This window comes from Phragmites australis, chromosome 5 (genome assembly GCF_958298935.1).
Source record: "Phragmites australis chromosome 5, lpPhrAust1.1, whole genome shotgun sequence".
Lineage (NCBI taxonomy): Eukaryota > Viridiplantae > Streptophyta > Magnoliopsida > Poales > Poaceae > Phragmites > Phragmites australis.
Window position 1 is genome coordinate 11,219,964 of NC_084925.1, and position 144,179 is coordinate 11,364,142.

The 144,179-nt window shown below is 44.5% G+C and overlaps 2 protein-coding genes and 1 pseudogene across 8 annotated transcripts; all 3 read right to left on the reverse strand.

The window, feature by feature from the left end:
- Positions 1 to 32,389: 32,389 nt before the first annotated feature.
- Positions 32,390 to 46,324, reverse strand: LOC133917814 (transcription factor TGAL1-like). The gene is made up of 5 exons (XM_062361657.1): positions 46,272 to 46,324; positions 45,552 to 45,708; positions 33,412 to 33,436; positions 33,077 to 33,319; positions 32,390 to 32,655 (listed from the first exon to the last, which is right to left on the reverse strand). Exons 1-5 carry the CDS (start codon positions 46,322 to 46,324, stop codon positions 32,390 to 32,392), a joined length of 744 nt encoding a protein of 247 aa, XP_062217641.1.
- On the reverse strand, positions 32,640 to 61,282 carry LOC133918753 (putative disease resistance protein RGA3; annotated as a pseudogene).
- A 12,453-nt stretch (positions 61,283 to 73,735) lies between these two features.
- On the reverse strand, positions 73,736 to 85,184 carry LOC133918752 (putative disease resistance protein RGA4). Of its 7 annotated transcripts, none has more exons than XM_062362793.1 (9): positions 80,880 to 85,184; positions 80,680 to 80,809; positions 80,424 to 80,533; positions 79,719 to 80,036; positions 79,537 to 79,628; positions 78,983 to 79,372; positions 78,024 to 78,412; positions 75,172 to 75,426; positions 73,736 to 74,224 (listed from the first exon to the last, which is right to left on the reverse strand). In XM_062362793.1, the coding sequence occupies exon 1, from the start codon at positions 85,054 to 85,056 to the stop codon at positions 80,884 to 80,886; it is 4,173 nt and encodes a 1,390-aa protein (XP_062218777.1). In that variant the 5' UTR covers positions 85,057 to 85,184; the 3' UTR covers positions 73,736 to 74,224; positions 75,172 to 75,426; positions 78,024 to 78,412; positions 78,983 to 79,372; positions 79,537 to 79,628; positions 79,719 to 80,036; positions 80,424 to 80,533; positions 80,680 to 80,809; positions 80,880 to 80,883. The 7 variants fall into 7 exon arrangements, with proteins under 7 accessions (XP_062218777.1, XP_062218776.1, XP_062218783.1 ...); XM_062362798.1 differs by lacking the exons at positions 73,736 to 74,224; positions 75,172 to 75,426 and adding exons at positions 75,440 to 75,835; positions 75,950 to 77,137; XM_062362792.1 differs by lacking the exon at positions 75,172 to 75,426.
- Between the last annotated feature and the right edge of the window lie 58,995 nt (positions 85,185 to 144,179).

Here is a 144,179-nt window from a genome sequence, read left to right on the forward strand (position 1 = left end):
TCAAGTTGTCATTGAAAGAGAGGTCGTTGGTTTTCTTTATTTGTTGAAGCGAACTATATAAAGAGTATTAGCAGAGAAGAACGCACAAGCAGGTATGTAAACATAAGGCAAGAGGATACCTTCAAGAGTCTAAATAGAACGAATGACAAATGTACCATGATTGATTGATGAATGTTGGTTTCTATGTTTCCATCGAACATGATGCAATTCGCAAGAAGACCACGTCTTTTTTTGAAAGAACATGAGGGGCTCGTCCCTACTGGTTATAATATATTAAGAAGAACAAAGGTATATACAAATAAAGAGAATGAAAACAAGAGACAGAAAAAAAAACCAAAAGAAAAGGAAAAGATCACAAGGAGTCTAGCCATTCCGAAAAACGCGGGAAATATATCTTCTTTGCACGATGAACTAGCATGGCAAATTCTTGAATGAACTTTGATTTGCATGCTGCGATCGTCGGATCGATATCATTAAAGATCCAATGTTCCTTATTGTCCAAATGCTCAAGCCATCAGAATTATCACCTTCATATAAAACGTAACATTTAGCTGCCTTTTGAAGCTCCTGAAAACTTTGAAAGGTCTCAAAGTTCTTGGCACCAGGAGACCAACAGATGCCCAACATTTGAGCAAAATTACATCGAAGAAACAAATGACCCAGAGTTTCTTCTCTCTGCAGGATGCATAAATCACAAGTATATGATTCCAGTTCCATATTTTTCCTCCTGAGTCAAATTGAACTGAAGCACAAAAACTGCACATCAATGAATCAAATTTAGAGCACACAACAATGCTAAGAACAGTGTATAATGTGCGACATCGTGGACCCCAACCACTAATATCCCTTGTCAGCGTCGTGCTCATCTCAACATTGCCCATATTTTAGAACATCTCAGCATATTGAAATCAGATATTTTTAATTCTCTTTAGAGCAAGCATATTGAAAACAGAAGATCTTAGCATGAGTGTTCAGGGATTATGATAGGTTTACAGAGAGATAATTGAAAAACATTACGATAAGGAATATATACATAAGTAATAATTGCTAAATTATGTCACAGTAGATCACAAATAGTAGGAAGGAGTTATCGAATTCAGAAGAGCGAATACAAATAGTAGTGTTTAGTCTGATTGGGGATGTAGGGCCTAATACTTTTGATGTTAAGTTGGACTGCAGAAATATGCGAGAACATGGTATCGATGTGTTTACGTCTGTCTCATCATGGTGATCAAAAGTTCTTCCTGTAAGTATGTCAACAGCATGAATAAAGAGATGCTTAGAACAGAAGGATAGTAAATTAGAAAAGAATAAATACTAAGGGAAAAGTTATGTACACTTGCTATCTTTTACATCAGAGTTCGCATTTTTCTTTATATCAGCCCTGTTATCATCTTCTTCATTCTGTGAAACATAAATGTCGTTAGCCATGTTTTGTGGTAGCACAGTAGCATCATAAAAAGACTGGTAAAATACATATAGTATGAATGGTAATGTACTAAAACTGGTAAAATACATATAACATGAATGGTAATGTACTAAAACTATAAACAAACAGTGTAATTTTGAGCATGGTAAAAAACAATGGTAATATATATATATATATATATATATATATATATATATATATATATTATATCTATTATGTATCTAGATACACTGTAGTTCATTGTTGCACCATCCCTAATTACTACAGTCAGTTACTCCAAATATATACAATCTTAACTTGGTTTCTTCTCTAGTCATAATTATATATTTTTTTGGTCATGTGATCGTAACTTGTTCACCTTTGTGCACACCTCTAGTTACGATCTCAAAAATAGTATAGTTACGATCCACAAGATAGGTTAATTATTATAAATATATGGTCGTAACTCAATACTTTCTCTAGTCGTAATTATATACTTTTTGTCATGTGATCGTAACTTGTTCACCTTTGCACACACTCCCAGTTACGATCACAAAAGCAGCAGTTATGATCCACAAGATATGTCAGTTACTACAAATATATATTATCGTAACTCGGTACCTAATCTAGTCATAATTATATACTTTCTGTCATGTGCTGCATTGCACGGATACTTCCCATAGGTGCAATATCGCCGTATAGGATGCATACAGTACGAGGATACACGTATCCCCGCATATCCCTTATTTTTTATTAAAAATAAATTAAAAAAAGGGGATACGGCCTGACCCACATGAGAGACTGTTTTGAGAGGATGAGCACGGGTCACACAATCGCAGAGTGGAGTCACGTCTTCGCCCCAGGTGTCGCTACCACCACCTCCCCTCCTCTTCACTGCCCTAGCTACTGCCGCCCCTCCTCTCCGTTGCCCGAGCTGCCGCTGCCGCTGCAGAGAGGAGCACAAGCGCACTGCGCTATCGCCGCTCCTCTCTGCTTCCACAGCAGAGAGGAGCACAGGTGTGCTAAGCCACCCCCGCCTCCTCTCCGTCGCCCCAGTAGAGGAGCATAGGCACGCCGCCCCTTCCTGTTTGTCGCCGCTAGTATGGCCCTTCCTCTCCGCCGCCCCTTCCAGTTTGCGACTATCATTTTCTATCATTTACATTGTGGTCAATCCTATGCAAGGAGTTAAGGGATTGCAATGGAATCAAGTGGAAGTGGAACACGATCCCCTGTTGGTACTAATAAACCTGCAATAGAAAATGAAGAGACTGAGTATAGCAACCCCAAATATTCATTGTGGGCTCATGCTACCAGATTTGTGACACCTAGTGGTCCAAATGGCCATGGAGGCAATGCGAGATTTAGGTGCCATTTTTGTGAAAACTATTAGCATGTTTGGGGGTGTCGGGGGAGATGGCACTAAGAGCTTTGTTGATGTTAGCTTTTTAAAAGGCGCCGATCTCATACTTGATGGGCCGGAATTTAAGGAGATATTAGGAGGGGAAGATTGAGTTCTTGCCACTTCTTGATGAGCTTAGCATGTTTCTTTATTCTATATTGCTATGATATTATTGTGTTATATTGTTATGTAATGCACAATTCGACAATGGTTATAATATTGTATCTGGGGTTTACCGTATCCCCGTATTGCTATTTTTTGAAAATGCCATATCCCCATACCGTGCAACATAGGTCATGTGATCGTAACTCGACTATATGTGCCATCATAACTAACTATTTTTCTTAGTCGTAACCGTAGTCATCAGAATTCCGAATCGATCAAATTGAGGAACAAGGTCGAGGGGCGTGGGTCGACATTTGAGAAAAATAAGGTATAAGGGGATATACCTCATTAGGACGACAATTCACGACATGCATCGATGACCCTAGGACAAAGTGTCAAGTTAAGAGTTGTGACCCCTGAAAGGGAAAAGAAAAGGAGAAAAAAAGGAAAGAAGAAGGGATAGGAGTAACACAGCCCACCAGCCAGCCCATAAGCCCACCAACATGCCACTTAGCACTCAACGTGTGTCCTAAAAGGTTAAAACTAAAGGCTAGATGGCTGATGACCACATTCAGCCACCGTCACCTGCTTCCATTCGTCTTCCTCCCGTCTCCCCATCGAAGTGCTACTCGACCGTTGCCACCACCCCATTGCTATCCCAGCCATAAGCACCGATCACCCTAGTGATGAAGCAGCTCAACATCTTTTGGAGCACCATGGACAGATCCTTGTAGCTGGTGTATATCAGAAGAACATTCTAAGACGGGTTATTCTCCGTGTACTTATTTTGATTGCCAGCTGAACTATATATCCCAGGAAGATCTTGTTTGCTTCATCCAAGATCTTATCACCATGTTTGATTAGTGTTGGTGATATGCCCTAGAGGCGATTGAGTTTGAGGATTGGATCTGCTAATGGGATTTAATATTGATTAAAGGTCCATTAGGGTTTAGAGTCATAATGGGCTTTAATGTTGATTAAAGGCCCATTAGCGTGCTCTATATAAGAATAGGCAGGGGCCAAGGCGCATTGAGTTTTTCCGAAAAACAGATCTTACCACCAAAACCCTGGCCGCCTCCTATTCCCGAACTCCCTTCGAAACCCTAGCCGGGCGCGCGGTGCTAGCACACCGGCGCACGGCGATTCCATCCTTGTACGTGTGGATACCGTAGAGACGTTGCTACTATTGCGGTGCTGGTCGTGCTCGGGGTACTCAGGACGTGCTCGGGGTACTCGGGACGTGCTCGGGGGTGCTCGGTCGTGCTCGGGGGTACTCGGAAGGTACTCGGAAGGTGCTCGGGACGTGCTCGGGACGAGGTTGACGATCAACTACTTGACGCGCACGACGTTGGATTGGTCTGCTCCAACTCTTCTTCCGCTGCACTGCTCGTCAAGTGGTAACGATTCATGATCCCCTACTCGCATGGCTTCCTGGTTGAATGCGGTAGAGAAAATTTATTTTGTGCTAGCGTAGCCTTCACGTAACCCTTCAATTAGTTTGTTGGAGTACTATGTAAGAAAGAACTTTCCCCTCTCAGTTTGGTATGTTCCATTCTCTGCAAAGAACTTGGTCTTCTCCGAAGTGCCATTGTACTCCCCAGCGTTGTCAGACAATTCCCACTCAGGATGCCCAACCTTTGCTGCAGATGCTTTGAAGTCTGCTTCCAGGTACTTATCGTAGCACTGCATATTGTTATTAATTGAGAGAAGTGAAAGAATGGGGCTTTTCATCCTCTGATGCACACAGCAATAGAGACCTCCAGAGCACCTTAGCAACCACGAGCCTGGTCTACTCTGGCACAACATCAGGCTTCATAGCAGCGTCGAGCCTCAAGTGCGGCTTCATCCCCGAGAAGGAGCATATCAAAGCCAAGCTCACCGCTACACAGCTGGAAAACGAAACAAAAATTCAGCCGTCGCGTACACGCATAGATTGTTGTAATAACATGATCCCATCACGACATTAGAATTCGATTCTACGCTTAAACTCATTTTTGCAGAGAATGTTGTGACTGGTATGGCCTTGTGATATGTGATGCATGTGTGTAATTTTCATGTCCTGCGTGTCATGGTTAATTGTAGCCCAAGGCTGTCAGGTTATTGTATAACGGCCTGCGTGTCGACTTGTGATGCTTCTTCTCATGTAATTTATCTAGTGCTATTAGGTGTAATAGACTAGAACAAGATCATAGAGATTTGAAGCGTGATGACCCGGAGGACAGGAACCGTGGCGATGGAGATCACCATGTGAAGGGGCCATACTATGTCACAGTTAATATGATTGCCTGTGATGTTTTTATGTTCCTGTCATACTATTCTTTCATGTTTTATATGTGGTGGATATGATTTTCATGATAGAGTAGTTTCCCTCAGAAAAATCAAGAGTAATTGATGCCCTTCCAATAACTGCACCTACAAAGGTTTTGATCATTGTGTGGTAGGTCTGCCAAAACAGGGTGCCATCATTTATCTTAACCAGTTAGAGTGGATGTCGGACATCCACACGCATAGTATTGGTTTACTTGATAAAGCTATCAAAACGGTTTTGGGCTTTGGGGCATGGTGTTGGGCGCCGGGGCATTCGATGCCACCCAACAAACAAGAGTCACATAGGGATGTGATTAGCAAGGCGTTGCTTACCTATGTCACTAAGTTTCTAGCAGTGATCTTGATCCTCTATATGTTGTTAGAGGGAAAACACATATAGTGGAGTATCTTTTGTTAAATTGTTTAATAGAAGATTCACATAGGCATAGTGTTGAACCTGCATTTTCTGTTGTAGATTATGGCACCGGCCGCTAGTAACACTTCCAGTTTTAATTTGCGATCTATTCTTGAAAAAGAGAAACTTTCTGGAACAAACTTTATTGATTGGTATAGAAATCTGAGAATTGTTCTCAAACAAGAGAAAAAGGAATATGTTCTAGAGGTCCCCTATCCTGATGAACTAGCTGATAATGCACCTGCCGCGGATCGGAGGGCTTATGAGAAGCACACCAACGATTCACTGGATGTTAGCTGCCTCATTCTTGCCTGTATGTCCTCTGAGCTTCAGAAGCAATATGAGAACAGGGATGCCCATGATATGATTGTGGGACTCCGAGGCATGTTTGAGAACCAAGCTCGGGCCGACAGGTACAACACCTCAAAGTCCTTGTTTGCGTGCAGGTTAACAGAAGGCAGTCCAGTCAGTCCTCATGTGATCAAAATGATTGGTTACATTGAAAGCCTGGAAAAACTTGGTTTTCCCCTTAGCCCTGAGTTGGCTACGGATGTAATTCTCCAGTCACTCCCTGCGAGCTTCGAGCCGTTCATTTTGAACTTTCATATGAACAGCATGGAGAAAAGCATGGCTGAATTGCATGGGATGCTTAAAACTGCTGAGGAAAGCATTAAGAAGAGCTCTAGTCATGTGATGATGGTTCAAAAGGATAGCAAGAAGAGAAAGCGCAAGGGCAAGGCTAAAACTTCGGATGAGATCTCGAGTTCTAAGCCTAAACCTATTGGAAAGCCCAAGGCTAGCCCTGCCGCTTCTGACACTTGCCACCACTGCCATAAGACTGGTCATTGGCGGAGGAACTGCAAATTGTACTTGAAAGAACCCAAAAGGAAGAAGGGAAGTAAGACTTCCTCATCAGGTATAAATGTTATTGAAATTAATCTTGCTACTCGTCCTGATGATTCATGGGTATTTGATACCGGATCAATGATTCATACTTGTAAATCGTTGCAGGGACTGAAAAGGACTAGGAAATGTGCAAGAGGCGAATTGGATGCTCGTGTCGGCAATGGTGCAAAAGTTGCTGCGTTGGCCGTTGGCGTTTACTCCTTATCGCTACCCTCAGGATTAGTTTTGGAATTAAATAATTGTTATTATATTCCTGCCTTGGGCAAAAACATTATCTCTTCTTCATGTTTGGAAGAAGATGGTTATGTATTCATAATAAAGAACAAGTGTTGTTCGATATTTTTGAATGGTATGCTCTATGGTAATTGTCCATTAGTAAATGGATTATATATATTGGATCTTGAGGATATAACTATTTATAACATTGATACAAAGAAGCCGATTTGAATCCCACTTTTGTTTGGCATTGTCGATTAGGTCATATAAATGAGAAGCGTATGCAGAAGCTCCATAAAGATGGTCTTCTACATTCATTTGATTTCGAATCATTTGATACATGCGAGTCTTGTTTACTTGGCAAGATGACTAAGACGCCCTTCACTGGTCGAAGTGAGAGGACAAATGAATTATTGGCCCTAGTGCATACAGATGTATGTGGACCGATGAGTTCTACAGCTAGAGGTGGTTTTCAGTATTTCATTACTTTCACCGATGACTTTAGTAGATATGGTTACATCTACCTAATGAGGCACAAGTCTGAATCCTTTGAAAAGTTCAAGGAGTTCCAGAATGAAGTACAAAATCATATAGGCAAGACAATTAAATTTCTGTGATCAGATCGTGGAGGTGAATATTTGAGCCATGAATTTGGTGATCATCTAAGGCAATGTGGAATCGTTCCACAATTGACTCCACCGGGTACGCCACAATGGAATGGGGTGTTCGAGCGGAGGAACCGAACTTTGTTAGACATGGTCCGGTCAATGATGAGCCAATCTGATCTTCCGTTGTCCTTCTGGGGATACGCTCTAGAAACTGCTGCCTTCACGTTAAACAGGGTTCCATCTAAGGCTGTAGAGAGGACACCATATGAGATATGGACCGGGAAGCGTCTCGGATTGTCTTTCCTAAAGATATGGGGTTGTGAGGCTTATGTAAAACGTTTGTCGTCCGATAAGCTCACTCCCAAATCTGATAAATGCTTCTTTGTGGGGTATCCTAGGGAAACCAAAAGATATTATTTCTATAACCGGGAAAAAGGCAAAGTGTTTGTCGCCCGGAATGGTGTCTTTCTTGAGAAAGAATTTCTCGCGAAGAGAGTTAGTGGGAGCACGGTGCAACTCGAAGAAATTCGGGAACCACTTGAAAGTGTTTCAGCTCCTATTGAACCACAGCTCGGTATGCAAGATGTTGCAGAACCTGTTGTCGAGACACCAGCCCCACGTCGGTCGGAAAGGTTCAGTCGTGCACCCGAGCGGTTTATGTTCCTAACCATGGAGCAGCGCGACATATTATTGTTGGACAATGATGAACCTAAGACTTACTCGGAAGCAATGGTGGGACCAGACTCTGAAAAATGGCTTGGAGCCATGAGATCCGAGTTAGAATCCATGCGAGAAAACCAAGTTTGGAAATTGGTCAATCCACCTGATGGTGTGAAAACTATCGAGTGTAAATGGGTTTTTAAGAAAAAGATAGACGTTGATGGAAATATTCACATCTATAAGGCACGATTGGTGGCGAAAGGTTTCAGGCAAATTCAAGGTGTTGATTATGATGAAACGTTTTCGCCCGTCGCAATGCTAAAGTCTATTCGGATTCTCCTAGCAATTGCTGCATATTTCGACTATGAGATATGGCAAATGGATGTCAAAACAGCTTTCCTTAATGGAAACCTAAGTGAGGATGTGTACATGATGCAGCCTGAAGGTTTTGTCGATCCAAAAAATGCTGGGAAGATTTGCAAGCTGCAAAAGTTCATCTATGGACTAAAGCAAGCTTCTCGGAGTTGGAATCTTTGTTTTGATGAAGTGATCAAAGGGTTTGGTTTCATCAAGAATGAAGAAGAGCCTTGTGTTTACAAAAAGACTAGTGGGAGCGCACTTATGTTTCTGGTCTTGTATGTGGATGACATATTATTGATCGGAAATAATATTCCAATGCTCGATGCTGTCAAATCTTCATTACAAAAGAGTTTTTCAATGAAAGATTTAGGAGAGGCAGCATACATATTGGGCATAAAGATCTATAGAGATAGGTCGAGAAGACTAATCGGATTAAGCCAGAGCACGTACATTGACAAGGTATTGAATCGGTTCAATATGCAGGATTCCAAGAAAGGTTTCTTGCCAATGTCACATGGCATCACTCTCAGCAAGAATCAATGTCCTAAGACATCTGATGAGCTCGAGAGGATGAGTGCGATCCCGTATGCTTCTGCTATCGGGTCCATCATGTATGCTATATTTTGTACACGCCCAGATGTCTCCTATGCTCTAAGTGTTACAAGCAGATATCAATCGAACCCAGGTGAATATCACTGGGCTATAGTAAAGAGTATCCTCAAGTACATGAGAAGAACTAAGGATATGTTCCTAGTCTATGGAGGTGAGGAGGAGCTCGTTGTAAATGGTTACACCGATGCTAGCTTCCAAACCGACAAGGACGATTCAAGATCGCAGTCTGGTTTTGTGTTTTGCCTTAATGGAGGTGCGGTGAGTTGGAAGAGTTCCAAGCAAGAAACGGTTGCTGATTCCACGACGGAGGCCGAGTATATCGCAGCTTCGGAAGCTGCGAAAGAGGTTGTTTGGATCAGAAAATTTGTTTCTGAGTTGGGTGTGGTCCCTAGTGCGTCCAGTCCAATGAACCTCTATTGTGACAATAGTGGTGCCATTGCACAAGCCAAGGAGCCTAGGTCGCACCAGAAGTCCAAGCACATACTTCGGCTCTATCACCTCATTAGAGAGATTATTGATAGAGGTGATGTAAAGATATGCAAGGTGCACACGGATTCGAATATTGCTGATCCGTTGACGAAGCCTCTCCCACAGCCCAAGCATGAGGCACACTTGAGCTCTATGGGTATTAGATATTTGCGGGATAGACTCTAGTGCATGTGAGAGAATGTGTTCTGTCTATGCTAATGTACTTTTGGATAATTGTTATCTGGTTCCATGAATAATTATCATTTACATTGATCAGCAAGTATGTGACTTGTTTGTGAAACTCTTTGTTTTTATGATGTTGTTCTAAATAGTCCCTAATCTCATATCATTGTATGGGACAATAATGATTTATAGATTAGCACATTTGACTGAATGATGATCATGTTTTACGGATCATAGATATGGAGATATCAAATCAGTAATGTGGACACATGTTAGAGAGCATGATGTTGGATATACCCACCCTGAGATACTGCTGGGATTGTTATTTTTAATGTGCCATCAGTTGTTATCTCAAATGGTGTACCTACAGAATCCTTTGACCTGAGATCATCATTGATTCCAGAATGTGTAGTAACACACTTAGGGGCTTCCAAACGCTATGATTAAAGAGTTAATCATGGTGAATCCATTACTTGATCTAGTGAATGGTCGAGCTATAATATGAACAAGGGTTCCCGATCTTCCGAAAGGTTCTGGTAACTCTCAATTTGGTGGAAACGAGACACAAGTCGATCCGGCTTCCGAACAACACGATCCGAAACCCCGCAATCGCAGCACCACGTCTCCTCTGGTTATCAACCGGCGTTGCACGGTTGACCTCGCCAAGAAGGCTAAAATCCTTACCTGCGAATCGAAGAACACAAGCAAGAACAAGAAAGAATGCAACCAAATTGCAGATGAATGATTAATCTCACGAGTTAGGGTCTCACAAACCGACGAAACGGCGAAACTGTTCTTGACAGAATAATCTAAGCAAAATCCAACCCTAATTAGGGCGGCGGCTACTGTATATAAAGGATTAGGGTCGGCCAAGGACCCCTGGACGCGTCCCTAATGGACTCCAACACGATACATGGCCCAACGGACCAAAAACGGTGACGCAGCACCGGGACAGATTCTGGACGCTGACTTGTTTCGACGTTTCCCGTTGACTCAGAAGGAATTTGGACCTCAAACCAACGTCATTGGTTTCCTTATGAAATTATCTTTCCAACCATATGTGAATCGTTGGAAACGGAGTCCGGATGCGTCCTGGGCGTCCGTTTTACTGCTCGCTGGTCCTGGAGGTCGAGGCTGATTCGGACTCGAGTTGGACTGGACCTCCTGCTGTTGTTGGACGTCCTAGCTGCTCCTCCACGCCTCCAAGCCTTCCTCTATGTGTCTCCTTGTCCTCTCCATGATTTCTAAGCAACACATAATCATTAGGTAGTAATCTATTCTCAAAATTATATAAAGAGTTGCTTAGGAACGAGCTCACCTCTAAATTTAATTGTCGTGAGCGAGCCCTTGTGATTGGACCTTGAAAGTTCAATGGAGGATCATTGTATGTATCCGAGGGAGTGATGTCCTCATCATCCTCCCCCTCTTGAATTGGAGTCGTCCTCGACTCAAGCTCATCATCGGCTCCCAAGTAAGGTTTCAAATCTTGGTGGTAGAATGTGTTGCCCGATTATAAGCAAACTCCACGTGGGGCAAACATTCTTCCCACATCTTCAAATTTTTCTTCAAAATAGCTCTCAACATGGTACCCAAAGTGCGGTTCACTACCTCCGTTTGGCCATCAGTTTGTGGGTGGCAAGTAGTAGAAAATAATAGTTTTGTACCCAACTTATTCCATAGAGTGCGCCAAAAGTGACTCAAAAATTTAGCGTCGCGATCTGAAACAATAGTAGAAGGCATACCATGCAAGCGAACAATCTCTTTAAAAAAGAGGTCAGCAATATAAACGGCATCATCACTTTTATGACAAGGTATAAAATGTGCCATCTTAGAAAAACGATCCACAACAACAAAAATACTATCCCTCCCCCTCTTAGTCCTAGGCAATCCCAAAACAAAGTCCATCGAAATATCTGCCCAAGGAATAGAAGGAACAGGAAGAGGCATATACAAACCATGTGGATTCAAGCGAGACTTAGCCTTTTGACATGTGGTACAGCGTGCCACGAACCGCTCAACATCTCTCCTCATCTTTGGCCAAAAGAAATGTGTGGCCAACATATCCTCCGTCTTCTTAGCACCAAAATGTCCCATCAATCCTCCTCCATGTGCTTCCTGTAACAACAAAAAACGAACGGAACCAACTGGAATGCATAGACGGTTAGCTCTAAACACAAATCCATCATTGATCACAAACTTGTTCCATGTACGTCCCTCTTTACAGTTCAGCAATACATCTTTAAAATCAGGATCAAGCACATATTGTTCTTTTATTGAGTCAAGTCCAAAAATTCTATAATCAAGTTGGGACAACAAAGCATATCGTCTAGACAAAGCATCAGCAATTATATTATCCTTCCCTTTCTTGTGTTTGATAACATAAGGAAAAGATTCAATAAATTCAACCCACTTAGCATGTCTACGATTCAGATTATTTTGAGAACGAAGATACTTAAGCGATTCATGATCTGAATGTATAACAAATTCTTTAGGCCACAAATAATGACGCCACGTCTCTAAAGAACGTACAAGTGCATACAATTCCTTATCATACGTAGAGTAATTAAGAACAGGGCCATGCAATTTTTCGCTAAAGTATGCAACGGGCTTACCTTCTTGCATCAAAATACCTCCAATGCCAACTCCACTAGCATCACATTCTAGCTCAAAGGTCTTACCAAAATTTGGAAGTTGCAGCAATGGCGCGTGCGTAAGCTTGTCCTTCAAAGTGTCAAAGGACTCCTCTTGTGCCTTACCCCAATGGAACACCACACCTTTCTTTGTCAACTCGTGTAAGGGGGCAGCAATGGCGCTGAAATCCTTCACGAAACGATGATAAAAACCTGCAAGTCCAAGAAAACTTCTCACCTGTTTGATGGTTTGGGGCACCGGCCAACTCTTTATGGCTTCAATTTTCATCTCATCCACCTCAATTCCCTGTGGAGTAATAACATAGCCAAGAAAAGAGACTCGATCCGTGCAAAAGATGCACTTCTCAAGGTTACCAAATAAACGTGCATCACGTAAAGCATTAAAAACAGCACGTAAGTGATCCATATGTTCATCCAAAGACTTGCTATAAATCAATATATCATCAAAGTAAACCACCACAAATCGTCCAATAAAAGCTCTTAAAACCTCATTCATCAAACGCATGAAAGTGCTAGGTGCATTAGTTAAACCAAAAGGCATTACTAACCACTCATATAATCCGAATTTAGTTTTGAAAGCTGTTTTCCATTCATCTCCAAGTTTCATTCTAATTTGGTGGTAACCACTACGCAAGTCGATCTTTGTAAAAATTACAGAGCCACACAACTCATCAAGCATATCATCAAGTCTAGGAATAGGATGGCGATATCGAATAGTAATGTTATTGATGGCTCTACAATCAACACACATACGCCAAGTACCATCTTTCTTAGGAACCAAAATCACAGGAACAGCACAAGGACTAAGGCTCTCACGTACATACCCGCGGTCCAAAAGCTCTTGGACTTGCTGCTGAATTTCCTTAGTCTCCTCGGGATTGGTTCGATACGCAGCACGATTTGGCAATGTTGCTCCCGGGATCAAATCGATTTGATGCTCTATCCCTCTCATAGGTGGCAGTCCCAGGGGTATCTCAGCTGGGAAAACATCCTCATACTCCTGCAAAAGGTTAGTGGCAGCAGGAGGTATCGAACTAATAACATCATCAAGCGAATACAAAACTCGTTTGCAAACCAAGGTGTAGCAAATATCATTATTAGAAATTTCAGCAAGGTCACTTTTTAGTGCAAGCATAACACCACCCTTCAATTTTATGCCCTCTACCTTAGAACTAGGTGCAGACTTATCCTTTTTAGGTGGGTAAAGAGAATTAGCAACTTGCTGATTTTCAGATTTAGTATCACGCAAATTAGCAGCTCGTTCTTTATCAGCTTGTACAATTTCAGCAGGGGTCATAGGAACCAAAGTAATTTTCTTTCCTTTATGCATAAAAGTATATGTATTACTTCTACCATGGTGTATAGCATCATTATCAAATTCCCAAGGTCGACCCAATAAAAGTGAGCAAGCTTCCATAGGTACCACATCACAGTCAACATAATCAGCATAGGAACCAATGGAAAAAGAAACTCTGCAAGTTTGTGTTACCTTAGCTTTTCCAGCATCATTAAACCACTGAAGGTTATATGGATGGGGGTGTTGGCGTGTGGTCAAGCCAAGCTTCTTGACCAAATCTGAACTCACCAAATTATTACAACTACCTCCATCGATGATGACACGTGCTCGCCGATTTTGGATGACGAAGAAAATCTGGAACAAGTTATGGCGTTGCAGCTTCTCTGGTTGTTGTACCTTTGTGCTGAGCGCCCGCTGCACAATGATGCTCCTATAGGTCGCTGTGTCATCACTGCCCAAGATTTTGTTGCTCTCCTCAACAACTGGTTCTTCTTCTTCTTCTTCCTCAATGTCAGAGGCGCTGATGTACCCATCTTCCGTTGCAATGTATGCCCGCTGACTTGGGCAATCCTTCTGCACATGACCGAATCCATGGCAGCGACGGCACTGAATGCCAGAGGTGCGTCCCGTTGATGCAACAGAGGAAGCACTCTTGGAAGGTCCCTGCAAAACAGAATTTTTACCTGAGCCTGAAGGTCGTGTAGTGACCGGATTTGGTGCCGTAGCTGCTTGTTGCTTGCTCGCTGGTGAGGGAGCCTTGTAAGTGGATGGTTTGGACAACCCAAAGGATGGTCCTGTGCGCGGCGTGTATGTGGTGCTGGCCTTGTACTTGCCCTGCTGCTCACGCCCCTGCAACTCCTTCTCTGCAAGCATAGCAAACTGAAACAACTGGTTGACATTGTTAAATTCTTTATAATCAATAATATCCTGTATTTCACGTCTCAAACCCGAATAAAATCGACAAATAGAATCTTCGTTTCCCTCTACTATGCCACAACGCATCAAGCCCTTTTGAAGCTCACCATAATAATCCTGCACAGATTTATCTCCCTGTTCTAAGCGCATCAATTTCTTACGCAAGTCTCTATGATAAGATGGGGGAACAAATCTATCACGCATAGCAACCTTAAGCTCTTCCCATGTACTAGGTGTGGCACCATCTGCAGCTAAACCAGTCCACCAAATAATAGCAAAATCTTTAAACTCACTAGTGGCTTGTCTAACTCTATGTTGTTCAGGTACTTGGTGGGCACTAAATTTTTGCTCTACTGTCATCTCCCAATCAAGATATCCCTCAGCATCATAATGTCCCGAAAAAGAAGGTATAGTAAATTTAACCTTAGCATAAGGATCTTCAGGAGCTCGATTATACATACCTCGATGGTGGTGGTGATGTGGAACGCCACCCATACATGTGGTGTTAGTGCGAAGACGACGCCGTAATCTGTTTTGCAATGTCGCCGCTGGATCAACATTAACATCGTCATCATACAACTCATCACCGGTGTTGCTTCCATTCACATCTTCGTTGTGCACAGGACGGTTTTCCAAAGCATTTACCCTGTCGGTGAGCTCGGATAACCGTTTGTCCACCCGCTCAACCGCGTTTGCGAGTTTCATCTCAATTATCGCTTCAGTGACAGCCTTGATGACTGTCTCCCTCATCTCCTTCTGAGCATTGTCTACAATAGCTTGTAGCTGCTCTTGGCTGACACACTCCTTGAAGTCCTTTGGCGTTTTATCTCCTTCAACTGACATTGTGGAAACAAACACAACAACAAACAGTGAAGGTTATCCCTAATAATCGTACTACAAAGGTGGAGTGGTGCCTCTCAATCAAGATCAGCAAAGGTAGACACCTTACCAAGCTCTTACCAGGGTTCTTACCAGCAAAGCAAAGGATACCTGGAAGGCGTGCGAGCGATTGCAGGGATGCAAACCAGTGCTGTCCAGAAGAATCTGTGGGGCTTGGAAGGCTCACAAAGAGAACAAATATGTATATGTGGAACACAAATCAGAAACAGATAGTAATGCTGAATTATAGTCCCAAGTACTTGTTCTCGTTGCTGGCCTAAAGTGTTGCAAGTACCAAGTATGTGTGTTAAACAAGGTGGAGAAACAAGTATGATGGATAGCAAGAGCAACAGAAACAAAGAACTAAACAGCACACGCTAACACAGCTCACTTTGCCCTTCTCTATGTGCTCCTCTAGATATTGTTCCTCTTTTGCCCCTCTCTTTTTTCTATTTTTTTGGGCTGTCGTTGTTTTTTTTGGGAAAATTCGACTTTTTCTTTTTATTTTTTTGATATTTTTTTTCACTTAGGAGCACACAAGAGGGAACCACAGAAAATTTGAGCTTAAACAAGTGAAAGACGTGGCCTGTAGAATTTTCTGAAGTTCAGCCGTAAAATGAGAAAAATATTTGGAAATTGAAAACTCAAACTTCGGAGGCGAATCTGGGAATTCTGATTTCGCCGAACCCGGCAAAGCAGGGGACGAACGGATCCGAAACGCCGTTTCGATGCGAAAAACTCTATGAATTTTCTGAAAACGGAGTTCGTACGCGAAAGTTATGCCCGATTTAAGAAACGACTCCGAATTAGAGGACAAAACGGGAAGAAAGTGGGGAAAATATGCGACGGAGGCTAGGGTTTGATGGAAACGGTGTGGGAAAACACACGAACTGGACTCTAACACGACCTAACCAGCAACAAGACCTTGACCAGGACACAAACTCAACACGACGAACTCTGAAACTGAAATATGCAAAAGCTAAAGGCGCGGAAGGGTTGTAGGACAGGAAAAAAAAATGATATGGCAGTGGACTATGGAACGAAGGCGAAAACACTCGAAACTAAGGGTAGATATGAACCTGACGGTATACCTGAAGCTCTGATACCACTTAATATGAACAAGGGTTCCCGATCTTCCGAAAGGTTCTGGTAACTCTCGATTTGGTGGAAACGAGACACAAGTCGATCCGGCTTCCGAACAACACGATCCGAAACCCCGCAATCGCAGCACCACGTCTCCTCTGGTTATCAACCGGTGTTGCACGGTTGACCTCGCCAAGAAGGCTAAAATCCTTACCTGCGAATCGAAGAACACAAGCAAGAACAAGAAAGAATGCAACCAAATTGCAGATGAATGATTAATCTCACGAGTTAGGGTCTCACAAACCGACGAAACGGCGAAACTGTTCTTGACAGAATAATCTAAGCAAAACCCAACCCTAATTAGGGCGGCGGCTACTGTATATAAAGGATTAGGGTCGGCCAAGGACCCCTGGACGCGTCCCTAATGGACTCCAACACGATACATGGCCCAACGGACCAAAAACGGTGACGCAGCACCGGGACAGATTCTGGACACTGACTTGTTTCGACGTTTCCCGTTGACTCAGAAGGAATTTGGACCTCAAACCAACGCCATTGGTTTCCTTATGAAATTATCTTTCCAACCATATGTGAATCGTTGGAAACGGAGTCCGGATGCGTCCTGGGCGTCCGTTTTACTGCTCGCTGGTCCTGTAGGTCGAGGCTGATTCGGACTCGAGTTGGACTGGACCTCCTGCTGTTGTTGGACGTCCTAGCTGCTCCTCCACGCCTCCAAGCCTTCCTCTATGTGTCTCCTTGTCCTCTCCATAATTTCTAAGCAACACATAATCATTAGGTAGTAATCTATTCTCAAAATTATATAAAGAGTTGCTTAGGAACGAGCTCACCTCTAAATTTAATTGTCGTGCGTGAGCCCTTGTGATTGGACCTTGAAAGTTCAATGGAGGATCATTGTATGTATCCGAGGGAGTGATGTCCTCATCAAGCTATCACAAGGGTGGCACGAATCTCGCCTTGAGCTTGACTGGTATCGTGTGGTAAAGGGATTGGTGCATGAGTATATCAAAGTTCAGCCGATATGATCTTTGTGTGCATTCGGGAGTCAATATGTCCTGCTAGGTACCGCTATTGACTTGCAATTCGGAAAAGGGTTTCCGGATAGCGGCCGTTTACACATGAACCTAATGGGTCACACACTTAAGGGGATGGAATATAAAACTTGTGCTGACTCTAGTGCAAGTGGAAGATTGTTGGTGATATGCCCTAGAGGCGATCGAGTTTGAGGATTGGATCTGCTAATGGGCTTTAATGTTGATTAAAGGTCCATTAGGGTTTAGAGTCATAATGGGCTTTAATGTTGATTAAAGGCCCATTAGCGTGCTCTATATAAGAATAGGCAGGGGCCAAGGCGCATTGAGTTTTTCCGAAAAACAGATCTTACCACCAAAACCCTGGCCGCCTCCTATTCCCGAACTCCCTTCGAAACCCTAGCCGGGCGCGCGGTGCTAGCACACCGGCGCACGGTGATTCCATCCTTGTACGTGTGGATACCGTAGAGGCGCTGCTACTATTGCGGTGCTGGTCGTGCTCGGGGTACTCGGGACGTGCTCGGGGTACTCGGGACGTGCTCAGGGGTGCTCGGGTCGTGCTCGGGGTACTCGGAAGGTACTTGGAAGGTGCTCAGGACGTGCTCGAGACGAGGTTGACGATCGACTACTTGACGCGCACGACGTTGGATTGGTCTGCTCCAACTCTTCTTCCGCTGCACTGCTCGTCAAGTGGTAACGATTCATGATCCCCTACTTGCATGGCTTCCTGGTTGAATGCGGTAGAGAAAATTTATTTTGTGCTAGCGTAGCCTTCCCGTAACCCTTCAATTAGTTTGTTGGAGTACTATGTAAGAAAGAACTTTCCCCTCTCGGTTTGGTATGTTCCGTTCTCTACAAAGAACTTGGTCTTCTCCGAAGTGCCATTGTACTCCCCAGCGTTGTCAGACAATTCCCACTCAGGATGCCCAACCTTTGCTGCAGATGCTTTGAAGTCTGCTTCCAGGTACTTATCGTAGCACTGCAGATTGTTATTAATTGAGAGAAGTGAAAGAATGGGGCTTTTCATCCTCTGATGCACACAGCAACAGAGACCTCCAGAGCACCTCAGCAACCACGAGCCTGGTCTACTCTGGCACAACATCAGGCTTCACAGCAGCGTCGAGCCCCAAGTGCGGCTTCATCCCCGAGAAGGAGCATATCAAAGCCAAGCTCACCGCTACACAGCTGGAAAACGAAACAAAAATTCAGTATCTTGGACACAAAATCAAACAAAGTAATCAGCTTTGACAACATCATTTCCAAAAGTAATTATCTCTAACAATACTCTATCAAAACAATCTGGATGAGCCCCTCCTCGTCACCTGGTACTTACTACTTCTGATGCCTCTCTGTATAATTTTCCAACTCATCCAGGTTAACTGTAGCAAGTTAGCAAACAACATCTACCCAGAGACTTCAACCCGGGTGATGGACATCCTGAGTGGCAATTGCCTGACAAGTTAGCAATCAAGCCTTTTTGCCTTGAGCCTTCATGTCATATTTTTTCACACTTGCTGAGTACTCCATATACTAACGTTTGCTTTCTCCCAACCTCTTGTTGCAGCTCAGAAGGAGAAGACTTTGAGGATCTCTTGGATGATGGAGCTGAGTTCTAGATGGATGGAGACTTCAACCCAGAGACGGTGTTCTAGGCTGACGTTCCTCCGAACAACGCTTGTGGATGGAAGAACCGCTACTGCTAGAAGTTATCTTGGTATTTTCTTTAAAATCTACGAGTTTTTTGTAATGAATTCTATCGTTATGTAATGACACTGTAATGATTTCACTTATAACATGGAATGCATATGTTTGTTCTCTTGAAACCAGGTGTGACAGAGGTGGTATCAGAGCTGTCTCGATCGTAGAATGCAAGCCTAGCTAGAAATGGTCATTATTAAAGACATATCTCTATCAAAAAACTAATTTCTAAAAATGTTTTACTCTAACAGTGTTATTTCTGTCCTCCTTTCTATTGCTGCTATTTATAAAATCTTTGTAAAATGGTTACAGACTCCTCTCTCTCTTTCAAAATTTTAGATGGCCCGCACGAAGTAGACATCCCGCAAGCAGGTTGGAGGCTTTGTTCCTACTAGAATTCCCGTAGAGGCTACTTGGGCGTTCCAGCCACATGCGGAATTTCACTCTTCTGAACTTCAGGCGGGGGAGTTCCCTCGTAAGCTTTGGACGATCCTCGAGGGTTTGGGCTACTAGGAGGCCCCGATCTACAAAGGAATCAGGACCTCGCTCAGCAACCATGGTTATACTTGGATGGTGGAGGTGATCATCTCTGATAAGCACCTGAGCGCAACGGCCACAAGATGCACAAGATCCACTCGGCCTTTGCCCCGAGAGAGACTTTCGCAGCTGGGATCAGTGATGCAGCTCACCAGGTACTTTCAGTCCTCTGCACAGAGTACCACCACACTATTCAAACTACACAGTACAGTCGGGAGGGTGATGCCAGACTGGTGGAGCAGGTTCACCTCATCGACACCTTGACTCAGGAGCTGGACAGAGCCATTGACGAGCTAGACGACATGCAATTGAGGCTCACCGAGGCAGAGGAGAGGATTCGCACCCTTCAGGCTATGATGACTGATGACTCAAAGGAGGACCGAGAGGAGAGGCCTAAGCCAGAGTTGCCTCGCTCTCCCTCCCGCAAGAAGCTCCGCCTTGACACTGTTCTGCGTGTTGCACCGCAGGACCTTTCTGAGCATAGAGACAACTCCTGAGCTAGTGGTCTACCCCAGTACTGGCCTAGTGTCATTTAGAGTCATTTGTTTCATGATGGAATGGACATGTTTGCTTTCTATGCTGAGAAATTTTGTGTTAGGTTTGCTTTGTGTGTGTCGATGCGATGTGAAAGTTTGTCTTTCGTAGCTGTATCTGTCTTTAATATATATATTAGCTTATAAGTTTTTTGTCTTGCTTCATCTATCCTTGCCCCTTGCTCATTTTCTAATCTCATGTTCTTGCAACCGTCAGATGGTGAACACGAGGAATGTGAACAATGATGGTGCCAATAGGAACAACACCGAAGGCAACAACCCCAATGCGCAGGATGACAACCAGGACGTGTTTCCCTCATGGAACAGGCGGACCAACCAGAACCCAATGGACCCAATGCAGATGATGGCTGCACAGACTCAGATTCTGTTGGGACTGGCGCATGCCGTGGCAAGACTTCAACAGACACCCCCAGCTTATCAGGCATCGCCACCACAAATGCAGCCGCATAAGAAGCTAAAGGACTTTCTAAGTACCAAGACACTTGTGTTTGCACAGATAGTCGAGCCAATGGACGCCGACGATTGGCTCAAGATGATTGAGAGTAAGCTACAGATTTCTCAGTGCACAGGCAGAGAAAGAGTCCTCTTCGCTTCCTACCAGTTTGTAGGACCAGCTTCAGATTGGTGGGTAGCTTACACTGTAGCCCACGACCTGGAGATCACCTAGAGAGAATTCAAGGACAGTTTCTGCAAGCACGACGTGCCAGTAGTGGAAGTGAAACTAAAACAGAAAGAGTTTCTTGGATTAAAGTAAGGTCCCATGTCAGTGTGTGAATACCTTACCAAATTCACGCAGCTATCCCGCTGTGCCCCCAGAGATGTGGACACTGATGAGAAGAAATAAGACCATTTCTTGGAAGGTTTGAACTCTGGAGTTCAGTATTCCCTCTCAACCAATGAGTACCTGAGCTTTCAGAAGCTTGTTGACAGAGCTTTCATTCTGGAGAAGAAGAAGCAAATTTAGGATAGGAACGCAAGCAGATGATGCAGGGTCAGTCTTCACGTAGCAACACCCGTCCCTGCTTCAACCCACCACCCACAGGACATGTGTACTGTCAGGTAGGCCAAAACCAACAACAGAAGGCACCCAACCAGACTTCGAGATCTTTCAGTTAGCCAAAGCAGCAGCAGCCCCAGTAGCAGCAACGCTTCAACTACTAGGCCCCATACCTAGTGAACCAGAACCAACAACAATAGGGTCGCACTAGCCATGGATCCAGTACCATTGGCCCATGCTTCAGCTGTGGGAACTTTGGACACCTTGTCAATAAGTGTCCCAAGAAACAGCAGGGTCAGACCAACAACTAGCAACAGAACCGCCCCGGAGGTCAGCCACAGCAGCAGCCTCGTCAGAACTTCATGAGTGGGCGAATCAACCACATTGCAACGGAGGATTTCCAGGACGCCACGAATGTGATACTTGGTATGTTACCAGCCAACTCTCACCTCGCTACAGTTTTATTCGATTCTGGCGCAACATATTTCTTTATTTCAACTAAGTTCGTAGAAAAGCATAATCTGCCGATAGCCATAATGAAAATCGATTGATAGTCAGTTCTCCAGGCGGAGAAATGGAATCGAGGCATGTATGCCCTAAGATAATCCTTACCATTAAAGGGGTGGAATTCCCCGCAAATCTTATCATCTTGGAGTCTAAAGGGATAGATATTATTTTGAGAATGGATTGGTTGGATAAGTTCAATGGAGTGATAGGATGTGCCACCAAGACAGTTCAATTGACACATACATGTGGCACTAAGGTGGAGTTCAAAGCCATAGTAGAATCATGAGAGAATATCAAGCTCAACCAGGCCAAGGCATTAGAGGAAGTCAAAGTAGTCAACGAGTTCCCGGATGTCTTCCTCGAAGAGTTGCCAGGTATGCCACCGGACTGAGAAGTTGAGTTTGTTATTGAATTAGTACCTAACACTGCCCCCATATATAAGAGACTATACAGAATGGATGCCAACCAATTGGTTGAGCTCAAAGAGCAAATCCAAGAGTTATTAGACAAGTGAGCCCAGGTTATCTCCGTGCCAAAGAAAGATGGAACTCAAATAATGTGCATTGATTATCATGCACTTAATGAGGTGACCATTAAGAACAAGTACCCCTTGCCTCGCATTGAAGATTTGTTTGATCAGCTAAAAGGAGCATGTGTCTTTTCCAAGATTGATCTTCAGTCAGGTTACCATCAGCTGAAGATTCAAGCATCGGACATTCCCAAGACCGATTTTGTCACCCGTTATAGTCTGTATGAGTTTACAATGATGTCTATTGGATTGACCAATGCCCCATCATACTTCATGTACCTCATGAATAAGGTCTTATGGATTATCTAGACAAGTTTGTGGTTGTGTTCATCAACGACATCCTGGTCTTCTCGAAGGATAAGGAAGAGCACGAAGAGCATTTGAGGATGGTTCTGCAGAAGCTCAGGGAGAATCAGTTACATGCTAAGATGAGCAGGTGTGAGTTTGGTTGAAAGAAATCTCTTTCCTAGGTCATATCATCTCAGTAGGGGGAGTATCCGTTGACCCCGGGAAAGTGAAGGAAGTGTAAAGGTTTGGGATATGTGTTAATGCAAGAAGGCCACGTAATAGCCTATGCCTCAAGGCAGTTAAGGAAGCACGAGGAGAACTACCCTACCCATGACTTGGAACTAATGCAGTAGTTCATGCACTAAAGATTTGGAGGTATTACCTGATAAGGAAAACATACGAGATCTTCTCAGATCACAAAAGTCTGAAGTATATCTTTACTCAACCCGACCTCAATCTCAGGCAGAGTAGATGGATAGAACTCATCAAGGATTACAATTTGGAAATCAACTACCACCCGGGAAAACCAAATGTAGTGGCAGATGTTCTGAGTAGAAAGGCCTATGTCAGTATGATGACTATACAAGAAAGATAACATGGATTATGTAAAGAGTTTGAAAAGCTTAATTTGGGCATTGTATCTAGCACAGATGTGGTTATAATGGAAGTGGATTCTGTCTTGGAGAAGGATATACGAAAGGGACAACAGGAAGATAAGAAGATTCTAGACATCAAGTAACTCATTAAGGAGGACAAGGCTCCAGAATTCACAGAAGATGAGTAAGGAGTGGTGTGATATAAGAAAAGAACATGTGTTCCTAATGTTAAGTCTATTCAGGAGTCAATTCTAAAAGAAGCCCACGACTCAGCTTACTCTATTCACCCGGGAAGTACCAAGATGTACCAGGATCTCAAGGATCATTATTGGTGGTACAGAATGAAACGTGAGGTAGCGGAATATGTTGCCTTATGTGATACATGTCAGTTAATTAAGGCTGAACACCAGAGACTAGCAGGGTTGGTTCAACCACTGAAAGTACTTAAGTGGAAATGGGAAGAAAACAGAATAGATTTTATAGTGGGACTACCGCAAACACAGTCCAGGTATGATTCCATATGGGTTGTAGTAGATCGGCTAATAAAGGTAGCTCACTTCATATCAGTCAAGGAGTCATATAAGGGACAAAGGCTCGCAGAATTATACATGTCTAGGATTGTGTGTCTTCATGGAGTACCCAAGAGGATAGTATCTGACCGAGGTACCCAGTTGACATCATGGTTTTGGCAGCGTCTACATGAGTCCATGGACACCAGGTTGAACTTTAGCTCCTTATCACCCATAGACTGATGGAGAGACAGAGAGGACCAATCAGATTCTAGAAAATACGTTGAGAGTATGTGCTTTAAAGAACAACAAGAGTTGGGATAAGAATCTCCCCTATGCGGAATTCTCAGATAACAACAGTTACCAAACAAGTTTAAAAATAACCCCTTTTGAAGCACTATATAGAAGAAAGTGTAGAACCCCACTATTCTGGAATCGGATCAGAGAAAGCCAAGTTTTTGACCCAGAAGTCTTAAAGGAGGCAGAAAGACAAGTAAAAGAGATTCAGAATAGCCTGCGAACCGTATAGTCAAGGCAGAAGAGTTATGCAGACAATCAACATCAAAAGTTGTCCTTCGAAGTTGGAGACTTCGTGTATCTCAAGGTGTCCCCGATCCGAGGTCTTCACAGATTAAAGGTCAAGGGAAAACTAGCACTTCGATATATTGGACCGTTCAAGATACTAGGAAGAAGAGGAGAAGTGGCCTATCAACTAGAATTGCCATCCTAGCTCTCCGATGTGCATGATGTGTTTCATATCTCACAATTAAAGAAATATCTGAGAGTTCCAGAAGAGCAGCTACCAATGGAGGAACTGAATGTGCAGGAGGATCTCTCTTATTCAGAATACCCTGTCAGGATTCTCGAGATATCAAAACGTGCTACCCGGAATAAAAGGATTCGTATGTGCAAAGTGAAGTAGAAACATCATTCATAAGAGGAAGCCACCTAGGAGAGAGAAGATGATCTAAAAGCGGAGTTTCCTCGTTTCTTCTATGATCTTTCTGAATCTCGAGGACAAGATTCATCTAAGGGGGGTAGGTTTGTGACGTTCGTTTTGCTTTCCCGCTGGGCCGGCCCCTCTTCCCGCGTGCCATGGGCCAAGGCCAACTGAAGCCCAGCCCACTCACTCCCTATCTCTATCCCGCTGCCATGTCGGGTGCACTTGTCAGCCCCTTCCTCCACCTCCAGCCATGCACGTCTCCGCAATGGGTCACTCCCTCTCCATGCTATAAAATGGCCTCTGCAGCACCCCGCCACCCTCCCTTTCTCCCTCACCCATCGCTAAACGCGTCGAGTGCCATTGCCGACGCGTAAAGCACCGTCACAAGCTGTCCGCCGCACCCGAGCCCTCCTTGTTGCATTTGAGGATGCCATCGATATCACAGGAGAACGGGAAGCCTCCTCTGTTGCTCCTTGACGCTGTTCCTCCACCGCAAGCCATTTCCCGCTGAGCTCCAGTGAGCATTTTTTCCCTTCGTTGTTTCTGGTTTTCCCCACTGCACCCAAGGCCCCCTAACCGCCTCTTTGGTATCACATGACCGCTGATTAGCCTTCCCGATCTTCAATTTCACTTCTCCATCGCCGTAGATGAGCCCCCGCCGAGCTCCGACCGCGCCGTCGCCTACTTGCCGTCACTGACTACCACCGAGCCACCTCCGACAGCCTCAAAGCTCTCGGTGAGACCCCCTGTCCCTCATCTCTATTTTGAACTGTTTCCCGTCGTGTTTTGTAGCCCGTAGCGCTAGATCGAGTGTCGCCAGTGATGCTCCGGCCATGCCCATGGCGGTGCTGCGATCAAGATTAAAGGTTTAGATACCCCTTCTCCCCTTTGAATCATAGCCGTCAGTTTTGAGATCAATGCATTAGATTTAAATAGAGGTAGCCCAGTCACCCTTGCCACATCAGCGCCACGTGTCGCAGCCACATCAGCAGCCTTGTCCGACATGGACTAGTTAGCAGGCCCAGTCAGCGATGACATCATGCATACATAATAAATAGATTTTCAATACAAAAATAAACCCTTTTATTCTCTTAAATTAGGTAATCTTACATTTAGGCCACAAAACTTTTCTATTTTCACACAAATGCCCCTATAAGTACTGTTATTTTACTTTAGCCTCTTGAACTTTTATATAATTACAAATAGGTCCCTAGAACTTTACAAATAAGTCCCTAGAACTTTTTGTTTCTACAATTTAGACCTTTTTCTTTTACAAAAAAGTCCCTATAGCTTAAACCCTTATAACTTTCCCGTTATAGCTCTGTTTTAGGCAATTCTTACGTTTACGCGATCGTAGCAGGGAGTACTTTCTGTTAGTAGGCTTTTTATAGTGTTTTGATACTTTTTGGTGTACTATTCTTAGATATTATGCTTGTTTGTTTCCGGTTGTCGTGATTGCGTTAGGAGATGAGCAGTTCGTGAATCTGCAAGACTAGACTTTTGAAGAGTTTGAGCAACCTGTTGTTGAAGGAAAGTGCCCTTCATCACATTGATCCTACCGTAGAAAAGTGTATCTTTTACTTTCTAGATGTATGCTTGTCAATATGAATCCCATGTTTAGAGTTTATTAGTACTTTCCGTGATTATCCTTGTCACTTGTGTTGTAGTCTATGTGTCAGGGGTAGCAATGCTTAGTCATGCTGTCAAGTTGGGTGGGTTAAGTGTTAATCTGATTAATGGTCTATGCAACATGAACCGGGTTGGGTAATCTTTTGTAGCAACATGGATTATAGAGATCTAGGCAGGTTGGTTTGATTGGTATTGCTACGTATTGGAAATGTGCGAGTACCTGCTTTAGATCCTAAAGATCGGTTCTTGAAGCCTGTAATCCAGCTGAACAGCACAACCACGAGGCTTATAAGGGTACGACCTGATCAATTAATTAGATGTCTTCCTTATTCTATACACACCCATTTAGCTGTTGAGTGGCACAAGAGGGGGCCTCTACATTGGATGCACCTTGTTAGCGGTGAATCTTTAGTGGGTGCATATGGGTTTGGAGGCGCTTCGTAAAGGCCTTGTAGTGAGACCCTGACTCTATACCTCGGAAGTGTGAAGCAAAATGAGAATCATGACTCGTGCGTAAAGTGTGCAACCTCTGCAGAGTATAAAACTGATTGATAGTCGTGCTTACAATCAAGAAAGAGCTTGGACTTCTTCATGATTAGTGGGGATCTTAGATGGTTGGTTTTGGGTAGTTGGGTGGTGGTACCCCGATGAGTTGGTAGCCGAATATGGAATATCTGGTGAGTCTGGTAATCAGATGAAATCCGATGAGTTGTTTCTTTAATATTGGTGTCGTCACACATAGTAAATAGGATTGCTAAGTCCTTTTTGAGTCCTAGATTAGGATGGCATAGATGCAATAAACCTGAATCAAGCCTTTCTTGCCTTAAGCCTTCATGTTATGTTTTTCACACTTGCTGAGTACTCCATGTACTTACGCTTGCTTTCTCCCAACCTCCTGTTGCTGCTCAGAAGGAGACGACTTTGAGGATCTCCAAGATGATGGAGCTGAGTTCTAGGTGGATGGAGACTTCAACCCGGAGACAGTGTTCTAGGCTGGCGTTCCCCTGGACAATACTTATGGATGGATGGAAGACCCACTACTGCTAAAAGTTATCTTAGTATCTCTTTTAAGACCTACGAGTTCTTTTGTAATGAATTCTATTGTTATGTAATGATACCGTAATGATTTCACTTATAACGTTACCGTATGTATGGAAACTAATCTTGACATACATGTGAAATGCATCTATTTTGTTCTCTTGAAACCAGGTGTGACACCGCTGTACCACAATGCCATTCTAAGTTTCCTAAGAACAGGATGCCATGTTAAGCTTCAGAATGTTCACAGAGTTGAACCTTCATTTCAGAATGTTCACAGAGTTGAACCTTCGTTTCACGATGGATGGTGCACTCTGATTAATTGTCAACTATAATGGCCTTCACTTCTTTTTTATTTTCATAATCAACTTCATTGCTTGACAGCAACCTCCAAGCCAAATATGGATTTACTATGAGAAGATAGCTGCTACTTAGGCTACGATTTTTGCAGTGAATGTAAAGCAGAACCATATAACAACAGCTAGCTCTCTAGTGTTACAGGCTAAACGAATACTACCTCATCACATCCAATGATCCAAAATATCCTGATCCCAACTTCTTAAAAAAAACTTGCCTTACCATATGCTCTAGTTTGATAGGACATGTTAGCAGAGCCTTTGTGTGATTCAGATAATATAAACATGTACTACAAACTTATTACTGCTTTTTTTAAAATAAAACATATTCGCGTATTGAGTTTCCTAAGAAAATGGCGTATCTTTGTATCCGAATCGGTCCGATACCGATACCGATACCGATACACATATCTATATTGGTGCTACCTAGCTTGCCACAACTGCAACTTCAACTCAACAAAGAATGGTAGCTCCCACCTTCAACTTGGACCGATTAGATTATATTTAAAGGATGAGATTGAGTTTATGCATATGTGCACCAATATGGTCTTGTGCACTTGATATTTTCTCAATAACTAAATGCTCATATCACATTGTATGTGATATATATTATGAATGTAAATGGATATGGAAATTGTGCCTCCAAACGCTTAATGGAATTTGGAATTAAGGAAATTGTTCATCTAAAGAAGAATAAGATATTGAAATTAGTAAGCATATACATAATTAGTTCCATTAAAGCTCCAACTTGGCCTTTGCCATAGATCCATACTTCAGTTACCTGTCCATTTTAACAGTTGGGGTTATGTGTCGGGAACAACTCTTGGACTGGTACATCTTCAGAGTAAGTATACATACCCTGTACCATTTTTTATATGAATTATCATTACTCTTTGCCTTCAAAATGCACAAAATCACCGGGACAATGTCCACCATATTTAAGATATTCTAAATGATGTAAGTTGTGTTATTTCTCTTAGCTGACTTAAAGATAGTGTCTCATACCTCCTATGTTATTTGACACTGAGAGCTGAAGTGTGACCAAGAACAATGCGCACACATCACGTTAAGGTAGTGGGATCCATCATTAAACTCAATAATGTTCCTGGAGACTTTAGATTTCATAGTGCTCCTGACAGAATGAAGAACACAAAAAAAAACTAAGAGTATTCCTTTTTAAACATAAAACTTGCATTATTGGAATGATCAGGAGAAACTATGAACTTCGAACTATGGAGAGTCAAGTGCACCTTCTGTCACATGTTCCATTCACAGGTTTGCTTCAAATGCTGAAAAATAATGATGCATTCATTGCGCTAATATTTCCACACAGAAGACAATCTAGATTGTATATTTCAGCAAGCAGATCCATGGACCGATCTTCAGAATTACCAGCAGGTACTACATGAAAACCGAAGAATATTTATTGTTCATGATAAGGAAACTATAGGTTAGTGGAAATAACAATGCTTGGTAAAAATGAAAAAGTAGCAATTCACGGCAAGGGATTCACATAGAGCGAACAATGGGCGCAATGAAATTTGGTATTGCAAGAAAAAAAAAAGGCTGGAAAGTAATATGATCCGAAACAAAAGATGCTTGTTGATAAAAGAAACGAAGGTTGAATAAGAATCGTAAATGGTGGATCTACGTATAATGCAGAAGCAGATGACAATGGACTACACATGCAAAAAGCATCGTGGATGAAATCATAAATCGAGGAGCATTAGTTATTTGAACTAACTTGCAGATTGATGTACATTAATGGTGGATCTTCTTTTAGAAGAATGTCTGGTTGGGTGAAACACCTCTTAAAATACGATTTCCTGACCTTTTCAACTTGTGTGCTGATCCAGATTCATTTGTCTCTGAATGCTGGGCTGGAAATGAGTGGGATATTCAATTTAATAGAAGCTTGGCAGCAAATGAGTGGCAAATTGTTCAGCTGAATGATTTGGAAGATGAGGTGATTTGAGCTCTTGATAAATCAAAGAGATTTACCGCAAAATCCCTTTTTAGGTTTTTGACTTTTGAATGGGTCTTTAGCAAGGGGGCTAATAAGATCTAGACAACCAAATTACCTCTTAGAATCAAGATTTTCTTATGACAGATGTTACGTAATAAACTCTCAGTTGCTTCCTCCCTTAAGAAGAGGGGTTAGAAAGGGAATATACATTGATGTCTTTGTGGAAAACCTGAGGATGTCAATAATATATATTATGGGTGTGTGCTGGCTCAATTCTTTTGGAGTGTTATGAGAGATGTCTTTGGTTGGAATGGATTCCCTATCTCGGTAGCTGACTTATGGGTAAGTTAGCTTCTGAAGTCTTTCAACATCTCTCAAAACCTAGCCATTTTCCTTTTTGCAAGTATGGCTTGGGCCCTGTGGAGGACTAAAAATGCTATGGCGATTGAGAAGAACTTCCCCAAGGAGGTTCTGATTCTTGCTATATCGTTCATGTAGAAATGGAGCATTCTTCTACGCAATGACGATAAGTTGAAGGTGGACAGTGCCTCGTTTCGAGTCTGGATGTGGCTTCGGGATGTCTGATGTTGACGATCTGTAATTTGATGATCATGTCCTTGCTATAATAGGATAGTAATTTGTTATCTCTCGCCGTTGTGATCGGGTCTTGCTATTCGTGACTTGTGCTCCTCTAGTCCACTGGTAACCCTAGTCCGTCCTATATATGATCTGATGCTTGTAAACCTGTTTATTGGCTTTCAATGAAAGCCGATGTAATCTCTGTTAAAAAAAAAGAGAGCAGAGAGTCGGCTTTGCAGGGCTGGAAGGAATACAACTGCTGCAGAAAAGAGCAGTGGAGCCAGCTACATTAATAAGCAGCATTAGTTAAGAGATTGTTAATATGGAATTCAGGGGGAAAGCACAGGTATTAGCTTGGCATGAACACGTATATCTGGCCTTGTTCCTCTTAATTTCTGGCATTCCTCATAAAGCTCGGCACACCACGTAAAAATGAATAGGTATCACAGTGAATCGGGAAGGCCCTTCTTGGGCAGCGATATGATTTTAGGAGATCTAGAGACATGTAATCTCTCGAGAGAAGAAAGGCAATGCAACCCTTGAGGGAGGGACTGCAGAACCCTGCAGCGATCAATCTCCATGAATTGGAGAGATGTGAGGAGCTGAAGCGCCTGGTCCTGCTCTTCCGTGAAGCTTTCCACCTGCCAATCATTGCATAGGCGAGCTGCAGCTTGTACGCGGAGGCAGACCCGGAGGAGTCCATGGCTGCGGGCAGGCGGACTTTGCCGCGTCTGCTGACCAAGCAATATTTTAGACAATCGTACATAGATAGAAGAGATTATCAGATTGATAATTAATTAAAACATGTCAAATGCAACACTATTGCATTACACACTAACAAGTTTGTGGAGTACACTTACTGCCAAGCAATATTTTAGACATAATAGGAAATGCTGGACTACAGCTTCAATAATCTGAAAATACAGAAAATGATGAATTCTCCATGCTATGCCATGGTTCTGAACTCCAATTTTCTGAATCACAAAGAAAGGAGTACATATCTTTGAATATGTTGACTAATTTATCTCCCAAATTTACAACTCATTCATCTGTCATGAATGTTTTATCAAAAGATGGGATTTCAACATTCCATAAATATCTACTGCTACTTCTCACCTAAGTGGTCTCAGTAAGGTCTTGTGTGATAATCCATTATGCGACCATTCATGTACTAAGTTTACCAATGCTTATCAACCAAAAGATCTTGTGGCACAATTAATCTAGTTCAATGCTAATTTAGGTGCAATTCTTTCCATAATACAATTTCTCCGGTGAGACACAGTACCTAAAATTATCCTATTTATTAATTAATTGAATTTATTCCCGTGGACGGGCAAGCCTAAGAGAACTCTGAGCACGTAGCCGAGAGAAGTAGTCGCTTATTGCAAGTAGAGCTCGTGAAGATTGGTTAATATGCGTTGCATTTGCTGAAGTGTCTGCAGCCGCAGATTGTCAGCCCGCAGATATGACATTGTTAAACATTTTGTATGTGCTTCGTTGCTATAACTGCTAAAGTAGATGCACTTAAAATCAAAATGTCTGCTATTGTTTTGGTATGTTATGATTTATTGACAGCATTTTGAAAACAAAAAATATTTCATCAGCCTTTCCAATAATGCAATTGTTGGTCTGATAATCGAAAGCAGGTGGTCCCTGAATTCTGAAAAGAATTCGACTCCCTAACTCTTCTAGTTTGTTGGAGAATCCGGCTTTCGCGTAACGATGTGGCTTTCAACAACCGGCGTATCTCCCCGGACTCCTTGTTGCTTTGATTTGGGACGACGTTGATCGATGTTGTGGTGCCAGGGCGAAGCACCTTACCATTTTGAGAGAAAGGCTGCGATTGTTCGGCTCAGTTACCTGAGCGCTAGTCTTGTTCGGTTCTTGTTTCCTTGGTTGCTCCCAAACGTGTATTTTCCTTTAGTTCTTTTGCTTGCTTCCTTTCTGAATTTTTGACCTTTAGATCGTGTGTAACCTCAGTTACAATTTTTCTTAATATAAAGATGCGTAACTCTTCTGTGTATTTAAAAAAATAATGTAATTGTGATTTCGGAGTAAGCTTGTATAAGCTGCTTAGCAATTTTACTCTTCAGGATATGATTGAAGTATATTACATAACTGATATAGTCTACACAAAAGGCATTAAACAGTATCCAACAAATTAAGCAAAAAAGAAGACAATACTGCATGATGTGCATAAGAAACCTGTCGTAGGAAGTTTTCGAGTGTGCCGAGTTTTCCCATAGCCATCGTCATCTGTCCCATGTAATTTGCAACGTTGCCAGAAGATGCTAGAGTTTCTGCAAGCGACTGTTGTAATGCTTCCATCCCTTGAGAAAGAGCATCTTTAGCTTGTTGGGAGGACTGTTGCAGGTTGGATATACCAGCAAGCTGCTGATCAAGCTGACCTGCCAGTCACTGCAGCAGGAATGTTGGTATAAAATTAAAATAATTAAATGAGCATCGGTCAAAAGTTCATCTGAGAAAAAGAGTACAGGACAGAAGTTTATCGTCTTGAATTATGGCTGGGTGGTGGAAAAAACAACCGTTACAAGATTTGCAATTAGGCATTTTCATATGGAAAATCCTAAATTTAGGGGTATGGGGAGTGGCAAATATATCATTTTTCCGTATTGAACAGCGTGCAGCTCACAAAACATTTTGTCACAAAGACACTTAGCAAAATCATTCAGTTAGAATGAAAACTTCCATTAAGAGGGGACCTTGGAGTTTAAAGGCAAGAGCCAAGAGATGAAGGAAATTAATTGTGCGTGCAAAATAAAAACCATAAGATTAGTACCTTAAGAAGCTCAGAAGATCGGAAGCTACCTAACCACATGAAACACCTCTCAGCAGGGGTCTTCCACATCCCAGACAGCACATGAAAAACATCTGCTCTGGCTGCTACAGTCTTGAGCCTGAAAATTTCGTCGTAGTGCACCATGATGCTTTCAACAATACCCCGAAGATCATTATCGCCAGCATGTGCATTGACTGCAGCCCTCAACTCATTTATATGCTTGTTGTGCTCCTCCAACCAGCGTGCATACTCCATGTCTAATGCCAAAGCTCCTACAAATCAGAGAACATGAACACAGAGGGCACTGGCAGTATGATGGTATCCAACAATAGTGACCCTCATCGGTTGGTCAACAACTGAACACCTTCAATTTTTCTAACAGCTCTGACCTGTAAAAACCAAATCAGCAAATAAAAATACTAATTACAACTTACAATAAACAGTGCCATACAGGAGGCTCTTTATAACAAGTTAGTATGACTAACATGAGACAGCATCATCGTCCATAAATCATCGCACAACAACCAAAGCAGTACTACTGCGTAAGCAATTGCACCCAAGAGAAAAACATACAAACATAACAACTATGCTCAGTCACCACTAGCTTCCCTCTTTTGAAGAATATTAAGATGCAGTACATGAAAGCAAAAAAAGGTTTTCTCTTGCATAGTCTCAAAAGACCTTGTCGGCAGTATGATAAATACATTACTATGTCAAGTAGGATATGTTGGAATTGATCTCAGCTGATGTATCCTAACTAACGAGATCGAAATGTTAGGATTCCCGTACGCGCCATGATCGGAGGCGCAACCAACTCTTGGTTGCGGTCCCGAGTCGAGCAGCGCCATATAAATAAAGGGTCCCGGCGCCTCTCGGTGTGTATGCAAATCCCGTGAGGTCCCAAACACCCTAACAAACTCTTCCCGATCCTAAAGGGGCGCTGAATCGACTCGAAGATCGTCGCCACTGCAGCAACTAATCAAGAACCGAATGGGTTCTCCAGGCTCCGGTACGTGTTCATGCTTCCGCTATTTGGGTGTTTGATCTTAGGGCTAGCTCTAGTAATGCTTAAGTGAAGTTTTACTTATAACATTTGGTACCAGAGCCTGTGTTAGCCCTAATCAAACCCCTATTAGACTTAATTATGTTTATTGATGACCAATTAGTCCTGAATGATCATGTCTAAGTATAATTGATGTTAATTAGGTTCGGCTAATGTTAATTAGGGCCAATTTTAATTAAGTTTTAGCACTGTTATTGTCAATTAAGCAAGTTTAGGCCTTGATTGCTTTCGTTTAAAGCTTAAATTATATGAATTAGTCCAAATTAGTCTCGGATTATACACTCATTCATGATTTAAAGTTAAATTCTTCCGGTTTGATCATGTTTATGTGCATGTATGAGTATGCTTGTGTGTTTTGGAGCCTGTTTGGGGGGCAAATAGATAGGTTTTGAGTTTGAGTAGCATTAAGAAGGAGGGGATTGGGGAAACTCTAACACAAATCCTAATGAACATACCCATTCCCCCCCAAATCCGAACCCTAAATCCCAAATCCGAACTCAAAACCTCCAAATCCGAACTCAAAATCCCCAAATCCGAACCCTAAATCCCCTAATCCGCCCCCCATTCTCAGGTCAATCACTAAATTAGAGGGGATAAGGTTGAGAATTACGCATTTTTGGTCGGCGTTGCCCGTCAGCTTCTTCTTCTCCGGCGGGATCCCCTCCTTTTTCCTTTCGGTTGCGCACGGATCTTCTGGTTGGCGACGTCTTCTCGTCTCCACCGCTCGTGCTTGCGCGTCGTCTCTCCGGCGTGCTCCTCTTAGGTCGCCGCGCGCACGACCTCATGGTCCGCACCACCGAAGCTTTAACCAACGGAGGCACGCGCTTCTTCCTCACGTGTGCGCTCCGGCGGGTAGACCCACGGTGGCGCTCTCTCTCCCTCTCTCTCTCGCCGGCGGTTTTTTCCGGTGTCGGAACCCTCGGGCATCCGCCTCTCTCTCTCGCGCTGCGGCCATTTTTTTCGGAAGGGAAGAGGAGAAATGCTTTTAGGGTTAGGGTTTTTTGATCGGTGACTTTTTATACTAGGCAAAATTATCGGTCAGCCGTCGGATCGCCATGGACGGCTGTTGTCGGTGTATCAAGAACCGGGGGTCCCTGAGTCCCGAGACCAGGCCAGCCATCCGCCACATGGCGCCATCCCGCGAGGTCCCTCCTGCGGGGTGAGGAAAGTTCGAGTCCCGGGAGAAGGTGCTCGGGGCTACAGTCACCGGTCCCCGGGCACCCCAGTTCCCTGATGACCCGCGGAGTCTAAGTACCGGGAAGAAAGTGCTCGGGCCGGTGCCTGGTCACCCCTGAGCACCCTAGTCCCCCGATAATCAGAAGAGCTAAAGTTCCGGGAGAGAGTGCTCGGGGTTGCGAGCAGTAACCCCCGAGCACTCGGTTCCCCGAAGTTCCACACAAAGAGTGCTCGGGAGAGAGTGCTCGGGGCTGCACGTGGCAGCCCCTGAGCACTCGGTTCCCCGAAGGATCGTATAAGAGTGCTCGGGAGAGAGTGCTCGGGGAGGTGAACAGTACCCCCAAGCACCCGGTACCCCGAGGACAAGGATAGGCATTCTCGGGAGAGAGTGCTCGGGGACGTGAACAGTACCCCCGAGCACTCGGTGCCCCGACGACCCAGAAAGGCCCCCGAGGGGCCCGCCGATGAGGTGTCAATCAGTTAGAGATCCGAGGCCGCATTTAATGAGCGTGCGTGGCCTGACATCCCCAACTGCTCCCGCCGCAGTGTCAGTTCCTGCCATGTTTTGGCAGAGAGGCGTGGGGCTATTAATTGCACGGGTCCCGTCCCGTATCATCCGGCGTATCTCGGGATAACATCGCCAGGATCAAGGCATTCCGTCTGCCGCCCTGCTGTGGCAGAGGAACAAGACAGGGCGGGCACGCCGGGTTGCTCTGCGACTGCTCGGTGGGCCCTCTCCACGGCGCCCGTTGCCAGGGCGTTTATGGTGATAGGTGACCGGGCGTGCGACGCATTTTCCACCCTCCGGTCACTTCACCCAGAAGAAATGATGACGCATTTCCCAGTCGTGGTGTCTTGGAACTTATGCCCCCCTCCTTCCCGTTTGGGGCATGTCACAGCCGGCGAGTGCATAAAAAAGCCGGCAGCACAGAAGAGAAGAGAGGAGGCATCAACAAGCAATCGAAGAATAGAGCAAGAGACCGCAAGCATCGAACATAGAAGCACCAAGAATCGAACCATAGACCAACCCAAGACACAGTCCCTGCCTAAGAACAAGGAGCCTCAAGCTCTTAGTTAGACAAATATTCTTGTAACCAGCAACATCCTTGAGGGACTTCCTTAAGGACAGTTATTACATCCATACAGGAGTAGGGTATTACGCCCCCGTGCGGCCCGAACCTGTCTAAATTCCGGTGCATTTACTTCTTTCTTGCACTAGGCCATCATCACCCTCACCACCGGCCGTTGCATTTACTCTCATTCATTTCTCCGATGAACTTATTCAGGATCATCCCCCCGGCCGAATCTCTAAAAGGGGGTCTCTCGGGATCCCTGCGACAGGAGTTAATCCTCCGACAGCTGGCGCGCCAGATAGGGGGGAACATCCCTAAATCTGTTTGTTTGTTTTCTTCCACAGAAAAAATGGCCGGTGGATCCAAGAAGTCACTGCCCTGGTCGGCACTGCTCGCCACCAGGTGCTGGCCGGGAGTTCTCGCGCCACCACCCAGCGTGACGCCACCAGAACCGGCCCATCAACGGGCAACGCTCGCACGGGCCGGGGGGCCTCCAGGCAGAGCGCCACCCCCCTGGCCGCGTTCGGAGCCCAGGACCTCCACTTGCGCCTCAACGAGCGGGCGGGCCACGAAGATGCGCGCGTCACTCTCGAGCGCCAGCGGGAAACCCGGCAGGAGGCCGAGGCTGAGGACCAAGCTTCCTCTTTTCCAGCCCACGACTGCGAGGATTCCCCGGCTCACCGGCATTCTCCGCAAAGGAGCGCCGCCCGCGCCACGGGGTACGTCACTGGCTGCCGTGCTTTCTCTAGTGAGCTCCGACGGGTCAAATGGCCCTCCAAGTTCCGCCCAGAGCTGCCGGAGAAGTACGACGGGTCCATCGACCCCATCGAGTTCCTCCAAATATACACTACGGCCGTCCAGGCGGCCGGTGGCAGTGAAAAGGTGATGGCAAATTATTTCCATGTTGCCTTGAGGGGTTCCGCCCGTTCTTGGCTCATGAACTTACCCCCAGGATCTATTAGCTCGTGGGATGACCTCTGCCATCAGTTTGTGGCTAATTTTCAGGGCACGTTCACGCGCCCCGGCTTGGAGTGCGACCTCCATGCCGTCAAGCAGCAGGAGGGGGAGACGCTGCAGCGCTTCATTCAGCGTTTCAGCCAGGTCCGCAACACCATCCCACGGATAGCCCCCCACGCTGTCATTGTCGCCTTCCGGCAGGGCGTCCGCAATGAGCGGATGCTCGAAAAGCTAGGTACGCACGAAATTGAAACCACTGCGGAACTCTTCGCACTGGCCGACAAGTGTGCCAAGGTGACGGAGGCCCGGGCGTGGCATGCTCCGCGCCCCGCCACCGACCAGCCGAGTTCTTCCCGCTCCGACAGGCGGGAAAAGAAAACGAGAAGAAAGCGCGAAGCCGCTCCTGTCGAACCGGCCCAGGACCCCGCCCATAGGCTGGCCCAAAGAGCCCGACCGGCGGCAAGAACGCCGGGCGACCGTCGACAGACGGCCCGCGCCCGCGAGGGCCTCAGCCAGGGCCCCTCCTCGGGCTCCGGCTCCCGCGATGGCCCCGGCACCTGCAAGGGCACCAGCTCCCGCAAGAGCCCCGGCACCCGCCCGGGCTCCTGCTCCAGCGAGGGCCCCCGCTCCCGCGGGGCCCGAGCTAGGCAAATGGTGCCCCATACACCAGACCAGATGGCACGATCTCACGGAGTGTCGTACGGTCAAAGGCCTCGTCGAGCAGCGCCAGAGGGAGCGCGACAAGTCCCGCGGGGGAGGCGACGCTGAGGCCGCCCCCGGCAACGTCGAGCTCAGCTTCCAGGAACCCGAGCATACCGTCGCCTTCATCGACGGAGGCGCTTACACGCCTTCCTCGCGGCGTGGCATCAAGACCATGCGCGCGCAAGGTGTGCTCGGCAACCCCGACGAAGAGGCCGCCAGGCCCCTGAAGTGGTCGGATGCTCCGATCATGTTCAGCATAGCCGATCACCCTACCAGTACTGCGGCCGTGGGGCGATTACCCCTGGTGGTGTCCCCCACCATCTGCAATGTCAAGGTCGGCAGAGTGCTGATCGATGGGGGTGCAGGCCTCAACCTCCTATCCAAGGAGGCCTTCGAAAAGCTGCAGGTGTCCTCCAGGCGCCAAAAGCCGTCGCTTCCATTCTGCGGAGTGACACCCGGGCACTCCCTGCCCCTCGGGCAGGTCGAGCTACCCGTAACCTTCGGGAGTTGGGACAACTTCCGCACAGAAAACGTCCTCTTCGACGTCGCGGAGCTCCCCCTCCCCTACAACGCCATTCTCGGGCGCCCGTCGCTCGCCAAATTCATGATGGCCGCGCATTACGCGTACCTCACGGTTAAGATGCTGGGCCCAGCAGGCCCCATCTCCGTGACCGCCGACTCCGGCGGCGCCGTTTCCTGCGCCGAGCAGTCGTACATGGCTTTGGTCTCAGCCTGGGCCGAGGTCGAAAGCTGCACAGGGGGCCCGGGACCCTCTTCATCCAAACCCCGACTCGCCGCCGACGCCTCTGTTCCTACGAAGGAGGTCGTGGTGGGCGAAGGCGCTTCCCAGGTCGTCCGAATCGGCGGTGACCTGGGCAGCAAATAGGAAAGTGCGCTCGTCACCTTCCTCCGGGCTAACGCCGACGTGTTTGCATGGCAACCATCCGACATGCCCGGGATCCCTAGGGAGGTGATCGAGCATCACTTGGCGGTGCGTCCGGACGCCCGCCCGGTGAAGCAGAAGGTCCGGTGGCAGGCGCCTGAGCGCCAGGAATTCATCCGGGCGCAGGTCAGCAAGCTCCTTGACACCGGATTCATCCGAGAGGTCCTCCACCCCGACTGGCTGGCAAATCCAGTTATCGTCCCGAAGGCCAACGGCAAGCTCCGCATGTGCGTGGATTACACAGACCTAAATAATGCTTGCCCTAAAGATCCCTTTCCCTTGCCCCGCATAGATCAAATTGTAAATGCAACCGCGGGATGTGATCTTTTATATTTTTTAGATGCAAACTCTGGCTATCACCAGATTCGCATGGCCATAGAGGATGAAGAAAAAACTGCCTTTACCACCTCGGTGGGGACTTATTGTTATATCTCAATGCCTTTTGGTTTGCGCAATGCTGGGTTTTCTTTCCAGCACGCCATTCGCATTACCCTTGGTTCGCAGGTTGGCCGCAACGTCGAGGCCTGCATCGACGATCTTGTGGTTAAGTCCCGAGACCGCGCCACCATGCTCGAAGACCTCGCCGAGACTTTCAACAGTCTCCGCACTACCCGCCTCAAGCTCAACCCCGAGAAGTGTGTCTTCGGGGTACCTGCGGGCAAGCTCCTCGGTTTCTTGGTTTTCGGCCGAGGGATTGAGGCCAATCCTGAGAAGATCCGGGCCATCGAGCAGATGCGACCCCCGGCTCGACTCAAGGAGGCCCAGCGTCTCGCCGGCTGCATGGCGGCCCTCGGGCGCTTCATCTCCAAACTTGGAGAGCGGGGGCTCCCCCTCTTCAAGCTCCTGAAGAAGACCGGTCATTTCGACTGGACGCCGGAGGCCGAGCAGGCCTTCCGCGACCTGAAGAAGTACCTCACCTCACCACCCGTGCTGGTGGCTCCCTCCGAAGGTGAGCCCCTACTACTCTACGTATCGGCCACTCCTTAAGTCGTAAGCATGGTGCTGGTGGTGGAGCGCGACGAATGCGCGGGGCCAGGTGCTGGGTCCCAGCTCCCGGCCGCCCCGAGCACTCACCCGTCCTCGCGGCTCCCCCCGAGAAGGGGGTTGAGCCCGAGCACTTGGCTCCCCTCGAGCAGGGGGCCGAGCCCGAACACCCGGTCAGCCCCGACCACGCCGCCGAGCCTGGGGGCTGTAACAGCCCCTCGGGTGAGGCCGCCGTCCGGGCCCGCCGGGTACAGCGACTGGTGTACTTCATCAGTGAAGTCCTCCGGGAGGCCAAAACAAGGTATCCCCAGGCTCAGAAGCTGCTCTACGCCGTGCTCATTGCTTCCCGGAAGCTGTGCCACTACTTTCAAGCGCACAAGGTCTCGGTGGTTACCACGTATCCACTGGGACCCATCCTCCGGAACCGAGAAGGCACCGGGCGTGTTGTCAAGTGGGCGGTGGAGCTGGCGGAATTCGACCTGCACTTTGTCAGTCGCCAGGCGGTCAAAAGCCAGGCGCTCTCCGACTTCGTGGCAGAGTGGACGCCCGTCCCCGAGGTCGTCCCGGAAGAGATTTCTGCATATCCCGGGCACGACGCGCCCGGGTACTGGGTCATGCACTTCGACGGTTTCCTCTCGCTGAAAGGTGCGGGGGCCGGAGTGGTTCTCACCTCCCAACGGGTGAAGAACTCCGGTACATTGTGCAACTGTAGTTCCGCACATCCAACAACATGGCGGAATATGAAGGTCTCATCGCCGGCCTCCGAGCCGCGGTGGGCCTCGGGATTCGTTGCCTACTGGTCAAAGGGGACTCTCAGCTGGTGATCAACCAGGTATCCAAAGAGTACCAGTGCACGGATCCTCAAATGGCGGCGTACGTGGCAGCAATCAGGAAGCTGGAGAAGCGCTTCGACGGCCTGGAGTTGCGGTACATCCCTCACCGCGACAACGCTCTGGCCGACGACCTCTCCCGCCTGGCCTCCTCCTGTGCGCGCGTCCCTGGCGAAGTCTTTGAAGAAAGACTCACACGGCCTTCCATCCTGCCTGCCGAACAGGATGAAGGGGAAACCTCGAACCCAATTCAGGGGACCCCGGCGGAGCCCTTAGTGGGAAGCCCCGTCAGAGTGCCGCCGACCGGCGAGTGCGCTGCACTTGCTGAATGTTCTCAAGATGCCTCATGGATGGACGACATCCGATGGTACTTGAAAGAAACGTTCCTTCCCGGGGATGAGGCGTCTGCCGAAAGAGTTGCTCGGCAGTCCAAATGCTATGCCATAGTAGATAGGGATCTCTACCGGCGTAGCGCAGGAGGCGTCCTCCGGAAATGCATCTCCCGGGCAGAAGGTGGCGAGCTCCTCGCTGAGATCCACGAGGGCGAGTGCGGTGGCCATTCATCGTTCCGCACGCTGGTCGGGAAGGCCTTCCAGCAAGGCTTCTACTGGCCTACAGCCCTCCAGGATGCTTCCGAGCTGGTTCGGCGCTTCAGAGCGTGCCAGTTCCACACAAAGCAGATTCACCAGCCAGCTCAGGCTCTTCACACCATCCCCCTGTCATGGCCTTTTGCGGTCTGGGGGATGGACATACTGGGTCCATTCCCCCGAGCAATCGGGGGCTATGAGTACCACTACGTCGCCATCGACAAGTTCACCAAGTGGCCGGAGGCGATCCCAGTCATCAAGGTGACCAAGAACACTGCGCTCCAGTTTAACCGCGGCATCACCAGTCGCTTTGGTGTCCCGAACCGGATCATCACCGACAACGGCACATAGTTCACAAGTGCCCTGTTCGGGGACTACTGCGAAGACCTCGGTATCAAGCTCTGCTTCACCTCCGTCGCTCATCCTCGGAGTAACGGGCAAGTTGAGCATGCCAACACGGAGATACTGAAGGGCCTCAAGACCCAGACTTATAACGTGCTCGCAAAGCACGGGAAGGGATGGGTCGATGAGCTGCCTGCCGTGCTATGGGCCAACCGGACCACGCCAAGCCGCGCTACCGGGGAGACTCCTTTCTTCCTCATGTACGGCGCTGAGGCGGTCATCCCCTCCGAGCTCACCCTAGGCTCCCCTCGGGTGCATGCCTATTCTGAAGGCGAACAGGGGCAGCAGAGGCGCGACGACATCGACTACCTGGAAGAGCGACGGCGGCGCGCCGTCGTCCGAGCAGCCCGCTACCAGCAAAGCCTGCGGCGCTATCACCAGCGCCACATCCGGGCACGGTCCTTTGAGGTGGGGGATCTAGTTCTCCGACGCGTCCAGTCGCGCGAAGGAAAGAATAAGCTATCCCCTATGTGGGAAGGTCTCTTCACCGTGATCGGGGTCCCGCGAGAAGGTTCTTTCAGGTTGGCGGCAGAAGATGGGCAGCCGCTTCCCAACCCGTGGAACATCGAGCACCTGCACAGGTTCTACCCGTAAATGGCTGTGCTCGCGGCTCAGGTCAACCAGGCCGGGGGCTTCCCCCCCGCCCAAGTTGACCAGGGGCTACCACTAGCTGGGTAAGTCACCCAACCTTGTAAAAAAGTGTTAATTCAGTATGAATATTAATGTGCAATCATGTGTCAATTTTGTTTTTCTGGATTCCATATGTTTAATCTGTCTGGTGAGATGCTCGTTTGTGCGAGAAAAGTTCGAACTTTCATTTTCCCCGCTGATAAAAGAATCCCGATCGGTATGCGTGCGGGCGGTTGCCGCTGACTTACGTCCGATGTGATAGGCTGTGGTGTTCGGTGTCGTCGCAGATCTCCGGGCACTACCGAGTCCCTGGGCGCTCTGGGTAATCCTATCGCTCGAGCTGCTCGAGTAGTCCAGAGCCTAGGCCCCAGGGGCGGGCTGTCGGTTCTCGGTCTGGTCTATCATACCCGGGCGCCACCGGACCATAGGACCTCTGGGTTATGCCTCTGCCTGCTCTTGTTCGCCGGTCTGGGTATTCGAGAGGTCTCAGGTCAAAAACGAGAGCAGTCTATAACGAGTACCGCACTAACAGAGCGCACCAAACAAGGATTTTCTGCATTTTCTCTTAAGTCACAGATCGACAATCAAAGCAAAAGCAGCTCGACCGCGAGGGCCTTGATGCCTAGGTCACTGCTCAGCCCCAAGGGTCCTCGGGTGGTCCTACCGCTTATGCATGAGTGGTCAAGATCACCCGACCCCGGGCTCCTCGCGTGCCCCTTGATGCTCGGGCGCCCCGGCTGAGGGAACCAAGTCCCCGGGCACCCCGAGCTCGGAGCGCACGCCCCTCCTGGATCGGTTGGCCGAAAGGCCGACAGCTGTCCGGTGAGTGGTTAAATTCAGACGAATTTACATTCAATAGTATATTGTTCCCGAGTCGTCCTCGGGGGCCCTCGTATTCTAATATGCCCGGTGAGATGGTCTCCTCGCGCACAAAACCCTACCGTGTGTCCACTTTTTCCTAGAATGACAGAACGGTCCGTAGAAAGGTGTACCGTGCGTGCGGTAATGTCTGACCGAAGTCTTTCATGGTGGTCGTGGTGTTCGGTCCGCTTTTAAGGGCCCCGAGCACTACTGAGTCCCTGGGTGCCCTGGGTAATCCTATCGCTCGAGCCACTCGAGTAGTCCGGAGCCTAGGCCTCAGGGGCGAGCTGTCGGTGTTCGGTTCGGTCTGTCTTAAGCTCGGGCACCACCGAACCATGGGGACTCTTGGTCACATTCCCGCCCGCGCGTGTCTCCGGTCTGCTGACTGAGTGGTCGCAAGGTGAAAAAGTGTTCACCGGTCATGGCGTGCTCCGTGTTGGATCGACCTATCTCCCGAGCAAGGAAGTTCGTGTCTTTGTCTTTTGACTTAGCCGATGCGGACTCGCGAGGGCTCGGGGGCTGAACGCACTAAAAAGGACGATCAGGACGACTTCGTTCTCGGGGATGGAAAGGTCGGATCAAACCGACTTAGTACTCCTCGGGGCATCAAGGCAGAACATTAGAAACAACATCAAACACTTAGGAGAATACCGGAGGTGCGAGCCCAAAGAAAAGCTTCCATTATATTTACAAAAGGAATACAAGCATTTCTAAGGGATCACTCCCGTATTTACATCAAGACAAAAATAAAAGAAGAAGAAACTACTACAAAAAGCCTAATCGGAGGTGGAGTCGGCGTCGGCGTCGGAGCCGGAATCGTCACGGCCATCCCCGGGGGCTGGCGGTGGCGGCACTTCCCGCCTGAAGCCGGCCGCCACCTCGGCAACGGTGCTCCGAACCGCTTCGCGGGCGGCCTCTCCCTCGGCTTCGACTACTCCTTCCCGCGCTGGCTCCAGCGGGAAGTTCGAGTCTCTGCTCCGGTAGCAGGCCAGAACGTGCTCGGTAACCGCTTGAGCCAAGCCGCGTCCTTCCTGGGCGGCAAGCTCCTGGACGGCCCAGGGCAGCGCTTCGAGGCGCTCGCAGACTTGCTGGAGTCCCAGGACGTGTCGTCCGGGGGCATCGCCCTTCTCGTCCACGACGAGTCGCCCAAGGCCGGCCCTCGCCACGAACCACCGCATCCGCCGGAGTACGTCCTCCAACATCTGCTGCAGGTTGACCCGCGCGACAAAGGCAGCCTCGAGCTTCTCCTTCGCGGTCCGCAGCTGCTCCTCGAGACCCTGGCCCTCGGCCGCGCCAGAAGAGCCGGCGTCGGGTGTAGGGCCAGCGGCTTGCTTCGCCTCCGCCACCAGTTCGGACAGAGCCCGCTCGCGGGCGGTTAGCTCCGCCTCGTGCTTAGCGTTCTGCTCCTCCCTGGCAGCGACGGCCGTCGCCGCCTCGGCAGCCTCACCCTCCCGGCGGGTTAGCAAGTCCTCCCGGGCGCCCAGGTCTGCCGCCGTAATCTCAGCGTCAAACTCCTGGATGGCGACGTCCTCCTCCCAGCGTCGAAGGTCCCCTTCGGTGTTCTGGAGCTCCGCTGCCCAACGCTGGAAGTCGGCGTGAGCCCGGTCGACCTCGCTCTCCCGAAGGGTCAGGTCAGCTTCGAGGGCCTCCGCTGTCCACTCGCGGTTCGCGACCGCCTCCTCCCGCTCCTGCGCCCGCCTCTCCCTGGCAAGGGCCTCGGCAGCCTGCTGCCGCGATGCCTCAGCCAGGTGTGCGGTGTCTTCTCGCTCCCGCCCGATCTCCGCGCGGGTATCCTCCAAAATTTTCTGCTCCCGCGTGGCCGCCGTGCGGGCCTCTTCCATGGCACTTCGTTCCTCCTCGTTGGCAGCGCGCTGCACGGCGAGGCGGGATTCGAAAGCGCCGAGCGGCCGTAAGCTGCACCCTCTCCGAGTCCAGCCTGGCACACTCCGCCTCAAGCTGATCCTCCTTCGCGTCCACCGCCGCGCCCAGCTGCTCGATCGCCACCTGGACGCACTCGATCGCGACCAGGAAGGGGTCGGTAGGCCGGCCGGGCGCTGGTTTCCCCGCGACCCTCCTCCGGGGGGTTCGGGGTCCCCGAAGGTTGCAAGGCCATCATCCGCCCCGGGCTCGGCACGCCCGGGGTAGGTTCCACCGGCGCCGAGGGCTCGGGCGACGGCTGCGTCCCCGCCTCGACCGCCGCGTCAGCTGGCTCTGCCACGGCCGCCGCTTCAGGCGTACCCGCCTCGGCCGCCGCTTCCACCGTCCCCGCCTCCGCCGCCGTGTCCGCCATCCTCACCTCGGCCGCCGCGTCCGCTGGCCCCGCCATGGCTGCCGCGTCCGCTGGCCCCGCCGCCATCGCCGCTTCTGCCTGCCTTGGCTCCGCCGGCCGGCTTGGCTCGGGTGCTGGCGCCGGCACCGGCGCTCCTTCAACCTCGGCGGCGCCCGTGGGCGGCCTGCAGGAGACAGACAAAGATCAAAACCGAAGCTTAGTTCGGGCGAAGCGCGCCCAAGAAAGAACGAAGAATGAAACTTACGCGGTCGTAGTCCCCCGGTACTGCCATTTGGCTGCCGGGAGCCTGAACTCCGGGCCCGATAGCGCCGGCCCGGAGTCCTCCCTTCTCCTCTTCCGCCGGGGGCTCGGCGGAGCCGCTGCGCGGTCTCCGGGCGTCGGGGCCGGCCCCATCCTTACGAGGTGCGGCTCCAGAACCGGAAATGCCGCCACCGCCGATGGCGATGGCGGGGACTCCGGCACGGGAATGTAGAGCCGGGGGCGCTTCCCCCGGTCCTCCGGCACCACCACCGCTCCGTCGTCGGCGGTGCCTCCTCCTTCGGTGCGACGGCTGCTGCCCGCAGCGGCCCCACCGCTGGCCTGCGGCTCGCCGCTCGCGGCGCCCGGGCCACCGGTCCACACCGGACTGCTCGCGGCCCCCTCGCTGGCTGCCTCGTCCAACCCAGGGAGCTCGGGGGCCTCGGGGCTCCGGCTCCTCGGCCAGTCGATGAGCCCTGGGCGTCGAACTCTGGCAGCCTTGCCTGGATCGTTGTGCGCTCGGGGTTGGCGCAGAGCGCCATTTCCGGCCACAGGAGCTCCGCCCGGCTCGTGTCCTCCATGACGGTCACCACCCGGATCATGCCCCTCAGCTCCGCCGGGCCTAGGTCCCAGCTTGCGCCGATTTGGGTCCTAGTGATGTCTTTGGGCCCGGTGTAGAGCCAGCATGGCCGGGTCCGCTCCCATAGCAGAGCTAGGAGGCGGCGTAGGAAGTCCGCCACCACCATCACCGAGGTCAGCCCGGCGTCGCCCAGTAATCTGATGCGCTCGAACACCGGCTCCAACCTCGCGTCCTCCGACGGCGGCGCCTCCCACGTCGACTTCTGGGGTTCCACCGCCACCTCCGGTAGGGCAAGACGGTCATGGGGGTCGACGTCGATGAAGAACCAGTCCCGCCGCCACTCCTCCCATTTGCTTCGCAGCACTTGGGGGATGTACCGCTCCCCCATGCCATCTCGCAGCCGAAGATTGCAGCACCCCGCGACGTCCGCCGTGGAGTACCCCCTCTTCTTCCCGACCGATCGCAGGATGAAGAAATGTCGAAGAAGTGTCACCGAAGGCGCCACTCCCACGAACATCTCGCATAAATGCGCGAACACCGCCAGCACGACGACGGAGTTGGGGCTCAGATGCACCAACTGCACGCCGTAGGTGTCGAGGACTTGGAGGAAGAATGTCGAGAACGGCGGCACTAGTCCCGCCGCCACGAAGGACGTGAACAAGACGATGCGCCCGGGGATGGTCGTCGCCGGCGGGAAGTTCGCCGGCATCACCACCGAGGCCCCCTGGTGGCCCTCGGGGACCAGCAATTTCCTGACCCTCTCCGCCCCCTCCTCATTCTTCAAGCGAGTCTTGTCGCGGTGGCTTCCCCCGGCTCTCGGCATCTCGTCGGAGGGGGAGGTTGTCTGGGTGGTGGAGAGGAAGAGAGAGAAGAGCTCCGATCACCTAAGGGGTTCTAAGGGCTCAGGGGCGCAAAGGAAACGAGAATAGGATCGCAAGATGGCGTAAAGAGGGGGGCGGATCGCTCCCCTCCCCCCTTTATACCTCAGGGAATTCAAACGTCTTCTGCCAACGGCACACTCGGCGGGACGGTTTCCTCGATCGACGCAACCGCCAGGCGAATCTCCCACTGGTCGTGCGGCGTCAGCGGCTGCCAGGCGTATTTTCCTCGATCTGCGCGGTAGCAGCGCGTGCCGCCCGCCCCGTTGTCATGCCCGTCGGGAGTTGTGTGGGCGCGCGTCCTTTCGTCTCCCCGTTGGGCCGTACTAAAGGCCCGAGTCGAAGGGGCCATCCCCTAAAAGCTTGCCACGTGGCGTCCGCGGCGGCCTCGGCCTCGTTCGCGACGAATGGCCCATCCGCAGTCTCCATGCCATCGCCTGCCAATAGGCCTGGGGGCTACTGTCGGTGTATCAAGAACCGGGGGTCCCTGAGTCCCGAGGCCAGGCCAGCCATCTGCCACATGGCGCCATCCCGCGAGGTCCCTCCTGCGGGGTGAGGAAAGTTCGAGTCCCGGGAGAAGGTGCTCGGGGCCATAGTCACCGGTCCCCGGGCACCCCAGTTCCCCGATGACCCGCGGAGTCTAAGTACCGGGAAGAAAGTGCTTGGGCCGGTGCCTGGACACCCCCGAGCACCCTAGTCCCCCGATAATCAAAAGAGCTAAAGTTCCGAGAGAGAGTGCTCGGGGTTGCGAGCAGTAACCCCCGAGCACTCGGTTCCCCGAAGTTCCACACAAAGAGTGCTCGGGAGAGAGTGCTCGGGGCTGCACGTGGCAGCCCCCGAGCACTCGGTTCCCCGAAGGATCGTATAAGAGTGCTCGGGAGAGAGTGCTCGGGGAGGTGAACAGTACCCTCGAGCACCCGGTACCCCGAGGACAAGGATAGGCATTCTCGGGAGAGAGTGCTCGGGGACGTGAACAGTACCCCCGAGCACTCGGTGCCCCGACGACCCAGAAAGGCCCCCGAGGGGCCCGCCGATAAGGTGTCAATCAGTCAGAGGTCCGAGGCCGCATTTAATGGGCGTGCGTGGCCTGACATCCCCAACTGCTCCCGCCGCAGTGTCAGTTCCTGCCATGTTTTGGCAGAGAGGCGTGGGGCTATTAATTGCACGGGTCCCGTCCCGTATCATCCGGCGTATCTCGGGATAACATCACCAGGATCAAGGCATTCCATCTGCCGCCCTGCTGTGGCAGAGGAACAAGACAGGACCGGCACGCCGGGTTGCTCTGCGACTGCCCGGTGGGCCCTCTCCACGGCGCCCGTTGCCAGGGCGTTTATGGTGATAGGTGACCGGGCGTGCGACGCATTTTCCACCCTCCGGTCACTTCACCCAGAAGAAATGATGACGCCTTTCCCAGTCGTGGTGTCTTGGAACTTGTGCCCCCCTCCTTCCCGTTTGGGGCATGTCACAGCCGGCGAGTGCATAAAAGAGCCGGCAGCACAAAAGAGAAGGGAGGAGGCATCAACAAGCAATCGAAGAATGGAGCAAGAGACCGCAAGCATCGAACATAGAAGCACCAAGAACCGAACCATAGACCAACCCAAGACACAGTCCCTGCCCAAGAACAAGGAGCCTCAAGCTCTTAGTTAGACAAATATTCTTGTAACCAGCAACATCCTTGAGGGACTTCCTTAAGGACAGTTATTACATCCATACAGGAGTAGGGTATTACGCCCCCGTGCGGCCCGAACCTGTCTAAATTCCGGTGCATTTACTTCTTTCTTGCACTAGGCCATCATCACCCTCACCACCGGCCGTTTCATTTACTCTCATTCATTTCTCCGACGAACTTATTCAGGATCATCCTCCCGGCCGAATCTCTAAAAGGGGGTCTCTCGGGATCCCTGCGACAGGAGTTAATCCTCCGACAGCTGTGCTGCTTCGGGCCGTGCGCGGAAAGAGGTCCGAGCTTTGAGGACTGGGCCGCGCGCTACATGGGCCAAAAGTCCAATTTTGGGCTGAATGGTAGCGTGCACAGGTCTGGGCCGAGCCAGGCCGAAAGGCCGTTTTGGGCTGTTTTCTTTAATGCTTTGGGCTTTTCCATTTATTTGGAATTTTCAGTGATTTCTAACGTTTTTTCCATTTATGCACTGGAATATCTAATGCAAATAGCCCAAAGTTAATGATGATTAATGCATAAAATATTATTGTTAATTCTCTGGTTTACTTGGATCCAATTCTCTGGTTGACTTGGATCCAATGGGAAGATTTTTTCGGAGAATTTTACGATCATTTTATGTAGGTTCATAATTACTTTCTGACAAAAGTTGATTGTGATTATGTGCCATCTTATGTAATAGTTTAAATACTTTTCCGTTTTCTGCCCAACGGTGATGCGGACTAAAGTTTTATTTTTTTTGCATGATTTTAATCAGACCAACGTAGGGTTATTTTTGTGCAAATTTTATTTCTTTATGATAAATTTACTAATCTGACCCAATTCTTCTCTCCAGCTCTTAACGCTTCCTCTATTGCCGCCATTATTGACGACATAGAGCAACTTACGGGTAATAATTTTCCTGCTTAGAAAGCTAAGGTGACTGTTGTCCTTGGTGTTTTGGACCTGGACTATGCACTCAGGGTTGACGCTCCCACTGCTCCCGCCATTGGCGTCGAAAATTATGATGAATTAAAGAAAACTTATGATGCACTTTCTGAGAAGTGGGAGCGGTCCAACCGCATGTCTCTTATGATAATGAGGAACTCAATATCAGATGCTATAAGAGGAGCAATTCCAAACTCAGAAAAAGCTAAGACGTACTTAGCATATGTGGAGGAGCAATTTAAAGGCACCTCCAAGGTTTATGCCAGTACACTGATTCAGAAGCTTCTCAACACTAAGTATAATTATGGATCCAGTGGCATAAGAGAACACATCATGATGATGACAGACATGGCTGCCAAACTTAAGGGCATGGATATAGAAATCCCTGAGGGTTTCCTTGTCCACTTCATTATGACCTCTCTCCCTCCTGAGTTTACTCCTTTTAAGATAAATTACAACACTCAGAAAGAGAAGTGGAGCATGAGCGACTTGATCGCAATGTGCGTCCAAGAGGAAGAGAGGGTGAGGGCTGAAAATAAAGACTTTGTGAATCAAGTAAGCAGCCCCAAGAATAAAAGAAAATTACAAGGGGATTTCAAATCTAAGAAGAAGTTGCATTTCGTTGCTAAACATGACAAGGCAGCACAGAGGGCGCCCAAGGCATCTGCTCCTTCTTCTCTTGCCTCTCAAGAATCTAAAGATGATGGATGCCACTTCTGCCACAAGAAGGACCACTACCAAAAGGACTGTGTTGGTTTCCTGAAGTGTCTTGCAAAGAAGGGTAATGATTTAATAACATTCATTGATGAATCACTTTATGATGATTTTTCCCTTAATTCATGGTGGATTGACTCAGGTGCCACTGTGCACGTTACCAACTCCTTACAGGGATTCCTTACCGCGAGAACATTAAGAAAGGGGGAGCGAAGTCTTAGAGTGGCCAATGGGAAGGAAGCTCAAGTTGAAGCTTTCGGATCCCTTCCATTATTTCTTGATAGTGGCTTCACTCTTAGACTGAATAATGTAGTTTATGTTCATTCCATGAGGAGGAATCTCATTTCTGTTTCAATGTTAGATGATGATGGTTTTCATTGTAATTTCGGAGACAATAAATGCATTCTTAAATTTAATTCAGATGTTATTGGTCTTGCCATCCGACAAGACAAACTTTATATGCTTTCTCTTAATGAATCCTCTGTGACGATGAATGTCTATGATGTAAGCCATAAGAGAAAGAGAAGTACAAGTAATGAGACTTCTTCAAAACTGTGGCATTGTTGTCTAGACCACATTTCAAGGGGAAGAATGGAGCGTCTCATTAAGGAAGAGATTCTCTAACCCTTAGACTTCTCCGACTCTAACCACTACATAGATTGCATTAAAGGAAAATACGTTAAGCAAATAAAGAAAGAGGCCACTCGGAGCACAGGATTATTAGAATTAATTCACATGGACATATGTGGTCCTTTTCCTGTGACATCAATTGACGGTTTTGATTCTTTCATTACCTTCACTGATGATTTCTCCCGTTACGGCTATATCTACCTCATTAAAGATCGATCTGAGTCTCTCGACAAATTTAAGATATTTAAGGCTGAAGTAGAAAATCAACACAACCTGAAGATTAAAGTAGTGAGATTGGATCACGGGGGAGAATATTATGGGAGGCATGCCACATATGGGCAAATCCCTGGTCCTTTTGCCAGATTCCTTCAGAAAAATAGCATAGTAGCCCAATATTCTACACCTGGTGAACCTCAGCAAAACGGGGTAGCTGAGCGACGCAACCGCACACTTATGAACATGGTGCGAAGTATGCTTAGCTATTCTAGTTTACCAGTTGGACTGTGGATGGAGGCACTTAAGATAGCTACACACATTCTTAATCGGGTTCCCAGTAAATCAGTTCCAAAAACACCTTATGAATTATGGACTGGAAGAAAACCCTCTTTAAAGTATTTACACGTGTGGGGATGTGCAGCTGAAGCTAAAGTCTTTAATCCACATATTGGGAAATTAGATCCTAAGACAGTTAGTTGTCACTTTATCGGGTATCCGGAAAGATCAAAGGGGTATCGCTTTTACTGTCCAGATAGGATCACTGAGTTTGTAGAAACAAGACATGCTGTGTTTCTTGAGAACAGGGATATGGAGCCGAGGGAAGTTGATCTTGAAGAAAAAAGGGTTTTTGTTCCTACTCCGCTGATCCAAGAGTCATACATCCCTGTGCCTCAGGTGGTTGCACCTTCAGTAGAAACTAACGTCAGTACACCCCCTGTTGAGGTCTCTGAAATTCCTAACGATATACCTAACGATGAGCCTCAGCGGTCCCCTACAGTACCCAGTCCTTGTCCTGCAGTGCATAATGATCCGATCAGGAGATCACAGTGTGACAGGAGACCCGCCATCTCGAACGATTATGTTGTTTATATGAATGAGGATGTTAATGACATAGGGAAGACAAAAGATCCCAACTCATATAAAGAGGCCATGATGAGTAAGCATTCATCTGAGTGGCTTAATGCCATGAATGACGAATTAAAATCTATGAGCGATAATGATGTGTGGGACCTAGTAGAAATCCCTGAAGGAGCCAAAACAGTAGGCTGTAAATGGGTCTACAAAACTAAACATGACTCTAATGGGAACATCGAAAGGTTCAAAGCAAGGCTCGTAGCTAAAGGCTTCTCGCAAAGAGAAGGAATCGATTATAATGAAACTTTCTCTCTTGTATCAAGTAAAGATTCTTTCAGAATAATTATGACGCTCACAGCGCATTATGATTTAGAGCTGCATCAGATGGATGTAAAAACGGCATTCCTTAATGGTGACTTGGAAGAAAATGTTTACATGGCTCAGCCAGAAGGTTTTGTCATGAAAGGCAACGAACATTTAGGATGTCACCTTAAGAAATCAATTTATGGTCTAAAACAAGCGTCTAGGCAGTGGTATCTCACGCTTGACAAAGTCATCAGAAATTTTGGCTTTAAAGAAAATGAAGTTGATAACTGCATTTATATAAAGTTTAAAGGGGGAAAATTCACCATCTTAGTTCTTTATGTAGATAATATCTTATTGGCTAGCAATGATAAGGATATGCTGTTTGAGACCAAGAGATTTCTTTCCTCTAATTTCGATATGAAGGATCTCGGTGAAGCCTCTTATGTTCTTGGCATTGAAATTCACCGAGATCGGTCCAAAGGAGTATTAGGTTTGTCTCAAAAGGCATACATAGACAGAGTACTAAAGAAATACAATATGCATAAGTGCTCTGCCACACCTGCTCCTATTGTTAAGGGCGATAAGTTTGGGACATATCAATGTCCAAGGAACCAATATGAAATTGATCAAATGAAGATGGTTCCTTATGCTTTAGCTGTTGGAAGTATTATGTATGCTCAAGTATGTACACACCCTGACTTAGCTTTCGTGACTGGGATGCTTGGCAGATATCAATCAAATCCAGGACCAGACCACTGGAAAGCCGTTAAGAAAGTCCTTCGCTATTTGCAAGGCATTAAAAACCACATGCTCATATTTAGAGAATCCGATAACCTTGAAGTCGTTGGTTATTCGGATGCAGACTTTGCGGGGTGTGTAGACACTAAGAAATCCACATCAGGTTATATCTTCACCCTCGCTGGAGGAGCTATCTAGTGGAAAAGCTCCAAACAGACACTCACATCATCTTCAACGATGCAAGCTGAGTTTGTGGCATGTTATGAGGCTACGGGGCAGGCTGTATGGATAAAGAACTTTATCCCGAGATTAAGAGTGGTCGACAGCATTGCAAAACCACTTACATTATACTGCGATAATCAACCCGCAGTTTTCTATACGAGTAACAACAAGTCGAGTGCTGCTGCCAAACACATCGACATTAAATATCATGTTGTGAAAGATAGAATCCAGGATCAAACAATAAGTGTCAAGCATATAAGTACTAAGTCAATGCTTGCGGATCCGCTCACTAAAGGCTTACCACCTCATATTTTTCGTGATCATGTTGCTAGCATGGGTTATTGAAGAGCCTATGATTCTGGATAAGAGGACCATAATGCAAACCAACTCCCATTAGGAATAACGAATTTCCATTTCGAGATGAAATAGTGTGCTATGGGTTTTTTGGGTTTCAGTGGCATTTAATGAGCCGCTATAATCTTTTGCCTTGGTGTGCTATTTCATTGAGAGTGGGCTTATGATGATAGCCTTACGATCAAGGGGGAGAATGTTGGAATTGATCTCGGCTGACGTATCCTAACTAACGAGACCGAAATGTTAGGATTCCCGTACGCGCCATGATCGGAGGCGCAACCAACTCTTGGTTGCGGTCCCGAGTCGAGCAGCGCCATATAAATAAAGGGTCCCGGCGCCTCTCGGTGTGTATGCAAATCCCGTGAGGTCCCAAACGCCCTAACAAACTCTTCCTGATCCTAAAGAGGCGCTGAATCGACTCGAAGATCGTCGCCACTGCAGCAACTAATCAAGAACCAAATGGGTTCTCCAGGCTCCGGTACGTGTTCACGCTTCCGCTATTTGGGTGTTTGATCTTAGGGCTAGCTCTAGTAATGCTTAAGTGAAGTTTTACTTATAACATTTGGTACCAGAGCCTGTGTTAGCCCTAATCAGACCCCTATTAGACTTAATTATGTTTATTGATGACCAATTAGTCCTGAATGATCATGTCTAAGTATAATTGATGTTAATTAGGTTCGGCTAATGTTAATTAGGGCCAATTTTGATTAAGTTTTAGCACTGTTATTGTCAATTAAGCAAGTTTAGGCCTTGATTGCTTCCGTTTAAAGCTTAAATTATATGAATTAGTCCAAATTAGTCTCGGATTATACACTCATTCATGATTTAAAGTTAAATTCTTCCGGTTTGATCATGCTTATGTGCATGTATGAGTATGCTTGTGTGTTTTGGAGCCTGTTTGGGGGGGGGGGGCAAATAGATAGGTTTTGAGTTCGAGTAGCATTAAGAAGGAGGGGATTGGGGAAACTCTAACACAAATCCTAATGAACATCCCCATTCCCCCCCAAATCCGAACCCTAAATCCCAAATCCGAACTCAAAACCCCCAAATCCGAACTCAAAATCCCCAAATCCGAACCCTAAATCCCCTAATCCGCCCCCCATTCTCAGGTCAATCACTAAATTTTTGGTCGGCGTTGCCCGTCGGCTTCTTCTTCTCCGGCGGGTTCCCCTCCTTTTTCCTTTCGGTTGCGCGTGGATCTTCTGGTTGGCGACATCTTCTCGTCTCCACCGCTCGTGCTTGCGCGTCGTCTCTCCGGCGTGCTCCTCTTAGGTCGCCGCGCACATGACCTCATGGTCCGCACCACCAAAGCTTTAACCGACGGAGGCACGCGCTTCTTCCTCACATGTGCGCTTCGGTGGGTAGACCCACGGTGGTGCTCTCTCTCCCTCTCTCTCTCGCTGGCGGTTTTTTCCGGCGTCGGAACCCTCGAGCGTCCGCCTCTCTCTCTCGCGCTGCGGCCATTTTTTTTCGGAAGGGAAGAGGAGAAATGCTTTTAGGGTTAGGGTTTTTTGATCGGCGACTTTTTATACAAGGCAAAATTATCGGTCAGCCGTCAGATCACCATGGACGGCTGTGCTGCTTCGGGCTGTGCGCGGAAAGAGGGCCGAGCTTTGAGGACTGGGCCGCGCGCTACATGGGCCAAAAGTCCAATTTTGGGCTGAATGGTAGCGTGCACAGGTCTGGGCCGAGCCAGGCCGAAAGGCCGTTTTGGGCTGTTTTCTTTAAAGCTTTGGGCTTTTCCATTTATTTAGAATTTTCAGTGATTTCTAACGTTTTTTCCATTTATGCACTGGAATATCTAATGCAAATAGCCCAAAGTTAATGATGATTAATGCATAAAATATTATTGTTAATTCTCTGGTTGAATTGGATCCAACGGGAAGATTTTTTCGGAGAATTTTACAATCATAACAAACTCTTCCTGATCCTAAAGGGGCGCTGAATCAACTCGAAGATTGTCGCCACTGCAGCAACTAATCAAGAACCGAATGGGTTCTCCAGGCTTCGGTACGTGTTCACGCTTCCGCTATTTGGGTGTTTGATCTTAGGGCTAGCTCTAGTAATGCTTAAGTGAAGTTTTACTTCTAACAGGATAAAATTTGATATAACCATCAAATAAAGCTGCAAGCCCAAAGACCTACAAACTCTATGCTAACCCTATTGATGTGCAAGGTGGTAAAACATGTGATAAGCTGCATGCCTGTACTTCTTGGAAGATATGTCTCCATGGTCTCTGTTAAATCATCAAGATATGTGTGATTCTTACTTCTATAATCTAGAGTTGGGACTGCAGCTAATTGTTTACCACCGAACATCAGTAGGTAATAGAAAAAGGCTGCATAGCCAAGCATGCCATAACACAGCCAAATGCAAACATGAACACCACTCATCGCACAGCTACAAACCAGAAACTCGAAACAACTGCATCGTATTCTCTGCTCGCACAACATGTAAACGTCAAACGAGAGATCAACCGCAACCACGACGTCAGTTCAAAGCTAGGCACAACTACAGAACCACCTAAAACCATAGCCACCAGATCCCAATCCGAACGAGGAAACATCGAAACTTAGCCATGAGCAGAGGGTAAAGCCTGAAACATCCCGAGGTTACCTGATGATTTTACGGATGTGCTCGGGAGCATATCTTCCTCCTGCGCAACAAGGACCTAATCCCCGACCAACACCGCCTGCATCAGCAGCTCCAGAAACGAAGGTTGCTTGCTGATAAAAGATGCTTGCTGATAAAAGAAACGAAGGTTGAATAAGAATTGTTAATGGTGGATCTACGTGTAATGCAGAAGCAGATGACAATGGACTACACATGCAAAAAGCATCGTGGATGAAATCATAAATCGAGGAGCGTAAGGTTTTTTTAACTAACCTGCAGATTGATGTGCATTAAGAGTTGAATGTGTGAATCGCATGCACAAGCAGAGAGCCAGCGTTGCTGGGCTCGATGAATCACCGTAGTTTTATGAAAAACGCCGTAATTGAAGGAGCAGTGGTGCCGTCTACAATAATAAGAAGCATTAGTTAACAGATCGTTAATATGGGAATTCAAGGGGAGAGCACAGGTATTACCTTGTCAATCTTCAGCAGTACGTAGGCTGGTATGAACACAAATATCTGGCCTTGTTCCTCTTAATTTCTGGCATTCCTCATAAAGCTCGGCACAACAATCATATATGTATAGGAATTGCAGTGAATCGGGGAGGCCCTTCTTGGGTAGCGATCTGATTTTAGGAGATCCCAAGACATATAATCCCTCGAGAGAAGAAAGGCAATGCAACCCTTGAGGGAGGGACTGCAGAGCCCTGCAGCCACGAATGATCATCTCTTGGAGAGACGTGAGGAACTGAAGCGCCTCGTCCTGCTCTTCCGTGAAGCTTTCCGCCCGCCAGTCATGCTGTAGGGATAATCTCCGGAGGGAAGCGGAGAGGCGTCTGCAGATGGGACCAACAAGCACTGCGGAGATGTTGTCCACCTCAATCGACATCAGTTGGAAGGAACCTGCAGGCATTATTTTGGTCCTTGCCACCTCCGCGAGTAGAGCAGCTGCTATAGAACCACCGGTTTCATGATCTCTCCAATTATTAACCAACAGAGTCTCGAGGTTGGATGTGATGAGAGGATTGAATCCATCCACCGTGGTATTCTTACAATCAACTAGTGCAAGAGTGGTAAGAGATGTGAGGTTTGAGAGCAGAGCCATTGACATCGTGCTTGGCTCTTCCCATAACAGGAGTTCCTTAAGGCAAGGAGGAAAAGGGTTGATGTTCTGAGCTGCTTCTCCCATGGACCACCGAGAGAATAGCTTGCCACATTTTTCTATGTCTACTGACACGAGCGACGAGAGGCTCTGAAATCCACCTTCGTCCTCCACAGGCAGGATTAGATTCTTACACCCCACCAAGCGGACATCTCTCAGTGAGCTGGAGAATGGAAACTGCAATACCACTTCCTCATGGTCCTCATCTGAGGCGCACACATCCAGACTAGAAAGAGCTGGGAAACATTTGAACAAATTTGACAACGATTTTCCTGTAAGAGGAAATTCCCTGAGTTCCAGATATTGGACTGAATGGAGCACAAAACTATCATCCAGTCCTCCCCAAAGTGTTTCCTCGCATCTCCTAACCCTTATACTTCTTAGAGGACGTAGCTTTTGGAGGTCCGTAAATGAGATGAGTGATGTATTGTTAATTTCCAAAACATCTATTTCACCTAGATTGTGGAAGGCCAATTCACTGGGCATCATAATGTCCAATTTAGTGCCATCATAATCCAAATAGTCCGTATGAACAGAAGATAGCATTGAAGTGTGAGGCAAGGGAGGCAGGCGCAACTTCGGGCATGCAACAATGTAAAGATGACATAGATTAGCGAACCATATGGTGTTGTCTTGCGTAGAAGAGCTAAACCACACCGAGAACGGCAGAGCAACGAGCTTGGGGCAATTAGTGCATCTTATTCTTTCAAGCCTTGAGAAGAAATGAGAGTTAGCTCCCCAAGTTCTGGCATATAATCAAACTCAACTTCCTTCAATTGTGCGAAACTTTTTTCTGTAATGCCACCAAAAATGTCAAGTCCAAACTGACATATCCCAACTATATTCTTCAGCTTGAGTTTTCTTAGATGATATATCTGCCCAAAAGGTGGAAGTGTGGCCCAAGACACTCTCTCTAGATGTAGACTCTCCAAGTTTTTCATGTGGATGTTGCTGCACAACCAACTAGGACACGTGGCACCACCATGATTTACAATGCAAAGTTCTCTAAGATTAGAGTTTGGTTGAAGACTATCGAGAATATCATCTCCTCTGAACTGTTGCTCTCTACCCCAAAATAATCCTAACTTAATTATATTCCTTTTCGTCATCAACTTGGCTTCATTGGCTTCTTCCCTGGTTCTCACATTTTCGAGTCCATATATATTGAGTTCTCCTCCAAGCTCTTCCAACTGCCCCAACTCTTGCAGTTCAAATCCAACACTCTCTTTCTTAACATGGAATTCTTTCAATTCTTGTAAAAACTTCATTTTTCCAACCTCAGAAATATTGGAATGGAATTCTTTGTTAGCAATAACAAAATGACGCAAATTCACAAGGCGGCTAATGTCTTTAGGCATATCATAACTCTTTCCCCAGTGTTGAAGGTCCAAGAATTTCAAGTGATAAAACCTGGACACTACGCTAGGCAAACACACTTCTGAGTAATGAGGTGACTGAACTTTTAGGTATCGAAGGTGGATAAGCTTTGAAAAGTTGTGTGGCAAAGAATTTATGGAGTTTATGAATATAAATAGGACACGGAGACCCCTTATTTCCTTAAACGTATGTTTTAAAATATTGACCAAGCTTGCCCTTCTATATTCTCCAAAAATCATCAAACTCTGCAAACTTCCAATGTTTATCCTTCTCTTCAATTTATTCATTTCTTCCTCAAAAATTTCAGTATAATTATCCTGCATGGAGATGGATAGGTGGCGAATTGATGGTGAGATGTCATCAGCTCTAAAACTAGAACAACTGATATAGGCACATTCTTTTGATGAAACACTCTGTGAAAGCTCATGCAGTAAATCATGCATTACATAATAAGTATCATCTCCTTTCATCAGAAAACCATTGTCTAATAGTTCATCCAAATACTTTGATCCTATGTCCTCAATTTTATCATTCTGACCATTGGAATCTATGATGCCTACTGAAATCCAAAAACGAGTAATCTCCAAACTATTAAACTTATAATCCTCAGGGAAAAGGGCACAATATGAAAAACATTTCTTTAAATGGAAGGGAAGATAGTCGTAGCTAATTTTTAGGGCTGGGATAATATCATCATCATGTTTTTGTTTTAGCCACTCTTTCTTTTCAAGAATTTCCATCCAATGTTCCCGATATGGTTTCTTACTCAATAACCGACCAACTGTTTTGGCTGCAAGTGGGGAGCACTTCAACTTATCTGCTATTTGTCTTGCAATGTCAAGTAAATCTTCTTTATCATGCTCTTCTTGGATTTCACCAAAGACACATATCTGAAAGAATTCCCAAAATGCATCAGGATCCAAACCATGTAGGTCAATTGAACTAGTTCCCTTTGTCACCATTTCTACTATTTTTGGGAACCGAGTTGTGACGAGAACCATGTTTCCACTGGTCTCACCCTTTTTGAATGGAGCTAACAGTTTTCCCCAATCATCATCACTGCTGCATTCCCATATATCATCCAAGACAACTAGAAACCTTTTGGATTTCAATCTCTCTGCAATGGTTTTTTGAAGCTGGTCTAAGTTGGTTGTTTCATTTTCTTTTTTATTTCCTTCATTTTCAGTTGCAGGTAGGCAGCCCAGGATCTCTTTGGTGAGCTTAAGCACATCAAAATTAGTTGACACACATACCCAGACCCTAACAATGAAGTGTTCTTCAGTCCTTTTGTCATTATATAGATGCTGGGCGAAGGTTGTCTTTCCAATACCTCCCGGGCCAACTATAGGTACAACGGACAAGATTTTATCGTTTTGTGTGGCATTGGTCATCTCATTTATAGTTTTTTCATAAATGGCGTCTCTCCCAAACAACTTTCTCTGTGTTATTTCTGAGCTAGTGACGGGCCGCTTAGTGGAGGCAGGCATGCTTGGCTGAAGGTTACTGCTTGGGTTTATCTTGAGCAAATCGGAGATACGAGGACATAGGGAGTTTATGTCTTCTATCACCTGCTTGATTTTATTGGACATGTCTACTCTGTTGAATGTCAACTTGTCAACATGGCCATCGTCAATATTGTTATCAGACTTGGCCTTGCTTGTGTTATCGGTGACATCTGCAACATCATCTTGTGAACGGCAACAAGGAAAGCATGAGAACCAATTACCGGCAGTGTGCTGAACAGCATGGCGAGCGTGCAGAGCTTGAGAGCTGAGGCCGTCGCCCACGTCGGGGGCGGCCTCCTGGGTGCCGTCGAGCTTGTCTTGGATCATGAAGTAGTGGAGCTCATCAAGAGCATCCTCAGCCTCATCGGCCTTCTTGCTCAGCTCCTCCAGCAACCCTTGCAGACCGGGGTTGAAGCTGACGTCTCTCCCCTGGGCCTCGTGCAGAAGCCCATAAGTGTACATCAGCTCCATTTTGATCTTCTGGAAGTTAAGGCCGAGCTCGGAGCTGGACACGTATGTCTGCACAAGTTCATCGGACAGCTTGTTGAGCACCTTGCGAAGGAGCCAGTTTGCGGCGCCGACGGCCGCCTCCATCTCAGGCACCGGTTGTGTCGTGTCCCGCGGTTCGCGAACGGCTGAATCCGTGAGGAAGAACAGCAATTGGGAAGTGGATCTGAGAAGAGGAGAGGAGGAGGACGAACAGTAAGTAGATAGAAAATCAGAGTTCTATTCCATCTCTCGGACCGGTACAGCTCTTCTAATCTATAATACCACCTTGCTCGCTCTGCCCTGTGGGCCATGTGGTTTATGGACTTAGAGCACAACACTCATGCACCGCATTTCACTCGTTAGCAGGCCCACTGGCCGCCCTCAACTCCACCTCTGTGTGTATGGCTGAAAATAAAGCTCAGAGTTCATAATCCAGCTCGGGCTCGTAAAAGTTTGGCTCGGTTCGGTTCAGTTTGGCTCGATGTTCAAGCGAGCTGAGCCTGAGCCACCTCTTTAGCTCGGTGGCCAAACGAGCCGAGCTCGAGCTGGCTCGCGAGCGGCTTGTGGCTCGGTCGCTGGCCCCCTCAGATCCCAACAGGCCAGCGCTCCCGCACCCGCTCTCCCGCAGGCTGCAGGCGCGCCACGAGTCTCCGCCCGTGGGCGCCATCACTCCTTCTAGCGCCGCCGCCCACCCACACGTGGTCGTCGCCCACCCGACGCCACCACCCTCCCGCCTCCTCTCCGCTCGTGGCCGCCGCCCTCCCGTCGACGCCCTCCCATGGCTGTCATCTCTCCACCTGGTGCCACCGCCCTCCCACCTCCTCTCCACTTGTGGCCGCCTCCTCTCCACCTGGCACCCACCTGCCCGTGGCCATCGCCCGCCCGACGCCTCTCTGCTCAGTGCCGCCGCCCTCCCATCGACACCTGCCTGTGGCCACCGTCTCTCCACCCGGTGTCGCATCCCGCCCACTGCCTCTTCGCCTGGCGCCGCTGCCCACCCGCCCGTGAGCCATGGCCGCCACCCTCCCGTCGACGCCCTCCCATGGCTGTCATCTCTCCACCCGGCGCCGCCGCCCTCCCACCTCTTCTCCACTTGTGGCCGCCTCCTCTCCACCCAGCAACCACCTGCCTATGGCCATCGCCCGCCCGATGCCTCTCCGCTCGGTGCCGCCGCCCTCCCATCGACACCTGCCTATGGCCACAGTCTCTCCACCCGGTGTCGCGCCTCGCCCACTGCCTCTTCGCCTGGCGCCGCTGCCCACCCGCCTGTGAGCCATGGCCGCCACCCTCCCATTGACGCCCTCATGTGGTCGCTGTCTCTCTGCTAGCCCACTACCTCTTTGCCCAGCGTCGCTGCCCACCCACCCGTGGGCCATAGCCGTCATCCTCCCATCGACGCCCTCCCGTGGTCGCCGTCTCTCCGCCCACCCACCGCCTCTTCGCTCGGTGCCACCGCCTCTTCGCCCGGTGCCACCGCCCGTCCACCCATGGCCGCCACCCGCCCACCCGCTCGCCCGGCCTGTGGCCCTCCGCTCTGGCTCACGAGCCAGCAACGAGCCCGATCCAAACCTGTTTTTCAGCTCATTCATCTAACCAAGCTCGACTCGCACACAGGTGAGCTCATGCGAGTTGAGGCTCGGCTCGTTTCCACCCTACCTGTGTATGACCGGTTGGTGGTGCCTGCCATGGAACTTCCGATCGATGATTCCTTTTGTAGACAATGTCTCTAGGACAGGCATTCAGTTTCCACGCTAATTAATACAGATATTTTGTAGAGCACAACAATGATACACCGCCCTCTGTGTATGACAGGTTAGTGGAGTTTCCACACGCTAATTAATACAGATATTTTGCGACACAGTTCATCGGAAGTTATCAAGGAAACACGTTTTCTAAATCAACAATGATCGGAAGTTATTGAATCCTTTCATGTGACTTAACAAGTTGGCACCGTCAGACTAACAAGCCTTTAGAGGAGGGGTGTATTCATAGCGGTGAAAAGCAAGAGGACTAGACCAACTAATTTCTTTGCAAACTTTAAATCATCATTCGCATCCAATTCGCATTCTGTTTGAACATATCCATTCCACACGGCCAAGTTGATAAAAGCAAAAGGAAACCGAAAGCAAAAGCAAAAGGAAACCGAAAGCAAAAGCAAAAGCAAAACGTGAGAGGGCAAAAGCAAAAGCAAAACGTGAGAGTGCAAAAGCAAAAGCAAACCGAAGTGCACTACCAGATTCTGGAATTTTTGTGTGAGGGTGGCTTATTTTCTTGAGAGGCAAAAGTAAACCACCAAGAAAAAATGTAATTAAAGTGGCGGTGTCCCTAAACCCCTATGAAATGCAATTTCATGATGGGCAAACGGAAACCGCTGAGAAAATACCCCTGCCATGCTCGGCCCGTGCTCAGATGCACCACCCTCCGTCCCTGATCTACAAAAGGGTTAGTTTATGGGAAACTCAATAAGGAGAGGATTCCCTTGAGCAACAACAATGTTGGGGAACAGTACTTCGTCCCCCGTATAGTCTAAAGTCGAAGAAGATGAGAAGTGATGTGCGAAGCATGAGACACGACAAAGCCGAAGGCCACAAGAACATTGGTGCCTCCAAAGGATGTCTTGATGCCGAAGGGTAGGGTAGCCGATGGACACACCAAAGGCTTTTGGCGCCAAAGTGTACCAAAGTCCCTAGGCCCCCTCGATGAAGGTTCCCATCCAAAGAAAAACATAACGGCCCGTCAGAGTCCACATGTAATTCACTGTACAATGATAATCTAATAATTAGGGCATTAGGGCTAAAGATAGCAATGGAAAATGACCTTTGTAACTTTAGAATATGCCTAAGAGGGCTTTTCCGTAATAATTCTCAGAGTGGTTGGTATGAGCCGTAAATGCTCACTCCTCATACTGTAATGGGACATTCAATCCTCGGGTGCAAAACACCTAATACCAAATTCTTTCTTGCCCTAGTTGATCCTCTCTATCCTTTGAAGTATCGTCGACCCTTCGGACTTGTACTTCAAGGCCCCCTCTATACTTATTTTGACAAGTATCCATAATAATTGGCATTGTGTATGGGGATCAAACGAGGTAGTCGCAAAGGATGGTAGCTCTAAGAAGGAAGACGGCTCCGAGAGCCAAGGCATCATAGGCCCTAGGTTGAAGGAGGAAGGATGGGGATCAAACAAGGCAGTTTGAAGTCCAAACCACGAAGTCTACCCGGAAGGAAGCTTCGCAGGCGGAGAAGACGTCCAACCCCGAGCCCGCTGCACGTCACGAAGCTGGAACTTCGAACACTGCCGAAGGAAACCTCAAACAGGGCCTAACTGGCTCTGCTACCGAAGACTCAACGGTGGAGGACCAAGCATCACGAGTCAGAGGAACAAGCTGCAGAAGCTCGAAGTGCATAACTGGGAAGTTGAGAGTATGATCGATAAGCTGTTGAAACACTATGTTGTGAAGAGTGTTGTGATTTAACTGATCTTTGTGGAAGGCCATTTCTGTTTGACATCCATCGTGACAGTTGATCATGTGTACCAACAGCCTTATGATATTTTGAGTCATCCATGAACAAATACTGATACCATATGTAGTCGCTTATTGGAGTTATCATTTGAATATGACAAAGCTTAAAACAAAACAAGTTGTCTGTACCTTGACCACTCTAAACTAATGATAGTATCAATCATTTTTATTTCCTTGATCACTCTAAACAAAACGAGATGTCTGTACCACACGGTCTGTGGGCACATGCGGCAAAGGCACATGCGGTGAGCCCGCCAAAGTTGCCATACATTTGCGGCATATGCGGCGCCCGCTAGTCCGTTGATTGCAGTCAGCCAAAGATTATAGCTGTAGTAGTCTGAATCACTTATTTAAAAAATCACAAAAAATCTGAAAAAAAGTCAGGAAATCGGCTTTATATTAACTGACGGATAGATTTTTTAATAAAAAAATATTTCCGGCCTTTTGCATCCTCCGATGCATACATCCCCATAATGTTTATTACAAAATCTCGACCTGAACAATTAAAGGACCAAAAGGAAAATATTTGCATCCTACAAAGCAAATAGACTCTTGTTCATTATTACATAGTCTCATTATAAGAATTATCCGCAAAATCTATAATTAAACCGCCACCCATGCTTAGCGAACATATCCACAGCCACCACCTCCGATGCGTGGAACGCCCTCAAGAAGTCTTCCCTTGATCCTCCCAACTGACGGATAGATGATCCCAAGTTGTTCTAATGTTTGTTCACACTACTACAGAATCGACTTTATATGCCGGCCCATCACTGTCGGCTCTTAATAGGTCAACAGTGATGGGATATTACTGCCCGTTCATAAGTTGCACGGGAAGAATCTGTCACCGTAGCTTCCGGCAGTGATGAGGAGAATCACTGCCGGCCGATGGCTTGAACCGGCAGTGATGCCCACCTCTATCATCACTGCCGGCTGAAGCCACCGACCGGCAATGATAGCAGGACATCACTGCTGGCTGGTTAGACTATCTCCAACCATATTCCCTTCATTTCGTTCCCTTCCCGATTCCCTTTCCCGTTCCCATTCCCTTTATTTCCTCTCATCTCCAACAGCTTCCCTTCGAGGGGAATCGCGAAGGAAACAGAGAGAGAATCCCGTCCTGAAGGGAATGACCCTGGGAATCCAGTCCTGAAGGGAACCGTGAAGGGAAACCGTTGGGAGCGCTGAAGGGAACGGAAATCCCTTCACGACGGGAATCTGCCCGTGAAGGGACTCCCTTGGGCTTGGTCTTATATGAGCTGGTAATGATGTCTCGGCTATATAAAAGTGATTTTGTCCTTCCCCAAGCCCGAGCACAACAGAGAGGATCTTTGTTCTTGCTCGGTGGTGGTCATTTTTGGTCACATAGTCCTTGGGGACTTCAAAATTTTGAGGAATTCTCATGCACTAGGTGTTCCTAGAGTTCACAAATTCGCGAAATTTGACTGATTCGAGCAAAATCGCATTCAGAAACCAATTGGTTTTCGAAATTTGAATTCAAAAAATTCAAAAAAAATCACAAAAATTTCTGAAAATACTAGAGACAATTCTAAGACCTTATGTGATTTTGTTTTCAAAAATAATGTCATTTACATCATATTTTATATGGATGAAATTTTTTAAAAAAAGAAAAGGCCATATGAACATGATGATCACGTTAAGGAAAAACTTAATTTAGAGTTTTATTAATTTCTCCACGATTTTTACAACGTTCACAAGCATAAAGTGAACATGTTAAGAAACATCACTGTAATTAACTTTTATGTGTCTACCATTATTTTTCCTACATAAAGTATAGTATAAGTAAACTAATAAAAGTGGTTTCACTAATTTTGGAGGTGTGAATCGGTTAGTTATGAATTAATCTAGTTGTAACACATTTATACAATCCTGCATGTTACAATAACTATTTCATGAGTTAATGTATTTTTAAAAGGCATAGGATCATGTAATAAGACTAAAAAATTTGTTTCATGATTTTTGGATTAGCAAATAATTAACTATGCATTTAACTATGTTTATCAAATACATTTTCTCACAGAAAATATTCAACTTTTTCATGAGTATAAATACTTTTTATCATGTTACAAAGAAACCAACAAAATTTGTTTCACTTGATTTGAAGCTCAGATGAATTAGTTATTAATTTTACAAGGTTGAGCTGTTTTTTGGTTTTTTTTTAACTTCACTGAAATTCGAGAAATGCGTTTGGTTTTCGAAAGAAATTCGAACGGTTTTTGAATAATTCGATCGGTTTTCAACATAGTTCGAAATGAGAAGAATGCGATCGAATATCGGTGAAATTCGATCGAATATCGGTGAAATTCGATCGAATATCGACGAAACCGGTCGAATATCGAGACCCCAATTTGAGCGGATTTTGCCTCAGTCAACCAGGTTTGACCGCACGAATTTGTTAGAATTTTTGCTCGAATTTCTTGATATTTGCGAATATAGGTAATGCGAGCGGGTCGCATTTCGACCCCATCGCATTTGTGAACCCTGGGTGTTCCAAGGTATGTAACTTAATCTCCAATCCATTTCTAGTTAAATTTTATTTGCTAAATTTCTCTAGATTTTAAAATGACCTGTGGCCATGATGTTTTAAGACAATATAGATGCAATTATACCTCATTTATGATATGAAAGCTTCAATTAGCTTATGGTGGAAAGTGTCTTTATTATTGATTTACATTAGCTATAGGTATGAGCATATTTATTTTCGTTTTTAAATGAATTAGAAAAATTAGCCACAAAATTAAGGTATATAGCAAGCTTCAATTATATTTTTTATATTTTAATTAATTAGCAAGCTCCAATATAGAAACTTTAGTTATGAGCATATTTATTTTAATTTTTAATTAATTAGAAAATTTAGCCATGATATTTAGGTATGTAGCAAGATCTAATTATATTTTTTTTATATTTTATTTAATTAGCAAACTTCAATATAGAAACTTTATGTATGAGCATATTTATTTTTCATTTTTACTTAATTAGTTCTCCATAAGGGTTGAATAATAATGAAAAGTTAGCTATGATATTAAGGTATATAGCAAGCTTCAATTATATATTTTATATTTTAATTAATTAGCAACCTCCAATATAGAAACTTTAGGTATGAGTATGTTTAATTTTGATTTTTGATGAATTAAAAAAATTAGCCATGATATTTAGGTATGTACCAATGTCCAATTATATTTTTGTTATTTAATTAATTAGCATGCTCCAATATGGAAATTTTAGGTATGAGCATATTTATTTTGATTTTTGATGAATTAGAAAATTTAGACATGATATTAAGGTATATAACAAGCTCCAATTATATTTTTTATATTTTAATTAATTAGTAAGCTCCAATATAGGAACTTTAGGTATGAGCATTTTTTTTAATGAATTAGAAAAATTAGCCATGATATTTAGGTATGTACCAAGCTCTAATTATATTTTTTATATTTTAATTAATTAGCATGCTCCAATATGAAAACTTTAGGCATGAGCGTATTTATTTTCATTTTTAATGAATTATAAATTTTTCCATGATATTTAGGTATGTAGCAAGATCCAATTATATTTTATTTAATTAGCAAGCTCCAATATAGAAACTTTATGTATGAGCGTATTTATTTTTTTATTTTTACTTAATTAGTCCTATATAAGGGTTGAATAATAATGAAAATATCTAGGACGGCACAAACAAACACTCATCGGAAGCGAATGCGAAAGCATACAAAAGATGGCTCCACCAACCCGTGCCAATTGCCGTAGAAAATGGCAAGGTAATTTATTTGTTGGTGATTGCAAAATCTTCTAGATATTTTGAATATGAATTTACAATAATGATATAATTGTAGATGGACAGAAGATGGATGTACGATACGAGCCGTGTGAGTGCAGAGTACAAGAACAGCGTAGAGTATTTACTGATAGCAGCCGCGGCGCACAAGTCAAATACACAGTCTCAATACATATGATGTCCATGCGTTGATTGCGAGAACAAGAAGCATTTTTCTGCGTTGATTGCGAGAACAAGAAGCATTTTTCCACCACTCAGCAGATACATTCTCACTTGATGCCAAGGCGCTTTATGCATGGCTATACTCGTTGGACCAAGCACGATGAAGCTAAGATCGTACAGGAAGGGCAATACATTGGCAGAGAAGATGAAGACTTGTGCATCGATATGTCGGCTGACGAATACACCAATATGTCATATGTCAGAGATACGTTGGTCGATGATGATATAGAGCAGATGTTGGCTAACGACGACGACGATGATCTGGAGCAGATGTTGCGTGATGGGGAGGAGAATTTCACCAATGAGAGAGAGTTTTAAAAGTTTCAGCATATGGTAGAGGACTCTAAAACACCGTTATTCCTGAGCTACGATAAGGAGCACACAAAGTTGCATATCGTGCTTTGACTGCTATAATTGAAGTCAAGCAATATGTGGTTTGATACAAGCTTCACAAAGTTGTTACTGTTCTTGAAAAAATTGCTTCCAAAGGGGAATGTGCTGCCAGAAAACATGTACCAGGCCAAGCAAGTTGTGCCCATTGGAGTTGGAAGTACAGAAAATACATGCATGTCCAAACGATTGCATTTTATATCGCAAAGAGCATGTAGACTTGGAAGCGTGTCTCGTCTGTGGTGCAGCACGGTACAAGCGTGATAGTGATGATATCGATGGTGAAGGAAAGAAGAAAAGGCCTCCCGTCAAGGTGATGTGGTATTTTCGTATAGTCCCCCGTTTGAAGTGTTTATTTGGAAATAAAAGGCATGCCGAATTGATGCGATGGCATGCCGAGGAACGCAAGGATGATGGAATGCTGAGGCACCCCACTGATTCTACGCAGTGGAGAAACATCGATAGGAAATACAAGAAGCCCTTTGCAGAAAATGTGAAGAATATAAGATTTAGGTTGAGTAGGATGGGATGAATCCATTCGGTAACATGAACAGTAGTCATAGCACTTGGCATGTGACTATGTATCTACAACCTTGCTCCTTGGTTGTGTATGAAGCGGAAGTATATTATAGTGCTGGTGCTAATACAAGGGCCGAGGTAACCTAGCAACGATATCGATGTTTACATGAAACCATTAATGGAAGATCTTGTAACACTGTGGAACGATGGTGTGCGGGTCTGGGATGAATACAAACGAGAGAACTTCACGCTACGTTCAATGCTGTTTGTAACAATCTAAGATTAGTCAGCCCTTGGTAACCTATCGGGCCAGACTGTCAAAGGCTACTTTGCATGCATGCATTGCTTGGATGAAACAGAGAGCTTGTGGCTGAAGAACTGCCAAAAATGGTGTACCTTGGTCATCGTAAATTTCTTCGCAAAGATCACTCGTACTGCAACAATAGGAAAACTTTTGATGGGAAAGTTGAGACTCGATCACCTCCTAAGTATCGCACTGAGAGACAGGTATATGAGATGGTAAAGGGACTTAGGGTTATTGTTGGAAAGGGACGCAAGAGTACACCAGTTCTGAAATCTAATCTTAGAGCTCCTATGTTCAAAAAGAAATCTGTTTTTTTATGACTTAGTTTATTTGTCGGATTTGGTGGTTCAACACACAATCGATGTCATGCACATTGAGAGGAATGTGTGTGATAGCTTGATTGGTACGTTACTAGACATACCCGACAAAACAAAGGATACACTTCAAGCATGGAAGGACTTGAAATGTTTGAAACTTAGACAGAATCTACATCCCGAAGATATGGAAGAAGGTGACAAATATGTTGGTCCCACTAGCTACAGTCTGAGCAAGGCGGAGAAAATTGCAATGTGCAAGTGCTTGCGTGGAATCAAAGTTCCTTCCAGTTACTCTGCCAATACAAAGAGACTAGTAAACATGAAAGATTTGAAATTAACTGGTATGAAGTCTCATGATTGTCATGTGATGATGACACAGATGCTTCCAATTGGAATTAGAGGTATTCTGCTGCCGAAGGTTTGAAACCCAATCATAAAGCTGTGTTCATTCTTCAACGAGATATCACAGAAGGCCATCGATCCTACTAAGCTAGATAAGCTACAGGAAGACGTGGTTGAAACTCTATCTCAGCTTGAGGCGTGTTTTCCTCCATAGTTTTTTGATATCATGGTGCATCTCATTGTTCAAATTGTGAAAGAGATACAAATTCTTAGCCCCATGTTTCTACATCAAATATACCCTTTCTAGAGGTTTATGGGAGTTCTAAAGAAATATATTCATAACCGAAATTGGCCAGAAGGCTGCATGGCCGAGGGCTGGGGAACCAAGGAGGTCATTGATTTCTGGTGTGCCTGTATCTCGCCATGGGGGGAGGCTACATGGGAAAGAGACGATAGGTGCAAACTCGTTCTGCACTAATGACCCCATTTCATTCATGCAAGCACATTTCGCAGTTCTGCAATAGTCAGTTGTAGTGGGCACGTATGTCGAAGAATAGCAGAAGATGCTATGCACCAAAAACCCAGGGAAGTCCGATGTTTGGATCGCGTGAGAGCACCGAGATCATTTTGGAGCCTAGTTACGTAGACAGGTGATGGATAAGCAGATAGAGTGTGCTCAGTTGAATATGTTGGCTCACGGACCGTTAACTGCAATCCTCACATTCCAAGGATATGACATAAATGACTATACATTTTATACAAGAGCGTCAGATAATAAGAGTGCCAACAAAAATAGCGGTGTCCGTATAGATGCCTATAACTGCAATGAAAATAGGGAGACATACTATGGATTCATATAGGAGATCTGGGAGCTCGACTATGGAGTGTTAAAGGTTCCTCTTTTCCGATGCTAATGTGTTAGACTCGCAGTGGGCATGAAGATCGACAAGTACTGTATGACTACAGTGGACCAAAAACTCGTTGGATACAGAGAAGAACCATTCATACTTGTGAAAGATGTTATGCAAGTCTTCTATGTAAAGGATCCAGACCCGGCTAATAAGGAGGAGCGCCACGTACTTCTTCAAGGAAAAAGAAGGATTGTCAGAGTGGAGAATGTCGTCGACAAAGAAGACTACAATCAATTTGACGCGCTACTTCCTTTCGGAGAGGATGTCAATCTAAGTCTCATGGAAGATACCGACGAACCTCCCTATGTACGCCGTGATTATAATGAAAGGTGAATCGTTAAGCTAGATTAAGTAGCTTTATTTGCATATTAATCAAGGACATGAATTACTATGTATTAATGAAGGACTAATTTGATTTGTTTGCCTAATGAATTAAAAAATTTATCCATGAAATTTAGGTATATAACAAGCTCCAATTATATTTTTTAATTAATTAGCAAGCTCCAATAGAGAAATTTAGGTATGTGGATATTTATTTTCCATTTTTAATGAATTAAAAAATTTATCGATGCAATTTAGGTATATATCAAGCTCCAATTATATATTTTTAATTAATTAGACAAGCTCCAATATAGAAATTTAGGTATGTGGATATTTATTTTCCATTTTTAATGAATTAAAAATTTTATCTATGAAATTTAGGTATATAGCAAGTTGAAATTAAAATACATATGTTTTGAAATTAAAATTTATATAAATATTGGCTTGTTGGAGATCAACTGAATATTAATAAAGAATCTCAGTACCAACTACAATAAAAACACTAGAGTAGTGCAACGGTTTGTTTGGTCTTACTTTGGGGCAATTCGTGGGTTCGAGTCTCTGCGCTTGCGTGCAGCGCAAACAAATTTTTTTCTCCCCCCCACCTGACGCCGGCAGTGAAAGGGGTTTCACTGCCAATGTACCTCTAGAGCCGGCAGTGAAATATGTTTCATTGCCAGCCTAAGTCATGAGCCGGCAGTAAAGGTACCCTTTCACTGCCGGTTATCCTTTTGAGCCAGCAGTGAAGGTCCTCCCCTATAAAAATGAATCGCCACCCCCTAACACTTAGAATTTTTCCCTTCCCACTCCTGCGCCCTTCGCCAAATCGCCTCCCGCCCACGCCGCCACTGTCGTCACCCCCCAGGAGGAGGAGGAGGACCAGGAGCCCGCCGTCGTTGCCGCCATCTTGTCAGACCAGGAGCCCACCGCCCGCACCGCCACCGTCCCCGAGGAGGAGGAGGAGGAGGCTGCCCACGCCTCAGTCGTCCCCATCGACGAGGAGGAGGACCAGGAGCCCACTGCCCACACCACCGCCGCCACTGAGGAGGAGGAGAAGGAGGCCACCCATGCCGCCGTCGCCCCCACTAACGAGGAGGAGGACCAGGAGCCCGCCGTTTGCGTCACCGCCTCCACCGAGGAGGAGGAGGAGGAGGAGGAGGCCACCTGCGCCGCCGTCGACCCCACGGAGGAGGACCAGTAGGAGCCCGCGTCGCCGTTGAGGTAAGCCTCCTGCTCCTCCCCGTCCACCTCCTCCCCCTCCATTCCCTCCCCCTCCGATAGCCTAGCTAGGGTTTGTCACTTAGATTCAACTAGAATAATAGCACTAGAGATGCTCTAAGGAAACAAAATCTAAGCAGGAAGAATAGCTTGTGTATTACAGTTTATCCTTATGAGCCATGCCCAGAAGAGCAACAGCTTCCAGCAATTGCTTTCTTCTTTTTTGTAAAACTAGATAAATGCATATGCATTGCTATGGGCAAGACTCATAATACTACAATGCTGCAATAGTGTAATGGTCATTGGCGAATTAATGATTTGGGGTGTGCTTCGTCTAATGCTAAACTTCTGCATGTCCTAAAGCCAATTTTACCCCCCTTTTCTTTGCTATCAACATTCTAGATAATCAAACAGACAACTGGTATTATGAGCTATATTAGCTATGAACCGACAATGGTGTATATAATCATCAATGACAATATTAGCTGTAATTAAAACTAGCTTTTGCCTTATTTGTTATGAACAAAGTGTAATTCGACTTTCATGAACTTTGAATGCATAGAGAGATTGTTTTTTTGCTTAACTGAATTGATGCAATATCAATGGTTCAAAAATGACTCATGCTTAATAAAAAGACAAGCCACTTTCCAAATCTGTGAATGTATGAACTATTTGCCTACATTGCCCGTGATGTATGAACTATTTGCCTACAAAACAAATATACAAGAAGTCAACCAATCATCTACTGAAGGCCATCCAAACTCAAATTTTCATTTTTTTACCAGAAAAATACCGCACCAGAGTTTTGATTAGGGAAGAAAGAATTGTACATCAATACTTTATCACAACATAAGTAATTAGCTCCACTGTATAAAAATTAGCATGCCGATACAAATTAGGATTACAGAGCCAGTGCGATCTTAATATGTTTCTAATTAGCCCTTGACCTTCATGTATATATCCTCCAGTAATTGTGCATGCATATATACCATTGTCCTCTACTTTCTGCAGTGAAGACAGACAACAATATAAAGCCCTGTGATGTACAATGCTACTAGCTAGTATACAGAAATTGCATGGTATAACTCTAGTCCCATATATATAATACAAGTGGAAAAAAATGCAAACATTGGAGCATGGCCAACTGTCACATACAACCTTTTTTTTTTTTTGCAACAGAAAGAAGCTTCTTGGCGTATCTACTAACTCAGGGGGTATATGCCAATATAAGTGTGAAGAGTGTGTCATTATCTTGCATCTTGCATGCAACCATGAACCATCCTTGGAGCTGATAGATACTAGATAGATTGTTTTCTTTTGAATTTTGGGTAGTCAACAGCTGCAGACAAGAAAGAGAGATGTCAGTCAATAGCATGTTCTCATGAATGATGCAGGGAAGAGACAGAGAGAGAGAGGAGAGATGAGAGAAAGGCTGTTGCTAATAATAAGAACTTCAGGGGGTTTGGAGCTCTGCTAAACTGATCAAATGACCCCATCAATCGAAAAATCATATATGCTAATTTATCAAAATTGACAGTGATCCTATGAAACCTTGACAGTATTTTCTGATGTGAATGAAAACTGAGGCACTTAGCATTTTACTCTGATGTGAATGAAAACTAGAGTGTAGGTTCTGAAATATGAATTATTTTCTAGTTTGTCTACTCAAGCATATTTTTTGAAATTTATGACTGCTATGACAAGGTATGTTGTCCATCATGGTCAGCAAAGTGGAGTTTTCTACAGTTGAAAGGTATGCCACACACAAGTTAATGTATTCAAAGGAGCATATTACAAAGGATACAAGTCCAAACATGAAGCTGTTACAGTATACAATAGTCAAGTCATCCAAGCCGAGCTAGAATTAGCTAACTTTGAAAATAAGGAGAAGAAGTGTGATTTCATGTGTAAAGATATCATAATCCTAGTTTTAGTTGTAATCATCGTCATTTTGGTATGTAAGAGATGACGTGACTTGTAAGGTCAACGTGTCACTTGTCAGTACCTTTGTGCCTATTTGTGTGAAAGCTCATTTCTTTCCGGTTCAGTTTTAGTTTCATTTCTAAAGTTTGCCCAATTAGTACTTTTGGACTTTTATGGCATAATGGTATGTGTTTTCATGGAATAATTTAGATGTATTAGTTGTAATTATGTAGCAGGAGTTGTGTAAAGACAAATATATCATGATAATGTACTCTTTTTTTGTTAAATGTGGTCATGATGTACTCATTTACAATATTGTATGTGTATGCATTCTATCTATCAACTCTCTCCCGGTTATCTTACTCTTTTGATAGCTTTGTCCCTCCCTCGTCGGCTTTCTCTCTATCTCCCTTCTTCCTCAGCTCTCTATCTGTAGAATACTCAACCGCTCATCATCATCATATGCATAACCCTCAGAAAGGGATGGCACCACCAACCGCTCGTCGCCATCGTATGCAGAACACTCAGGAAGGTGGCTCCTCCGATCCAGCCCAGGTGCCAGAAGGAGATGTGCAGCCATCAAACATTGAAGAAGGTAGCATGAGCAACTACCTCAACCTGAACCAAACAGATGCCCGTGGAGGCGATGAGGTAATTCAAAAATAGATGAATGCATATGTTGTACATATTATCGTATAGGTTCTCAATACTTTTTTCGCTTATGTGTAGATGCCTGATGCTCCTAAGGGTCACGACAATGATCAATCCCAAGAGTGGCATTATGTCCGAGGTCCCTCGAAGATGCCTAGGGGACGATTTGTCATCACGGAGGTCTCACCAGCTAGGGAGCTAACTGCACCAGAGAAAGTTCTGGGGCCGTACAATTCAGTTTGTGGGATAGATGTTAAGGATCATGTGCCCATCAGCTACAGATTATGGACTGACGAACGAGGTGATCTGCACGTGGCTCCTGATTCAGTCAAGAACGGCATCTTGTGGCCCATCGTATTAGAGAAGTTCGAGTTCCCTGAAGAGACATATATGGAAGTAGTTAAGCGTAACACGCTAATGATCACGAGCCTTTCATTTAAGAATTGGAAGGGCACACTGAACAGAACCTATGTGCAGAAAAGTACAATACCAGATTTTAGCAAATGGCCACAACTGGAAGATCATTGGTAAGCCTTTGCAGAGTACAAGTTGTCAGAAGAAGCACAGAAGTTGAGTGAGGTGAACAAAGCAAACTCTAAGAAGAACCTTTACCCCCACAAAGTCGACAGTCATGGGTACTTGAGGAAAGAACGGCAGTGGCAACAAGAGCTAGATGAACTGTGTGAGAGAGGTGTCACACCTGAGATGGAGGGCTGGAGTGAATGATTGACATGCTTCCTTCATGGGAGGGGTGCTTCTTACTCAGCTGATGGAAGCTTATGCTTTATAACCTCCAAATACCAGGAAGTAACACAAACTCTTGCCAAAAGGCTTGCGGACGCCCACACATAGTCTGCACAAGGCTCTTTGAAGCCAAATAGGGATAGAGACGAGCTCACCTTGGCCCTGGGAAACAAGGAGCACGGTGGTCGCACACGAGGCGTTGGTGTGATGGGTTGGAAATATGGATTCCCAGGCACCATCGATAGTTACAAGAGTCGAAAGAGATCCCAAACAGAGCAAGATGTAGAACGAGAGGTAGAACAAGCTAGGATAATGAACATGTTTGAACTTGCGCTACAATGTGAGAGGGAACAAACAGACGTAAGAATAAAACAAACAGTATAGGAAACCATCAGGCTTGAATGGGCCGCCGTTGGGAGCGAACAGAAACAACCGGCAATGTCTCCTAATGTTGTGTGCTCCAGCCCCGGTGGTTGTCAGAGTAGTTGTGCATCCACAGGAGTTTCAGGAGCTGATTCCATCACTTATCCCGTGGACCACATCACAACACGGACACCATGTGAACATTACCATCAAGGTGGCTTCTGGTGTGGCTTATCCACGCAGCGGCCATGAACTTTTGCACGAACGTCCAATATCAGAGGGCTACGCTGTGGTTGAAGTAGACGAGGCAATTGACCAGTACCGTCATGTTGAGGTGGACTACCCCACAGAGGAGGGGGCAAACACTATAGGAGAGAACAAGCACTGTTTCAACACGTGGGAGAAGGCCTACATAGTGTTTTCACTAGAGACAGCTCCCGAGAACCTCTTCTCTCCACGACACGCCGGGCCGTCGTTGCCTTATAGATCTCCCTATCCTCAGCCATCTCCTAAAAGAAGTCCACCTCCTGAGCCATCACCTCGAAGAAATCCACCGCTCAAGAAGCCAACACTATCAAGAAGCCAGTCATCATCTTAGAAAACATGATCCAAGAAGACGACATCATCTAATAAGTCGGTGCCATCTAAGAAGTTGGTAGAACCCAAGGATGTCTATTCACTTAATGTTGATGAAATCAAAAAGATTGTGGATGCCAGTGTAATGGATTTTTTCTATCCTCCAGCACCTCCACCGAAGCCTGTTGTGCCTGAAGATAGCATGAATTTTTTCATGAATATAGCCAAAGTTAAAAAGACGGGGGTGGCTTCAAGGAAGTCACCGACTGACTACAAATACATCATCAAGAAACAAGCTAAGAGAAAATCAAGTCCAATCGTTGAGGATGCTCCAAGCATTGAGGGCTTCCTGGCTACTTCTAGATTAATAGTAGAGCAACTAGCATGGCTTGTTGTAGGGGCGAAAATCCCAAAGTTAGATGGCTGTTTGAGTTGGGCAAACCTTTGGTCAAACCAGATATAGAAAATAACCTTACAAGCTGCTGATCAAGCTGACCTGCCAGTCACTGCAGCAGGAATGTTGGTATTAAATTAAAATAATTAAATGAGTACATGAGCATCGGTCAGAAGTTCATCTGAGAAAAAGAGTACAGGACAGAAGTTTATCGTCTTGAATTATGGCTGGGTGGTGGAAAAAACAACCGTTACAAGATTTGCAGTTAGGGATTTTCATATGGAAAATCCTAAATTTAGGGGTATGGGGAGCGGCAAATATATCATTTTTCCCAGCGCACAAAACATTTTGTCACAAAGACACTTAGCAAAATCATTCAGTTAGAATGAAAACTTCCATTAAGAGGGGACCTTGGAGTTTAAAGGCAAGAGCCAAGAGATGAAGGAAATTAATTGTGCGTGCAAAATAAAAACCATAAGATTAGTACCTTAAGAAGCTCAGAAGATCGGAAGCTACCTAACCACATGAAACACCTCTCAGCAGGGGTCTTCCACATCCCAGACAGCACATGAAAAACATCTGCTCTGGCTGCTACAGTCTTGAGCCTGAAAATTTCGTCGTAGTGCACCATGATGCTTTCAACAATACCCCGAAGATCATTATCGCCAGCATGTGCATTGACTGCAGCCCTCAACTCATTTATATGCTTGTTGTGCTCCTCCAACCAGCGTGCATACTCCATGTCGAATGCCAAAGCTCCTACAAATCAGAGAACATGAACACAGAGGGCACTGGCAGTATGATGGTATCCAACAATAGTGACCCTCATCGGTTGGTCAACAACTGAACACCTTCAATTTTTCTAACAGCTCTGACCTGTAAAAACCAAATCAGCAAACAAAATCCATAAGAAGGCGGGTACTCGTTTCTAGTTCCAGAAAAAAAACAGCGGAGATACATTATCCTCACCCAATCCTGCATTACAATGAAACACCTATAAAAATACTAATTACAACTTACAATAAACCGTGCCATACAGGAGGCTGTTTATAACAAGTTAGTATGACTAACATGAAACAGCATCATCGTCCATAAATCATCGCACAACAGCCAAAGCAGTACTACTGCGTAAGCAATTGCACCCAAGAGAAAAACATACAAACATAACAACTATGCTCAGTCACCACTAGCTTCCCTCTTTTGAAGAATATTAAGATGCAGTACATGAAAGCAAAAAAAAGGTTTTCTGTTGCATAGTCTCAAAAGACCTTGTCGGCAGTATGATAAATACATTACTATGTCAAGTAGGATAAAGTTTGATATAACCATGAAATAAAGCTGCAAGCCCAAAGACCTACAAACTTTATGCTAACCCTATTGATGTGCAAGGTGGTAAAACATGTGACAGTGACCATAGCTTACAAAATTAAAAACAAAGATGCGTACCTGGAATGCACATGTTCAGTGCTTTGGCAGTAAAGAAAGATTCCATGTTAAAAAGATAAAAATAATTCCTATCACTCAGGTCTGACAACAGCTGGCCAGCAAGGTGATACAGTGCTGCCATTATGGGAAGCGTTAGGTGCCACTGTCTGTAGCTTGGGCCATTTATAAGCTTAGTGTTCACAAGAGGCTTATGATCATAGAACCATTCATAGACTGCTGGATCTTCCTCCCTGTCCAACTCCAATTGTATAGCCTCCAGCGGTTCAACATCCAGCATATATAGTCCAGTGGGCCGAGGGGTTCCTCATCCTCAAATGGAGGAAAGCGCATTCGTTTAAAATGTCTCATATCTCTCTTCTCTCACAGCATCATGATCCACATCGTATCCCACTGCGAAAGAACATAGGAGAGGAGGATTAAGCATATAAGAAAACGGAAGTACAACTTGAAAGATCTGCCTGTACGGATTCATAAAAAATAGCAGCGGCTAGCATGTAAACAGCTCAGTTTGTAGCTATATTAGGTTTAAGAAAGTTAATTCTAGAGATCCTCACCTGTGCCAGATATATGAGTTCCACCACCATGGTATTTCATTTACAAAAGTGAGGGCTCTTGTGATATGATACAAGACTTTAACATGGCGAACCTGAAAACAAGTATTTATTACTTAAATGCCATGCCACAAGTAATCTCACCAAGAATTCACATCTAAAGATGGACATGACAGATAATGTACCTGTTCCCAAGGCATCGGCATGTTCTCCCGTAGCTTGTAAACAGTATGAGACCATCTCCAACAGCTACCTCAAATCTTCATCCTCAAAATACTATTACAGCATCCCCTATCCTTAACACTGTAGCAGTACTGTATCACTGGATAGAGGATCTGTTGGAGATGGATTTCTAGTGCTACAGTATACCGCAAAACACTGTAGCACTAGAATCCTCAAATTTGAAGACTCTGTTGGAGATGGCCTGAGGCACAAATTTGAGTGCTCCAAGATAAACACGCTTGTCATGCCTGTACTTCTTGGAAGACATGTCTCCATGGTCTCTGTTAAATCATCAAGATATGTGTGATTCTTACTTCTATAATCTAGAGTTGGGACTGCAGCTAATTGTTTACCACCGAACATCACTAGGTAATAGCAAAAGGCTGCATAGCCAAGCATGCCATAACACAGCCTAATGCAAACATGAACACCACTCATCGCACAGCTACAAACCAGAAACTCGAAACAACTGCATCGTATTCTCTGCTCGCACAACATGTAAACATCAAACGAGAGATCAACCGCAACCACGACGTCAGTTCAAAGCTAGGCACAACTACAGAACCACCTAAAACCATAGCCCAATCCGAACGAGGAAACATCGAAACTTCGCCATGAGCAGAGGGTAAAGCCTGAAACATCCCGAGGCGATGCGGATCTGGAGTTACCTGATGATTTTACGGACGTGCTCGGGAGCATATCTTCCTCCTGCGCAACAAGGACCTAATCCCCGACCAACACCGCCTGCATCAGCAGCTCCAGAAACGAAGGTTGCTTGCTGATAAAAGAAACGAAGGTTGAATAAGAATTGTTAATGGTGGATCTACGTGTAATGCAGAAGCAGATGACAATGGACTACACATGCAAAAAGCATCGTGGATGAAATCATAAATCGAGGAGCGTAAGGGTTTTTTTTTAACTAACCTGCAGATTGATGTGCTTTAAGAGTTGAATGTGTGAATCGCATGCACAAGCAGAGAGTCAGCGTTGCTGGGCTCGATGAATCACCGTAGTTTTATGAAAAACGCCGTAATTGAAGGAGCAGTGGTGCCGTCTACAATAGTAAGAAGCATTAGTTAACAGATCGTTAATATGGGAATTCAAGGGGAGAGCACAGGTATTACCTTGTCAATCTTCAGCAGTACGTAGGCTGGTATCAACACAAATATCTGGCCTTGTTCCTCTTAATTTCTGGCATTCCTCATAAAGCTCGGCACAACAATCATATATGTATAGGAATTGCAGTGAATCGGGGAGGCCCTTCTTGGGTAGCGATCTGATTTTAGGAGATCCCAAGACATATAATCCCTCGAGAGAAGAAAGGCAATGCAACCCTTGAGGGAGGGACTGCAGAGCCCTGCAGTCACTAATGTGCATCTCTCGGAGAGACGTGAGGAACTGAAGCGCCTCGTCCTGCTCTTCCGTGAAGCTTTCCGCACGCCAGTCATTCTGTAGGTATAATGTCCGGAGGGAAGCGGAGAGGCGTCTGCAGATGGGACCAACGAGCACTGCGGAGATGCTGTCCACCTCAATTCTCGTCAGTTGGAAGGAACCTGCAGGCATTATTTTGGTCCTTGCCACCTCTGCGAGTAGATCGGCTGCTATAGAACCACCGGTTTCATCATCTCTCCGATTATTAACCCACAGAGTCTCGAGGTTGGATGTGATGAGAGGATTGAATCCATCCACCGTGGTATTCTTACAATCAACTAGTGCAAGAGTGGTAAGAGATGTGAGGTTTGAGAGCAGAGCCATTGACATCATGCTTGGCTCTTCCCGTAACAGGAGTTCCTTAAGGCAAGGAGGAAAAAGGTTGATGCTCTGAGCTGCTTCTCCCATGGACCACCGAGAGAATAGCTTGCCACATTTTTGTATGTATACTGACACGAGCGACGAGAGGCTCCGAAATCCACCTTCGTCCTCCACAGGCAGGATTAGATTCTTACACCCCACCAAGCGGACATCTCTCAGTGAGCTGGAGAATGGAAACTGCAATACCACTTCCTCATGGTCCTCATCTGAGGCGCACACATCCAGACTAGAAAGAGCTGGGAAACATTTGAACAAATTTGACAACGATTTTCCTGTAAGAGGAAATTCCCTGAGTTCCAGATATTGGACTGAATGGAGCACAAAACTATCATCCAGTCCTCCCCAAAGTGTTTCCTCGCATCTCCTAACCCTTATACTTCTTAGAGGACGTAGCTTTTGGAGGTCCGTAAATGAGATGAGTGATGTATCTTTAATTTCCAAAACATCTATTTCACCTAGATTATGGAAGGCCAATTCACTAGGCATCTTAATGTGCAATTCAGTACCATCATAATCCAAGTAGTCCGTATGAACAGAAGATAGCATTGAAGTGTGAGGCAAGGGAGGCAGGCGCAACTTCGGGCATGCATGAATGTAAAGATGACATAGATTAGCGAACCATATGGTGTTGTCTTGCGTAGAAGAGCTAAACCACCCCGAGAACGGCAGAGCAACGAGCTTGGGGCAATTAGTGCATCTTATTCTTTCAAGCCTTGAGAAGAAATGAGAGTTAGCTCCCCCAACCCACTCCACAAGTTCTGGCATATAATCAAACTCAACTTCCTTCAATTGTGTGAAACTTTTTTCTGTAATGCCACCAAATATGTCAGGTCCAAACTGACATATCCCAACTATATTCTTCAGCTTGAGTTTTCTTAGATGATATATCTGCCCAAAAGGTAGAAGTGTGGCCCAAGACACTCTCTCTAGATGTAGACTCTCCAAGTTTTTCATGTGGATGTTGCTGCACAACCAACTAGGACACGTGGCACCACCATGATTTACAATGCGAAGTTCTCTAAGATTAGAGTGTGGTTGAAGACTATCAAGAATATCATCTCCTCTGAACTGTTGCTCTCTACCCCAGAATAATCCTAACTTAATTATATTCCTTTTCGCCATCAACTTGGCTTCATTAGCTTCTTCCCTGATTCTCACATTTTCGAGTCCATATATATTGAGTTCTCCTCCAAGCTCTTCCAACTGCCCCAACTCTTTCAGTTCAAATCCAACGTGCTCTTTCTTAACATGGAACCCTTTCAATTCTTGTAAAAACTTCATTTTTCCAACCTCAGAAACATTGGAATGGAATTCTTTGTTAGCAACGACGAAATGACGCAAATTCACAAGGCGGATAATGTCTTTAGGCATATCATAACACCTTCCCCAGTGTTGAAGGTCCAAGAATTTCAAGTGATAAAACCTGGACACTACGCTAGGCAAACACACTTTTGAGTATCTAGGTGACTTAACTTTTAGGTACCGAAGGTGGACAAGCTTTGAAAAGTTGTGTGGCAAAGAATTTATGGAGTTTATGAATATAAATAGGACACGGAGACCCTTTATTTCCTTAAACGTATGTTTTAAAATATTGACCAAGCTTGCCCTTCTATATTCTCCAAAAATCATCAAACTCTGCAAACTTCCAATGTTTATCCTTCTCTTCAATTTATTCATTTCTTCCTCAAAAATTTCAGTATAATTATCCTGCATGGAGATGGATAGGTGGCGAATTGATGGTGGGATGTCATCAGCTCTAAAACTAGAACAACTGATATAGGCACATTCTTTTGATGAAACACTCTGTGAAAGCTCATGCAGTAAATCATGCATTACATAATAAGTATCATCTCCTTTCATCAGAAAACCATTGTCTAATAGTTCATCCAAATACTTTGATCCTATGTCCTCAATTTTATCATTCTGACCATTGGAATCTATGATGCCTACTGAAATCCAAAAACGAGTAATCTCCAAACTATTAAACTTATAATCCTCAGGGAAAAGGGCACAATATGAAAAACATTTCTTTAAATGGAAGGGAAGATAGTCGTAGCTAATTTTTAGGGCTGGGATAATATCATCATCATGTTTTTGTTTTAGCCACTCTTTCTTTTCAAGAATTTCCATCCAATGTTCCCGATATGGTTTCTTACTCAATAACCGACCAACTGTTTTGGCTGCAAGTGGGGAGCACTTCAACTTATCTGCTATTTGTCTTGCAATGTCAAGTAAATCTTCTTTATCATGCTCTTCTTGGATTTCACCAAAGACACATATCTGAAAGAATTTCCAAAATGCATCAGGATCCAAACCATGTAGATCAATTGAACTAGTTCCCTTTGTCACCATTTCTACTATTTTTGGGAACCGAGTTGTGACGAGAACCATGTTTCCACTGGTCTCGCCCTTTTCGAATGGAGCTAACAGTTTTCCCCAATCATCATCACTGCTGCATTCCCATATATCATCCAAGACAACTAGAAACCTTTTGGATTTCAATCTCTCTGCAATGGTTTTTTGAAGCCGGTCTAAGTTGGTTGTTTCATTTTCTTTTTTATTTCCTTCATTTTCAGTTGCAGGTAGGCAGCCCAGGATCTCTTTGGTGAGCTTAAGCACATCAAAATTAGTTGACACACATACCCAGACCCTAACAATGAAGTGTTCTTCAGTCCTTTTGTCATTATATAGATGCTGGGCGAAGGTTGTCTTTCCAATACCTCCCGGGCCAACTATAGGTAGAACAGACAAGATTTTATCGTTTTGTGTGGCATTGGTCATCTCATTTATAGTTTTTTCATAAATGGCATCTCTCCCAAACAACTTTCTCTGTGTTATTTCTGAGCTAGTGACGGGCCGCTTAGTGGAGGCAGGCATGCTTGGCTGAAGGTTACTGCTTAGGTTTATCTTGAGCAAATCGGAGATAGGAGGACATAGGGAGTTTATTTCTTCTATCACCTGCTTGATTTTATTGGACATGTCTACTCTGTTGAATGGCACCTTGTCAACACGGCCATCGTCAATATTGATATCAGACTCTGCCTTGCTTGTGTTATCGGTGACAACAGCAATATCATCTTGTGAACGGCAACAAGGAAAGCATGAAAACCAGTTACCGGCAGTGTGCTGAACAGCATGGCGAGCATGCAGAGTTTGAGAGCTGAGGCCGTCACCCACGTCGGGGGCGGCCTCCCGGGTGCCGTCGAGCTTGTCTTGGATCATGAAGTAGTGGAGCTCATCAAGAGCATCCTCAGCCTCATCGGCCTTCTGGCCCAGGTCCTCCAGCAACCCTCGCAGACCGAGGTTGAAGGTGACGTCTCCCCCCTGGGCCTCGTGCAGAAGACCTTGAGTGTACATCAGATCCCTTTTGATCTTCTGGAAGTTGAGGTTGAGCTCGGAGCTGGACACGTATGCCGCCACCAGGTCATCAGACAGCTTGTTGAGCACCTTGCCAAGGAGCCAGCTCGCGGCGCCAACGGCCGCCTCCATCTCCGCCACCGGTTTCTGTCGTGTCCCGTGAATCCGTGAGGAAGAACAGTAATTGGGACTGGGAATAGAAGAAGAATCTGGGGAAATGGATCTGAGAAGAACAATAATCTGGGGGCACAGCGTGAAGGAGGGATAAATAATACTGATGCAGCATGGTAGGTGGCACAGTGTGGCTGCGATCAACCTCCAGTGGTAGGTGGCACAGTGTGGCGCCATCAGGTATGTGGCACACCCTGCAGCCTTCGGTCAATGAGCCGAGCACAGCGCCTCCGGCCGGCACCTCCCTCTGCTGTCCCTGCATGATGATGAAGAGACCTTAACTTAATCCAGCGCCACGTCCACACCAGCCGCCAAACATTTACGGCGTCCGCTAGCCCGCTGATTGCCAGCCAGTGATTATAGTTGTAGTAGTCTGTATCGGTGATTTTAAAAAAATCACAAAAAATCTGAAAAAATCGGGAAACGAAAAGAACCCGGATAAATACCTATGTATACTTGTTGCTTACAATAACATAAATTCAACCAAATCACTGCTAAACAAAGCCAGCCTTTTTGAGCTACAAGTAACCTTGTCAAAGACATTTTTGCACTATTAACTGATGGATAGATGACCCCAAGTTGTTCAAATGTTTGTTCAGGAACAATGTGCCATTTGGGCATGACATCAAAGCATAAGCAATAACATAAATTCAATCAAATCACAGCTAAACAAAGCCAGCCTTTTTGAGCTACAAGTAACCTTGTCAAAGACATCTTTTGCACTATTAACTGATGGATAGATGACCCTAAGTTGTTCAAATGTTTGTTCAGGAACAATGTGCCATTTGGGCATGACATCGAAGCATAAGCAACCTGCCAGCAAAGGCGATGGTAACGTCCTCGACCTCCGTTTGGCGACATGAAACACCTATAGCTCTAGTCTCAAAAGAAAGCCAAGATCATTTACAAAGCCAAACAAGCTAAATGTTTTTTTTTCCTGAATTAACATTGAAAAAAGAAAAGATTATAAGCACTGTCTGAAGCTGCTAAGAAAAAAACAGTAGCTTGCCTTATACATTGACAAAAAAAATTCAGCAGGCTGTATATAAGAATCTCTTGAAATTCATGCGTGCCTTACATACTCTACAGTTCAGTGACCAATACTTTCACATTTTGGCTGTTTTCCGTATCAGCAGCTGAATCTCTTGAAGTTACTTAAAATAAACATTACATGACAGTCTTGGAGGACATTTCCAAAATCAAATATGTGGCAAAGAAGATGTTACTTGGAACGAAAGTCCCAAAATCCAAATATGTACTATTTGGGCATGAGAGCAATGGATATGGAATAAAAAATTTGATATGTAGAAGAGGGCAAAGCCTGACATGTAACACTGTTACATTGGTACATTAGGTAGCTGAATGTGAGGGGTAAAAAACATATTAGGCAGCACAACGCTACTCGCTTGCAGGTGACAGGTGCCGAACTGCCGATAGGTAGCACATGCTTAATGCAACGGTTTACTACGTAATTCTCTTAGATTCTTATAATTTTTTTAAGAGTAATTCTCTTCGATTCTGACTGCCCGTTGAAGATGTACAATGATGGGAAATGATTGTTAAAATATGCCCAATTTACTACGATAGAAAAGGTTATTAGTGTCAGTTTAGAACTGTTATTATTGTAGGTTTTTGAACCGATACTATACAATTGATAGTGATAGTCTAGCAATATTCGTGCCAGTTGTGGAAGTTGAAATGTGTTTTGATTTATATGTGATGAATGATTGATAAGGTTGTTGAGTTTTGGATTGCTTGAGTTTAGTTTGAGTATTTTGATTATAGATTAATTGGAGTTGGAGCTAGAGAAATATGTTTTCTTATCTCATGGTGTGCAGATGACGAATGCAACTTTACGGTCGTCGGTAGGTGATCGGGGCTAAGTGGGTGCTTGGTGTCAACGATCAAAAAGGCCGGGCAGAGTAAAGGGTGATCCTAACTGTACACGTGGAGGTCAAGAAAAGTATGAAATAAAAGATGAAGACGACGTATTGACAAAGTCAAGAGAAATGAATGCCGATGCAAATAACAAGGTGGCCTGAGAGATCAGGAGCGGGAGAGACTCAGGATCGTAAGACAGAGTACACGTATCGACATCAGAGCGCTTGCTTAAGGTGTAAGCAAGTGGCAAGTCACGCTTTGAGAAACATGCAGATGTTTCACGGTTGGGCCTCAAAACTGTGAGAGGATTGGGGGAGTATGTGGCACAATCGCGACGCTTGCGTTGATACGAAGCTAAGTTGTGAGGCACCATGGCCGTTCGATGGATGACAAGAAATAGACCAAAATACCCTCGGTGGTAGGTAGGAGTGTACTACAAGAGAGATATTTTGGTAACAAGCTAGGAAACTTAAAGGTTAAATTTCCTAGGCTCTATAAATAGAAAGGTAAGGCTATGCGAGAGTTTGAACCCGTCACTTGAGCCCCTTGTGCCACCCATTTGAGAGACTAGTGCTAGAGTTTTAGAGGAGAGGAAGATGAGTGCTTAGCCTATGTAATATGTGAGAATTTTTTAGGAAAAATTTATTGTAATCCACCTAAAATAGGGCTGACCTCTTTGAATAATTAAGTTTATGTTTTTGTATATACTTGAATTCCCCTCCTTCTAGTCTCTCTCTATTGGTTCCCTTGCAAGTTTGCAAGTTTTCCTTGTTCGGTTGTGGTTTTCTTGTTGATTTTCGTTTTTGCCTTTGAGCTGCAATTTTTCAACCTTAGGAAATTATTCTTTTTGTTGTTAGACGTATAAACGTTCATATACTTATGTATTTGAGAGTCTTGAATCCTCTTGCCTCTATACCATCAACTTAGAGAGTTGCTTCTTTCGGTGACTGTTTTTTTTCCTTTGTTATCCATTCAAGTTTCAAGCTTTTGTGCACAAAGACACATAGAATAGTCTTGAATAGAGCATATGATTCATATTCCATTCGTGCAGCCATGTTGCCTTTAAACTTTCTTTCTTGCTTTGTCTCTCTAAAGTTTATGTTTCTGTTTGTGCGTTTTTAGGAGCGTTAGATGAACAAGGAGTAAGTCATCTATTTCGTAAGAAATTTGTAAGGCACCTATTCATCCACCACTCTCTAATCTCCTATCTTGGTCCAATAATTGGTATCAGAGCTAGTTTGATCACTTGTTGATCTTAACCAGCTCTGTTATCCATATGCGACATGAAGAGGGAGTGGGAAGATTCCGTTATTCGATGGAAGAGACTTTCGTACTGGAAGGTGCACATAGAGGCTTATCTTCTAAGCCAAGGAAGTGCAATATGGGAAGTAGTTAATTCCAACTACGAGATCCCTGCTACTCGCACGACTCAGGTTCAAATCGAACAGTATGAGGCCAACAATAAGGCCAAAAATATTTGTTCACTAGCCTAAGTCAGAATGAGTTTGACAAGATTCAGTAGCTTTGTACTACCCGAGAGATCTAGACTACTCTGAGTGTTTTCCATAAAGACACTAACAAGATTAAGGTCAAACACCAAAGCACTTACAACCAAGAATATCAAATATTTGTGTAAGAGTCTAGTGAATCTTTGGATGTTATGTTTGCTCATTTTGATAAAATTATGAGCAACCTTAGATTCACTGGTATTTTGCCCTACTTTGATCATAAGAGAACGATCAAGCTTCTCTATGCTCTTGACCGTAGCATATGGTAAGTAAAGATCTCAAGCATTGAAGAGTCACAAAGTTACAATACGTTAACTTGTGATGAACTCTTCAGCAAGCTCAAGTCTGTCGAGATAGACAAGACGGCTCAGATTGGCCTCGAAAACACCCTATCTGTCACACCCGGTTTTAACGGCCAAAACCAAGTGCGGCTTATGTGTGCCCAGAAAGTTTAACACACATAAGGACATCATAGGTGAAGTAACAAAAGCAATACTTTATTTATTTAAACGTTCACCTCTTACAATAAAAGACTTTACCTAAACAAAACTCCAAAATTTAACCTAAACGACATCATCTAAACGACGGCAGCGGAAAGAGAGCATTGGCGACCAAGACTCCACAGGCATCGACTGGAAGATACGCTCCTTAGAACACCAGGTCGTCGTCTTGGAAATCCTCAAAGTCTTCCACTGAGCAGCATATGTTTTTGGTAGGAGAAAGCAAGGGTGAGCACATAATGTACTCAGCAAGTGTGGGAAAATAATGACATGCAGGCTTATATCAAGAATAGGCTAACACAAGGTATTATTTGCGTAAATGCGAGTAATGAAAAATAACACATTTGGACTCAAAAGCATTAGACATATATTAAACGAATGTAACCCGACAATCCATCAACTAGCATACAAGTCTCCCCACCCTGCATATCACATCTGTCTTGTGCTCCCCGCACTAAGACCAAGACCACAACATCTAGTACTCCCTGTACCAGAGTCAATACCCAACCACCATCTAATCATGTGAGGATCCAAGTCTCTCATATCCGTGAGCACGGCTGTTATAACAGTTTTACACTCTGCAGAGGTTGTCCAACTTTACCCACGAGTCAGTGAATTCCATGTTGCCGTGTTTGCAAGACACTTAACACACGCCAGTGGTGTGCCGCCAAGAATCACTGTATGACACTTTCCACTAACCAGAGACTAATCCAGTGCATGTCTGCCCACTAGGTTTCACCGCCAGGCTTTACGCGAGCAACCGCTCCTACCCAGAAGCCCCCTTTTGTGCTGACCCAACGCACACTGGACAGACTCTAATAAGTATGTCACACTTTACCCATATCGGCCTCGTGGTTGGTACGTTACTTCTTGGGTTGTCGCTCCACGAACCGGTCCTTACTTAGGTTACTTGAGCAAAGACTAATCCAACGTCATAACCATGACAACCATCACCAACATCCCTATGCTCAAGGCCTAAGGTTCCATGTTATTAAAATATTATCATATTAATCATCATTACTGCATATGTTCATTAGTCAAAATTATGACACTTCCCAATATCCCAAAAGCAAGGCTAAGCAATCTACCCATAAAAGACTACTGACCATAAACCATCTAGGTTCCAAGGGATAATAAGGGAAAATCTAGGGAAAACCCTAACATAGGTGACTACCCATCATATTGACACTGCATGCAATTTTGTAAAAATAAAACATTTAAAAACATAGGTTCAATATGATCAAGGACACTTGCCTTCTCCTTGCTGCTGCTCAGTGTATTCTTGCTCCTGGTCTTGATGTTCTTCAAATTGATCCGGGACGTTGTCGGCTAATCGCACAATTACCGGCAAACAAGCAAACAAGATACACTAAGAACAAAGCATAAAACAAAAGAACAACGAGATAAAAACTTGCTAACAAGAAAGAGCACTGAAAAACGAATCCATCGACGCAAGAATCGCTTAAATCGGAGTTACGATGGAAAAGTTAGGGCTAAAACAAGTCTAGGGTTAAATCTGGAAAAAGAAAAAGGACTTAAATTGAATTTTCAGAAAGTCCAGGGACCTTTTTGTAAAAACAGAGGGACCAAAATGTAATTATGAAAAAGTATAAGGACCTAACTGTAAAAAGATAGGGCTCTTTTGTTATTTCAGAAAAGTTCAGGGGTTAAATTGCAAAATTTACCAATTAAAGGATTTATCAGGAATTATTTTCAGATTGAAAAACCTCCTTTATGACGTGGCTGCTGACTGGTTGGACATATAGGCAAAAGGGATGAGTTGGCAGCTGAGGTGGCAGGGTGACGGGGCAATACGGCTGACTGGTTTAAAGAGTAAACACGTGGCGCTACGCTACTGGTTACTGAAGGGGTACAATTTAGATCTAATCTCGATCGTTGAGGACAGATCCGACGGCACGGGGAAGATCGGGCGGCCGGAGGGGAAGGACAGGGCGGCGCCGAGGGATTCACGGCGGCGCACGGCCGGATATCTCGCCGGAATCGGCTAGGGTTCGCCGGAGACGACGATGAGCGGCGCAAAACGTTCAGGGAAGCGCGGGGAATCCGTTTTGGGGCTTACCTCGGGCTTGGCGGCACAGGAAAGCGATCGGCGACGGAAGGGCGGCGGCTGCCTCGGAAACTCGTCGGAGAGGGTGCTCCGGCGACGCAGCGGACAAGGCGACGGCGGGAAAAGCTTCAGCAAGGGCAGGCGCGTGCAATGGTGGGCTCGGGTTGTGTGGTTTGGCTCTGGAACGGCGTAGCGGCGAGGGCGGACGAAGCGGCGGCGATGGCGGCTCGGCGAGCTTCGAATCCGACGATTAGGGCTCGGTTTTCGGCGATTTGCAGATGGGATGAGTTCGGGGAGGGGGCGGGCATATATATAGGCGGCTCAGAGGTCACGGGACAGCGCAGGACTCTTAAGGCGGCGTCGGCTTCTCGCTCGGATTCGGCGGCGCAGCGGAGTCCTTCTCGGAGACGACGGATCCGACCGGCGGGCCCCACCTGGCGGCGGCACAGGGGAAAACGGAGACTGCGCAGGCGTCTTCGGCTGGCGCGCGAGAGCACGGCGCGGGTGGCTGGGCCGGAGCAGGGGCGCGGCCCCGGGCGGGAGGGAATCCGGCAGATGGGCCGAGATGAGATGTTGGGCCGGAACAGCAAGAGACAGCCCGAGAGAAGATTTAACCTTTATCTTTTCTATAGAATTCAAATCAAATTTCAAATTCAAAAATCCAAAAAAAAATCTCTTCAAATAAGTTCATCAAGAATTCAAATAAAATACTATTTGCCTAATTCAGCATGAATGCAAAATTTTCACTTATATCCTATGTCATTTTCTTTTCTTTCCTATAAAATAGGGTTTTCTCTCTTTAAGAATAAAATAATTAAATTCATTTGAATCTTAATAACCATTAAGAACAAAATTTGGAATTAGAGAAAAATTAGGGTGTTACAAACCTACCCCCCTTGGAATGAATCTCGCCCTCGAGATTCACCTGGAACAGAGAAGAGGTGAGGAAACTCCGCTTTCAGATCTTCTTCCCTTTCCCAAGTTGCTTCGTCTTCCGAGTGGTGACTCCATTGTACTTTGCACATTGGGATTACTTTGGTTCTGGTTACTCTTTCCGATCTTTCAAGAATCTTCTCAGGGTATTCTATATAGGAGAGATCTTCCTGAACGTCTAATTCTTCCATAGGTAATTGCTCTTCCGGTACTCGAAGACACTTCTTCAACTGGGAGACATGAAAAACATCATGCACATCTGACAGCTGAGGTGGTAATTCTAACTGATAAGCCACTTCTCCCCTTTTATCCAATATCTTGAAAGGTCCGATGAATCTTGGTGATAACTTTCCTTTAATCTTAAATCTTCGGAGACCCCTCATTGGCGAGACCTTAAGATAGACAAAATCCCCAATTTCGAAAACCAATTCTCTTCGTCTATTATCTGAATAGCTTTTCTGTCTGGATTGTGCAATCCTCAGATTTTCCCGAATCACCTGAACTTGTTTTTCTGCATCTCGTAGAACCTCTGGTCCGAAAACCTGACTCTCTCCTGTCTCATTCCAAAACAGCGGTGTTCTACATTTTCTCCCATACAAGGCTTCAAAGGGAGACATTTGGAGGCTTGTCTGGTAGCTGTTGTTATACGAGAACTCGGCATAAGGTAAACTTTTATCCCAACTCTTTCCATACTTAAGAGCACATGCTCTCAGCATATCTTCCAATATTTGATTTACCCTTTCTGTTTGTCCATCTGTTTGAGGGTGATAGGCAGAACTAAAATTCAACTTCGTATCCATAGACTCATGTAGCTTTTGCCAAAACTTAGAGGTAAACTGAGTTCCTCTATCCGAGACAATCTTCTTTGGTACTCCATGCAGACATACTATTCTTGACATATACAGCTCTGCTAGTTTAGCTCCACTATACGTGGTTTTTACTGGGATGAAATGGGCGACCTTTGTCAAGCGATCAATTACCACCCAAATAGAGTCATATCCACTCTGGGTACGGGGCAATCCAACTATAAAGTCCATTCCAATTTCTTCCCACTTCCACTCAGGTATCTTCAAGGGTTGCAGTAAACCTGCTGGTCTCTGGTGCTCTGCTTTGACCTTTTGACAAGTATCACACAGAGCTACATACTCTGCAACTTCTCTTTTCATTCCATACCACCAATAACGATCCTTAAGATCATGATACATCTTGGTACTCCCAGGGTGAATGGAATAAGCTGACTCGTGAGCTTCTCTCAGAATCGTTTTTTTAATATCTTCCCGGTTAGGTACGCAAATTCTCTTGTTGAACCATATCGTACCTTGACTATCTTCCGTGAAACCTGGAGCTTTATCCTCCTTAATAAGCTGTCTAATTCCCTTGAGTTTCTCGTCCTCCAGTTGACCTTTCCTAATTTCTTGTTCAAGGGTACAATCTAACTCCATGGTGGATGTTTCCATGTCTGCCACAAATCCAAGGTTGAGCTTTTCAAACTCTTCCCACAACCTCGGTTGATTATCTTGAACCGTCATAGAATTGCAGTAACCTTTTCGGCTCAAAGCGTCAGCCACAACATTTGCTTTTCCTGGGTGATAGTGTATTCCCACATCGTAATCTTTAATTAACTCCAACCATCTGCGCTGACGAAGGTTTAGATCCGGTTGAGTGAAAATATATTTCAAGCTCTTATGATCCGTGTATATTCCACATCGTTTTCCAATGAGGTAATGCCTCCAAATCTTCAGGGCATGAACCACAGCTGCTAGTTCTAAATCATGTGTGGGGTAGTGTTCTTCATGCTTCCTTAATTGTCTTGACGCATAGGCCACGACTCGACCTTCTTGCATGAGAACACATCCAAGTCCTTGTCGCAAAGCATCACAATAGATGTCAAAGTTCTTGCTAATATCAGGTAGTACTAGCACAGGGGCCGTAGTCAATCTCTTCTTCAACTCCTCAAAACTTGCCTGGCAAGCAGGACTCCATTTAAACGCCACATTCTTCTGAAGCAAAGAGGTAAGGGGTCGGGCTATCCTAGAGAACCCTTATATGAAACGGCGATAGTACCCTGCTAATCCAAGGAAGCTTCTGATTTCTGATACTGTGGTTGGTGGTAACCAATTCAGTACATCCTTCACTTTACCAGGGTCTACTGCTACACCTCCGGCGGTTAAAATATGGCCAAGGAACGCGACCTGGTCTAACCAAAAATCACACTTGCTAAGCTTGGCATACAGCTGATGTTCTCTGAGTGTCTGTAGCACAATTCTCAAATGTCCCTCGTGCTCTTCTTTGCTTCTGGAGAAGATTAAAATATCGTCAATGAACACCACCACAAACTTGTCCAAATAATCCATGAATACCTTGTTCATGAGATTCATGAAGTAGGCTGGGGCATTAGTTAGTCCGAATGACATAACTGTATACTCGTATAGCCCATATCGAGTACTGAAAGCCGTCTTTGGTACATCCGACGGTCGAATCTTCAACTGATAGTATCCTGATCTTAGATCAATCTTGGAGAACACCTGGGCTCCCCTCATCTGATCAAACAAATCCTCAATCCGGGGCAACGGATACTTGTTCTTAATGGTTACCTCATTAAGTGCCCTGTAATCTACACACATCCTTCGGCTACCATCCTTCTTATCTACGAAGAGAACTGGGGCTCCCCAAGGTGATGCACTGGGTCTAATAAAACCTTTGCTTAACTGTTCTTGAATTTGCTTCTTTAATTCGACTAGGTCGTTGGCCGACATCCTATATGGCCTTTTTGCTATAGGGGCCGTACCAGGTACCAACTCAATGACAAACTCGACTTCTCGATCAGGTGGCATACCTGGTAATTCATCGGGGAAGACATCGGGAAACTCACAAACTATCTTGATCTGCTCAAGGGTTGTTACTTCAAGTGAATATAGAGACTGATCCTCTGTTGCTGGTTCCATGGTTACGAACTCCACCTTGGTACCCTCTCCATTGGTTAGGTGAACCGCTCTTCTGGCACATTCTATAACTCCATTAAACTTGGCCAACCAATCCATTCCAAGGATTACGTCTATACCATTGGTTTCCAGAACTATAAGGTTCGCGGGGAATTCTACCCCCCTTATGCTAAGCCTCATCCTAAGACATATATATTTTGCCTTCATTTTCCCCCCAGGCGAGCTAATAAACATATTATTCTTCATCATAACCATAGGCAATCCATGCTTTGCGACATACTGAATGGTGATAAAAGAATGCGAAGCTCCAGAATCAAACAAAACAGATGCAGGTCGGGAGTTAACGAGGAACATACCGTACACCACATCTTGAGCACCAATAGCCTCTTCTGCTGTGACATGGTTGACCTTTCCATGCACATAGTTCTGTTGTCCACGATTATTCTGGTTGGGGTTCTGACTTCCATTGCGTGACTGGCCTGGGGTTGGAGTTGTCCTTGGTGTGTTGTTGGTTCGGGCTAGATCTTGCGTCTTCTTAGGGCATTTATTCACATAGTGCCCTTCTTCTCCACAATAAAAACATCCTTTGTTCGAGCCTGGAGTTGCTGGGCTGTTCTTGTTTTGGGGCGTGGCCGGTGGGGTTGATCGGGGCGTCTGGTAGTTGGAGCGCTGAACGGAGTTTTGTATCTGAGCCCGATACTGAACGTTGGAACGAAACATGGGGCCTTGTGGAGACATCTGTGTAGCTCCACGGGATCGTGTGTTGCTTCCTTGTCCTTGGAATGACATCTTCCTCTTCTTCTCTTCCAGCTGGCGGCGCTTGTGCTCAACCATTAAGGCTTTGTTTACCAAAGCTTGGAAATTGGGAAACTCCTGGGGTAGCAAAGCATATTCTATGGCGTCATTCAAGCCTTCCAAGAAACGTTCCTGTTTCTTCTCCTCCGTGTCCACTTCATTTGGTGCGTATCTGGATAACTGAGTGAACTTGGTCAGATACTCCCTTACGGTCATGGGTCCTTGCTTCAAACTCATGAACTCCTTCTTCTTCAGACGTACATCCCCAGAAGAAAGATGATGGGTGCGGAAACTAGCTTTAAACTCCATCCATGTGATAGCTGCAGGGTTTTCATGTGCTGCGCAGTAGGCTTCCCACCAATCTAGGGCTTGACCAGTGAGTTGATGTGAGGCGTAGAGAACCATCTCCCTATCATTACACTGTGCAACGTGTAGCTTCCTATCTATATCCTTCAGCCAATCATCTGCATCCATTGGTTCTACTGCATGACTGAAGACTGGGGGTTGAGTTCGTTTGAATTCTCCAAGCCTTGATGGTTGATGTGATTGAGGAGCATGATTTGGTTGTTGTTGTTGCATATGCACCATTGTTTGAGCTAAAGCTTGCAAGATTTGAGTTTGCATAGCCATCTGCTGCTCCAAGGTTGATGGAGGGGGCGGGGGTGGATTCTGGTTGTTGTTGTTGTTCTCCTCTTGAGTGTTAATGCTCCTCCTTGTGTTAACCATCTGGTTAGGGTTGAAGAAAAGAACAGAAGCAGATGAGCAAGTCTGAAGAAGTTTAACTAAAGGAACCCATCTATATTATATAGAAATAAAGATGCGTCTGTGGACAAAGTGCCAAAGCATCCCACAGCTCGCATCAGCACTCAAGCAAAAACTCCAAATAGCACACTTAGCACCATAACAAAGCTCACACTAACATTAATATTACCCTTAACGATTACATCGACGCTAGGTTCTAATAAGGAAAAGACTACTATGGAAAGACTACACTACTGGGACTCCTCTCTAGTGCGGGACCCTGAGGGGGAGGAATCAACTGATCCATCCTCAGAGGCAGCGGGGGTGTTGAAGCAGATCCTCTTGTGCGGGGGTGAGTGGATAGATAAGTCCTCTTCATCATCTTCAGATTCTCCTTGATTTGCATCTTGTTCATCCTCAAGGGAAGCGGAGACGAAGGCAAGGTGCTGGCGAACTTCCCCCAACTCCCATAAAGCACGGTTGAGCTCGTCCTCCAAAGCCATGGTAAGGGCAACTTGTTCTCATAGCTTGGGGTTTTCCCCAAAGGTGCTCTTCACGAACAGCTCGTCACTTCCCCGGGTTCTGCGGGGACAGTAAGCATACGGAGAGTTGTCCATCTTGTTGTTGTATTGATCACGAACTCGGGATATGGCTTGACGTGCCGCATCTCGAACTCCAGCGGTGAAGGTTGCTCTCGGGACCATAGCTGAGTGAATGCCCACCACTCTTCGAACTTCCATACCCTCGTCTTGACTTCGCTCGTAGTCATAAATAGTGACTTCAACCTTCCATTCCACATATCCAGGGTATAGTTTCTTCACTCCCCTGTAGACTGGCTTCTGAGTGTGTCCAAGTCCAGAAAGTATTCCCCAAAGAAGGCGCGGAAGATGTCCCGCATGAAGACCATCACTCTCATAAACGTCAGGAACGGGATCCATATTCCGGAAGGTGGGGTCATCAATCTCTTCTTCAGTTGGCACACGTGGTAGAATAGGTGGACATCCTCCGGTTGACTTGCGGGCAGTAAGTAGTTGGCGAACCATCTAAAAAGGAAGAGATGGGATATAAGAGATAGTCTTATGGACAGCAAGAGACAAGTTTGAGATCTATGGAGAAAATTGGATAGTTTTAGACGACTAGGAATTTCCTTAGGACGACCATGCTAACTAAGCTTGCGATCCTATAGTCAGTATGGCTCTGATACCACCTCTGTCACACCCGGTTTTAACGGCCAAAACCAAGTGCGGCTTATGTGTGCCCAGGAAGTTTAACACACATAAGGACATCATAGGTGAAGTAACAAAAGCAATACTTTATTTATTTAAACGTTCACCTCTTACAATAAAAGACTTTACCTAAACAAAACTCCAAAATTTAACCTAAACGACATCATCTAAACGACGGCAGCGGAAAGAGAGCATTGGCGACCAAGACTCCACAGGCATCGACTGGAAGATACGCTCCTTAGAACACCAGGTCGTCGTCTTGGAAATCCTCAAAGTCTTCCACTGAGCAGCATATGTTTTTGGTAGGAGAAAGCAAGGGTGAGCACATAATGTACTCAGCAAGTGTGGGAAAATAATGACATGCAGGCTTATATCAAGAATAGGCTAACACAAGGTATTATTTGCGTAAATGCGAGTAATGAAAAATAACACATTTGGACTCAAAAGCATTAGACATATATTAAACGAATGTAACCCGACAATCCATCAACTAGCATACAAGGCTCCCCACCCTGCATATCACATCTGTCTTGTGCTCCCCGCACTAAGACCAAGACCACAACATCTAGTACTCCCTGTACCAGAGTCAATACCCAACCACCATCTAATCATGTGAGGATCCAAGTCTCTCATATCCGTGAGCACGGCTGTTATAACAGTTTTACACTCTGCAGAGGTTGTCCAACTTTACCCACGAGTCAGTGAATTCCATGTTGCCGTGTTTGCAAGACACTTAACACACGCCAGTGGTGTGCCGCCAAGAATCACTGTATGACACTTTCCACTAACCAGAGACTAATCCAGTGCATGTCTGCCCACTAGGTTTCACCGCCAGGCTTTACGCGAGCAACCGCTCCTACCCAGAAGCCCCCTTTTGTGCTGACCCAACGCACACTGGACAGACTCTAATAAGTATGTCACACTTTACCCATATCGGCCTCGTGGTTGGTACGTTACTTCTTGGGTTGTCGCTCCACGAACCGGTCCTTACTTAGGTTACTTGAGCAAAGACTAATCCAACGTCATAACCATGACAACCATCACCAACATCCCTATGCTCAAGGCCTAAGGTTCCATGTTATTAAAATATTATCATATTAATCATCATTACTGCATATGTTCATTAGTCAAAATTATGACACTTCCCAATATCCCAAAAGCAAGGCTAAGCAATCTACCCATAAAAGACTACTGACCATAAACCATCTAGGTTCCAAGGGATAATAAGGGAAAATCTAGGGAAAACCCTAACATAGGTGACTACCCATCATATTGACACTGCATGCAATTTTGTAAAAATAAAACATTTAAAAACATAGGTTCAATATGATCAAGGACACTTGCCTTCTCCTTGCTGCTGCTCAGTGTATTCTTGCTCCTGGTCTTGATGTTCTTCAAATTGATCCGGGACGTTGTCGGCTAATCGCACAATTACCGGCAAACAAGCAAACAAGATACACTAAGAACAAAGCATAAAACAAAAGAACAACGAGATAAAAACTTGCTAACAAGAAAGAGCACTGAAAAACGAATCCATCGACGCAAGAATCGCTTAAATCGGAGTTACGATGGAAAAGTTAGGGCTAAAACAAGTCTAGGGTTAAATCTGGAAAAAGAAAAAGGACTTAAATTGAATTTTCAGAAAGTCCAGGGACCTTTTTGTAAAAACAGAGGGACCAAAATGTAATTATGAAAAAGTATAAGGACCTAACTGTAAAAAGATAGGGCTCTTTTGTTATTTCAGAAAAGTTCAGGGGTTAAATTGCAAAATTTACCAATTAAAGGATTTATCAGGAATTATTTTCAGATTGAAAAACCTCCTTTATGACGTGGCTGCTGACTGGTTGGACATATAGGCAAAAGGGATGAGTTGGCAGCTGAGGTGGCAGGGTGACGGGGCAATACGGCTGACTGGTTTAAAGAGTAAACACGTGGCGCTACGCTACTGGTTACTGAAGGGGTACAATTTAGATCTAATCTCGATCGTTGAGGACAGATCCGACGGCACGGGGAAGATCGGGCGGCCGGAGGGGAAGGACAGGGCGGCGCCGAGGGATTCACGGCGGCGCACGGCCGGATATCTCGCCGGAATCGGCTAGGGTTCGCCGGCGACGACGATGAGCGGCGCAAAACGTTCAGGGAAGCGCGGGGAATCCGTTTTGGGGCTTACCTCGGGCTTGGCGGCACAGGAAAGCGATCGGCGACGGAAGGGCGGCGGCTGCCTCGGAAACTCGTCGGAGAGGGTGCTCCGGCGACGCAGCGGACAAGGCGACGGCGGGAAAAGCTTCAGCAAGGGCAGGCGCGTGCAATGGTGGGCTCGGGTTGTGTGGTTTGGCTCTGGAACGGCGTAGCGGCGAGGGCGGACGAAGCGGCGGCGATGGCGGCTCGGCGAGCTTCGAATCCGACGATTAGGGCTCGGTTTTCGGCGATTTGCAGATGGGATGAGTTCGGGGAGGGGGCGGGCATATATATAGGCGGCTCAGAGGTCACGGGACAGCGCAGGACTCTTAAGGCGGCGTCGGCTTCTCGCTCGGATTCGGCGGCGCAGCGGAGTCCTTCTCGGAGACGACGGATCCGACCGGCGGGCCCCACCTGGCGGCGGCACAGGGGAAAACGGAGACTGCGCAGGCGTCTTCGGCTGGCGTGCGAGAGCACGGCGCGGGTGGCTGGGCCGGAGCAGGGGCGCGGCCCCGGGCGGGAGGGAATCCGGCAGATGGGCCGAGCTGAGATGTTGGGCCGGAACAGCAAGAGACAGCCCGAGAGAAGATTTAACCTTTATCTTTTCTATAGAATTCAAATCAAATTTCAAATTCAAAAATCCAAAAAAAAATCTCTTCAAATAAGTTCATCAAGAATTCAAATAAAATACTATTTGCCTAATTCAGCATGAATGCAAAATTTTCACTTATATCCTATGTCATTTTCTTTTCTTTCCTATAAAATAGGGTTTTCTCTCTTTAAGAATAAAATAATTAAATTCATTTGAATCTTAATAACCATTAAGAACAAAATTTGGAATTAGAGAAAAATTAGGGTGTTACACTATCTCAGAACATGGCATTGGTTTTCGGACCAAATAATGACAATCAGGATAGAGCTAGTTTCTTTTGTGCTAATACCTCACCGAGTGGTTTTGCTTTCTCTTCCTTTGTTTCTATCACATAGGAGCAGGAGGATGCACTGGATGATAAGGACCTTGCTCTTATTGTGAAGAAGTTCACCCGCTTGTACAACAACAGGAGAGACCGGAGGAGAGAGGGCTCTCATGCTTGTTTTGAGTGTGGTGATACCAATCATTTCAAGATGGATTGCCCCAAGCTCAAAAAGAGGGAGGATAACAACCACGACTACAACAAGCACAAGAATAAGAACTAGAAACTCTTCTTCAAGAAGAACCATGATAAGATAGCCAAGAAGGCAATCAAAGCGGCTTCTAGAGCATTCATGGCAGCTCTCAGTGACATCGACACCTCTTCAAGCTCAGAGGAGGAGGAAATTCAAGTGAAGAGCAAGAAGAAGGCCAAAGACTTCACCGGCCTCTGCTTCATGGTGGATGACAATGACAACGACAGCGACCCCAAGCTTGATCTTTCTGAGGAATTACCTTCCTACGACTAGCTTTTCATCAAATCGATACCTTGAATGATACTCTTGTTAGCCATGATAGATTACTTAAGAAAGATATGCATGAGTTGAAGGATCTTAGGGCTAAGTTTGAGTCTGTCTCTACTGAACTTGTATTGCTTAGGTCTAGACTTGATGTTGATGAGTGTGAGAGTTGTTTGATTGTCATGGCTGAACTTGCTGAGCTTCGAAATGCGCATACTTAAATCGCCAGTTGGCTTGAGAGTGCCGAGAAGAAGCTCCTTGAGGAGTCTAGGTCTACTCTCTTAGGTGCTTGCAAGAATTTCCCTTTGCTTACAAATGATGTTGAACTGAAAGGCAAACGCCTTAAGGAGTTAGAATCTAGATTGGAAAGTGTTGGGTATTCGATTGATGTGCAACCGAATTGTTCCACCTGCATTATCTTTCAGGACAAGCTCAGCTGGGTTAGAAAACAAATTCAAAAGCTTTTGACTAAAAATGAGTACCTCCTTTCTCTAGTAGAGAAGTGCTCAGAGGGCAAAGGAAAAATGAATTTGATCTTGGTCAAGACCAAGATGTGTGCTGACAAGACGGGTTTGGCTATTGGGTTGGGTTTTGAAAGTGTGGCGTACAATGAGGAGAGTAAGACTGTGTTCACAATGCTTACTACTCTAGATGCTAAGAAGTTTAAAATCAACATCATACTACAACCCATCAAGAAGAAATCCATACCACAACCCATCAAGAAGAAACCCGCACTACAGTCCAAGAAAGCTTCACAACCTAAGGTGAGAGCCACTGTGAGAGAGCCCAATAGCTGAGCTCTTGAGAGACTTCATCATTGAACCTACTATCAGTGGGAGGGTCACTTGATTGGTTTTTGCTTTCGCCGTAGGAGAGATGAGCAGCGTGAGTAGGAGTAGAGTACCCAGGACATGTATCGCCCTTCTGTTGGTGTACATGAGCCTTTTTTCCCACTCCTACCCTCAAGTCTCTAGTGCTTTTCAGTCTTTTTCTAGAGATGTTGCCTAGCGTCGATTTTACTATGACTTGTATGGTTTTGGTCCACATGTAAGAGGTTTTGATTCACAGCTTAGGCGGATCACATTTTCCTCATCGTGGTACTCGTCCCCAGCGTGTTGGTGTTAAGCTGTATGTACCTACTATTTTTGTTTTAGGGCGGATGACTCAGTACTGGATTCCTATGAGGTTTTTAACTAACCCCAATACTGAGCCATCCACCTTCTATTCTTCTCATACGTAGGTGGCAGGCGGAGGCCTAGAGAACAAGTGGCTCATCGGCTCTGGCTATTCATGTCACATGACCGAAGATTCATCATGGTTCTGTAGCCTCACCCCAACGAAGCATCACGAGTACGTCACATTCAGGGATGGTCGAAAAGATAGAGTGAAGGCCAAAGGAATAGTAAAGGTAAATTGGAGTTTCACTCTTAAAGATGTGACTTTAGTTGAGCATTTGAGATATAACTTGCTTTTTATATCTCAGCTGCTTGATGAGGACTTAGAAGTGCGCTTCAAGCGCGATACTTCTTGAGTTCTTGATTCTTCTAGCGCTTTGATTTGTAAGATTTCTCGAGTTCGGAGAGTTTTTGGAGCCAATTTTTCTGAGTCTTCTGGTTCTTCTCGGTCTTTAATTTTCCAATCTTCTTCTGAGCTTTGGATGTGGCATAAGAGACTAGAGCACATGAGCTTTGATTTGCTTACTCGTTTGAGTGCCCTAGTCTTGATCCGAGGATTGCCCAAGCTCAAGTTTGAGAAGAACTTTGTTTATGCTCTTTATCGGCATGACAAGATGGTTGTTGCTCCTCAACCACCAGTCAATTTGGTGGTGACTGAACGATCAGGAGAACTTCTCCATATAGACATTGTTGGTCCTTCTCAGGTTCATTCGACGGGTGGAAAGTGGCATGTACTTGTTATTGTTGATAATTACTCTTGCTACTCTTGGGTCTTCTTTCTTGTAAGCAAGGATAAAGTGTTCTCACACTTTCAGAGCTTAGCTTTGAGATTGTTCAAAGAACTCATAAGTGCATTAAAAGCAATTTGCAGTGATAATGGTACTGAGTTCAAGAACTATCTTTTTGATGCTTTCTGCCTTGAACATGGCATTGAGCATCAATTTTTTGTCCCACACATTCCTCAGTAGAATGACGTGGTTGAAAGAAAGAACATGACTTTGGTGGAGATGGCTAGGACGATGCTTGATGAGCATATGACTCCTAGGATGTTTTGGGCCAAGGCCATTAGCACAGCGTGCTACATCTCAAATCAGATTTTCTTGCACTCGATCTTGAATTTGACTTCTTATGAGTTGATCTTTGAGAGGAAACCAAAAATTTCATATTTGAGAGTTTTCTGTTGTCGGTGCTTCATCCTAAATCGTGGCAATCTCGAAAAGTTCGAGTCGCGTTCTTCCAGTGGCATTTTCTTAGGGTATTATCTTCATAGTCATGCTTACAGGGTTTATAATCTTCATACTAACACCATCATGGAATCATGTTATGTGGCTTTTGATGAAACAACCCCATGTGCTAGTTCTACCTTTGAGTGTGCAAGGAGATCAGGAGATGAGAGAGAGCATTTTTATATAGATGGTGACCTTTCAGCTCTCGATGATGACGAGGATGATCCACTACTTCCCTCAACCACACTTGCTCCAGAGCTGGCTCCTACTTCTACTCCAATAGAGGGTCCTGCAGCCTCTACATCCACTTCAGAGCCTGCACCAGCTGTGTTTGAGGAGGAGGTTCTCTCACGGCGTGATGCCCCTTAACACATTAAGCGGCGACATCCCCCACACATGATGATCGGAGATCTTGATGAGAGGGTAACTAGGTCCAAATCCGCTTCTCATGCTCATTTTGCTGATCCTGCATTTGTCGCTTCTTTTGAGCCCCATGATGTTGGACATAATTTATCTAATTCAAATTAGGTCAATGCCATGCATGAAGAGCTTAAATTTTTTGAGAGAAACCAAGTTTGGATCTTTGTAGGGCCACCCCCTAATATTCACACCACAGGCATGAAATGGGTTTTCAAAAACAAATAGGGGGAGGATGGGTCTGTAGTGAGAAACAAGGCTAGACTAGTGGGTCAGGGTTTCACTCAAATTGAGGGGATAGACTTTGGAGAGACCTTTGCACCGGTAACTAGACTATAAGCCATTAGGATCCTCCTAGCATTTGCGGCATCCCAGGGTTTCAAGCTGTATCAAATAGATATCAAGAGTGCTTTCCTATATAGTTTCATACAAGAAGAGGTCTATATCAAGCAACCTCTAGGCTTTGAGCACCCCAAGTACCCTCATAGAGTATACAAGTTTCAGAAAGTTTTGTATGGGCTTAAGCAAGCACACATGGCTCTTTCTTGTTAGAGCATGAGTATGTCACGGAATCGGTTGATAAAACTTTGTTCACTCTCAGGCATGATAAAGATTTTCTACTTGTTCAGATTTACATGGATGATTATCATTTTTTTGGCTTTTCTCATGCACTTGTGGCCAAGTTTGCAAAAACTATGAGTAGGGAGTTCGAGATATCGATGATGGGCGAGCTCAACTTCTTCCTTGGACTTCAAATCAAGCAATGCAAGCAGGGTACATTTGATCACCAGACAAAGTACACCAAGGAGCTGCTGAAGAAGTTCAACATGAGCGATGCAAAGCCCTTGGTGACACCGATGGCTACCTCGACCGTGTTTGATCTGGATGAAGATGGCAAAACGGTGGACCAGTGGGAGTTCAGGAGCATGATTAGATCCCTCATGTACCTGACAACGACAAGACCGGACATCCACTTTGTAGTTTACCTCTATGCGTGCTTCCAAGCTTCACTGAGGACATCTCACCGTTAAGCTAAGGTACATTAAGCACACTCTCGAGTACGGACTCTGGTTTTCTACTGCCTCTTCACTTTCTCTTCGAAGTTTTTTTGATGCGGATTTTGCTGGTTATAGAATTAACAAGAAGAGTACCTCTGTTACTTGTCATTTCTTATGTACTTCTCTTGTGTGTTGGTCTTCTCGCAAATAGTCTAGCGTTGCACAGTATACTGTTGAAGCTGAATAAGTAACTACTGCTAGCTGTTGCTTACATATTTTGTGGATGGTTGCTACCTTGAGGGACTTTAGATTAGATTTCAGGAGTGTGCCACTTTTGTGTGACAACACCAGTGTCATAAGCTTAGCCAATAATCTAGTCCAGCACTGCAGAATGAAACACATAGATATGAGATTCCACTTTCTGAGAGACCACAATGAGAAGAGGGATATAGACTTGAAATACATTGATACCCAACACTAGCTAGCCGACAACTTCACCAAACCTCTAGATGCTACTAGATTTTCCTATTTGAGGGAAGAGCTTAGTGTGTGTCATCCCTATGGCATTGCGTGATGGGGGGAGTTGCCTTTGTATATACTCCATCTTACTTTTGTTGTATTTGCGTTGCATCACATCGCATCATGTAAGATAATCATAGTAGTTGAGATTTGACTTATATGTCTTTAGCATTTTCGATTGCTAGACTTGAATTTGGACTACGTTGAGTAGTTGTGCGGAGTAAGATTTAATCTTAGGCTCCTCTTGATGCTTTGACATGAAATATTTCAAGCCAGCTAGCTTTTCTTAAGATAAAATTTGGTAATTTTATGAATCATGTAGGCTATAAAATGCTACATTCTTAATCACCATGTTCGTAATTGTTTTGGCTTAGTCAATGCTTGTGTTAAGGCTAATTTGATGAATATCTTGTTCTAGGCTTCTTGGTTCAAATCAGTGGATTTGAGAACATTGTACTATATTTTCTGTCTTTGTCAAATGTTTAGCTCATGATAGAACATTAGGGGAACATATGCTCCTTGTGTCGTAAAGACACTACTTGATTTGATCTTGTAAAATTTTTATTCTTTATGAAAATGTTAATAATTTTGTAAAATCAAGTATCTTGTGCTAAAATGTCATCAACTACGGTTGTCTTGAAGCCTCGAGGTGTTTGTCGTACCCAATCACACGATAGTTTACTTGGATAAGAGGAAACTTGAGGATAAAAATGAAAGAAATGTGCCTAATTGCTCAATTTTATTTTAAATCACTGATTCTAACTAAGTCTTAGTTTCATATATGAGCATTTGCAAAGCCTACTATCATGAATGCTTGTTTGCCTAGTTTGAGATTAAAGTTGGCTAGTTCTTAATGCTTGTATTGCCTCGGTACAAGTGGATTCTTATGCGGTGGTCGCTTTGAATATGATTCAGCTATATGAAATTAAATGCGCCAATCAATTCTTCGAGTTTAGCTTGTGAAGCTTCATGTTCTTGTGTCACTGTCTCTTTTTGAGCCTTTGTGCAATTGTAAGCTTCATCCTCTACTTTCTGTAGTCTTTTGACGTTTCTAGTATTTGTAAATACTTTGTGATATACTTATGAAAGCTCATTAGATTTGCATATTCATGCATTACATAATATTTTTTTCTTGATGTTTGCATTACCAAAGGGGGAGAAATGAATCAAAAAGGAGAGAAATGAAAAATATGCACCAAATCACAAAGAAAAATGTTGCATAAATGAAAAATATGCATTCGTCAAGGGGGAACATTTGATTTTGTGTTTTTGAGTTGTTATTGCTCTTTTGATGTTTTTAGACTATTTTTGCCTTTCTTAGGCCTTATGCAATCTTTCTTATGCCAAGTGACATGTTTTTCCTCTTTCTTGAGTTTTTGTCACTTGGATGAGCCTATCTTCTTCAAACAAAAATCTTTGTGCTTTGAGATGTTGTCAATACACTCATCAAGGGGGAGATTGAAAAACCAAGTTGAAATGTGCCTTAGTTTATATGTGATGAGTGATTGATAATGTTGTCAATTTGGTTTGTTGAGTTTTGGATTGCTTGAGCTTGGTTTGAGCATTTTGATTTTGGACTAACTAGAGTTGGAGTTAGAGAAATGTGTTTGCTTATCTCATGATGTGCAAGTGACGGATGCAACTTGGCGGTCATCGCCGGGTGATCAGGGCAAAGCGGGTGCTTAGTGCTAGACAATCAAGGAGGTTGGGCGGAGTCAAGAGTGATCTTATATGTACACATGGATATCAAGTAAAGCATGAAACGGAGGATGAAGACGGTATGTTGACAAAGTCAAGTGAAAGGGATGCCAGTGCAAGTGATAAGACAGTCCGAGGGATCGGGAGCAGGAGAGACTTATCGGTGGTCAGGATCGCAAGATGGAGTACATGTGTCGATATCAGAGTGCTTACTTAAGGTGTAAGCAAGTGTCGAGTCATGCTTTGAGAAGCGTGCAGAGGGTTTCACGGTTAGACCTTAAAATTATAGGAGGATTGGAAGAGTATGTGGCACCACCAGGAAGCTTTCATCGAGATAAAGCTAAGTTGTGAAGGCGCCGTGACCGTTTGATGGATGAAGCAAGAAATAGACCAAAATACCTTTAGTGGTAGGTAGGAGTGTACTACAAGAGAGATGTATTTTGGTAATAAGCTAGGAAACTTATGGGTCAATTTTCTAAGCCTATACATAGAGAGTTAGAGCTATGGAAGAGTTTGAACTCAACACTTAGCCCCTTGTGCCATCCATGTGAGAGACTAGTGCTAGAGTTTTAAAAGAGAGAAAGATGAATGCTTAGTCTATATAATATGTGAGAGTTTTGAGAGAAAAATCCTTGTAATACGCCTAAAATAGGACTAACCTCTGAGTAATGAAGTTTATATTTTTGCATATGCTTAAATTCCCCTCATTCTAGTCTCTATCTATCGGTTCCCTTACAAGTTTACAAGTTTTTGTTTTTCGATTGTGGTTTTCTTGTTGATTTTCGTTTTCATCTTTGAGCTACGCTTGTTCAACCTTAGGAAGTTGTTTTTTTTCTAGAGACCTAAACATTCATATACTCATGTATTTGAGAGGGTCTTGAATCCCTTTGCCTCTAGACCATCAACTTGGGGAGTCCTTTTTTTACTGTCTTTTTATTTTGTTATTCATTTAAATATTAATCTTTTGTGTACAAAGACACGTGAAATAGTCTTGAATAGATTCTATGATTCATATTTTATCTGTGGAGTCATATTGCCTTGCAACTTTCTTTCTTATTTTGTCTCTCTAAAGTTTATACTTTCATTTGTGTATTTTTTAGAGTGTTAGGTGAACAAAAAATAGACTATTTATTTCGCAAGAAATTTGTAAGACGTCTATTCACCCTTTTTTAATTGTCTGTCTCGATCCTACAATAAGAATCTCTTAAAATTCATGCGTACCTTACATACTCTACAGTTCAGTGACCAATACTTTCACATTTTGGCTGTTTTCCGTATCAGCAGCTGAATCTCTTGAAGTTACTTAAAATAAGCATTACATGACAGTCTTGGAGGACATTTCCAAAATCAAATATGTGGCAAAGAAGAGGTTACTTGGAACGAAAGTCCCAAAATCCAAATACGTGGTTTGAGCCACGAACCGACATAACTTGCATCTCCACTTCTACGACTAGTTTGAGCTATGAACCATAAGTAAAAAAAAAATATTAGTTGTGTAGCTTCATGCAGGAGAATAATACAAGGATACTCGAGTCTAGGTGACATCTTCAAAAAGTTTGAAGGGCGTTTTGACTTCTTTTTTCAAAAAAGTGGTAAATACTTCATTCGACTACTACGATAGATCTTTTTTTTTTCAAATGCCAATCCTTGGTGATAAACGCTTGAATAGATCGTAGCTTAGCAAATAAGTTTATGCACAAGCTACACTAATTTTGATTCACTGAATTAATGAGTCTTACTACGGTTAGGGTTTGGTGACGCCAGGGCAATCAGACGGTCCCGCCGGAACCATGAGTTGTTTGGCGTCCAGGGTGGAGCGTGTCTTCGATCCGAAGAAGATGATCGCCCTTGGGGCATAGAAAGGATCCCCTGGGGATACGAGGGTACGTAGTTGGGAAATAATCTGGAATTGCAGAAAGTCTATGGGAAAGTTTGTTTCAGAATCTGGGAAGGAGATTTGTACTATACTGAATAAGAACTTCTTCGAGGATTCTTCTTTGGTGATCAGATCAGAAGGAGGGATATCCTGCGGAGCAAATCAAGGTCAGGAGATGCAGGGCTACAAATTTAAAAAGAGAAATTGGTTTCTAGGAACCACACCTGCAAATCTTTTCGAGCCATCGGCCATACCTTTGATCCTGGTGCTCTGCCTCCTCCTATTGGTGCTTCGTCAATGGCCTCCGCTAGCAATTGGGGTGAAATGGGGGCTCCCACTGAGGGAACTTCCCACCCGATGTTGCCTAGTGGCAGTGTGGCAACGGCCTTGCAACAGGGAGTGGGGGGATTGGATGTGGCGGTGGCTTCCCATGCAACAACCCCGGCTATGAAGAATTTGCTGGAACCAGGACTTCTGCTGGGCACTGCAAAGATGCGGGAGCAGCAAGATGAGGCAACAATCAATGGAGGGCCAGATGCACACCTTGAAGGAGATACGATTGAGGAAGAGGAAGAGGCCGTAGAGTTCGGGATCGATGATGCAGAGGCAGCCTTGGCTGGACAATGGACTGTTTTGGTGAGGTTCTACTCACTGAAACGTCCAAATCTGGCGGCTCTTTTCGATGATCTCAAGCGTGCTTGGTAGCTGCGCACTGATTTTAGTTTCAAGACCCTGCGGGACAACCTGTTCATCATCACTTTTGGTTATGAGGGTGATTTCTCCTTCGTCCTGAGAGGGGGGCCTTGGATCCACCAGGGCGATGCGCTCATTGTCGCTCCATTTTATGGCTTTACGAGCCCATCCGAGATTCCTCTCAATTCTATTCCTGTGTGGGTGCGGATTCATGATTTGCCGCTCGAGATGATGAATAGGCGTGCTGGAGAAACAATGGGTAAAAAGCTTGGTTCAGTGCAGGCTATGGATGTTGAGGAGATGGTATGAGAAAACACAACTTTCTCTGGGTGAGAATTGAGTTGCCGGTTGATCGTCCACTAAAGGTGAAACTGCCAACAATGGTGAGGGTACAGGGCTAGGAGGTGGTACGTAATTTTGATTTACGATATGAAGGTGTCCCCTATTTATGTTTTTCCTGAGGTTTTATGGGACACTCAGACAAAGAATGTGAGAAGAAGGTGGAGGGAGATGTCCCGTTGCGTTATTCTGCAGAGTTGCGTTGTCCTCCGTTTACACAGGTTGAATGGCGAACTAGCCTTGTCAAGGCTGAAGCTACCCCAACAGTTCGATGCCATCTTGCTTTCACACGAGCTGGGAGTGCAAATTCAGCATCAAGCCGACGTCCAGGCACTACACAAACATTGAGACTGGCTGTTCCTGAGCAGGGTGATGTGGGGAATGATTTTGGAGCAATTGACAAGGTAGATAACATGCAGATTGACAAGGAGCTGGCAGAGTAGGTCAACAAGATGTTAGTGACCGAGCAGCAACTCTTGCGGGAGGTGATGATCAGTCAGGTAGGTAAGGCCATACAATCGGTTTTGTCTGATCCTTCTAATTTCCTGAGCTTGTTGGCACTGACAGGAAGAACACCAATGCAAGTCAACCCAGGCAATGAACATCCCCTCACTTCCTATGATATGATCCCAGCCCTGCGTGCTCTTGGGTTGAGCTTGGAATAGCATGGCACCACGGAGCTGTTGGATGATGGTTTGTCCAGGCTCAAATGAGCGGCTGAACAAAAGGACACTCCTGAGTCCAAGTCTTTCATGGCTCTAGGGTGATTCAAAGGAACTCGACCAAGGGAGCAGCTCTGAAGAAGATGAAGAGGTCACTAGTAGGGAGGCCGGCTATGCACAAGCAAGAGGTGTGGATGGATGCAAGGGCAAGTTTGGATGGAAAGGAAGCAACCAGCCCAGGGGCTGCTGGTCAACTGACGGAGCCGCTTGTGGTGCTCCGTCAGGAGCCATGAAATGACTCAGTTGGAACTGTCGGGGTATAGGGAACGCTCGGACAGTTCACAATCTTGTGACTTTGGTTAAAGCAAATAATTGCTAGCTAGTTTTTCTTTGTGAAACAAGACAGAAAAGTGAAAAGGTTTGTTGGCTGCGTAGTAGACTTGGCTTGAGGGGTTTTGTTGGAGTTCATAGTAATGGTCGTAGTGGAGGTCTAGCTCTTTTTTGGCATAAGTCTTTGTACGTCGAAATAAAGGCAATGAATGAAAGATATATTGATGTGTATGTGCAAGTACCTCAGGATGAACCAATTTGGCATCTCACCTGTGTGTATGACGAACCAAGGATTGAAAATCGGCACCTCATGTGGTCTTTATTATGTGATATCAAACAAATGTTAGATCTTCCTTGGATGGTGATGGGGGATTTCAATGAGGCTTTATGGTAGTTTGAGCATACCTCACATACTTTGAGATCTGAGCGCCATATGCAGGCTTTCAGGGATGTGCTTCATGCTTTGTGACTTAAAGGACTTGGGGTTTGAAGGTTCTCCTTTTACGTATAATAACAATAGAGATGGCGCAAGGAATGTTAGGGTAAGGCTGGACAGAGCTGTTGCTAATGATTCATCAAGGGATTTTTTAAGCGCTGCTGCTGTAACACACCTTGCTTCGTTGTGTTCTGATCATTGCCCTATTTTGGTTCAGTTATAGCAAGAATCCAAGACCATGAATAGAAGGAAGTGCCGGCACTATAAAATTATGTGGGAACGAGAAGCTGAGTTGCCTGAAATTATTTTAGATGCTTGGTGTGATGCAGGAACCAAATCCGACTTGGGAGAAATTAATAAGGCTATGAGTACCATTATGAATAATTTGCAGTCATGGGGAAGAAGGAAGTTTGGCAATGTGCAGAAGCAAATTGAGAAGCTAAGAGACAAATTGTGTGCACTCCAAACAGGATAGATGGATAGGAGAGAAGTCAGACGGATAGAATATTAAATGAATGAGCTCCTATATAGAGAGGAAATGCTTTGGTTACAAAGGTCCAGAATCAATTAGCTAAAAGGAGATAGGAATACAAGGTTCTTCCAAAACAAGGCAGTCTGGAGAGCAAGAAAGAACAAAATCTCAAAATTGCGAGATACTGATGGGAGCATCCAAACAGCCCCTAATGCAATGGAAAGAATGGCTACTTCCTACTTTAAGGAGATGTATATGAAAGACCCTTCACTGGACCCTAATGCAATCATCCAATTATTTGATAAGCATGTTACTGAAGATATGAATGTGATGCTATGTTGGGAGTTCACGGAGGAGGAGATATCAAATGCTCTTTTCCAGATGGGGCCGATTAAAGCGCCGGGCCCAAATGGTTTTCCTGCGAGATTTTACCAATGAAATTGGGGGACGGTGAAGCATGAAATAATTGGCGTTTTACTCTTTTTTTTTGAAACATGGGTAATGCCAGAGGGAGTAAATAATACATCTATCGTTTTGATCCCAAAAGTTGACAACCCGGTTGATCTGAAGGATTTTTGGCCTATTAGCCTATGCAATGTCCTGTATAAAATTGTTTCAAAATGTTTGGTCAATAGGTTGAGGCCTTTGTTGGATAATATTATATCACCAAATCATAGTGCTTTTGTGCAGGGGCGCATGATAACAGATAATGCTCTGGTAGCTTTTGAATGCATACATCATATACAGAACACAAGGAAACCAGAAAAATCCTATTGTGCATACAAGTTGGACTTGTTGAAGGCTTATGACCAGGTGGACTGGAGTTTTTTTGGAACAAGCGATGCTTAAAATAGGCTTCGCTCGCCAATGGGTCGATTGGATTATGACGTGTGTGACCTTGGTGAGATATTCTGTAAAATTCAATAGAGCTCTATTGGATGCATTTTTCCGACACGTGGCCTAAGACTAGGTGACCCCCTATCGCCTTTTCTATTTCTTTTTGTTGCTGATGGCCTGTCTTCTTTGATCAAGGTTGAGGTGGATAAAGGCAATATAACTCCAGTTCAAGTTTGTCGCAATGCGTCGGGGGTATCCCATCTCTTGTTTGCAGATAATACCTTACTATTTTCAAGGCAAATAATTTTCAGGCTACTAATCTCAAGAAGATTTTGGATGGCTATGCAAAGGGAACAGGATAGTTAATCAATCCAGCCAAGTGTTCTATCATGTTCGGTGAGTCCTTTCCAAGTGATAACCAAGAGGAAATTAAGACAACGCTTAGCATTGTGCAAGATACTTTTAAAGCCAAGTATTTGGGATTACCAACACCTGAGGGCTGCATGAAGAAAGGTAAATTTCAAAGCCTTCAAGCACAACTCAGCAAAAGGCTTATCCAGTGGGGTGATAATCATTTGTCTAGTGGAGGGAAGGAAATCATGATTAAGGCAGTAGCACAAGCTATTTCGGTATATATTATGGGGGTGTTCAAGCTTCCTGAGTCAGTGTTAGAGGACCTTACAAGGCTCATACGGAATTTCTGGTGGGGCGTGGAGAGCGGAAAAAGAAAAACTCATTGGATTGCATGGGACAAGTTGACGTGTTCATAAGATAGAGGAGATATGGGTTTTAGAGACATGAAGCTTTTCAATCAAGCTTTGTTGGCGCGTCAAGCATGGAGACTTATTGAAAAGACAGATAGCCTTTGTGCGAGGGTGTTACAGGCACGCTATTATCCGAATGACTGTTTGGGTGATACGGTGTTCACAGGAAATGCCTCGCCCTCTTGGCGAGCCATTGAACATGGCTTAGAACTCTTGAACCAAGGTCTGATTTGGCGGGTAGGTAATGGACATTTGATCAAAGTTTGGAGAGATCCTTGGATCCCAAGGAATACATCACGCAGGGTTATCAGTAAACAAGGAAATTGTAGGATTAAGTGTGTCTCGGCTTTCCTGGATGCGAATGGTGCTTGGGATATACAGAAACTCAGTCATGCGTTCCTGCCCGTGGATGTAAATGACATTGTAAAAATCAAAACTTCATGTAGAGGTGGGGATGATTTTTTAGCTTGGCACCCGGAGAAAAATGGTATGTTTATAGTGCAAAACGCTTACAGATTAGTGGTGAATATTCATAGAAGAGAGCTTGGAAGGGAAGCTGCTAGCTCACAACTGGATGAGTGCAACCCTATGTGGAATCACATTTGGAAGTGTCCGGTTCTGCAGAAGGTACGCATATTTGCTTGGAAAGCTGCTACCAACAGCCTGGCTACTTGGGATAATAAACGGCACCGCTGTCTTGAGATAGATGATACTTGCTGTGTTTGCGGAATGGAAAAAGAAGATGTCTACCATGCTCTTTGTCGCTGCCCAAACGCTCAAGCTCTATGGAATGCCATGCGCCAAGTGTGGCGTCTGCCGTCGACCGAACAGCTGCGAGTCACAGGTACGCATTGGTTGTTAATTCTTTTAGATAACATTTCTTAGACTGATCGCATGATGCTGCTAATGTTGTTATGTCATGTCTGGCATGTATAGAATGAGGTGGTTCACCAGAAACCGGCACCACCTGTGGAAGCTTCCCGACACTTCTTGGAAAGCTACGTCCAGTCATTGTTATTGATCAAGCAGAACCCAAACCTAGATGTGGCAAAAGGCAAGCAGATCATTGGAGTTTCTTTGGAAGAGATACAAAAACAATGGCGGGACACTACTTTGACACCCACAATGCTTAAACCTTGGTCACGCCCCCCTCCTGGTTGGCACAAACTAAATATCGATGGGTCTTTCTCTCTGCAGGATGGAGAGGCGGGGGGCGGGTATTGGCATGGTGTTGCGGGATAGCGATGGAAGAGGAATTGTTATTGCCTGCAGACCAATTCCGCATTGTTCAAATGCTCTAGAGGCAGAACTAGTGGCTTGCAAAGAGGGTATTGAGTTGGCGCTCCAATATACATCAACACCAATAATTATGGAAACTGACTATACCACTGTCATTCATCTAGCCACAAGCCGAGAATCAACCCTTGCCCATATGGTCAGGGAGGTGAAACTTTTGTTCACTAGAACAAGGATTTTGGAGATAAAAAAAGTTGATCGAAGCCAGAACAAAGTTAGTCACGAGTTAGCAAATCACGCCCATATCAATGGTACCTCTGGGATTTGGATAGGGCAGGAGGAGAATGTTGTAACTCATCATATTACTGTCGATTGTATTTCTTCTAGTTTCGATTAATATATCCTTTTCCATGCAAAAAAAAAATTGATTCACTGATCAGTGTTAGCGTAATACAGATGTGCATTCAGACAGATATATACCCTTAGTGCAATAACCGATCCTAACGTAACAATGCGCATGCATTCCATGGAATGTTCAACTTTCAGACACAATTAGTGCAGCTATCAAAGGCCCGTGATGCGGAAACTGCATTCCTTGCAGAACTCTCTCCATCACCCTAGCTACATCGTGCTTCTCTTGGCTGTTGCAGTTCAGTTCTCCGCGATGACAGTAGAAAGAGATGGGGAATGGGAATGCGATCGAAGCATGGCACACCTAGTGCTAGCTTCCAAGTTCGTTTCTAATGCTGCTCTACGTGACATATCTTGGTGTACATTACTATCAGTTTGGCATCACAGTGTGAGAGCTAGTTACTTCACAGATAAGACGAATAGATCAATCGATCGATGCATCGTCCCTTTCGATGCACATTTGATTTAATTGAGACCTTGATCAGTCAATGGAGCAGCCCATGTACCGACACTTTAATATATACTATCGAAAGTTATGAAAATTATCGATCTTTCACCAAAAGTTCTTATCCCTGATGTGTCACTACTTGAAATTATCCTTATCATATATAACACTATTGTTATAACGATATTAGTTCTAATGACACATAGGGGATGAAAACACTAAATTTCCCTTCACTTATGTGCCACTGCCGTAAGCTTCGTTATAATAGCAGTGGTACACATGTGAAAGAAAAATTTAAAATGACATATGAGGAATAATAACTTTTTTGGTAGCAAATCAAAAATTTCAAAAAAAAATGATAGCATATAAGAAATTATCTCACTTATTTTACTCACGACTTAGCACCGTCCTCCTTTTTCTCTATTCTATTTTTGCACTTTGACATCCGTCTATTTGACGGATACTAGAGGAGCTGAGCGTCTGGTTCACAATGGAAATAGCAAAAATAGAACAAAAAAAAGTTGGTTTGTGTTTTTACTGTACGGAGTCCAAGGCTAAACTTTTAAGACCTTAGCATGCGTGCATCCTTATGCTGATGCTGTACGCTATACTAGATAAAGGTTATAATCATTAGTGCATCAACCCGTAAGATTTCACATGCGAGTAATGATTGATAAATATGAATAGTAAATTTTTGTGAGAAAATTGGTGGTATATTCAATATTCAGTATTTGTGAAACAAATATAGTACTTACTTATGAATACATTTTTTATATAAAGTAGATAGTATTTTTTATAATCTCAATGTTTTGCATATATATGGATGCAAATTTTATTTGTATATATTTAAAATATGAAATCTCCTTGCATCAATCAAGTAGCGTATTGCCCTATTATATGTTATTGGATTTTCCACACTTGACGTCTAGACTAAAACAAAGGCGCCATCTACCCATTGCTCGAGTTTTTTTTTTTTTGGTCCCCAGCACTCAATTTTCCTATTCATCATATTAGGATCTGATGGTTTTCTTCCTTTTTCTCTCCCTCCCACTACAACTTATTCCTCTCCAACCCTCCCTCACTCCCGCCGCTGCCCTGCAGCGGTGCCCTTGCGAGACCCTACCCCGCTACGGTAGCCTCTTCGCTACCATCTCCTGACACCACCGCCATTGTGATCGTCGTCCCTGCCCCCAACCTTGCCCACCACCTTTCCTTCGTTACCCAGCTAACGACACCCCTTGTCGTCTCGCTGTCCCACCCACCAACCGCCAACCCTAAACTTAAATCTTCAATCCTAAACCCTAACCTCATCATATACCTCGCCAGAGTTGGGGTAGAAGCTCCTGAGAACAAATAGCGGCGCATATCCTTTTGTCAGAAAATTGGGGTGTGAAGAGGTTTCAAAATGCTCAGGTAAAGTTTAGTAGTTCCGAAAACAAAACATATTTATCACAAATGAGATGATTAAATGTAGACGATTCTCTCTTCGTGCGCCATCGCTAGTACTCAGTTTTCGTCATCCGTATCGGGATTTCTGTCATCACTCTCTATAGCTTCTTTACAGCACGCACCCTCTGTCTACTGAACTATCTTGTTTCTCGTGGTACTTACATCTGCTAGCTCTCTAATTATATCTCCTCTCCATAAGTCTCTCAATTTAACATGTTTTTATATATTTATAGGTAATTCTCTTCTCTCTCACTGATTTCTGTAATCGATCTCTGCCTCCGTATATCCGCATCTATCTAAATCTCTCATCCCGGATTCATATAAAACGAAAGAATCTCTCTCTCTCTCTCTGTCCTGTGCTTCAAATTCGATGTCTATTTTCGTTCTACAGTTTTTTTTGGTCTCATCACTAACAGGTTCTCCTCTCATCAAATTCTCACTCCAATCTTGTTCTAGACAATCGATTCTTTCTGTTCCCGTAGACGGCGTTGTGGCCTTCTGTAACACCCTATTTTACAACTAAGTATATATCAGTTAAATATTTAAAATTTTGGTAGCACATTATCTGTAATTACGATAAAACTGATAACACAATCAATAATCACAAGCAAAATATATAAGATATAAAAGAAATATAAAGTTCCTTACATGCAACCAAAACATACGTCTTTCTATAATATATACAAGATTACTTCTTCTCCAAGCGCAAAACTTATTACAGTATGAACGACATACTACTAAAAACATAGTTTTAAAGACGAGATGGGTTATTAACATTGTGATGAAGTAGCGCGTGCAGCTACTAAGTCCTATGCCCAAAATGCACGTCAACAAACTATTCGTACCTAAAAGAGAATTAATAGGGGTGAGACAAGCTCAACAAGTAATGGCTTATCTCACGTAGTTAAAGAGTATTTTAAAAACAACCGTATTTCTCACAAAGAAAAGCCAAAACATATGAATTTAAAGAGAGTATCCTTCCACATGACAGAATATTCATCAACAGAACAACAATAACAATCTCCAACACGGTCTCCCATATATCATGGCATTAAACTCTACAGGGTTATGTATTCTTTAAATATTATATAAATGTATGAATACCATGATATAACTCTATTTGATAATTTTATGATAGATGATCACAACCTCTCAAGCAACTCCATGTACTAGTATAAGTCACGCACGATGGTAGTGAGCGACCTTTATCACCATCTGAATTGCATAAGTGCATATGTATACATGTGAATTTGCATTAATTCTTAATTTTCTTTTGATGACTCTTTATGCTGAGTAATAGTTAATTTATGACACCAATGATATAATCAAAATCAATGAAATGGCATGGATTTAATTCATCAAAATGTAATATCATCCATGATTTAAATAAATTAGGAAACATCAAATACTTCAATTCATTTGCAAAGGAAGTAAGATATGAATATAAACATAGCATTGAAATACACCCCCTACATTACTTGCCTTTTACCGAAAGCGGCAAAGGAACCTTGCTTAGGCACACTCGGAAGTACTACCACTTGCACAAGTAATTTTTAGTACTAAAGCACATAAGAAACACATATAGTACAAAAATGCTCTTCCTATGCCCAAAAATGTCGTATATACATCATTCCTTCAAAAGCATGCCAATCAGATATATTCATATAGCATGAAGTGATGTGACACCTTTATCTCAAGGTCAATTTAGATTCCCCCATACTAACTAGATTGTGCTCAATCAAAAGAAATGATATTTCACTTCAGATGTCACATCTTCATCTTAACAACGGCTATTGTAAGCAAATTGGATTGTCGATCACATATGCGATGAGAATTGATTGATTTGATTCATTCACAAAAGCCTAAGGATTACTTAGGAATCAACTTCTAAGGATTGACGAGAAATTCGGTGAAATTGGGAGAATACCAACTCTTCCCATTTTATCCATTTCTCCTTCTTTCTTTTTTCTTTCTTTCTTTCCTATTCTTTCTTTTCTCTCTTCCGGGTTCTTCCAATTTTGGCCTCACTATCTCTCGATTAGTACACACACGAAGAGAGAGGTAGGGAGCAAGGTGGCATGGCTATCAGTATGAGGAGGGGTGGTCAGCGATGTGGAGTGGTGGCACGACAACACAGCTAGGGTGACGGTGCAGTTGCATAGCAGGGTGGTGGTGTAGCTACACGACAGACGTCATCGGTGTAGCAGGCAACGACGTATTGGCTGGGTGGCAGTAGATAGTTAGGGCAGCGGCGACTTGGTGTGGCACGACGATGTGTGCAGCCTAGGACGACAGTGTGACAAAGGAGGCGATGTCACGATACGCAGCTAGGGCAATGGCGGCGCGTGTAGCAGAGGGTGGTGACGCGGAAGGAGGGCGACGGCAAAGTGGGGAGGGGTAGCGCTCTGTGGCAAGGAAGCATGACACAACGACAGCGACGGGCCGGCGGGCAGGCGACTGGGGTGGCAACAATCGATAGAGAGGTGGCGAGCACCCGAAGCGGCTCTACTCGAGAGGAGTCTGGATGGATCGGGGTGGTGACCGATCCATCCACAACTTTATCCCCTCAATTTCTCTTTTTTTAAAAATTTTAAATCAATGGTCTAGGTTTATTAGGCTCGCTACGGGTCACAAGGTGTTCGAAACTTATTTTTAATTAGCAAAATGGGTTCATCTTGATGACATCTATGCAGCTATAGTCTATGATTGTTCGTGTGAGCAATAGATTTAAAAGTCAATTATTTGATCCACTTTGGTCAATACACTTTTTTTTATATTTGGTATTACATTCTCCTCCCCTTAAAAGAATTCACCCCCGAATGTTGCCGCTTCCGCAACAACTATGGAACGGAGGTAAAATATTTATTTCAAACTTATGACTCATCAGTCCCAAAGAGCTATGGATACCTCTTACGCATCTGTTTTTCAAGTTCCCAAGTCGCTTCTCATTCTGACTGATTTGTCCAGAGGACTCTCACAAGTTTGATAGTTCTCCTTCTCATGACTTGCTCTGAGGAGTCCAAGATGCGTACTTGGTGATATTTCATAGACAAGTCTTGCTCCACTCTGATTGGTTCAATGTCAATTTTATCCTCAAGGTCTCTCAGATAATTCCTTAGCATAGAAACATGGAAGACATTATGTACTCCACTCATTGAGTCTGGTAATTCAAGATGATAAGCTAAATTGTCTACTCAGGTTATGACTAGAAATGGGCCAATGTACCTCAGGCTAAGATTTCCAGATGTACCAAACCGTACAACACCTTTGGTTGGTGACACTCTAAGAACATGGTCGTTGACTGCAAACTTTAGGTCTCCTCTCCGAACATCTACATAGCTCTTATGTCAACTTTGAGCAACCAACAGGTTCTAACATAGTTGGTGTACCATTTCTGATGTTTGCTTAATCAAACCTAGACCAAGTAGTGATCTCTCTCCGATGGAGTCCTAACACAATGGGGAAACATACCTTCAACCATACAAGGCCTCAAAAGGAGCTATCTGAATACTAGCTTGATAGCTATTATTATAAGCAAACTCTGCTAGGGCTAGATGATCCTCCCAATTGCCTTTCCAAGATAAGACACAAGCACAAAGTATGTCCTCTAAAGTCTGAATGGTCCGTTATGACTGACCATCCATTTGAGGGTGTAAAATTGTGCTAGGAGAGAGTTTTGTGCCCAAGACATTTTGTGAACTCTGCCAAATCTAAGATACAAATTTGGAATTCCGATTTGAAATTATTGACTTTGGCACACCATGCAACCTCAATATTTACTTAATATACAAGAGAGCCAAATCATGTGCCGAACTAATTGTTTTCATCGAGATGAAATGCGCGGATTTGGTAAGTCTATCAACGACAACCCAAATGGCATCTTTTCCTCGAGGCAAGCAAGGCAACCCGACTCTGAAGTTTGGTATGTTCCCATTTCCATTATGGATTTCCAAAGATTGCATTAATCCTGTAGGTCGTTTATGCTTGGCCTTTACTTGTTGGCAGACACCACAAGTTGCCACATACTTAGCAATGCCCACTTTCATTCTTTTCCACCAAAAAATTTGTTTTAAATCTCGATACATCTTGGTTTCACCCGATGTACGGTGAGGTTCTCTCAAGATATTCATTTTCACATCTGTCTTTTGTGGTACACAAAGGCGCCCTCTGAATTGTATTGCATCGTGCTCATCAATGTTAAACTCTTGTGATTTTTCCACCGAAATCCTCTTTCAAACTTCTGAAAGAAGACGATCATGTTGTTGAGCTTCATGTACACACTCTAGTATAGTGGACTGAATGAGTATTTGAGTCTCCTTATGTACAGTGCTAGCAAAGCAAAAAGAAATCCCTATCCGATCCAAGTCCGAAAGCAGGGACATTATTGTTTTAGGAACACATATTCTGCTAAGAGTTTCTGCTACCACATTTGCCTTTCCTGGATGATACTAAATCATCAAATCATAGTCTTTGATCAATTCTAACCATCTTTGTTGTCTAAAATTCAGATCTCTTTGAGTGAAAATGTACTTGAGGCTCTTATGATCGGTGAAGATATCACATGACTTACCATAGAGGTAATGTCTTCAACTCTTGAAGGCAAAAACCACTGCAACCAACTCTAAGTCATGAGTGGGGTAATTCTGTTCATGAGTCTTCGATTGTCTAGAAGCATAGGCAATTGCCCGGCCTTCTGGCATAAGCAAACAACCAAGTCCAATTCGAGAAGCATCGATGTAAACTGTGAAATCCTTGTCACTCTCGGGCAAAGCCGGAATAGAAGCGTTCACCAACTTATTCTTCAAGGTTTAGAAACTGGTCTCACATTCATCAGTCCATACAAATGGAATGCCCTTTTGAGTAAGTCTAGTCATAGGCTTTGCAATAATAGAGAAATCTTGTACGAAGCGCCAGTAATAGCCAGCGAGTCCAAGAAAACTCCAAATCTCTGTCACATTAGATGGTCTTTGCCATTCTAACACTGCAACAACATTCTTTGGATCCACAGTAATACCATGATGATTAATAACATGATCATGAAAGCCTACTTCCTCAAGCCAAAAGGCACATTTCTTTAGCTTCGTATAAAATTTATTGTTTCAAAGAGCCTCCAACACTAATATGAGGTGCACCTCATGTTCTTCTTTTGACTTGGAATAAAATAATATATCATTGATGAAAACCCCAACAAAGACATATAGGTATTCATGGAGCATCCGGTTCATGGCTTCTATAAAAACAAAGGGGCATTCATTAGTCCAAAAGACATAACCACATATTCAAAATGCCCATACCTTGTATTGAAAGTCATCTTCTCAATATCCTTATCTTTGATTCGCAGTTGGTGATAACCTGATTACAAATCAATCTTCGAGAATATCTTAGCACCCCTCAACTGATCGAAAAGATCATCAATACGTGGTAAAGGATATTTGTTTTTTATTATCACTTGATTAAGTGCCCGATAATCCACACAAAACCTCTTAGTGCCATCTTTCTTTTTCACAAATAAAATGGGGGCAGCCCAAGGCAACATGCTCAATGATAAATCCTTTAGCGAGGAGTTCATCCAACTGTTTCTTTAGTTCCACATGCTCCATTAGGGCTATTCGGTATGTAGTATTATAGATAGGTTGTGTATCTAGAATCAACTCAATACAATACGGAAGACTGGTACTCGTTGGGAGGCAGCCCTAGAAGCTCACTAGGAAATACATCAGGGTAGCGACACACTACTGGAATATCTTTCATGTGTAGGGTGACACCTTGCCTCTTAACTAATGACCAGAGAGAAACATATTTCTACATCCATTGGTTAGGGAAAAACCTGCACAACATGGAAAGTGCATACGGCAAGGTCTTCCCTTGGAGAATAATCTCCTCTCCCGATGGAGCTCACAAAGTAATGGTCTTCCAAGAACAAGAGATAATTGTTTGGTATTGGGAAAGCCAATCCATACAAATAATAACATCAAAGGACTCTAAATCGATTATCACCAAGTTAGCTATGAACTCCTCATCCCTAATATTTATAACACAGCCTGGGCAAACATAAGAACTGGATATAAGACCATGAGGGAGTTAACTACCACGGATTGCCTAATATGTTGTACTGATAGCTTCGCTCGTCTAACAAAGTCTACCAAAAAAAAAAGGGAAAGCTAGCTCCAGAATCAAATAAAACACGTGTATCAAAGGAGTTCACGGGTAAGATACTTGTCACCACGTCATTGCGACCTTTAGTCTCAGTGTTGGGCAAAATATATAACTCAAAAGGTGCCTGAGATGAAGAGATCCTTACAGTGTGAGAGGAAGATGCCCCAATCACCGGCGATGTTGGTGTAGAGGTTCCCTAAGGAGTCACAGGGTGAGGTGACCAGTAAGGCCCAATGGGAACTATAGAAGGAAGGAAGTACTGCGTCGGTGAAGCCATCAGACCAGCAATAGTTGTAGGAGTAGGAGCGACAGTCAATACATGTGTTGACCTCTTAGCTGAAGGGGAAACCTAGAAGGAGAAAATACTGGTTCCTACTTGATACTACTGTTCGGGTTCCTACGACACACCACATCCTTGTGGCCTGGACGGCCACACACCAAACAATTCCCCTTCCAAGAACATTCACTCTGTATCTGTGAATCACCACACTTGAAGCACACCAATCCAAAACTAGGCTTAACCACCATACAGAACTGGGTACTAGTGCCCAAATGACGTGTCTGAGAGGATCCACCACGATATGGTTGAAGGCGTTGTTGTCCTTTATACTTCTTATGGATGGGACCACCAAAATGACCCTTCTTCTCATCTTGTCCCCTATGTTGATCTACTCCAGATATCTTGCGAATATCATTAGTATAAGATTGCTGCAACTCAACTCCGGAAGCTTGTTCCACCATAGTGCAAAAGTTTGTAACAACAAAAGCACCAAGCACATGTGTAGCAGCTAGGCCCCTAGGTAAGTGGTAATTGTTTTGGTAATTAATGACAACTATATCATTGTGACTAACAAGTTTGTTGTGAAGGGTAATTAAATATTAGTTCACAATATTGATTGGGTGATCTTGGTCCCTTAATTGAATGGTTGAGCGATCAAAGGATGTGAGCGTCAAGATTAAAGACCTTCTAGTTCTAAGTGTCACAAGGATATAAAGGACACTTAGAGTAGTATAGACTCTCTTTTGTTCTTTGACCGTACTATAAAGAGGGGCTAATAGTAGTAGCTTGATCTAGTTGAGTCTAGATTTGGTTGAATGCACACTTATGAAACTCTAGCATAAGGTAGCTCAGAGAAACCCATGGATAAGTTGAAAAGAAGATAAGGCTTAAAGAAGTTTGAATTGGACAAGTATGAAAACTCTATACACATTAGATGGTCCGGTGGCAAAGGCATTGTACACGTTAGAGCTTTTATCTTGGCACTCTTGTACATGTCGAATGATCCAGCGAAGAGAAGTTGGCAACAACGGAGTATTTTTTAGAAGAGGGATTTCAAGTTGAACACGTCGGATGGTCCAGTATACACATTGGATGCTTTGCCGGAGTAAAGTCCAGAGAATTTCTTTGTGTTCATTGGAAGACGGACTTGTACACACCAGATGGTTCAGCGCATATATCAGAGGCGTTGCCATAGTAAAATCCAGGAGGTTGTTGTTCACTGGAAAATGGGTTTATACACGCTGGATGGTTCGGCGCATACATTGGAGGCTTCGCCAGAATTTTTAGAATTGTAATTGCTAGCAACGACTAGTTTTAGGTGGATGATTCACACCAGATGGTCTGGTGTTTGGAGATAGTACGCACCATATCATCTGACATTCACGAAAATGTGGGTGGTTGGGCAACAGCTAGTTCTAGACCTTTAGTCTATAAATACCTCCTCATTTTGTCTCAGTGGAATACATTACGATCTAGAAGAGCTAAAACACTTAGTGTGTTATCAAGAGGCAAGGGAGTGCACTGGAGTGATTTGCAAAGTTCTTAATTAAAGATTAAGGATATCATTAGTGCAAGGAGAGTAGCAAGTGTATATCTAGCTATAGTCTAGGATTGATTGGGGTCAAGTGAAGCTATTGGCTTGTTACTATTGGTGGTTGGTAACAGCTAGCTGGTCTTGGTGATTGGAAGTGTCCTAGTGAGCTCTTGGAGTTCTTGTGGGAGCCCCGAGAAGAAGCTTTTTACTTGGTTTGAAGCCCACCAATCCGAAGATTGAGAAGTGGCTATCACTAGTGAGCACTTGAGTCTTGGTGACTCAAGGCGGAGTGATATCCTTAGTGGATGCTTCAACGCGGACTAGGGGGAAGTGCCAACTTCTCGATACCTCGGAAAAAAAATGGTATCTTCTTGTCCATCTCTTTACTTTCCCGCATTAACTTTGAGCATTTACATTATTGCAAGTTAATATTCTGCCTTCACTTTTGTGTTGTAGCTTGCATGCTTTCTTGCTTAGAATTCTATCTAATTTGGGTGTTGTAGTTGCTTTACTTTTCATCTAGGATAAGTTTGTTTACTGATTTGGTTAAAATAGTTTTAATTAGGGCCCAATTCATCCCCCTCTTGGACCATTCGATCATTTCAACATTGAGATAAAAGGCCTCAAACCCTGTTTGAAGTGTCTGGCCTTCTCTGCATCATCATGGGCCACATGAGGTACAAAGTGCACAATTTGATTAAAGCCCACTTCATACTCTGCCACTGATTTCTGGTCTTGTGTATAGTTGTATAACAAAATCAGACCAAGTAAGATCTCCATGGGTGACAGTCCTGGCTGACTGCACACCTCTCCACCAGTCTGGCCTTCTCCCTTCATCAACTATGTCACATATCTGACATTGCCTTGAGGCAACACATCAAAAGTGTCCAGCTGTATTTCTATATAGGCAAGCAAATCTATAGTCTGAATTAGAGTCCATGATCCATCAAGAGTCCAACTTCATACAGATCCACTCACGAAGCGTTACTCCACTAGTAACGCCTTCATTAAGTGGCTGACATGCCGCAGCTCTAGCAGCAACAGGTGCAGGCGTCGAGTCAATGCCGGCAATAGGAGTAATTGGAACAGCTCACCATAATGCTCTCAACTCTTCTTGCATCTCTCGCATAGTGGTCATTAACTCGACTTGAATCATACCTTATGGTTGAGAGGACTCAACCTCAGCAGCGGTTGACTGCGCATCACAATGACCTAGGACAGTTGTACAAATACAACCTGTCCCATAGCCTCATCCACGACCTCGCGTCTTAGGTGGCATAACTACAAGTACCACGATGTATCAATAAATATACATCAATTTTCAAAAATATTTCAGACAAATGAACTAAAGAGATATAACGAAACAAGACATATGCAAAGATCTGCAAGTGTGTCAAATTTTAGTTTCTTACCTTATGACCTAAAGCCTAGGATCTCATACCAACTATAACACCTTACTTTACAACTAAGCATATATGAGCCAAATATTCAATTTTTTCGCAGCACCTTCTCTGTAATTACGATAAAACTGAAAACACATTCAATAATCACAGGCAAAACATATAAGGTATAAATGATATATATATATATATATATAAAGTTCCTCACGATGCAACCAAAACATACATCTTTCTACAACATATACATGATTACTTATTCTTCAAGCGCAAAACTTATTATAGCTCGAATGACATACTACTAAATACATAGTTTCAAAGACGAGTTGGGTTATTAACATTGTGATGAAGTAGTGCGTGCAACTACCAAGTCCCATGCCCAAAATGCACGTCAACAGACTAAGCGTATCTGAAAGAGAATTAACAGGGGTGATGTAGCGAAAATGGCCTTATTAGGCCATGATTGTGATTTTGATGATCAATGGGACTAACATATTTGTCAAGAATATATGTTAGTAGGTCTCATGGATGCAATACATCAAGAAGCCACCACAGCCAGGACAAAGTTTGATTGAATTGGAAAAAGTCCAGAAAATTTGTTCTCACCGGAAGGTCCGGTGCTAGAAGAATTGCACACACCGGAGCATTATGTCCAGAGGTAGTTTACCTCACCGGATGATCCGGTGATAAAGAGTGTACACACCGGAGCAATTCTGTCAGAAGGAGTCAGAGTGAATTGCACTCACCGGAAGGTCCGGCGATCAGAAGAGATGTACACCGAACTAAATCTTACAGAGAAGAATCCAAGCGCAGAAGATCGAAGATCTACTCACCGGATAGTCCGGTGATGAAGTGATGTATACCGGAGGCTTCACCGGAGCATTTAACAAAGGGTGTGAAAAATCTAGAAAAGGAGAAATTCAACACACCGAAAGATCCAGCGATGAAGACAATGAACGCCGGAGCAATTTACACAAAGAGGTTGTCGAAGAGGAGAAGGCTCAAATGTACTCATCGGATAGTCCAGTGATGGATTGAAGATTACACCGGACAATCCGGTGTTTAGAAGAACTCTGAGTGGAGTTCTAACGGCTAGCTTCTGAGAATATACACACCGGATGCTCCGGTGCTTGGTCAAAATAATTGATCATATTAAGAAAGAGAAGAAGACCAAGAACAAGAGGGAGAAAAGAAGAAAAAACAAATCTTTTGCAAGCATGGGAAGATGGTGAGTGAAGATGAAGATTCAAGCTCAAGTGATGAAAGCTTCACCATCCACTCCTCCAAAAAAAAGCTCTTCCTCAAAGTCATCATCACGCAAGTCGTCATACTGCAAGTTATCTCACAAATGCCTTATGGTCAAAGATGATGAAGATGGGTGAGTGAAGATGAAGATTCAAGCTCAATTGAAGATGATGAAGATCAAGATGAAGAGAGCGAAGAAAAAGATGATCAAAGCACCTCAAGTGATGAAGAGATTGATCCTAAGATGGCAAAGCTCATGCTACAAGTGGAGAAAAACATCAAGAGGATCAATGCAAAGATTGATCATCCAATCTCCTTGAAAGACTTGGTCAAAACAATTGATCATATCAAGAAAGAGAAGAAGACCAAGAACAAGAGGGAGAAAAGAGGAAGAAACAAATCTTTTGCAAGCATGGGAAGATGGGTGAGTGAAGATGAAAATTCAAGCTCAAGTGATGAAAGCTTCACCATCCACTCCTCCAAAAGAAGCTCTTCCTCAAAGTCATCATCACGCAAGTCGTCATCCTGCAAGTCATCTCACCAGATAGTCTGGTGATGAAGTGATGCACATCGAAGCATTTAACAGAAGGTGTGGAAAATCCAGAAAAGGAGAAGTTCAACACACCGGAAGGTCCGGCGATGAAGACAATGAACGCCGGAACAATTTACACAGAGAGGCTATCGAAGATGAGAAGGCTCAAGTGTACTCATCGAATAGTTCGGTGATGGATTGAAGATTACACCGGACAATCCGGTGTTTAGAAGAACTCTGAGTGGAGTTCTAATGGCTAGTTTCTGAGAATATACACACCGGATGGTCCGGTGCTTGTACCTCTATTAACATCGGATCATTCGGTGTTCACAGAATATGTGAGCCATTGGGATAACGGCTAGTCCGTAGGGTTGAGGCTATAAATACCCATCCACTCATTCATTTGAAGGGGCTGTAGTCCAGAGAAACCCTTGTACACCTAAGAAGACATCCAAGCCATCCAAGAGTATAAAGTGTTTATCCAAGGCGATTAAGCACACCATTAGTGAGTGATTAGTGCTTATAGGCCTAGAGAGAAGAGTTGCTAGGTGCTACAACCTAGAGTGCGGATCAAGGAGTGATCCAAACGTGTACTAAGAGGTACACTGATATCTTGGAGTCTTGGTGACTCACCGGTAACTTGTTGACCCACCGACTTGGTGTGCAGCGGTGGCAAGGGGATTGTGCAGGGATGCGGAGGCCCTTGTCTTTGTGACTAAAGCTCTGAAGTGAAGACGGTGTACAAGTGACCGGAAGAGAGGTTAGTGGCGAGACCGCGTCTTGGTGGCTTGGTGGCTCATTGTGCTTGAGGCCTTATCTTGGTGACTTGTTATCTGAAGAGTCGTGACCAGAAGAGACTTAGCGACTGGGAGCATATCTTTTGTGGAGCTCCAACATGGACTAGGGGTGGCTTGTGTGCCACCGATACCACGGGATAAAAATCCCTCGTGCCGAGTTTGTCTCTCTACCTCATTTACGTTTCCACATTTACTTACTTGCAATTTACCTTGCAATTCTCTTAAGCGGTAGAGTAGACACACTAGATAAGCCCAGAGCACATTTAGATAGAAATTGATATAGGCTTATCTTGTGAAAATTTTGGAGCCAATAGTTTTTAAGTGTCCAAATTCACCCCCCCCCTCTTAGGACGTCCTCGATCCCTTTAGGTGATAAGAGCTCAGCAAGTAATGGCTATGTATATAAACATATCTCACCTAGTTAAATAGTATTTTAAAAACAGTAGTATTTCTCACAAAGAAAATCCAAAACATATAAATTTAAAGAGAGTATCCTTCCACATGACAGAATATTCATCAACAGAACAACAACAACAATCTCCAACATGGTCTCCCATATATCATGGCATTAAACTCTCCAGGATTCTGTATTCTTCAAATATTATATAAATGTATGAATGCCATGATGCAACTCCATTTGAGAGTTTTACGCTAGACGATCACAACCTCTCGAGCAAATCCATGTACCGGTACGAGTCACCCACGATGGTAGTGAGCAGCCTTTTATCACCATATGAACTATATTAGTGCATATGTATGCATGTGAATCGACGTCAATTCTTAATTTTCTTTTGATGACTCTTAATGCGGAGTAATACCACTACTAATTTATGACACCAACGATATGATCAAAATCAATGAAATGGCATGGATTTAATTCGTCAAAATGTAATATCATCTATGATTTGAATAAATTAGGAAAAGTCAAATACTTCAATTAATTTGGAAAGAAAGATATGAATATAAACCTAGCACTGAAATACACCCCCTACATTACTTGCCTTTTACCGAAGGTGGCAAAGGAACCTCGCTTAGGCACGCTCGGAAGTACTACCACTCGCACAAGTACAATTTTAGTACTAAAGCACATCGAAAACACACATAGTATAAAAACACTCTTCCTACGCCTGAAAATGCCGAAATGTCATTACTTCAAAAGCATACAAAACAGAAATATTCATATAGCATGAAGTGATGTGACACCTTTATCTCAAGGTCAATTTTGCTTCCCCCGTACTAACTAGACCTGGCTCAATCAAAAAGAAAAGACATTTAACTTCGGATGTCACAACTTCATCTCAACAACGACTATTGTAAGCAAATTGGATTCTTGATCACATATCCGACAATAATTGATTGATTCGATTCATTCACAAATGCCTAGGGATTACTTAGGAATCACCTTCGAAGTATTAACGAAGAATTCGACAAAATTGGGAGAATTCCAACTCTTCCCCTTTTCTCCGTTTATCCTTCTTTCTCTTTTATTTCTTTCTTTCCTCTCCTTTCTTTTCTCTCTTCCTGGTTCTTCCCATTTTGGCCTCTCTGTCTCTTGGTTAGTACACACACATAAAGAGAGAGAGGCTAGGAGCAAGGTGGCACGATGGTCAGTATGAGGAGGGGGGCCGGAGGTGGAGTGGTGGCACGACAACACAGCTAGGGCGATAGTGCAGTTGCACAGTAGGGCGGTGGTGCGACTGCATGATAGGCCATGGTGGTGTAGCAGATGGCGACATGGTAACTGGGTGGTGGTAGCCGGTTAGGGTAGTGGCATTGCGGCGCAATGGAAGGCACGACACGATGACGTGCGCAGCCTAGGACGATGGTGTGACGCACAGCTAGGGCAATGGTGGCACGTGTAGCCGAGAGCAGTGATGCGGCAGGAGGGCAACAACGAGGTGGGGAGGGGCGGCGTTGCGGGACAGGGAAGCGACATAGCGACAGCGGCGATAGACTGTGGCGGGCCGACGCAGAGGCAACTGGGGCGGCAACTATAGGCAGAGAGGCGTCGAGCAGCCGAAGCGGCTCGACTCGGGAGGAGTCTAGATGGATCAGGGTGGTGACCGATCCATCCATGACTTTATCATCTCAATTTCTCTTTTTTAATTTAAATCAACGATCTAGGTATATTTGGCTCGCTCCGTGTCACAAGGTGTTCGAAACTGGCGTTTAAATAGAAAATTGGTTCATCTCGACGAGATGTACGTAGGTGTGGTCTCTGATTGTTCATATAAGCAACGGATTTAAAAGTCAACTGTTTGGTCCACTTTGGTCAGGACACTTTCTTCTTTTTTAAAAATATTTGGTATTACACCTGCTCCACCTTCCTGTTCGTGACAACGCCGGGGTTCGCTGTAGCCTCCTTGCTCGCCTCCATCGTGCACGTCTTGCGTGGAACGCAAAACTTTCATATGTCTAGCACACACTAACAACTGCATACGTGATTCACACATGTGAAATCAATTCAGGATATAATAATCCGAAGAAGTAAAAGAATATAGCATAAAAAAATAGAAATTTGTATAGATAAAATTCAGAACATGATCATGTAATTTTAAGAGGGAGAGGAATAGAGAGTACCTGGATAGGAGGGTAGAGATGATCGTATCGTCTAGAGTTGATCGTTCATAGTAACGCTGTGAGGAGGATAAAGATTATGACCGATTTGTGATGAAATAAAAATAATTCTTGAATAGTATCTTTGTGTAAACATAACGCCACTACTAAAAAAAGTCATCACTGTCGTTTCAAAAAATGCATTACTATTGGTTTTTGAACCAATAGTGATTAAGGAGCAGTGATAATCCATGATTATGAATCATCACTGTCAGCTATAGAATCGACAGTAATTGTACATATCACTATCGTCTACAAAATCGATAGTGATTGTACATATCACTATCAGGTCTTGAACTTATTCTGGCTACAAACTTGCAGTGATACTCAATCTAGAGGGGAGATTAAAATTCAAACAAGTAGATAATAATTCAACTGAGCTTTATATTACTAACATCCCGAATTACTTGTTTATATCATACTAATCTATAATTAGGTCACTAATAATTCCTAACTCCATCGCTATACACTAAAATCAAAAGACACTGTCACGCGTGCAAAAGAACCCTAAACCCACGTGCGTGTCTACCAATCGGACACAATGAAGAAAAAGTAGTAGTCGTCATCGCCGTCGTCATCCGCGTCGTTGGCCTCCTCCTCATCCAAGCTCTGGTGCCTCTTCACCTTTGGCTTGTCGAGGAAATAGTCCCACATGTCGTCGGGGGGACCCCACTGATCCACCGGAGTTTGATGACTACACCTCGTCCGGGCTCTCCACGGGCAGGGCCTTTGCCTCGTCATCAGACGACAACACATGTGTTGGTGGTGTGATTAGAGAAGGTGGTGGTAGAGGCAGTGGTGGAGTAGCTAAAGCGAGAGAAGAAGGCGGCGGATCCATCGTGACAGTGGCGACGGAGGTGGTGGAGGCGAGAGGGCAGAAGAGATCACATGAATATGAGAGCGAGAGTGAGTGGCTGATCAAGTGAAATTTAAAGGCATTCGTGAGAAGCCGAGCAGGTAGGCGCATCACTGTCATTTTGTAAATAAGCCGGTAGTGATAGCAATTATTACAGTCAGTTATTAAAGACACGTCTTTTTATGAACAGGTATCACTATCGATTTCAGCTAAGAACCAATATTATCACTATCGGTTTATGTTAGTAACCAACAGTGATGTATCACAGCCGGTTCGTAACAAGAATCGACAGTGATAATCACTATTATTATTGGTTATTACTAAAGTAGCAGTGAAAGAGAGGCAGAAATGACTCTTTTGTAGTAGTGCGCAACATATACGACCTCCGTAGTAGACAGTGATGGAGGCAATGTGCGGGCAGCGACACACACTCTTCAGAAGGTCAGCGCTTTAGGCGAAGTGCTAGAGGTGGTGTACCCTCTAGATAAACCTGACGTTGTAGGTAAAATGTGAAAGGCGAAGCACACTCTAGATAAACCTAACGGTAAATATATAGAAGTCAAATATTTTACGTCTAGGTATGAAAGAGATACTTTCAATTTACATTTACATATTTACCTTCTTTATCTTCTTTATGTTTTCATATTAAATACTTAAAATTTACCTTTGCGTGTTTATTTTCCTATAGTAGTTTGTTAGGGTTGGTTATAAGTTAAAAAAAAATTATGGTAGAATAGAGACACTAGATAAATTTAGAGCATTTTGAGATACAAATTAGTATAGTTTTATCTTGTGAAGATTTTTAGGACCTTTCATAAAAAAAAATTAATATAGAATCTTTCGTAAAAAAAAATTAAAAACCGATCAGTTTTAAATGTCCTAGTTTACTATCTTTTTTTAGTGTCCAAAAGATAGGTGTAAAGAATATAAGTTATGTGAGGATAATTAAAAGATGGATAAATAGTAGACGGAAGGGATGTGTGGCTATGATAAGCCGAGTGTACACATAAACACGCGGAATTGCATTTCTTGCCTGATCATCCACGCCCGTGAATGTGAGAGAGGCGCGCAATGCGGCCAGCAAAGACGCGCGCACGCCTAGTGAGTTGTGACTCGCGAGTGTAAATCATCTCAAATTGGTGTTGATCGTTATCCATTCCCTGGTTCAAAACTTCAAAAGAAATCCTCCCATCCCTCAAAGTACCCACCTTGCATTGCACAAATCTCAAAGTGAATGAAGACGTAGGATAGTGGGAACATGTATAACTTCACGAAATTCGAATTATGTACGTGTGTTTATTTTAACTAGCCAAATGCCTGTAACGGAGTCCTAATCTTTGCGTCGAGCAAAATTCATATTCTAAGTAATCATTCTATGAAGCACGAAAGAAATTATTGGGCTTATCCGTGTTACATCGGAATTTGCGATTCTTAGGACGAGAACATTTCGGTTCCCATTTTTGCGAGAATTTCCGACAATCGATCGACTGAAGAATGCGTGTGGCTGTTTTTATGGCAAAACGAAAACCGCATTGGACTCTTTATATATTCCTGTTGTGGATGCCCACATAAAAAATATATATGAATGTTGGCGTGATACAGATGCGCTTCCAAACAGATAATCCTAGAGTAATAGTCATTCCATGGACTGTTCAACTAAAGCATTAGAACGCTGTTAATTTTCCCTACAGCCTGCTTCATCCACGAAACACCTAAAGATGCGACATTTCGGGCAAGCCCATACTTCATCTGACGAAGGAAACCCACAAAAAGCTATGTTATGTAGATTGGAGCTGAGCGTTATGGGTGGCCCAAAAGCTCCCTGAAAAGAAAAAAAAAAGTTCCCTAGGGGCTATATGGGTGGCCCAAAAGCTTCTTCTAATCTGAGAAAAGAATTAACACTTGAGCCTAATGTTCCCTAGGGGCTACGATGAACAACGCTAATGTGTCGTTGGTGGCTCAAGAAAAGAGATGGGGATCTAGCTGAGATACCGATCGAAGCAGCTGGGAGCTGGCCTGTCATGTTCCTCAGACAGTGAGCACTGAGCAAGCATGCATGGCCAGCTGGCAAAGGACGCAGGGTCTCCCGTTCCCCGTCTATCAATCAGTCACTTCAAAGTCGAGAGGATAGGCATGGACGTATCCGCGTCTGTTTTTTTTCTTCAGAAAAACAGTAATTTTATATGAAGCAATTCAATTTTACTTAGGATTTCGAGGAAAGTTTGCCGCGTTTCGGACGGGCCTCAAAGTAATTTCATTACTCCAAAGAAGAGCATGCATGTTGGATGAAAGTGTAATTTTATATTTAATTTAATTACTAGCTAAATCATAAAAAAAACAGATAAATCAGCATCATGTGAATAACATAATAACACTCAGCATGATAAATATAATTAAATAAAGATTAATCATAGTAGATGTACTGATCGGCAGCAAGATACGCAAAAACCTCCTGTGATGGTGATGCAGAGGACAACGACAAAGAGAAAGCATACCGCACACAGTCGATGGCGAAGAGAAAGCAGATCGTGAGCTCAAAAAACATATTCACCCTCTCCCGATGTATGATCCCAAGATGATAAATTTCGACGACCTGCTTTTCTGATCACTGGTGCAGCGAGATAGAATAAAGAATTGAATTAAAAGGCTTGCTTTGACCCTTAGGAGTAGGTAACCCGTTCATCTGTGGTGGCGCGGCAAAGAGAGAGAAAAAAATTCTAATTGTGTATATTCTTTGCGGTGACAGCAAGTAGGAATATATAAGGAAGATCACGTGGTTGAGACATGTCACGATCAGACTCAATTACGTGACACGATCGAACTCTTAACTGACACAATTTTTGTATATACCATATTTACCATTTTTCCATGCAGCAAAAGAATAAAGCTGTAAAAGAAGGCTGCACATACACAAGTAACTACACCCGATTTCAGCAGACCATTCACATAGGTTTCATGCACCCACACCATTCGCCCTAGCTTCTGCCACGACCGAGCCCAGTGAGACAAGCAAGCGCAAGTGTGTCATGAGCTAAGGGGTGAAGGAGAGCTCTTTTAAGGTTGTCTCCCTCCACCTCTATTAGAATTGTGGGACTAAAGAAGTACTTATTGAGTCTTTAAGATTTATTAAGAATTATTCAAATATAATGGGTCAAGCCTATATATTCTCATAGTGATTTGCCTATTCCCAATGCTATTTGATATACTATTATTTCGATGAAGACATGTTAGAGTTGAACATCCACTTAGAGCATTAAGCTACACTTAATCACAACTTGAACAATAGACTATGTATTGAATTACAGGCTTTGTACAAATAAGTTTCACTTAAAATCATAACTGATACTTGTCTAGGCTACTTCTTGGATAGAGCATATAAGTCATACTTCTTGGTTCCTTCATGATTTTATTAGAGATTACTCAAATCTTATAGACTGTGACCAATAATCATGCTCATATAAGTATGTTTTTTCAAAAATACCCTATAGGACAACATTTTCGCTAATTAAAATCAACATAAGATATTAAGCCAATAACCAATCTGCCTTCAGATTTTAAGAGTATTACATCTTCATTAAAATAGGTTGTGTAGTATTTTCTTTTAGTTAACCAATAGCTTGTTATTTTCATATTCTAATTCATGAGATCTTCAATCACATAAATTAGTTTACTACTATAATATAACTCACATAGATCTCATACATATATCACTCGATGCAGTAACTATCACATCACATGATAGTCTATTTATAAATAGACATGTAAGATTCTTAATTGTTTGGATATAACCTAAAACTATCACTTCAAAATTTCTCAATTTTTTAACTAGATTTCAATTGTCTCCTTACTTATCGTGAAGATTTCATGTTTTCCTTGTAACTATTCACTTTGATCGCACCCACTGCGCACCTACCCTCCCTCCCGGTCGTGTTCTCCGGTTGCCACGCCAGTCGTGCTCATCGAGGTCGACCATGCCACCTTGCTTTGCTCATCTCAGCCAGCCACATCCATCTAGACTTTCCTACACATAGCAGTGGCACTAGCACTAGCACCAGAAGTGGGAGGACAAGAGAGGGAGCAGTAGAGCAGATCCATTGGTGGACTTTGCAACTTTTGCTCTAGGTGGGTGTGGTCTCTCCCTCGATCGAATTGTCTCGCTCTATTGGTGTTTCTTACTATTGCACGATCTCTCAAATTATCTTGCTTTGCTCTCTTATTCGATTGTTTTCTTGATCTTCTCTCTTCCTGCAGCTGAAGAGGAACCGGAGAGGTCGGGGGGAGGTAAGCATGGAGGAGAGGAAAGGGAAGCCAGGAGACGGTAGATGCAAGGGACGTGCGTGGAGCCAACACAACAAGGTCACGTATGCCGACATTAGCGTTCATAGAATATAAGAACATATATAGACTTTGACCACTCAATGGATTTTTTAGCTTATTTCTTGTATTGGATTTGTGCTTAGCTTATGTCTTATAAAAGACACTAATTTCATCCCTCTTTTCTTTAATTTGTTATCATATTATAAAAAATCTTATGTGGTATGATAATTTAGTGTCTAAGAAAATAAGGCAAGCTGGAACATTATGAGTGACCTTAGGGCATGTACAACAGTTGACACAATGATAGTCTATAATATGATCTATGTTATTTATAAACAACTTCTACAGCTCACATGGTATTAGTGCTGGCCCGCAATAAATATAGTACAAGGCGCATCTTGCATTGTTTCACTAGTTACACACCGTCTCTTGCTCAAGAGATAATTTATTTTCTTCTTTCTCTTCATTAACACCTCTCCATATTATCATAAATCCTAAGTAACAACTCTTATAGACGGCTTAACATCACATCTTTTACATGCCCTTAGAATGTAAAGTTGGTGATTAGTAGCTTTATGGCCTCCTACCTTCCTACTGCTATTACTACTCGTGCTCCTTAATTTTGTATATTGGAAAGGATTCGGGTAGCCATGTGTATTGTCCAGTGTTGCTGTGTGGACTATCCATAAGTGAATTGCGTCGCTCACTTTTGACTTTGACCAGGCTATTTCAATCATATAGACCATGCATTGGATGCAATTTTGTATATTGGAAAGGATTCGGGTATATGGCGTGCAGAGGATAGTGGTAAGTTGGTGGCGATCTCCTTTAGACTCTTGAAGGAGAGAGGGCACCATCGGGGTTGTCATGGCCAACAAGGGGGTGATGGCATGTATTTTATTGTGTTTGGGTAGTGGTGGGTTATTGGCAAAGCTAAAGACCGTTGATCATGTTGACAGAGATAATTCGCTAACTAATTAGTTGATTGTTTAAGGTACGCGGGTTACACATATATATAGCCGGTCGAGGTCGGTGCGAACATAAGGCCGGGGTGAACACGACATCTGTCTAATATGCTCCCGTGGTCTGAGTGTTTACTCACAGACGTTCAGACTGGACTGAAACTCAATGAAGACAGACGTAGGCAATCTCTTGGTGAAGATGTCGATGTATTGTGACGACGTCGGGACGTGAAGCACACATGAAGATCTCCGATGGAGACGTGCTCCCGAATGAAGTGAAGATCAATCTCGATGTGCTTTGTGCGCTGATGCTGCATCAGATTGGGCGAGAGATAGACTGCACTAATATTTTCATAGTAGACAACTGTAGCACGTCGTGGCGGGGTATGGAGCTCCTGAAGAAGCTGGCGTAGCCAGGAGGCCTCTGCCACAGCATTGGTGACAACCCTATACTCATCCTCAGCACTGGAACGAGACACCATGATCTGGCGTTCAGAGGACCAGGAAATGAGGTTGTCGCCAAGGAACACAGCATAGCCCGAGGTGAACTTGCGAGTGTCTGGGCAACTTGCCCAATCAACATCAGAGTAGACAACGAGCTTCGTCGGAGAGGAATAATGTAGAAGAAGGTAATGATCCATTATGCCACAAATATAACAAAGAATGCGCTTCACTGAAGTGAGATGGGACTCGCTCGGGTCTTACATGTGAAGATAAATCTGCTGTACAGCATAAGCAATATCTGAGTGAGTAAGTATTAGATACTGAAGAGCATAGGTGAGACTATGATACTAGATCTATCGGTCACAGGCAGGCTAGCAAAAGAAACCTAGTGAGTGTTCATAGGAGCGCTACAAAGCTTGCAATCAGAAATTCTATCGCGGTGTAAGATATAGTTCAAACCAACTTTAAATCTGGGAGAAATCAGCGCTTACAGTTGGAGAAAAACTCGCAAGAGCAACTGAACCAATACCCCTTGCGTTGCATCCGTTGCCTGGCACATGGTCACAACACGTCTACGTGCACACAACAAGTCTGAATGCTGGTTTTGCTACAATTATGGTCATATATATCGTTGGTGCTACACCAGAACCAAACTGCGTATTCTTTGGGCCCCACGAAAACTAGCACCCAATGATATTGAAGCAAATCAACTTGGCCTTGATTCTAGCATGCCTTCTCCAGGCTCTGTCTCCCTCAAAACCCCAACTTGAAGCAGAGCCCTCAGCTACGCTGCAATCCACAAACACAGAGATACAAATCTACACCTCTTGTTTTCACATGTCCACTAGTGCAGATTTTAATCCCTCCTTCAATGCAATATCTTCAAACAACAATGTTATGTCCTCATCAAGTGAACTCACTTCCTCTGTGCATTAGGCAATAGTGGGACCACAACTGGCACTAGAAATTGTGTTTGCCAACATATGTAAGCTTATTCTCCCAGCAGTAGCATGCATGAAGGCCACCATTGCTGCTGAACCACCCATCCTAGGTTTCCTCAAGAGGAGTTAGGACTATGTTTTTTAACCGATAGTTGTCAGAGAAGTGGTCATGGGACTAGCTCCCTCCCCTGGTGTTACGGTATGCAAAAAGATTGCTAAAAGGTTTTAACTTCTCACCCTTGAAGGTTTATAGTAGGAAGAAAGGAAAGATGAATTTGAGTACTAAGTTCAAAGAGGTTGATCAATCCCTAGCTATTGTCCCATACAGACTAGTCCTTGATGTTGTCCTGCTGCAAATATGGGCCAATATGGACAATAATACATCACATGAAAAGGTAACAGAAACCCATGATGGCCTAGTGTCACAGGAAGACATTATGTTAATGGATGTCAACTCACTACAATTGCTATCCTTCTCTCCGATATCAACTGTGAACAATGAAGTCCCCATATTTGATACTCTCGGCATTGGAGGCTCTTTTGATTTTGTTTCAGATGTTGCAGGCATGACTCAATATGAAATTATTGCAGTGCCACATCCGGTTCAATCAGTTTCAATAGGCATACCTTTTCTATTAGCGTCCACTGTTCAGCAGGAGCAAGTTCAAGGCACACTGAAGCTGGGTACACACTATTTTGTTGCAAGTTCAGGCAATAATTCATTGCTTCCTAGACCCCCCAAATAAGGTAAAGCACAACCCTCCACACCTGCTAGAAAGAAGCCTGCCACTCCCATTGCAAATAAAGAGCTTAGGCATAGCCCTAGGCTAAATATTGACCGAGCAGAGCAGATAGTGCAATTAGAAGATACACCTCGCAAAAGGTGCCAGGAAATGCAACAAGTCCCAGTAGTAGTAGCATCTGTGCAGGGTTCAATGGCAAAAGGTTAGGCTCTGTCAGACAATAATGAAGCTCTTACACTAGATGCTCTTCCTTCAGCTAAAGCTATACTAGGTCCAATCTCACTAACCGTGACACAGAGGTGGGGGGTTTAACAATGCAATGTTCCTCTTGGAGAGGTTACAGATGAAGTCCTGCTCAGGGACACCAAGAGCAATTTTTCCATTGAATCAGAAAATTAAACAAAGTCTGGGGGGTGGTGATTTCTTTTGGTTGGTTTTCTGCTTGGCTTCCTTAGCTGTGAACTTGTTTTGGTTAATGAGTCAGTTTTATTTAGCATATGGTACGGTCAGTGTGAATCACAATATTTTGCATTACTGCTTGTGTGGCTACAACAGATCTTCTAATACTAAGTTAATAGCTACTTGTGTTTATCTGCTTGATATTTGGCTGCCTAAACTTCAAACCTGGGCCTTATTCCAGGTTCAATCATGGATCCTTTTCTAGGAATGTTGTGATACTTGTATGATATTGTTGGATGTTGATGTCGCCATTGTTTCTCACTTCTACATGTTGTCGGATGCTAACATCACTGTTTCATATACCTGCTCTCTGTCATCTCCTAGGTCTAGGACCAGGATTGGATGCATGTGTTTTCTATCTGGCATACTGGCTATGTTGAGATTTAGTCAACTATTAATATTGTTTACCAATTAGTATAACTAATAGGGACTGGAATGTCATGTGCTGGAATGTGCATGAAATAAATGCGGATGGTAGATGGAAATCGATTAGAGATAAGATTGAAGAATCTGCATGTTCCATTGTTTGTTTGCATAGACAAAAAGGAACACTTTGATGCCAAATACATAAAGAATTTTGCTCCACGTCATTTTGGTAAATATGATTATATCCCATCGAGCGGTGCTTCTGGTGGCATTTTAGTCATGTGGAACAGCTCACTTTTCACTATAGTAACAATTGACAAACAAGATTTTGCTATCTCAATAAAATTTACATCAACTCGTAGCATGGAGACTAGTTAAAGTATATGGTCCATGTCGAGACTCGTCTAGAACAACTTTTGTCAATTGGCTAAGAGGACAACAAATACCACCTGATGAAAAATGGCTCATCATTGGAGACTTTAATTTTTATAGATCATTAGAAGATAGAAATAAGCCCGGTGGTAATCTTCATGACACTTTCATCTTTAATGATGTGATTGGTCATGTTGGCCTGGAGGAACTACTTCTTAAAGGAAGAGCATTCACTTGGAGTAAGATGCACGAAGATCCTCTGCTTGAACAACTTGATTGGTTTTTCACTTCGCTGAATTGGACAACTTCCTTCCTAGATACACTGGTCCTCCCTTCGGAAAAGATAGTCTCAGGTCATATTCCTTGCAAGGTGAATTGGAACAAAAATACCGATGTAAAAAATCTTCAGATTTGAGAATTTTTGGATTGAACAACCAAGCTTCTATGAAGTGGTGGAAAACACATAGCAATTTTTAGTCTCAAATCCAGATACTACAGGTTATGTGGCTGCAAAGTTAAAACACTTGAGAAGACAGCTTAAAATCTAGAGCAAAAAGCTATCAAAGCTTAATCTGCTGATTGAAAACTGTAACAAAGCCATCCTCTTCTTTGACACTCTAGAAGAGCTCAGAGTGCTATTCCGACCAGAATGGAACTTCAGGATCATCATGAAGAGGCACCTACTCACTCTATTGCATCATAAGCAATTATATTGGAAGAAAAGGTGCACAGTAAAGAAGGTTCGATTTGGTGATGAGAATTCTAAATTTTTTCATGCTATGGCAACATGGACATATAGAAAAACAAGATTCCATAGCTTACATATACTGATGGAAGGGTGGTCATTGAACATGCAGAAAAAGTTGCTCTAATCTAGAATGCTTTTAGAAACATAATGGGTGTCTCTACTTCCCCACAAATTCAGTTTGATCTTCAATCCATCATTTCTATATATAATGATTTCAGCCGCCTAATTGAACCATTCACAAAGGAAGAGATTGATAAAATCATCAAAATCATGCCACCTAACAAAGCCCTTAGACCAGACAGATTTAACAGACTTTTCTTAAAGAAGTGTTGGCCCATAATCAAAGAAGTTTTTTATAAGTTACGTGAGGATTTTTTTCAATTTGGAGATCAAACTGGAATGTATCAATGATTCATACATTACTCTTGTCCCAAAAAAGAATTCTCCATAAAAAGTGAATGACTTCAGGCCAATTTCCTTATTGAACAGTAATCTCAAGCTACTGACTAAAATTCTAGCTGAAAGACTGTAAAGTATCATCCATCAAAACTAGTATGGCTTCATTAAATCAAGAACAATACAAGACTGCTTAACATGATCTTTTGAGTACATCTATCGGTGTCATCAATCAAGAAAAAGAAATCATCATTTTGAGGCTTGATTTTGAGAAAGCTTTTGATACAGTGGAGTATGAAGCCATCCTCACCATAATGCAGCACATGGGTTTTCTGCATTTATGGCTTCAATGGGTCAAGAAAATTTGGGGGATGGAAACTTCTTCTATCTTACTTAATGGGATACTTGGCAAAAAGTTCAAATGCAAAAGATGAGTAAGGCAGGGAGACCCCCTCTTTCCTTTACTATTTGTCTTGGCAGCTGAATTATTCACTACAAGGGTTATGGGTTTTTGTGGCGAAAATATTCATCACAAAAGGTTTTTTTTTTGTCACAAAGCAGTGTTTGTGACGATATTTTCCTTCGCCACTAGTCGCCACAAATACTCAAGTCACAAATAATATAGTGATGATTTTTTGTTCCCTACAAATAGCTGTGCTCATTAGTGACGAATGGAACTCTCACTACTGGTCTACCCATTTGTGACGATATTTGTGGTAACAAAATCGTATATATTAGCGATGAAAGTTTCCGTCACTTATGATGATTAGTGGCAAAACTTGTCATCACTTATATTTTTATTAGTGATGATATTTTTGGTAACAAAATCGTATAAATTAGTGATGAAAGTTGCCGTCACTTAGTGGCAATGACTGCATAGCTATTGACTACATAGCTATTGAGAGTCATTTCGTCGATCAGCTCGTGGGCTCCGACTGGTTCCCACTTGCGTGTCCTCCACCAACTTGCTCATTGAACAAACCAAGAACCTCTGCCTCCATTTCGTCGCTCGTCCCCGCTGTGCATGTTCCCGCAGCTCCAACATACTACGACTTGTCTCCATGCGTTGGCCTCTGCTCACTAGCTTGCTACCACTGTGTCCTTCCATCTCCAGCCATCGCTTGAGCCCGGGGTGCTGTGCAGGTGCCCGCCGGAGTGACAGGCCGTTCAGGGTGCCCGCCGGAGTGACACACCAGCGGCACCTCCACGAGCGCCATCGCGCGCGCCCGCTGTCGCTCTGAAACCCGCAAAGATCCAACTGTTTCATCAAATCCAACCTCCCAGCTCGCCTGCCATGCTCGTGAGCTCGCCGGCGACCAATAAGCTCGTGTGTATTCCCTCAACAGCTTCGGCATCCGCTGGCCCGCGCCGGAGCTGGTGGGTGCCTCCTCCATCCTCAACGTCGAGGGCGTCCGGCACGCCAGGCTCCGTGCCTGCGTCGTCGCGGCAGTCAACCGGCCCAGCTCCCTGCGGAGCACCGTGCACGCCGTGCAGCCGCGCGTGGTGGCAGCGCTACAGGCACGGTCGACAAGAGTAGCACCATCACCGCTGCCACCCAGACCAAGAAACTGAGCGAGCAATCCATTGGTGGGGATAAGATAGAGAGAAGAGCAATGGTGAACCAGCGTTTTTTCTTTTCTTTTTAACCTCGGTTTAGGCTTGTGGCTACGACTAATTTGGATTGGTAGAGATTTTGTATATTTCATTAAAGACATCACTTGTGACAAACAAATATTT

What these genes read in the sequence shown, in the direction of transcription:
- LOC133917814 (XM_062361657.1), bottom strand. Translation starts at nt 46,324, where the DNA reads ATGGCGCTCTGCGCCAACCCCGAGCGCACAACGATCCAGGCAAGGCTG. An exon ending in ATCCAGGCAAGGCTGCCAGA is followed by an intron (nt 45,709 to 46,271) that starts GTTCGACGCCCA and finishes TGTCTCCTGCAG; the next exon opens with GCCGCCCACGGGCGCCGCCG. An exon ending in GAGGTGTTTCATGTGGTTAG is followed by an intron (nt 32,656 to 33,076) that starts GTAGCTTCCGAT and finishes AGTGACTGGCAG; the next exon opens with GTCAGCTTGATCAGCAGCTT.
- LOC133918752 (XM_062362799.1), bottom strand. Translation starts at nt 85,056, where the DNA reads ATGGAGGCGGCCGTTGGCGCCGCGAGCTGGCTCCTTGGCAAGGTGCTC.